At 34.5% G+C, this 121896-nt stretch overlaps 3 protein-coding genes and 1 long non-coding RNA gene across 16 annotated transcripts; 2 read left to right on the forward strand and 2 right to left on the reverse strand.

Annotated features, from left to right (window-relative positions):
- Positions 1-43441: 43441 nt before the first annotated feature.
- slc26a2 (solute carrier family 26 member 2) lies at positions 43442-55302 on the reverse strand. 2 transcript variants are annotated; one of them, XM_005173160.6, is made up of 5 exons: positions 55190-55302; positions 48121-48220; positions 47180-47782; positions 46344-47083; positions 43442-44369 (listed from the first exon to the last, which is right to left on the reverse strand). In XM_005173160.6, exons 3-5 carry the CDS (start codon positions 47762-47764, stop codon positions 43595-43597), a joined length of 2100 nt encoding a protein of 699 aa, XP_005173217.1. In that variant the 5' UTR covers positions 47765-47782; positions 48121-48220; positions 55190-55302; the 3' UTR covers positions 43442-43594. The 2 variants fall into 2 exon arrangements, with proteins under 2 accessions (XP_005173217.1, XP_685114.1); XM_680022.7 differs by lacking the exon at positions 48121-48220.
- Positions 55303-55426: 124 nt separating this feature from the next.
- shtn3 (shootin 3) lies at positions 55427-105583 on the forward strand. 12 transcript variants are annotated; one of them, XM_073921838.1, is made up of 18 exons: positions 55427-56021; positions 57279-57388; positions 68533-68594; positions 70032-70092; positions 81214-81308; positions 83106-83268; positions 83873-83970; positions 85533-85614; positions 87008-87102; positions 87345-87491; positions 93586-93739; positions 93866-94025; positions 94139-94209; positions 94338-94441; positions 98036-98122; positions 98378-98498; positions 98857-99133; positions 101461-105583. In XM_073921838.1, the coding sequence occupies exons 1-18, from the start codon at positions 55864-55866 to the stop codon at positions 101603-101605; spliced, it is 2190 nt and encodes a 729-aa protein (XP_073777939.1). In that variant the 5' UTR covers positions 55427-55863; the 3' UTR covers positions 101606-105583. The 12 variants fall into 12 exon arrangements, 11 of the variants coding, with proteins under 11 accessions (XP_073777939.1, XP_073777945.1, XP_073777940.1 ...); XM_073921844.1 differs by having other exon boundaries at positions 55427-55943; positions 57256-57388; XM_073921839.1 differs by having other exon boundaries at positions 55427-55943.
- On the reverse strand, positions 105584-107948 carry LOC141377523 (uncharacterized). The gene is made up of 3 exons (XR_012389765.1): positions 107096-107948; positions 106748-106981; positions 105584-105831 (listed from the first exon to the last, which is right to left on the reverse strand). It is a non-coding gene; the product is annotated as an uncharacterized lncRNA (long non-coding RNA).
- Positions 107949-108517: 569 nt separating this feature from the next.
- thoc3 (THO complex 3) lies at positions 108518-113999 on the forward strand. The gene is given in 6 exon segments (NM_001003758.1): positions 108518-108709; positions 110772-110928; positions 111245-111449; positions 111630-111791; positions 113175-113275; positions 113346-113999. Coding segments are annotated over 6 exon segments (969 nt in total). The 5' UTR covers positions 108518-108529; the 3' UTR covers positions 113510-113999.
- The last annotated feature ends 7897 nt before the right edge of the window (positions 114000-121896 follow it).

Raw genomic sequence — 121896 nt, forward strand, 5'->3', positions numbered from 1 at the left:
TCGTTATGGTGTGTAGGCTATATTTTGGGTTCTGTTGATGGCTAATTAAAAATAAAAACCTTTCTAAAAATGTATGTGTTGTTTATATGTTATTGTTCATATTTTACAAGTGTTATTTCTACCCCTATGAAGATAACAAATACCAACAACAAATATAACAATAAGAGAATATATTATTTGTGCTCATATTCAGGCTAGAGTGTACAAAAGATCGTTTATTTCTGCAGTCCACCATGTATTGCTTTTATTAAAGTTTAACAGCTTACATCACACCGTTTTTAAACCGTATATTATAGTGTTTTTTTAATGTAAGTGCTTCTATTTACATCAGTGAGCGTTTGTTATAGTGCAGTCGAGTGAGAAGTTTGGGGGGCGTGGTTGATTTTACATAAAGCGTTTGGTTGGAAGCTTGACTCCGCTCATTTTCGCGGCTCCTCCTCTGGCTCCATCAGACAGTCCTTCTGCGCATGTCAAGGCTCCAATTTCAGCAGTCTTTTGCGACAGTTTGTGCCTGTCAAGCAGGCGTTTTGCCCTCAAGGCGTTCAATGGGAAAAGGGGCTGTCGCGTCGTCCATATTTTTTACAGTCATTGGTTGGGACAAGATGAAGAAATTGCGTGGAACCCTGCATTTTTTTGTATTTTGCTTTTTGTGCAAATTACGTATTTAAAATGAGCAGAACAACACAATTCTATGAATCAACACAATGTTTTATGTTCAATTAACTTAAATTTGTAAAAACTAATAACTTAACATAATTCTTTTATGTTTTCCCAAAAGAAATTGATTGTTTCAAACCCAACATTTTTTACAGTGTATGACAAGTTTATGTTTGGATTTCACAAGCATAACATATTGCAAAAATGGTTGTTTACATATTTATTCTTTCAACCAGTGATATTAAAAATATGTACATATGTTCAAAAAATTATATTTTAATTTAATAAATAGCCACTTTAACACAAATATAAAACAACAGCTAATTTATTTAAACATATAGGCAGTGGTGTGAAGTTACAAATTACAACTACTCAAATGACTGCTCTAGACTAGTGTTACTAACTAGCTTTAAAAATGTTTACTTTTACCTTCACTTGAATTCATTTTTAGTGCTGTATTGGTTTGTATTGGTTACTTTTACTCTACTATTTTCCTTCAACCTGCAGCCACTACTTTATTTTATTTTATTTTATTTGTTTTATTTCATTTTATTTTATTGTCTATGGTGACAGAAGACACAAAATTGTTACACACAATGACCCAGAGACAGTTTAGATGCATGTCACTGATGGGAATATGACAGACACCCACTGTATGAAGACTGAAATTGCCAAATGGCCTTAAATAGTACAGAACGTTACGTTTTCACCCACGTACAAATTGCATGTAAATGCATACGTTTCACAACATAACACGCACTACTGAGAACGTTCAAGGTTGCAGAAGTAACCCTTCGTTCCCTGAGGAGGGGAACGGAAGTGCCATAGAGTGGATGAAATCCACGAATGGGAGATTCGGATCAGAAGCTGCTTGTCTGGAGAGTTATTGAACGGGCCAATGAATGAAATGAATTGGCAGCGTAAGCTTGCGCAGGTGTGCTGCATCGGCAATTATCCCAGCATATAAGCACACCTGAAGCCTGCAGACGCTATCCTTTTAAGCTGAAGAGACTTTTAAACAGCTAAGGGACAGTCATTATGGCGACGGAGTATGGCACTTCCGTTCCCCGCCTCGGGGAACGAAGGGTTACTTCTGTAACCTCGAACGTTCCCCTTCGGTTGGGGAACGGAAGTGCCATAGAGTGGATGAAATCCACGAATGGGAGAAGTATGGAAAGCGCCGTAATGACTGCACCTTACCAACGCCCCCGATGAGGGGATAGTCAAGCAAGCGTGACGCACCCACATCATGGGAGGAGCGGTCCTCCAACATGTCCCTGGCCCTAATTTATCCTACTTCAACAGAAGTTTTACGGATTTAGATATATTTTTTGGGAAGTCGTAAGCATCTAGATAATTCTAGGAAATACGACAGTACGTTGGGAAGCGTGCAATCCCGATAGGGAGGACGCTGTGGAGGCCAAGGGGGGATAGATGGCAGAATTTACATATGGACTAGCCCTAAAAAGGGGGAGTACCAGGGACGCTTCGCGGTCCGTTGCCGAACTTAGCGGCGTTCTGGGCAGGGGGAGCTGCCTGCTTCCGAGGTGCTCGACGCGCTCGCTTCGCCAGAGGTGTGTGCGGGGGCGGTGCAGCTCTCGTAGGCAGGCGCCTTCAGCAAGGAGCAGGTATGGATGGCACGGCGGGCGGAGCAGGCTTACGGATCCGCCGATAAGACATCACCTATCAGACTGCTCTCTCACTGCCTCGAATTCTTGGGTGAATTCGCAGACAGTGTCGCCGACCAGCTTGGGATATGGGCCAAGAAAGCGGACTTTGTCGACTTCGCGCATACCAGCCAAGTTTTAGTCAGGGGTGGCGCTCCTGGATCACTAGTGTGGACATCATCCTCCCCAAAGCACACGCAGCGGACTCAGTAGTCCGAAGAGCTAAGTCGGCGGCGGTGCGGAGCTCGTAAGCCTGGGTTGGACCCACCCTCGTGCAGCTCGGCCAGCGCCTGCTCTTGGTAGCGCTGGTAGGTGGCTATCGCATGCAAGGCAGATGCAGCCTGGTCCGTAGCTTTGTAAGCTCTAGCTCCGAGGGAGCCGAAACTCACAAGCTTTGGATGGGAGACGAGGCAGACCCCGCCAAGAAGAGGCGCCGCGCGGATTAACCGCCATCGCACACTCAACCTGAGGAATCGCCACATACCCCCTGGCCGCTCCACCACCAAGAGTGGTGAGGGTGGAGGGACACGCAGCACGAGCAGAAAAAAAGTGCTCTTTAAGACCACGTGAGCCTACTGTGCGTCGCCGGGAAGAAGGGAACCCCCCTGTAGTCGGTCCGGCCGCGGAGCTGGGGGATAAACCATCTCCAACCCACGGCTGAAGCAGCCCGGAAAAGCACGGCTAACACGTCCGTTACAGTATCCGTTATGACAGCGCTCAGCTGCCCGAAGGGGGCGAGCGGGTCCGGATCGCTCTTTCACGAAAGTTAGCCGCGATCTCAACTGCATGACGGTCATGGCATCGCAGTGACGACATGAACCGCCCCCGAGCACCACATTAACATGCTGGACCCCCAAACATGTAATGCAGTGATCAAGCCCATCATCTGGAGCCATTGAACCCCCGCAACCAGAAACGCACAGTCGGAGTGCCATCCTGAAAAGGACGTGCTGCACGACTGTGTTGCTCTTTTAGGATGCTTTGCAACAATACGCACCGCTCTGGAGGACCGGACCCAAAGAGGCGCCAGGCAAGGGAGAAACCCAGCTCGACCGTCTGCCGCTGCGTGGACTCGCTCTGGACCGGGAGACACTCGTTCGCTCGATGTGGCTGTAGCTCAGCAAGAGGAACCCTCATGAACTCGATCAGAAAAGTCTCCGAAGCGAAAAGGATAGCGTCTGCTGGCGCCAGGTGTGCTTATATGCTCAGTTAATTGGCGATGCAGCACACCTGCGCAGGCTTACGCTGCCCATTCATTGCTTTCATTGGCCCGTTCAATACTCTTTTAGACAAGCGGCTTCTGAACCGAATCCTCCCATAACATCAAATCCACTTATAGTGCTGAAGTTCTCCCCAAAGGGGAACAATATATTCCCTAAACATGAATGTTCTGGTTCAAAAGTAAACTTAACACTGGCAAAAACATTAATATCAGATTGCTACAGTGCTTCCTTGAGCCATAATTGAAAACACTTGCCTACGCTAGAGCAGGAAAAGTCATTGTGCCTTCACCCTCCATCGTGTAAACTATACACATCTGTGATAGAATTCAAAGACTGTCAAAGTCTAACAGTCCTTTTTTTACAGCTCTCACAGGAATCTATCCATGCGCCATCTTAAAAACGATTCACCAGGTTTAGTAAATGCCTGTTTGTGGCACTGCATACAGTCTTCACAGTATCTCAGCTGGATTTATTCCACTCAAGGGCCTGCAGTCCCCCAATCAATGCGCTGTCATTCTATTTGTGGCTCTTTCTGACTCCAGGGCCTCATATCATTGATGCCTGGACAAAATGTAGCTCCCAGCAGATCAATAGCCTGACCTGTTACTAATATCTGCCATAAATTATGGCACACGGATCGTTTAATTAAGATAAATTGATCCACACTTCGATGGAAAGTCATTGTTTAGCTTAATTAGAAAATCATTTTCAATCAGGAACGTTCCAGTGTGTTCTCTGAATTCCAACAGCACACACCAGTGCCATGTCACTATTGTTTAATGTAAACATTCTGTGTATAACTTTTTAATGCTAAAGCATATCTTTTTAAAATAGTTTACATCCATTCATTTTTCTTTGTCTTAGTCCCTTATTTATCAGGGGTCACCACAGCGATATGAACCAACTGCATATTTCACATATCAGTGCTTTCCACACACAGACTTTACTTGGTTGGGCCGCCCAGATATATTAAGGGGCACCCAAATATACCTTGTGACTGTTTTTTTACTATTATTGTCATACTTTTACTATTTTGTTGACGGTTCATTCCACTGTGGTGACCTCTGAAACCCGCTTCGTCCTGTGTGCGTATGACTTGTCAACACTCCCATACACTGTCTCACATGCTCTGCAGACACACAGAGATGCTCCTTTTTGGCACTTAAAAAATTTCTCTGGCTGAGGTTTCTAAATGTTCCAAAATGTTCAGGATTCGGCTTTTGCTTTCTAAAACGGTGATTAATCGTATGCAATTTTTTTTTTTTTACTAAGGCATACTTTCACTTGGCTTTGCAACTGACTGCGCACGCAAAGTCTCGAGAGATAGAAAGTTTCTAAAGTGCTATTTCTAAAGTTTCCGAAGAAAGTGAGAGTTTCTAAAGTTCTAAAGAGAGTGAGAGTGCTTTCCAAAGCTGTGATTAATCGTATGCATTTTTGCATTTTTTTTCTTACCCAAGCATACTTTTACTTGGCTTTGCATCAGACTGCGCATGCACAGTCACGAGAGCGAGATAAACATTGAATAATTCACTCTTAAATCTACACGACTCATAAAAACGTACTACAGTATATACTCAGAGAGGATGAAATGACTGGTCTAAACTGGCTGTAAAATAGCCTATATGTACATTATCACTTAGTTAATCAACGCATTTGCCTTATTTAAATAATTTACATGTTTTAATATTGTAATAATTATTATTATTATTGTTATTATTAGAGATATTATCTGTTATTATTTCTTTTCTGTCATTTATTTCTCATTTGCTGTATATTTTATTGATTTGTTGATGCCAATATATACAACCCAAGCTCATTTTGAAAACATACAGTGCCTTAATATACATTTCTGGAGAAAGCCAAATATATCCCAGGAGCTACATAAGTTTTTTTTTTTTTTTTTTTTTTTTTGCAGTTTTGTTTTCTTGAATCCACCAGAGGCCGCTGTGTATGCTTTTTGAGATCTCGAATTTCTCCCGCAAGTGCCAATCGTGCCTGCTGTTCTCGTGTAAATCCACCAGAGGATGCTGTCGACTGACTATTTGACTCTCCTTCCCTAAACCCAACCAATAGTATTTTAAAAAGCACAGACTGACCTGCCCACTTACTTTCCTAAACCCAGCTGACAGTTTTAAAAAAGCAATCCGAGCAATTTTTTGGCTTCTATTTTTGTCTTACCTGCTTTCTGGAACCATATATCACCAGACTTGAACCACGTCGTCATGGTCATCTCTCTGCGTCTCAAGTCCACCGACGTACATGGCAAGCTACTGAACAAACTGGCAACAGTGAAAAAGCCGTCCATACAGAGGTGAGCAGTAAGTACAAAAATTAACAGCATCATACCGCCCCATAGCATTCAGTTAAAAAATTTAATGCAACCATACATTCCTCTGGCTACATAATTTGTGATCTCCAGAAATGTATATAGGGCTATGTTTTTTTTTTTTTTTAAATGAGCCTATGTTGATTATATAGGCTCTATTACATAGGGTATTTTTATAAATATATAAAATGCTTTGGCATTCAAGTTTGCTTTAAACTTTGCTTTAAAGTTTTTTTGAATTGTCAGTGGGTGCACATGGCTTCTGAAATCTTATTTTTTACTTTAACACAATTAACAGAAACAGTGTACAACGATGTCATAGTAAATACAATTATTGTTAAAAATTAAATTATGTTTTATTTGTGACATGTAGTTATCTATTTAGGTGATGTGGGTAAATGGTGTTTTTCAATCCAGCTACCACCGCAGGTAAATTTAAAACCTGTGGGAAACAATGCATATATAATATAATTTTAATTATATTATTTATCAATTCCTGTTATACAAACTGAATACTATACTGTTTAAAGTTTCTTGCTTAATTCTTTGCGAATAAAATATTAATTATAAAAAATATTAATTTAAATTAATTGTACATTTGTAATTGTGTAAATTGTGTTTTCAAATGAAATTCATTTAAATGAAATAAATGTAATGACTTGTCTATTTTAATCAATCTAATTGATTATGTTTCCCAGAGACGGATTGCGGCTGGAAGGGCATCTGCTGTGTAAAAATGTGCTGGATAAGTTGGCTTTTTCCGCTGTGACGACCCCGTATTAATAAAGGGACTAAGTTGATAAGAAAAATACTTTTATGAATAATTGATTAGATATAATACACCTACTGTTAATTTAGTATTCATAAGCTACAAATAATTTTAACAAATGTATATTTCAATGTCTATGGACGAATACTTTATGTAGTAAAGATATTTTTAGAAATTGTGGTATAATGATTGCTGCACATCCAATCTCAAAATTGTTACATCATTTATAGATCACTTAAGATAGCCAGAAAGCATGTCTAATGTCCAATGTCAGGTTCAATCATGCAGTCAGAAGAACACACTTGCACATCACGTCAATGAACAGTTGCACTCAATTTAACATAATTATAGGATGCAGTGTCCACGAGTCAGCTGACCCACACAAAGGACTAAGTGTTGCATACTGGCATAGGACAGTGTTTATTGATCAGAGCCACTGATGCCTACTGAGTGGGAACAATGAGGGGGCGGTATGAGCTTCACAGGGCCTGGAATAACATTTCATGGGTGGTCCAATTCACCTCTGGGCTCAAAGAGATGCTTAAATGGAACATATAACAAACAAATACATCAAAATTACAAACATTCTCAATGAACAGTCCATTCTCTTTCTCTCTCACGTCTTAAAATCATCCACTGATACTGGTCAAGCAATTGGGATAAGTGATATATTTTTATGCTTTTAAAAGGAGACTGTTTTATAGTATAGCAGTATTTCAATTTTAAAATATTTTTACAATTTAAAGTAACAGTTTTTCAGACTGAACATAGTTTCAAATTTGTATTTATTCCTGACTTTAAAGCTGAATTTTTAGAATCGTTTCTTCAGGCTTTAATGTCACACAACCCTTCAGCAATCATTAGGAAACTAAATTATTAGTTCTGTTGTGAAATTTGTATTCTTTTATAAATATTTAGAGTTTAGTTTAGTTTAGAGTTTGTTTTTTGACAAATTCTTAAGCCTAATAGTCAAGTTAGAATAATTAGACAAATGATTGAACTAGAGTGCTTTGGATAAGAGTTTTTTTTTTTTTAATCATTACAATATTGGCCTTTGATGTTTTTTTATTTTATTTTATTACAGCCAAACTAGAAGAAAAAGAAGAAGAATATAAAATACAGTGAACAAATTTCCTAACTCTGCTAAATATCGCTTTGGAAACATTTAAAAATAAAATAAAAAGGATTAAAAAAGAGATAATTATTTTTAACTGTATTACTAAACATGTTAAAATGTTTTTGTTTTTTTACATATTACATACATTATTTTAATATACACTACCCGTCAAAGTTTGTGGTCAGTGTTTTTATGTTTTTATTTTGAAGAAAATAACTGTTCATCAAGGTTGCATTCATTAATTAAAAAAATAAAGTTAAATATTTATAGAAACTTTAAATAACTGCTTTTTATTGTGTGTAGATGAATGAAAATATTACTTCAGTCATTATTGCTTTTATTACTATTAACATTAATAATAATAATGATGATGAGGATGATAATGATGATGATGATGATGATAATAATAATAATAAGTTATATAAGGCAAGAATGATAAGTTATATAAGAATATATAAGAATATATATTAGAATATATAAGGTATATAAGCTAGAAAGATATATATGATAGAATATATAAGTTATATAAGGCTAGAATACGCTGAAAATTTATCTTTAAAATCACTGGAATAAATTAAAATGTGAACAGTTCTTTTTATAGTGCAATAACATTTCACAATTTTACAATTTGTACTGTATTTTTGATTAAATATATGCAGCCTTGGTGAGCAAGAGAAGCTTATTTTAAAACATTTAAAAATCCTACTGACCCCAAACTTTTGACTGGTAGTTCATTCATTCATTTTCCTTTGGCTTAGTCCCATTATTCATAAGGGGTTTCGACAGAGGAATAAACCGCCAACTTATCCAGTGGATGTTTTACACAGTGGATGCTCTGTATGGGTACTGGAAAACACCCATACACACTCATTTACTCTCATACACTACAGACAATTTAGTTAATTCAATTCACTTATAGTGCAAGTTTTTGGACTTGTGGGGCAAACCAGAGCACCTGGAGGAAATTTATACTAACACAGGGAGAACATGCAAACTCCACACAGAAATGCCAACTGACCCAGCTAGAGTTTGAACCAGTGACCTTCTTGCTGTGAGGTGACACTGCTAACCACTGTGCCACCGTGTCGTCCTCGACCAGTGTATTTCTTTAAATTACTGATTGAAAAAGCAGATTTTTTACACATGATTTTAATGACTAATCTGCTGCTTGCATCTAATTGAGTTGTAGGATAGCATTACTGTATTGATGGAATGACATGTAGAGCACTATGCATCCCTCAAGCTGGGATCTGCAGTAAAAGCCTGGAAACCAATTGCACATTACACTTTGATTGTGGAAAAAGTAACAGCAATGCGACAGCAGAAAGTACAGGACTTGTGCAGCTCTAAACTGATTATTCTTTAGCAGATTTATTACTCACTTTTTAGCAGGCGTGTGGAGATTAATTATTATTCTATCAATGCTTTCTGTTATTTTAGCCCATGCACTAATCCTTAAAGGGATAGTTCACCCGCAAATGAAAATGATGTCATTATTTACCCAGCCTTCACTTTTTAAAACTGATGTGACTTTCTTCTGTTGAACACAAAATAAGTTATTTTGGAGGGAAAAAAGCTGAAAACCTGTAATCATTGATCATTTCATAGTATTTGATTTGTCTATGTCAGTTAATGTTAACAGGTTTTCAGCTTTCTTTAAAATATCTTTGTGTTCAATAGACCCTTTACTGATTGATTGTATAAAGGTTTAGAACCACTTGATGGTTTTTTAAATGAACTACCCCTGATTGATTGTTGGCTAGCTGCTGAAATCCCATATGGCAAATTTTGAAGATCAGAGATTACAGGTTCACAACGTAGTGAGCAATTAGTAGTTAGACCAAATAGATCCACTGTAGGATCTATATGGATCAGTCACCTAAACAGAGCCAGTATTTTGTTAAATGGGTGCATGTCACTCTGTTCTAGAACCAGAACTGTCTGACCACCTGAATATCCTCATAAAAGTGGTTTCACCAATGTTCACTGCTACCAAAATTCATATGCATTGCATATTTAACAAAACATATGCTATATTGGGCTTTACAGCAGCATTAAGTTACCTTTTTATATAGTAATGTCTTACGAAGTCAGAAACTCAAGAGAACAATGAAACAATAATAAGCACAGAGAAGGCATTTGACAGTCATTGTGTGATTTGTTCTTGATTTGACTTTAATGAATGTTATGTGATAATACAGTTTGTACTTGAGGTACTTGTCAGCGCTTGATGAATGGTTTTAAGGTAAAATTATATGATGTTATTACAATCTGTGCAAGGAAATCTGAAGGCTCCACATGCAGCTGGATTTAACACGTGGCATTTGTGCTAAGTACATGATGAATAAGAATGATATTTTAGATATGAAAATGTAGATATGTTGTAAAAGAGAGTAAAAGTTCTTAGTATGAATGCAACTGTAGTTGCTTAAAATTAAGTAATGTTGTATTCTTGTATAAATGTAAGTGAAGGTTTATTTATGCATAATTTAATGTAGCATAAATTTATTTATGTATTATATGAAGAGAGTTCATATGCAAAATCCTCTATAAGTTTGTTTTTTTTCTTCTTTTTTTCTTTTTTTTTCTTCTAAAATTACCAAAAAAAAATTCAAGCTCGTGTGTAAGTTTAGTCATGTCACTTTTAAGGAGATGAATTTGATCTTTTCATTGCCTTTAATGTAAAATAACTGAACACAAACAGAAGACTGAGAAAAATGCTAATTTTAAAAGAAAAAAAAAAAGATGACACAGAAGCTATTGCATCTGAACTCTTCATATAGTTACACTTTTTTACAAGAATACATTTGTCATGCTGAATGATGTTGGAACATTATTTGACCATATATATATATATATATATATATATATATATATATATATATATATATATATATATATATATATATATATATATATATATATATATATCTATATATATAAACTTTGAATTCACTTTGAATTCATCTTTTTACTGTTGGGCCAGTGCGAGCCAGGGGTTTTATCGGGCCGGGCCAATCGCCTGGGAGGTTGAGCAGTGAGGCCGAAATCATGCCGCGTTTCCACTGTCGGGCTAGTAGCTCGCAGAACGTCACGCAAACCCTGCCCCAGAACGTCCCCCGAATCAAACGTCACACAACCCGCCCACTTCAGCGGGAATCAGGCAGATAAAGCACACCATCATGAAACGAAACCATTAAAATGAAGACAACCGAAACAAACAAATTGTTACTATACAGCGGTACATTATCTGACTATATGCACAGGTCTGTGTGTTTCCATTCATTATATTTGTTTACTGACCGACTGTTGGCATTGTGCATCGACTGTTAGGTTTCAATACTAACGGAGGGACCCAGCGCAGTGAGCGCACCCATCCATAATATAACATTACAGAAATTCTCCGGTTATAACTCGGTATGAAATTTATTTGATAACATCCTTGTTTTGATAGACGTTGTATTAAGTGTTTCAGCACATAGAGCAAGTAACCTAATTAAATATAGCCATATTTGTTGCGCTCAGCAGCTATTCACTAATAAAGCTCTACATTTAAAGTTTCATTTATAAATTTTACCACGTCATATAAAAACATTAACACATGTTTGAGGATATAGAACACATTTTGTGTTTGGACTTAATGCGTTTAAAGTAGCGCTGCCCAGGACTGAGTGACAGAAAAAAAAGGTAGGCTAGATTCTGCTTTCACTCACCCCAAAAATGCTCTGTTTTCACGATTTGTTTAAGATCATCTTATTCAAATACTTTTTAAAAAATATTTTAAACCTCTTCCGGTGTTTGTTGTTTTTAAAAATATCTAAAATCTTTTTTTTCAGATAGGCCTTTGTAAAATGAAAGTTATATATGGCTTAAAACGGTTTAATTTATTTATTTTATATACCTACATTGTTATAGCTAGATTTTGTTTGTTTTATTGGTATATTTATTTAATGTGATTTTATTATATCCGATATTTGTAATTCTATATATTTCAATATAGCTTAGGCTATTTTATCGAGATATGACACTATTGTTTTGAGCCTTCAAAAGTGGACACATTTGTAAAAGTTTTATGTCTTTCTGTTGTATTCATATATTGTAAAATCTCCAAAAAATAAATTAAAAAAGTAAAAAAGCTGGTCGAGGCATCAACAGAGCTGTCAAGCGAGCACTCTTTTGCCCGGCCTCACACACACATACACATACACATCTTTAACAGACAAACACCGCCTGTCCTTTCACTCCGCTCAGAAGCCCCAGCTGGCCCTCTTTGGCCCAAAGTATTAGGCGGGCCGAAAAAGGCCAGCCGTTGCCCCCGAGAAAGCCCGATCAGGCCCCAAAAGTGACAATAGCCGCGTTTCCACTATCGCATCTAAAGCCGGCGAGCCAGGGCGAGCTAAGGCCAGTTCCACTGTCACTTCCGGAGCCTAAATGGGCCAAATCGGGGCTTTCTGAGGGCCAACGGCCGGCCTTTTTTGACCCGCCGAATACCTTGGACCAAAGAGGGCCAACTGGGGCTTCGGGACGGAATGAAAGGAGAGGTGGAGTGCAGACACAGTTTTCTGATCGCACACGAGTACATGCGCCAAACAAATAAATAAATAAGGGAAAGAAAACATCTAGCCTTATATGCTGGAGTCTTTTTGCGTATGATCGCCCTTATGTTTCCCTTTTAAATGTAAGGCTGTTGCATAAACTAAATAGTTTTAATTTATAAGTGACTTTTCTTTGCTGCGACCTCCTTGATGTTTCAGTAATGCATAGTAATCTTTACACCATATTAAAGACACAGTAGCCATAAAGGTTTTCGAGAGTTTTTGTCAAGTTTAAAATCTGTGTTTGTGCGCGTTTAGATGCCTGTATGTGTGAGTGAGACCGAGCAAAAGAGCCCTTCCTACACAGATAATATACAATATGAATACAACAGAAAAACATAAAACTTAACACATTTCGTGTCCACTTTTGTAGGCTCAAAACAATAGTGTCATATCTTCATAAATAGCCTAAGCTATATTGAAATAATTTAAAGAATGACAAATATCCGATATAATAAAATCGCATTAAATAAATAAACCAATATAAAACAAACAAAAGCTAAACCAATTTAGGTATATATAACAGCCTACATAAATCAAACCGTTTTAAAGCCATATTAAACTTTCATTTTACAAAGGCCTATCTGAAAGAAGGTCAGGTAAGAGACAAGGTAAGAGACAAGAGAAATACAGTATATAGCTAAGAACAAGATTAAAGATGCATTCTGTAAATGAGCCTGTACAGGGCTGCCGCTTTTTGAGTTTTTCATGCAATAATATTACAAAAGGCCAGACCAGACGTCTCTATCATCAGAGACACACAGCAGAGAGTCTGTGATCGTGCTTCTGCAGGGCCCAGATATGAACACTTCCTTAGGGCACAGTGATGAATCATCTACAAATGATTCACCTCCCCAAATACCACTGCAAATTGCCTGAGGAGGAACCTGTAGATGCCCTATTCACTTCAGGATAATACCATTGTCTGTGAACAGCAGGGGAACGAGATTGAGCAGCAAACTCTTCAGGAGGGAAGTTTGACACCCTGTTGTTTCCCCAACATCCACCCTATCCATTAAAGGCCATTGTGGACGCGAATGCTCGCCGAATACCTGTTCTGACGCCTGAGTTGGAAGTCTGCCCAGAATGTTTTTCTTAGAATTCAGATGTAGTTGTCATAGAGACCAGCCAAACCGTCATTGCCCAAAAAAGTGGCATATGACGCATCTAGAAGCAATTTTGCCATGTTTACCCTTTCCTCGTAGAGCCAAGGACGATATGACACATTAAAGTGATGGCTCACCATTCAGAGAGAAAGGAACAAATAAACAATAGACTATGTGGCATAACTGCAGATTCAAAGCCCCCCCTGGGAGACTAAGGAAAAGAATAAACTCCTTTTAATGTTTTTATCCTCTTACTTATGACATGCTTGGTTCAAATCTATTAAGTAATGATCATTTCACTGCTTTGTCATGTTGAACAGATTTCTTGTTGTTGGTCAGGAGTGTAAAACTTGCAGTACATTTTTTTAAACCTCCAAAATACCTCGAATTCACTGCTGTTTGCAGCTGAGATAAACATTCATTCATTCGTTTTTCTTTAGCGTAGTCTTTAAACACTAAAGCAAAACACAAACAAACTAATGAATGGAATGTTGACATTTTTTTTTGGAAAAACAATATATTACAAAAATCAGTAATGGATTAGACAATTTCTTCTAACTACTGCAACTATCTGTAATATTATCCCCCGTTTCATTTTCTCTCATGTGGGTGGTTTAGAATTTCTTTTAATGTGTAATTATAAAATTTAAAAAACTCCCAATCAAACTCTCAAAATTTTACCAACAAATGTTTTCGACATGGAGACTTATTTAAAAACACAACTTCTAAAACAACTAACCTTCATAGTTATTTCATTTGGAATAATGCAAATATATTGTATAGAAATGTCACTAAACTTTCATAACTAGTTTAACAACAAACTAATATTAGTTAGTCAATTATTTGACTGGTGTAGGAGAAGGTGCGTGCTTCAACTGAGGAAGAAGGAACCAGCAGAGCAGTGGCCATGCCGCAGCAAGGCGCCTGGATGAAGTGGGAGCAGGCGATGAAGCGTGGAACCTCCTGAGGATCAGGTTCTTAATCCAAGGGGTCTACAACATTTTTCCCAGCCCATCCAACCTGTACACATGGGGCAGGGTAGAGACACCTGCATGCCCACTGTGGTCCAAGCCAGGGACATTAGAGCACATCTTGAGCAGCTGCTCCAAGGCACTAGGCGAGGGTCGGTATCGATGAAGACATGATCAGGTCCTTAAATCCATTGCTGAGGCAATCAGCAAGGGGATCAAGGACAGTTGATACTGTAAAGCCACAGCCAAAGCCATTCACTTCAATAAGGAAGGACAACGGCCAGAGAAAACATCAAAGAGCTGCCCTGAAGGGTTGTTCTCCACAGCCCAAGACTGGGTGATGTTAGTTGATCTAGAGAGGCAACTGAAAATTTCACCACAAATCACCCAGTCCAAATTGAAACCTGACATATTCTTGGTCTCTGAGGCCACAAGACAACTAATCCTAACAGTTCCCTGGGATGGGGAGGATAGAGGAGGCTCAGGAGAGAAAGAAGGAAAAATATCAGGAGCTGGTGGAGCAGTGTTGGATGAATGGGTGGAGGAGCAGATGTATGCCAGTGGAAGAGGGCAGTAGGGGATTTACACCCTGAACATGGCCTATGGGAATACTGGGAATAACAGGGACCAACCGAAGAAGAGCTATAAAAACATGGAGGCAGCAGAGAAAGCATCCAGATGGCTATGGTTGAAGAGGGGGGAACGGTGGGGGCGGTAGCGTGCCACTTGGACACAGGCCGGGGTCTGATCAGCCTCAGTTGGGTTGCCTGGAGGAGGATGTCTGTTGAAAGACCCGAAACACCCCATAAGTCCAGGAAACAACACTGATGATGTGTCCAAGGTTGTGCATCAAAAGATGTTTCTGTAACTGAAATTGATAATGAAGGAACATTATTTACATTTACAAAATTGATCGCAAGATACAAAATACCTATTACATTACAACAATTGATGATACTAACAGGGCTGTACTTGCTGGTATACATATGCTGTACATAAGCGCTTTCTGTTTGCCCTCCTAGACCTGAACAGGCCTCAAGTGGTTTTATGTTTATCTGGAATCAAACCTAATAATCACAAAATTAGATCTTTAATCTTAAAAAAAAAATTTCTATGCCGTATGTTGTTTTTGCTGGAACAATATTTTTATTAATGTTGTTACCTCATCACCTCAAAAATGTTTTTTTTTTTTTTTTTTACAATTAAGGCTAAAGAAAAATGGCTTAAATTACTTCATAGAGTTTATTCTACAAAAATAATTCCACAAAAATGTAAAACTGATATTGAGTTAGAATGCTGTTTTTGTGAAAGCTTTAATGTAACTCACATTTATTTTGGTCTTGTAAAATACTTGACTTTTTTTAGATAAATGTTGAAACTTTTATTGCTCTTAATATTTGAAATCATTTTCCTTATTTTATAAGCATGTGAGTTTTGGTCATTATGTTAGAGGTCGCTCTTAAAAAGATGCTGGTTTTATTACAAACTTTATTTTATTATTATGTAAATTTCAAATACATAAACCCAAGTTTGCCGAAAGCAAACTTCTCTTCATGTTAAGAAAAAGAAATTCAAACGTATATAAAAGTGATTACTAAGTCTAAAAATAGAAAAGCAATTTTTAAAAATGAATATAAGCTCCTCCTTTAACATTTTTACATAAACATGTTTGTATATATGCATTTTCTGTAGTAAAAGTGCATTTAATAACTCTTATTAATACCTGGAAAATTGGAAAGATTTGTGTAAAATATTTATATATAATTTGATAATTATGTACCATTTCCTCTGTTCTTTTATTTTTTATTTAATTTCTTCATTTTTCTCATTTAATCTATTCATGTTAAGAAATGTAAAGTGATTTTGTTGTATAAGAAAACTACATCCTGGTTTTTGCTAATAAAAACACTAAAGCAGAAATTAATTTTTACAGGACAGATTATTAATTAACTCTTTTTACACAATTTGACATAATTCTTAATCCTTTATTACACAACACTTACAGTAATTTTCAGACATATGCACTACCTAATATGAAGTGATCCCTAGTCACAGTTGGAAATGTGAAGAAATGGGAAAGAAATCTCCTTTATGAGTTATCATGTTATTTTTAAAACATGATTCATCAGTATGACACAAAAAAGAGTGCTGTTTTTATCAGCATGAAGATCAGCATGAGCCAAATGCGACTGTTTCATAACAGTTGAATAAATGAAGAGTCATATATAATATGACATTTTAGAGACTACATTGTCAGTCTGTATGTTTTCACTCTATTTTGCCAGTAAAAATAAGCTGTACTGTAGCTTTTATCCAAGTCATTAGGGGGTATTCACACCAGAAAACCTTTCACTTGCTTTGGTCTGGACCAAACATGATGCTGATTTTTTTTAATTGGGTGCGAGTCGCTTTCACATTACCCTTTTTGCAAGCCAACCAGATATTGTAAACACATTTGCTAAAAAGCCCTTTTCACATGATAATAGCAGAAAATATCTGTAAAATTTACCACTGAGTTAAAAATATGCTGTTCATACAGGCGGTAACGTTGCATGATGTTTCCTGAAAAGCGCCATTCACACATCTATTCCAAAATACATACTGGTAAATTCTGACATCATTAATCATAAATGACCTTTACAAATACAACTGCGCTTGTATTTGTAGACATGTTATTGTTTTTGCTGATGGTTTGACTTTATTTAAAACTTTAGCATTCAGCAGCTGCTTTTGTACCAGATTTTTGTCTGCAGTTTGTGTTTCAGGGTGGAGTTGTACTGATGCAGAGCTTTCAAGTAAACTCACAAAAGTTTATCATAAGCACTGTATCAATTATTTTTTCATGGCTGGCATTAAAATGATACAAAGGCTTTTGTTTTCATAAACAGTGCATGTGAAAACATCATCTGTGTCAGAATGTTCTGATCGTTACATAGCAGACATCTCACGTAAGTGCATTCTGAACTACATGCTCTTACCAGCAATTTTTCTAATCCCCCTTAATAATATGTGGCCTTAACTAATATGTACTTACTGTACACCTAAATTATTCATTTGTGACAATACTTATTAAGTAAATACATATTTTTACATTATACTTATGAATGATTAAATACCTGCTTGAAGGTACGTCTGTAATTAATTTCTGTAGCTACTTTTGTAATGACATTGTTGACCATCTCTTACATCTAAACCCACAACCAAACCACCAAATCCTATCCGCATCTCACCTCAAGAGCACCAGAAGTCTTCTGCAATATAATATGAACACATTAAGTACATTGTTTTTATTTTTTGATGCAAGTACAAAGCAATTAGAGCCACCTAATATAAAATGGGACCATTTTTGCTTATGCATTCACACAAAGCAGAATTCCGGGAATTAACTGATGATGTTACAACTTCTCATTGAAGAAACTTTTCTTTTTTTAAAAGGGCTTATCTACATGTGATCCCTTCATGGTAATTTATATAGGTTGTCGGAAACATAAAAAGTATACTCATTCATTCATTTTCTTTTCAGCTTAGTTCCTTTATTAATCCAGTGTCGCCAAAGTGGAATGAACCGCCAACTTATCCAGCATATGTTTTTACACAGCAGATGCCCTTCCAGACGCAACTCATTTCTGGGAAAGATCCATTCACACTCATACATTACAGACAATTTAGCTCACCCAATTCACCTATACCACATGTCTTTGGACTGTAGGGGAAACCAGAACACCCGGAGGAAACCCACGCAAACGCAGGGAGAACATGCAAACTTCACACAGAAACGCCAACTGACCCACATACTTGCTGTGAGGCGACAGCACTACCTACTGCGCCACTGCGTGCCCAAAAAGTATACTTCAATATACAAATAAGTTTGTTGGTATTTATTTATAGCTTTTATAAAACTGCATTTCTTTTACATATATAAAAATCTACGATAGTTTACCCCATCAAGTCAGGAATACATAATTTAAGTATTTCTTGATAAAAAAAAATAAAGTAACAGTATAGGCTTAGATACTTAGACGTTTAGTATACGTTTTTCCCTGTTTAGAAGAGGCATTTTTGTTTTTTATTTTTACTGTTTATCATCAGTTGGCACCTTTAACCCTTTAGACAAAAAAAAAAAGCTTATTTATTGAAAAAATAGGTGATTTTGTGTTTTTTCCACCAAATCAGCAACATCATTTGTGAACTTGGCAATTAAAGAGTTAAAATCCTGTAATTTTTAAAAAAACATTTAGTAGTTTGGTCAGGACTGAGGTTAATTAACGGATTTAAAGAGCCCATATTATACATGAAATAGGGTCATATCTTGGTTGTAAGGGTCTCCAACAACAGTCTAATATGCATGCAAGGTCAAAAAACACTTTCATGGTCTTATAATCTGCATTTATTTTTACCTAATTATCCCAGCGACTCCTGTATGAATCGTTCAGTGATTCATTTGTTCCCAAACCCCTCCTTAGCGCAAAGCTAATCTGCGCTGATGGGACCGATGACAGTCTGTCGCGATTGGTCGACTGCCTTCAGTCAGAGAGTGAAATGGCCAATAGCTAATCAGCAATTTAAAAAGTAATCACAGTTCATACACGCTAGATAGTGTAGGCGTGGATTTTAGCTGCCACACACACACAAACACACACACACACCTCCGGACGAGAACGCTCCCGCTTCCGCCCGCACCCGCCAGGTTTTAGCCTTAGAACCCGCCCCGTATTCTGCCCGCCGTGCCCGATCCCGCTAAAGAGCGGGGGAGAACAAAACCGAAAATCTGTATAAACACACACACACAGCACCAAGCATAAAGCTCTCGCTCGCTCGCTCGCTCTCTCTCTCTCTCTCTCTCTCTCTCTCTCTCATACGCGCGCGTGCGCACTAACACACAAGCACCAAGCAGACACATCTTTCTCTTTCTCAGGCAGCCCGCTCCCGTCCCAAATCAAACCCGTTACCGACCGCTCCGGCGATTTATTCGGAAATTTATTCCCGCGCCGCAGAAATCTGGCGCGGGGACAGCCGCGGCTATGCACACCTCTAACGTTACCACGGAGCTCCATAAACAAAGCAGCACGCGTCGCGTTTTTAACGTGACTTTGCACGCGATAAGAGAATATAGCCAGTTAACCTGATACAGTACACTCGGTTACAAGTAACAAATCACAACTAAATACATTTGCAAGCTAGAGTCAACGAGGCAACAACTTTAACCGCACGTACTTACACTTGAGAAATGGAAGAAACCCATCCTGATGTCCATCAGTAAGTTACTGATCCTTCCTTTAACAAACGCAGATGAAGTATTCTTTGTAGCATGTAGCTTCCAGAAGTTTCCAGTAGTTTCCAACTGCTTGGCCATAATGCTGAGGTTTCATCTTTGGGTAGAGACTCAATATATCCATCTGCAATGTGACTTCAATCGACCGGCATGTTTGTGTGCGTGTGTTTGTGGGTGTGTGTGTGTCTGGGTTACTGCGTCAGAGGGCGGGGCCTCAGGTTTGAAATCTCCCGGGTTTGCGCGTGCACGTGAAAAACTTTGTTTCGTTCGTACGTCATGGCGAAACACCTAATGAGTCGGTATCAAGGCGACTCGTTTAAAGCACTATGAATCGACTCTTTTATAGATGAATCAACAGTTTTAAACACTGTATTCTTACAGATTTAAGCCTTAGCTGGATACTTCACTTCACTTAGAGCTGTGTTACACACTACATGGAGGGGAATTTTCAAAAACCCATAATATGGGCTCTTTAAGCAAAGAAATTTGAAAAAACATTTATCTGATGCAGTTTTACAGCAGTTAAATTCAGTGGATGTTTTCATCCCTAACACAACAAAAAGTAATACATTTGAACAGTGCACAAGGGTTAAAAGGAACTGAAACAATTCTTGACCTTTTTCGGGGGACAACTTAATTGTTTTAAGTTTAATCAACTTACAATTGTACAAACCATTAAGTTAACTTAATCGATTTATGTTGGCTCGACATGAAGAGGGGAACCCAACATTTTTACAGTGTATATTTCCAAAAAATACAGAAAGTAGTGTACTAACATTAGCATACTGACAGCAATAGTCTGACATTGTCGATCATCAGCTTGGTGTTTTTAGACCCTTAGTGGCAGTTCAAATACCAATGTATTTACATGCATTCTTGTACCATGTGCGCAAATAGAAGGATCATGCTAAATTAAAATTCCGTCACGTACTGACTTTGATTGCACCCCTGGTACATGGACTTCCCAGAAATGCATCTGTGATTGCAACACTGTCAAATATAATCATCTCGGAGATTATCAAGGGAGCCATTCCTTGGACAGCACATTGTGTGTGTCATCAGATGGAGAACATCACGGCCCCAATGTCCTAAACCCTAAAAAGCAAGCCCAGAAGTTACAGCCCTAATAGAGAGCCACTTCACCCAGGAACCAGCCTCAAAAGAGAGCCAGTAATGAGACTGCTTGGAGCGACTGCTAATGAGCACTGTGGACTTTCCATTTGAGCTTTAACTAGACGTATAATAGGCCTCGCTAGCCAATTCACATAAAGGGCTAGAGGTTAACTCTTGTGATATAGCAGCAACAGCTCCAGCAATTCACTAGATAACTCAAAAGGTGACATGTCATTTCACAAGGAGGAAATTGTATCACAACAGGAACAGATTCTCCCACATTTAGTGAACATAACAGAATGACCATCTATTTGTTCCAAGAGTGAATGGAGTAAACTTTGGTCAGCATCTATAAATCAGGGTGAACTTTTGAGAAAAGTGTAAACGACTTTTCCATTTTGTTTTGTTTTTTTAGAGACATAGAGAAGAACTATTATGAGGGCAGTTACACTCCAAAATGCATACATAAAAATTTTGTTCATTTAAAAATACATACAAGAAAGGTTTGTTCATTTAAAATCTATTTTAGAAGCAAAAATACAATTAGATTAGTAATCACCGGCATGTTTATACAGATAACACATTGCTGCAAGTGTGATTTCTATTTACACACTGTAATAATACCTGTTAATTAATAGTTTCTGTATTAAGTGATTCAAGTGTGTTTTCTGTTTATTTACAGTTTGCATTGTATTAAGGGATGTTGATCTCTGCTCTTTAAACTGTTTAATAGTTTGAAATAATATAATGTAGAAGAAACCATATGTAGTTAAACCGGGTCTTAATGATGAGATGGATAAATCAAGGATTAACTGCTTTATGTACATTTGTGGCTCAAAGACAATGTAAATGCTTTTTAGAGTTAATAATTGAGAATAATTTGGACAAAAAAAAGACTTTTACTGCTATCTGCTACACTATTGCAGACAGTTACACAATGCTGTGATAAATAAAAAACACATTTGTAAAAAAAACTATTTTTAGGAAATAGCATGTGCTAGATTTTGGGCAGACATTGTTATGCAAGGGATCATTTCGATAAAAAAAATAGTGACAAACAGACAACATTCTTCATGATTAGTTTGAAATATAGGGAGAATGTACATAAATAGGCCTATAAACTTATCAAGCACTGCACAACACTGATGCTGCAGACTGAATATTTCAAGTATTTATTTCAATTCAAGAAATACAGTATTTCTGCTAATATTTGGTTGAACTCTTTGTCCAGCTTCCATCAGTGTAAGTCCATGGTTGATAACATGGTCAATAAGTATTGCATGGATTTCTTGAGTCAAATTTGGTCCTTGTCTTCTTTGTTCAGGTTCTATCAACTCTTCAAGTCCTTCTCTACCTCTTCCTCAACCTAGGCTTATTCCTCTACTTCCTCCTTTTCCTCTTCCTCTACCTCCTTATTCTCCTCTTTGAGCTCCACCTCTCATTCTAACTCTTCCAGCTCCTTCCAATTTTTATGAATGCAGGTAAACTCACCTGCTGCCTTTTATAGCACACCAGAGTGCTGCAATTTCAAATTAGCACACGTGTGCTTCCACACCTTGTGGGTGTAATTATTCAATTCGTTCATTAGCATGGTCATTGACAATCCAGGGCTTTGTAATGACAAGGAAGTAACCTCACAATCCTTATCTGTGTCTAAGGTGTCGAAATGTGTGTAGAGTTTTACAAATCACTGTGTGTAATGTGTTGCAAAAAGAGTGAAGCAGACATTGTGTCTAATGTTGTGCAAATCTGTGACGGTATTTTGCTCCTTGGAGTAGAATTTTGCAAATTGTGTGGAAATTTTTATTTTAGAGAGTAAACAATCATAAAAAACCTGCAATAAAACTAATTATAGATTCTTATAAAAGAAATAATTTTAAAAGATTTTTTACTTTCTAACAAGCCCTATATTGAAAATGGAAAAGATTCAACAAACTACATTAGGCAGAAATGGGACAGAGAATTAGCTGAATAAAATCCAGTTGAACAAAGGCTTTTTGCCTGTAAAACACTCTGTAGAAAGAATTTGCTTAGAAAAATCTGGCATGTTTCTTTCATTACCCTCAAAATTAAAAGAAAACAATTGTCCACACCTCAAACCTGCTGGAGAATATGTGAGAAGGTTGGTGTAGATCATCTCCATATTTTCTGGACTTGTGCAAAAATGTTAACTGGAAATGGAAAAGAATACCATATACTAAAAGACTTTATTACAAATTACAAAACTATGAAGAGGTACAAGTGTTAAGCAAGAAAAGTATTACCAAATACTGGTATAAACATGACACCCCCTCCATTGGTGATTGGATAGAAATTGTAAAATTAAGCAATATAAAAGAATTGAGATTTTATTTTGAGACTAATAAAGGACTTATTTCTAAAATATTGGAAGAATATTTGTACTGTAATAACAACACCTAAACAGACAATATATGGCTTTAAACAACGAAAAATGTTAATAAAAAGGTCCCTTTTTAAACTTTTCCAAATTAAAAGTAAGAAAGCTCAAGTACCCATAATGCAATTCAAAAGTATAAAGAAAAGGGGGGAAAATAAAAACATGATTCACAAAATAATGGAAATCTGCTAATTTATGGATATTTTTAAAATAGGGATAGTTCATCCAAAAATGAAACATTAATCAGCATTTACTTACACTTACATGGTTCTCAATTTTTATGGATTTCTCAGTTAAACACAATATATTCCGATATATATAAGGATATTCCGAAGAAGGTTAAAAATAACACCCATTGGCACCCATACAGGAAAAAAAAAGACTTCTTCAGTATATCTTTCTTTGTGTTCAACAGAAGAAAGAAACTCAAACAGGTTTGGAACAACTGGGGGATGAGTAATAGATGACAGAATTGTCACTTCTGGGTGACCACATTGTTTCACCACACACTCAAAAAATGTTGAGTTATTTAATAGAGCAGACACCTTTTATCAGGAAAATGGCTCATTTACAAGTTATAAGTAACCAATTAGGATAGCACTTGAGCAAAAACCTCAGAACATTTGATTTTAGCAGTAATTACATATTTTTACGCCTACACAGTGTAGACTCAAAGAAGCACTGTAGCCCTCAAAACATCAAATACACGACAGTGAAAAACAAGACATATTCGATTTGTGAAGAGAGCAATCATGCATATATTTATTTAAAATCAAAATAAAACTGAACACCATAATACTTTAATTGACACAACAGCTTTTTTTTTTTTTTTTTTTTTGCAAAAAGGGCATAAGCAAATCAATATGATTCAAAAAGGCTGTCATAAGTAGTCTACAATGGATAAATAAATTGAAAATAAAATCTGCCTCATTACTAGCAGCAGCCATGATTCATTTGATTTACTAAATTCTTTTAAGGTTAGTGGTTGCAAACAATTTATATAGACTGCGTTTAAACAAACAAGTTAAGTTGAACATTTCTAAATTTAATTAGTTTAAATTCAGCCAATAAAAATTATTTGCAACTTGTTGCCTTAAAAGAATTTAGTAAATCCAATTAATCTTTTTTATTTTTTATTTATTCTTTTTGTGTGTGTGTGTGTGTGTGTGTGTGTGTGTGTGTGTGTGTGTGTGTGTGTGTGTGTGCGTGTGTGCGTGTGTGCGTGCGTGTGTGCATGTGTGTGTGTACAGTAAAGATCCATTTGTTAATGTTATTCAATGGTCTAGTGAAATTCTTGGTTCTGAACGGCTGGGAGGTGTGCAATAAAATCGTTTAATGCATGAGATTAGAAGTGACACTAAACACTAGAAATTCTAGACGCTAGAAGTGACATCCTGCTGGAACAGGAGCAAAGGTTGCTTTTACAACTTCCATGATGACTGATTCATTCCATCACAGTCTCATTAAAATGTCAGGTAGGGGATTAAACTGTGTAGCAAGGCCTCGTATAGAGCTGCAGTCAAATGGCACAGCCACAGATACTTGTGTATACAGGAATCGCAACAATTAATATGTACTAGAAACAACCACCTAATCTTAGTTGCACATCCCAGATTAAATTAATTAAAACTCTCTGTGGTTCTCTTTAAACTCTCTGTGGTTCTGAAACATTTAATTAGGCAATCATTTAAAAGAGACCATGCTGTACTGTGAATATATATCATGCAGAAAGCTGTTAATTCCTGCATTTAGCCTTCTTTATTTTGCTTGAGTTCAAACCTAATTGCCTTGTTGATTTGAAAACAATGCTGCTTAATGAAATATTAAGACACAATTTCATTAAAACATAGCTTTTTGGAACAATTCATTAAGTTCACAATTATATTACAAATCTTTGTCACATTACAACACTGGTATGCAAATGTAACAGTTTATACTGTATATGATGCCATAATATTGGCCAAACCATCACTGATCCACCCCCGTGCTTCCCTCTGGGCATGCAAAAGTTTGGGTGGTACGCTTCTCCACATAATAACTCTTCCAGATGCAGGAAAAACAGTGAAGGTGGACTCATCAAAGAACACTAAATGTTTTACATTGTCCACGGCCCAAGATTTTCGCTGCTGGCATTGTTGAAAACTGACACTTCAGATACTTGTCCATTCAGCAATCACAACAAATACAATGTACTGGAAATAATCACATTCCTAGTCGTATTACATGCCAGATTGAATTATTTGAATCTCAGTTATATTCTCAATGGTTCTGAAAAATTTATTTAAGCAATCATTTAAAAGAGACTATGCTGTACTGTGAATATATAACATGCAGAAAGCTGTTTCCTGCATTTTGCATTAATTTATTTGCTTGAGTACAAAACTAAATGCCTTGTTGATTAAAAAAAAAGTTGCTGCTGAACCCATCTCAGAACAATTCATTGTTCATTATTAATATTACATATGTCTGGAACATTACAGCACTGGTAGTTTACATATAATGCTGTAATATTACAGCCCAAACCATCATTGATCCACCCCTATCATTCTATAGGCATGCAACAATTTGGATGGTACACTTTTTTTGGGCTTCTCCACACCTTAACTCTTCTAGATGTGGGGAGGACAGTGAAGGCGGACTTCATTTATTTTCTTTTTGGCTTAGTCCCTTTATTAACCTGGGGTTGCAACAGCAGAATGAACCGCCAACTTATCCAGCACATGTTTTTACGCAGCGGATGCCCTTCCAGCTGCAACCCATCTCTGCAAAACATCTATAAACACCCATTCACACTCATACACTACGGACAATTTAGCCTACCCAATTCACCTGTACTGCATGTCTTTGGATTGTGGGGGAAACTGGAGCACCCGAGGAAACCAACGCGAATGCAAGAAGAACATGCAAACTCCACACAGAAATGCCAACTGACCCAACCGATGCTCGAATCAGTGACCTTCTTGCTGTGAGGCCTCAGCACTACCTACTGCGCCACTGCGTCACCTGAAGGTGGACTTATCAGAGAAAAATACATGTTTCACATTGTCCACAGCCCAATATACTATTTACTGGAAACAACTACATTCCTAGTTGTATTACATCCCAGATTGAATCATTTTAAACTTTTTTATAAAAGGTGTGCTTTTAATTAATTTAAATTAAGCAAGTTTAAAGAGGATTTGCTGTACTGTGCATATATATCATGCAGAAAGCAGTTTTTTTCCTGCAGTACACATTTAGCCTTGACTATTGTGCTTGAGTACAATAAAAATGCCATGTTGATTATCAGAAATTGCTGCTTAATGGAGTGTTAAGACACAGTTTCAATAAAGCATGGCTCATTAGAACAATTCATTGAGATCATGATTAGTATGTAGCCTTTGGCATAATACAACACTGGTATGCAAATGTAACAGTTTATATATAATGCTGTAATATTGCAGCCTAAAACATTACTGATCCACCCCCAAGCTTCACTCTGGGCATGAAACAGTTTGGGTGGTACGCTTCTTTGGGGCTTCTCCACACTGTAACTTTCCCAGATGTGGGAAAGATAGTGAAGGTGGACTTATCAGAAAATAATACATGTTTCACATTGTCCACAGCAGATACTACTGGAAACACCCAAATTTCTAGTCACATTACAACCCAGATTGAAATATTTGAAAGTTATATATTCTCAATGGTTCTGAAACATTGTTGAAGCACTCATTTAAAAGAGGCCATGGTGTACTGTGCTTATATATCATGCAGAAAGCTGTTTTTTCCCTGCAGTACACATTTACCCTTGCTATTGTGCTTGGTGTACAAAACAGATTGTGTTAATTTAAAAAAAAAAGTTGCTGCTTATTGAAATAATAAGACACTATTTTATTAAATCATAGCTCATTAGAACAATTCATTAAGTTCATAATTAGTATGTAGTCTCTGGCATAATACAATGTTAGTGTGCAAATGTAATCATTAAAAGAAAAGAAGAAGAAAAAATAATAACAGTATAATTCGAAAATTTGGTTGCACATTTTTTGCAATGTTCTTGTTCCAGAAATTCCATGTACTTTCAAAATAATAATAGATTATGCATAATTACATGCACCAGATCCCAAACCATCAGTAACCCTCATCAAACCCTAATCATATGGTAAGATATTTAATTAATATTACTCAGTATACTGTAAAATAAACTGTACCTGATTTCATGGATTTGAATGTATCTGGATCACTGTTCTTACCAGAGTCAGAAACCAGACCCCCAGTTTTATTATTTCAGCAATTAACTGCTCAATTAACAATATATTTACATGTTAAATGAGCACTGCAAATGAAATGTCCCCACTCAAATGAAACAAACACAAATTGTTAAGTTAAAATGGTGTGATTAACCCACACAATTAACCCGCCGTGCCACCATTTGTGGGCAATAGTGTGCTTAGTCATTGCTACCAGAATAATTTTCTCATTATTGCAAAGCAGAAGACAGAGTCTGACACCAATTTACCTGATAGAAAAGTTTTGGAAAGGCCCTCAGAATGACCTCACGGCGAAGACCCAGAAGTTAACTTTTTCAAATCATTATAAGTGAGACTTTATAACACTGACAACACCTGAGATTATACACCATATGGAGATTCTTATTTGGAGTGAGCGAGAGAGAGGAAGAGAGAGTGTGTGAGAGAAAGATTTTACAAACAATTTATTTGATATTTCCTATTTTTTACTAATTAACATAAAACTATAGTATTTATTTCATTAAATTATTTTTAAAAAAAAGCTTCACATAAAATAAACATTAATTGCATAATCAATTTGTCTAATTAAAATCCAAAATATTTCTTGATTTAATTAACTGATATGCTGTCTAATCCTTTGCAATATTTTATGCTTTATACAATTATAAAATGCTAATTTATCTTGCCAATAACTCATTTTAATTATTGTCATTTATATGTTGGCAATCTATTATATTTATAACACAAAATACAACCTTTCTTTATTAAGATAACTTTGTAAAAAGAGAAAAAAGGATGGATGACATGGTTGTTCCTAATGTCACAGTCAGACCAGACTCTCCACCCACACAAGCACTATGTGCACCTTTACCAGCCTGATCTCACGAGAAAACGTAAGTATTTTACGTTTTGCCAGTTCAGTGGCTAATTCGTACGAATTCGTACGAGTTCAGTCGTACGAAATGGTACGATTTTAAAAAGGAGGCGTGGCACCTGACCCCACCCCTAACCCCAACCGTCATTGGGGGATAAGCAAATCGTACTAAATTGTACAAATTAGATCGTATGAATTCATACGAATTAGCCACTAAATGAAAAAGTTACGAATTGCCGTGAGATTGTGTTGACCTTTACCTGAATACTGATTATCTCTACACCCGAAAGTCATCACACATGTCATGATTTCGCCAAGTACTATGTGATCCTGGATAAACATCTATGTTGATCCTGGAACAACATCTTTGTTTGAAAATGCAATTCTATTCCATACCCCCTAAACCCAACCATAACTGTAAATTATTCCAAAAATCATATATTTTGGAAAAATAGTTAGATAACAATAGAAGTGCACACGTGAGCCTTAAAAACTTAACATAAACGGTACACATATCTCTTAAATGCTGATTGTAATGTTCTTCCAGGATCAACATTGATGTTAAATCAGGAAAATGTCCTACCTGAAGAAATCAGGATAATGCAGTCAGCACAGCAACATATAAGCACTGCTCACGGTTCACCCTGTGTCTGGCCTTGTCAGTTGTACCAAAAAGCACTGAACTCTCCTACACAGTCAGAGTTACTCTTAATTCTAAGTTTACTTTGCTCTCCTGTGAGTGTCTTAAAAAAACTAAAAGCACAGAATAAAAACTATATAATATTTGTAAATGTTATTTTATATATATATATATATATATATATATATATATATATATATATATATATATATATATATATATATATATATATATATATATACACTATATATACATATAGTGACCATTAAATAATTTGGTCTTATCACTGCAATGTCAAGTAAGATGAGCATCTGTGAGACCCAGAAGTAATGTGATTGCCTCATAATTAAAACTGCTTTTACATCTCCACACTGCAAATCATTTAAAATCCCAAAACAAATGTAAACAAAAATAAACAGAGAAACTTAAAAACAGTTAACCGTGAAAATTAACCAAAGAGTTCAAATAAATAAATAAAACATAAAAATAAAATAAAACCATTAATCAAACAATACATCATTGTCACAGGGTCTGGGAAGCAAGACAAGGATAACAATTACATGATTCCCTAAACTAAAACAAGACTCAGCAAAGAGTGTGTGAAACTGGGACGTAATTGTATTCATTCAATGATGAACTTCAGCTCTGTGGGTTTGTCTGTGTGACAATGTTCAGATGACCGTCAGCTGTGGCAGGAGTGATTGGAGCAATGACTTCTGGTAGTTGTAGTTCGATTCAGTGGCAGAATTGTAGTTCTTCACTATCTCCAGCAATCTTCAAATGTTTGACCGCTGGTGATAGTGATAGAGAATAAGCAAAGAGACTTAACTTGTTTTGCAAAATAAATACAAAATACACGCAGATTGCAAATCAGCTAAGCAAACTTAACCAAAAAAAATATAATTAAATAAAGTTTTTATTCCCATCTGCAAAGGTCGTTAATAACATCGTTCCCCTATAATTAAAACATTTGTGTGTAAGAGTGAGTGTGTTGCTCCAGAAGTGGTGTCAAATATTCAGCATTGACTGCCTGGATCAAATGGACCTTATTGTGTGGACAGAAGGTGAGATTTGTCATCCTGTTGTTTTGTTCCAGTCATTCCAGTCATCTTGGTTGTTTTGTAGCTGTACAGGGATCAGAGCTCTGACGTATAGAAAGAGAGCAGCTCGGAGCACCTGTTATGGATTCATTTCACAGGATGTGAGTTTTATGAGGCTTCACAAGACTGAATGATGGTGCTTTACATCACAGCTCTGGCAGTCTAATGGACAATGACAGAGAGGCAACAACAACAGCAGAGCAAGACTCTAACTCTGACCACAACATCCGTAATTCAGCCAATAAGCACCAGGCAGCTGACAGAAACCAGCATTGCTAACTTACTGAACAAAGCAGTTAATTGGTTATTGTAAACTATTTTGTTTGCTTAATATTTTGAGCAAAACATGACATGCTGTCTTTGAAAGCTTTGCAACATGTTAATGTGCAAATGGAATGGAACTTGTAAGTTAAATGTAATAATGATAATAAAACATTTTTTGCTGTGACAATAAATTTAATTATTTTATTATGCATTTTACGAAAGATTTTTATTTCACATAATACTCTCACTTTTTAAGACTTCAAAATGTATTGCAGTTTTAATTAAGTATTAATTAAGGAGTATTCAACTGTTTTTGAAATTAATGATAATTAAAAAATTTGTCTTAAACAGCAAATCCGACAATTAGAGAATGTTTTCTGAAGGGTCATGTGGCACTGAAAAGCAGTGTTGGACACATTACTTAAAAAGTAATTAGTTACTAGTTACTTTTCACAAATAGTAACTGAGTTAACTAAATTACATAATTATAAAAGTGACTAATTACCATGGAAAGTAACCAATGGATTACTTTTTTAAAGAAAAAATGTAAAACAATAAACAAACTGTATATTGAATAAAATTGACACTACATTAAATTAATTGTTATTATAACACATTCTACACTATTCTATACTAAATTAACATTGCTGTGGGACAATGTGAGAGACGTCTGTCAAATCAATAATTAAGTTTTCTTCAGTCCCTTTATCCATCAAGGGTCGCCACAGCGGACTGAACCGCAAACTCATCCATCATATGTTTTACACAGTGGATACTTTTCCAGCCGCAACCCAGTACTGGAAAATACTTATACACTGTCGCATTTACATACATACACTACAGCCAATATAGTTTATCCAATTCACCTATGCCGCATAGGGGAAACCGGACAACCTGGAGGAAACCCACATGAACACAGGGAGAACATGCAAACTTCACACAGAAATGCCAATTGGCCCAGCCAGGACTCGAACCAGCAACCTTTTTGCTGTGAGGTGACAGTGCTAACCACTGAACCACCTTGCTGCCCTCTTTGAAATTAATGTAACATTTTATTGTAAATTTGATAATTTCTATAGTGGAAAAAAAATAGAAATCAATTGTTATTAAATAGAATTAAGCCATTTTTAATAGTTAAAATATCACAATTTTTGATCAAATAAATACAAAGAGAATCAGTGAAGCTAAACAATAAAATGGTATAGCTAAAAACCAAAAAAAATGATAATAAAAATAAACTTTAAAGTAACAACAAAAGAAATGATAAAACTAGTAACAAGAAATGTTCAAAGCAAACTGAAACAAAATGCAAAGCTAAATAAAAACAACAGTTAAAAAAACAAAAATAAAGCAGAATTATTATTAGAAAACAATTGTTATTATATAAAATATAGTCATTTTTGAATTGATAAGTGTTGATCAAATAAATACAAAGGAAAACAGTAAGGATAAACAAGAAAACAGTAGAGCTAAAAACAAAAACCTTAAAGTAATAACAAAAGAAATTGTAAAAATACAAACATTTTTTTACAGCTTACTAAAAACAAAACTGTAAAGCTAATCAAAAAAACAACAAAGAACAGAAAACAAGAAGAAAGCAGAATTGTTATTAGAAAAAAATTGTTATTAAATATAATAGTCATTTTTGAATTGCTAAAATATCACAATTTTACTATTCTACCAAGTTTTGATCAAATAAATACAAAGAAAATTGTAAAGATAAACAAGAAAACAGTACAGCTAAAAACTTTGATAATAAAAATCTTAAAACATAAAACAAAAGAAATAGTAAAACTACAAACAAAATTAAAAGCAAACTAAAAACAAAATGCAAAGTTAAATAAAAACAAAAAGTAAAAAAATACTAAACAAAAAAGAATTGTTATTAGAAAACAACTATTAATAAATATAATATAGTCATTTTTGAATTGCTAAAATATCATAATATAAACACTTAACAAGTTTTGATCAAATAAATAGAAAGAAAAATACAATATTTAGTTATAAATAATAATAATAAAGTAAAGGTAAAAAGGAAAAGGGTACAGCTAAAAAATAAACTTAAACATAAGAAACAATAAAAGAAATGGTAAAACTACAAACAAAAATGTTATTACATTAAAACTAAAACAGTAAAACTAAAGACAAAAACACAAAACTAAACAAATAAAACATAAAAAATAAACTGTATTTCTGTCTACCAGATTTTTTAATGTAAAATGATTTCTTGGTAGAATTTCAGGTGGGTAAATGATGTGAGGATGTGTAATATCCCAGAGTGGACAACACATTTTCATTACTGGAACATGGACAAGGAATACCAGTAAATGGCTATTATAAACTCGATGATGATGATGATAATCTGTTGAACAGCTGCTGTAAAGCTCATCTTCACCCAGATGATAATCGCTAAAACATCAAGACTTTTTCAGCCAGTGACCACATTCCTGCCCAAAACGAAGCCTGTGTGAATCTGCGTCGATGACTTTTCCAGGAAGAAATGTTGACGTGTAAAGCTGCTGGATCATGAGCACTCTAATAAAATCAATCTCTCATCCTGATATGAGATTGACTGTTGCCCTTCAGCCGTCTGAACTCTAGAGGCAAATCTCTGAGGATTTTTTCCACACATAGATCATTTGAAGCACACCTGAGAAGAAGATAAAAAGATAAAAGTATTAAATAAATAAACAAGAATGATAAAACTTAAAAAAAAAAAAAACATAAATCCAGCTGAAAACAAAAGTGGTAAAACTAAAAACAAAAATGAAATGGTAAAATAAAATTAAAGTAAAAATTTAACTATAACAATAAATGAAAACAACAAAACTACAAACTTACAAAACACTAAACCTAAGTTATTAAAAACAGGGAAAAATATAAAACTGAACTAAAAAAAAACAAAAACAGTAAAGCTAAACTAAAAACAAAATGTTTTAAATGTAAAGTAAAACAGAAAAACCAAAAACAGCAACAAAGTAAAACTAAAATTAACCTGATTGGCTCAGTCAATGTATTGTAGAAGATGTGTCCCCACATACCGGTCACCTTGATCTGCTCACTGTAGACGTTTGCAAATGTGATGCAGTGAGTGACGTATCGCAGGTCCTTAGTAGCGCTTGTCTTGAAGGATGCTCAGAACCATTCGCTAAATAAAAAGACAATTCTCCACTGACTGCATGCTCTCTAGAAACGATTGCCCTTTCTTCTCAAACTAATTGACCAGTTGATGTAGAAGATAGGGATACTCATCCCGAGGCCTTTAGAGATTATGAAGCGCCATTGATGTTATCCAAAACCTGTAAAGAAATGATGCCAAGCTATCCATAATCCTGAACCAGGCTGTATCTTGAGCTGATGCTGCGGCAGTCATGGGGGAGTGGAGAGTATGAGACTGAAAGACAACAGTGACAGCTGAGTCTTCGTATTGTTCTTGTGGGCCAGTCTGATCACCCGGTGGTGACCTACTCACACCTGCAGCTTCTTCACGATGGACATCCAGTGTTCTCCAGCCTTCGGCGCCAAGACTGCAGCTCTGCACAGCAAGATTGGAAATGATCAGTCCCAACTGAGCCTGGCTTCTAAAGGTTTTTTTTCCTTCACTTTCGTCAATTGGTGAAGTTTTGTTCCTTGCCACTGTCGCCACTGGCTTGCTTGGTTTGGGACTTATGGAGCTGTGCATCGATGGATTTACTCTGCAATCTGCAAAGTGAAATTTAAACCACACTGAACTGAACTTAACTGAACTTCAACCCTGAAAACTGGACTGATGCAGTTTCAGTTTACTAGAACTTCTATGTTAAGCTGCTTTGACACAATCTACATTGTAAAAGCGCTATAGAAATAAAGATGAACTGAATTAAACAGAACTAAAATGAAACATTTAAACTAGCAAAAGTAAATAAACAAATAAATAAATAAATGTAAAAAAACATAAAATTAGCTAATTAAAATTAAATAAAAAACAAAACTTCAACCAGAAAAGAAATTATTAGTTAAAATTACAAAAAAATTAATGATTGATAATAATATCAATAAAAACAACAACAACAATAATAATAATAATAATAAAAACATTTGGCAAAGGAACTCTTTGTTGCGCACACACAAACACACACACACACACACACACACACGCACACACACACACACACACATGTACAGAAGCATGATTTCTAAAAATGAATAAAAACAGAGTAATATGTTTTTGCAAATGACCTTTCATTTTCATTTCATCCATTATAATCACCATGAAAACAAGACCAAATATAAGGAAATTCTCAAATTGTTCTTTAAAAAAATCAAAACAGCAATAAACTAACAACAAAAACAACTCTAATACAAATCCATGAATACTTGAGAGCATCCAACATTATTTAGTGCTATATCCACAAGCCCAATATTCTAAATGATTTTTCCAGTAGTTGACTCTCCATAATGTCTTCCAGCACTCTGGCTCTCAGCAGCTGTTGTGTTGAAGCCAGTGCCAGTAGCGGGCATCTGGAGGACTCAGATGAGACCTGCGGTGCCAGTCCCGATAGCACCACTTTCAGACACACAGACACAGGGCAGAGCGGGCACTCGAATCTGACCGAACCCAGTGCTGGGGTCCAAACACAAACAGACGGCTGCTGATCCCAATGGGAAATAGGAGAGCTGGCATTGCACTGGCCAAAGCAAACTAGTTCACCAGGTTGGCGCACAGTGATGGGTTAAAGAGAATAATTGGCAGCCAGATTGCCAGCACAGGCAGTGGCTTCATCTTAAATTGCTCTGGAGGGAATGGGCCGGATTATTGACCTCTGGGCCAGTGGTATCGAAAGCACACAGGGGCTCTGATTTGTGCCAGTACACTTCTCTCTTGTTATCCTACTATATTTGATCAGTTTCTTCTCTCACTTCACTCTCAGTTAAAATATTTGGTTTAAAAATACCACAACATATAACCCAAGTAATGGTTGTTTAAGCACCTTCCCAACTGATTTATTCTAACCTAATTCATTGCGTTATAATTTAACCCAATGCATTGGCTCATTATGATCAAATGTTTATTTATCCGTTCTGGTATTACTACTATTACTACTATTAATTGTATGATTATAGCTGCGTAAATAAACAACATACAGTTTGAGAAAATAATTCAAAGTATTTATTTCAATTACTTTTTTTTAAAATGTCCAAATTTTAATGGTAATAGTTCTATTATTATGATTATGTATTAATATAATATATTTCTGCCTTTTTTATTCTGAAATGGATTGTGTTCTTTAGATTTTTTCAATGATATCATTTTGGAGTACTACAAAACTAATAAATAAATCATTAGCGAAATAGCTAAAAAAATAAGTAAATAGCTAAATAAATAGCTATGTAAATAACTAAATAAATAAATAGCTTAATAAATAAATAAGTAGCTAAATAAATAAATAGCTAAATAGTAAATAAATAAGTAAATAGCTAAATACATAGTTAAATAAATAGCTAAATAAATAGCTAAATAATAAATAAATTAATTAATTAATAAAAAAGAAAAAGTCAAACATTTTTCTTACATTTTTTTCGACAAAAAAGCAGAATTGTTGAATATAATCTCAGTAAAAAGTCATTATTACCGTTTTTTTTATTATTCATTCATATCCTAGAAAATAAATAAATAATAAAGCTCCCAAAGTAACTTTATGAAAAGTGGTAAAATACTTTTAAGAATGCACATTATTGTAAATTATCATACATTCCATATCCTGTTGTTAAAAAATACAAAAAGTGAATTTACAATTTAAAATACAAATTTAAGTGAAAACATTTCAAATTTGCTCCAAGGACAAAACTAAAATCAGATTGCATTTAAAAGGCTATGCAGTACATGCAGTATAATGTAAAAGAGGCTGATATTAGTGACACCCAGTGGCTGCAAAGTAAACTACAGCCAATACTTTTTAAAGGTATAGTTCACCCAAAAAAGAAAATGACCTCATCCCTTACTCTCCCTCATGTGGATTTAAAACTTGAGCTTCTTTCTTTTGTTGAACACAAAATACACACAAAAAACAAGTCTGTCCTGATTTTACACACTCTTCACTTGTTCAAAACCTGTTTGAGTTCATTTGTTCTGGTGAACAAAAGAGAAGATATTTTGAAAAATGCTGGTTGCTGGGACCTAGAAATGTATTAAGCAGCTGAACAATGCTTCCAAACATCATGTGTCAGCATTGTCTTCTGAGATACAAGTAATTTATCATATAAGAAAAAGGCTTAACGAAGATTTGTTCTTCAACATTGTCGCCACTGGCTTTGCTCAGTTTGGGACTTGTGGAGCTGCGCATCGATAGATTTGCTCCTCAGTGTTTGGACTTTCAGCAGTGAAAATGAAACCACACTGAACTAAACTGAACTGAACTGAACTTCATCACTGAAAACTGGCACAGTTTTAATTTACAAGAACTTCTATGTTAATCTGCTTTGACATAATCTACATTGTAAACGGGCTATAGAAATGAAGATGAATTGAATTAAATTGAAAAAAGCCTTTAAAGGGGTGGTCCAGAATGTATTTTTAAGGCTTCGTTGTGTTTATAAGATGCAAAGCAATGTGTGTTCATGTTTCACTTGAAGGAAATCGCATTATTTTTTCATATATCTGATATGAAAAAATATGATTACACACAGCTGCTCAGCTAATATGAAAACAACTGTCATATTTCCTAGTTCCTCTGAAAGGCCCGCCCTTAAGTGACTCTGACGTGTAAACAATCAGACAACCTCCTGCCTGCTCACTAAAATAAAATCTGACAAGTGTCTGTAATGAGTGAAAATGGGGTGCAGCTCCTTTAAGAGCGTTTGCCATTGTGTGTGCATCTGTGTGTGTGTGTGTGTGTGTGTGTGTGTGTGTGTGTGTGTGTGTGTGTGTGTGTGTGTGTGTGTGAATGTTGTGTGCGTCAATGTGTGTGTGAATGTGTGAACTTTCTGTAACAAGCGCATGTGCACGGGAGTTTTTTTTTTTTCTTTCTCTCTGATGCTCGGATTAAGTTATTTTCCTTATTTTTCTGCTGCTACTACGAGTCAGGTAATCTCTCCTGTATTTTTTTTTTTTAACTCAACGCGTTACACGATGCCTTTCACTTATATCCGGAATTTGCAGGGGTAAGTAATATGGATCATCCACATATCTTTTGCGACTTCATTATCTGAGATGTGAAACGCATGAAAAAGCTGCCTGAAGACAAATAATGCAGTCGCGCACACACATAAGAGACACAAACGTGCTGGTGGAGTGTGTCTGTGTTTACAGCAGTTTGACTGATAAATATGAATTTGTAGCTAAATTGTTTGCCTGCAAAGCAGCATTTCGCATTGTTTACATCGTTGCTACAGCTTACCGTTAACGCTAGACACTGAACATGTCATGGTCAATTTTAACAAATAAAAACACTTACAGGTTGTGATTCCCAGCTTCTGCTTTGAGGAGATTTTAGCTGAATCAAGCACTAAACTGGGAGAGATTCTGGAAGCTGTTTTGTCAAATCATGCTTGCTATGTATTTTATAATTCTCTGGAACATAATTATTATTAAACAGTAAACACTTCTGTCTTTGTGTCGTGTCATTTGGAAGCTCAAATACAGAAACAGACAAAGCTCTGTGGAAACAGCCGTGTTTAGACGCATTTTTAGCTTCATCTCTGCTATAACGTTACAGCGCCTCTGGCCACGGCCCTTAGCTGCGCAGTTTGTGTGCGCAGTAAACGAACCTTTGTAATCTCACAGGGGTGGAAGTATTTTTTGTAGTCTCCAAACTTCGTTCATTGTAGGCTTTGCTAAGCTAACTCTGTAAAAATCAAGGTCTCCCTTTGCATTGAATTTAGATCTTTTTACATTCAGAGATGTTGCTTATGTTCACACAGCTACATTACACATTTAATATATGGTATTTATATATAATACTCTTAATTTAAAACCCTGACAGCATTACAGAAATTACTGACCTTCTGAATTTATGATGCAAGAAGCGTTCGATTTTGAGAATATTCTACAAGCATTGCTAACATTAGCGTTTTTTTTTCATCCAGTTTGGCACCCCTTAACATTTCCTTGCCGTTGTGCAGCTCAAGCACCATTCAAACATATATGTATTGTGTCTTTTTATAGACATTCATTTTGAAATTACACAAGCATATTCACTTTCTAAAGGACTAGACATTCATTCTGAAATTACACAAGCATATTCACTTTCTAAAGGGCTAGACATTCATTCTGAAATTACACAAGCATATTCACTTTCTGAAGGGCTGCAGCATTTCTATATACTGGCTTTTTTTTTAAAGTGTCCCGACATTTTTTTTTCCTTTCTTTTTTTGTACAAGGCACAGAAAAGGAGGTTGTATTTTGATGGGAATTTATCTTAAGAAAATAAATGATGTTCTAGCACACAAAGAGCGGATGGTCGTGGATTATGTAGCTTCAGCATTCACAAAATGAGATGAATAGAGATGCCAATACATTTCGCTTATCTCAACAAGCCGCTTCTCTCTGAAAGTCTATTCAAATATATTTACAGCGGTAATCACAAAACAACATCCTGCTTTTAGTTCAAGAACTGCCGCATATTGTGAGCTGAAAACCGCTGCAACAAAGTGGATCTATGCAGTATTTTAAGGCTTTATTTTTGTTTTATTGACTGGAGGAAATGAGGCACAGAGAAAAGCTTTCATTCAGTATATAAATAAATGAGAAATGAGCTTGAATGGAGGCCGCAGATGCTTTCACTTGGGTCTTGAGGTGGGAGATCTTGAGTGCTGAACTGATGACCGATAATTAATGGCACAATTACACTTCATTAAAGCCATGAGATTCACAGAAAATGAGAGTCAAATCAATACCTGAGAGCACTCTACAGGAACATACTGTTTATTATACAGCAATGAACAATCTGCTCACCTCCTCTACCACATTTTCCTTTGATTTCATCGTTTTATTTTAGTCATCAACAACAAACTAATTTTATTTTTCTTCTCTGATAAAAATAGTAAACATAAATTTGTACTATTTTTTATCAAAGAAGAAAAATAAAATTAAAGTGAAAACCTTCCAATATAATTAACATTTATAAAACTTGAATATTTAGATCAAGATTCACTTGATGGCATTAAAAGACATCCTTAAAGGATTTCGAAAATACAACAAAAAAATATAGATATAACTTTTTAAATCTATCTACCTTGCCACTGTCATACCCAATTAAGCATCTCTGGAGAGACCTAAAAATGGCTGTCCTCTAATGTTGTTCTCATGTACCATCTAACCTGACAGAACTGGAGAGGATCTGCAAGGAGGAATGGCAGAGGGTGCCCAAATCCAGGTATGAAAAACTTGTTGCATCTCTCCTAAAAAGACTTAATCTTCAATGGATCAGAAGGGTGCTTCTCCTAAATACTGAGCAAAGGCTCTGAATACTAGATCGTGGTGTTTCAGTTTTTCATTTTTTTTAATAAATCTGCAAAAATGTCAACAGTTCTGTGTTTTTCTGTCAACATGGGGTGCTGTGTGTACACTAATGAGGGAAAAATGAACTTAAAGGATTCTAGCAAAGGGCTGCAATATTAAAAATAGTGAAAAACTCAAGGGGTCTGAATACTTTCCATAGCCACTTTATATACTACATGATAACACAGTCTGTACTAATACTGAAGAAAGAAAAAGAAAATCACTTACATCTTTAATGGCCTGAGGTTGTATAACTGTAGTTTCTTATTTTGGGGTGAACTACCCCTTTAAGTCAATGTGACAAATCTCTCCATTTATTTGTAAAATTTAAAAGCAATTTCTGTTTAATGAAAAAATTAATGGTTTAGTTTCATACTACGATTCGCTTTTCCATAACCCCATTGAATCAACAGGGCTTTGCTGAATGCAAAAAGTGTGACGATACTTGATTATAAATAATAGGAAATACATTATCATACCTGCTAAATAACACTAAAGATGCTATTACAATTAAAACGTGTTTATCTGCAGTACATACTGTTTTACTTTTAGATTTTAGTATGTATGTTCAGAGACCTCGTCCTTGTCAAGACTCAGCTGTGTCTCCTCTGCAATCCTAACAGTCGCAACACCTGCTAATGTCATCGAGAGGCTCTTCGTCTTTGACGCATCCTTTCTCTCTGGCTGCCTTCGAGATGTGACAAAAATAAAGCATTTTTGACAGGAGACAAACTGGCCATACAATCTGAAAGCATCATAAACTGCAGATGTGCTGCCGTGCAGATCTTGCGCCAGAAAACTCGGAGTCTCCTATAAAAAAATCACCTGTCAGCAGACACTTAAAACTCTGCGATTTTACTGCATTTTCATCTGCAAAGTGCAATAAATTTGGAAAGGTATTCTTTCGAAGTGCTGATGGATGGATCAGGATGATATTCAGTTTTAGTTCGTTTATAGTTCATGATGTTATTTTGATTTACTTTCTTTGGCATATAACAACAAAAGATAAAATACACACACACACACACACACACACACACACACACATATATATATATATATATATATATATATATATATATATATATATATATATATATATATATGTGTGTGTGTGTGTGTGTGTTCTACAGAAGTAAATCATGCAGAATTAAAAATAAGTACAATTTTATGAATGAATTCTAGCTTTAAAGGCAAGATTTGTAGTGACAGAATCTGCTGCAGAGCCATGCTGCCCCCTGCTGGTAGATCCGCGTTGTGTATGGACTTATCCTTTAATTTTCATTTGATATGAACTCAGTTTTGAAAAGACTAAGAACACGGATTGAAATATTAATTAAACAGTTTATTAATATACCTAATAGAATAGATAAAAGAAAATCCAATTACAATAATGAATAACTCATGAAGACAAAGACAGCTTTCTGTAAACACAGTTTATTTTCTATTAATTAAAAGACAAATTATAATGACTGAACACAAAGTAACACATTACATGAAATATATAGGTTTCCTACCAATATCCATAATCCCCAAAATACAATATGTAGTTGCACAGAAATCGAAATAGCTGAATCTTGATGTACAGTCGTAGAAACAATTAATTTTGGTATCAATACGGTATCATTAACATTCATGAAGTTTTCATTGCACAAAAAGTTCTCAAAAAAAATTATATATATATATATTAAATATATATATATATATATATATATATATATATATATATGTATGTATAATATTCTAGATAGATAGATAGATAGATAGATAGATAGATAGATAGATAGATAGATAGATAGATAGATAGATAGATAGATAGATAGATAGATAGATAGATAGATAGATAGAATCTTTGGGAAACCCAGAAAAAGTTCTTATATGGCATTGCTGCAAAAATATATTTAGTGCAGATATTTGGTAACAGCATTAGGGACCCATTATTTAATGCATTAACTATAAACAATGACAATTTCATCGACAGTATTTGATTTCATTGCTACCACCAGCATATAAAAACACCTCTTTCGATTTTAATGTGTTAATAACTGTTAAAATTAACAAAGTTCATGTTAATTTGCTAACTGATTGAATTAACCTTACCAAATATTGAGAGACGTTAACAAATATTTTAAGGTAATATGTAACAAAGTCTTTGCAGTATTTGGTATAACAATAAGATAAAACCTAAAATCATGAACTAGAAACCATTATAAATGTTTTAATAAATAAAGTGATTAACATAGCCATTACATAAGCTTACTATTACATAAATAAGCATACAGAAATAAATGATAAAACAGTATTTGCTTGTGATAGTATTCTATCAGTGATAAAAATGGCAAAAGCTTCTGTTTTTGAGTAGTTTCTCTTCAAATGTACCCAGAAGAAGGACAGATTGTCATTTCCCTGAGCTTGACATTCATCCGCCTGCATCTCTTGCTCATTCTGACCTGTTCAACTGGTCAGACATGCCATTGAGATGTCCTACATACGCTCTCTTTTACACTCTACACTGAAGAAAAAAAAGTAAAGCAAAATCTTGACCATTTTATCTGGCCCCTTTAGGAATGCAATTAAAGAAGAGAAGCACTTTCAAAAGTTGCTCTGGTCACATTGACAAGGCACATCGGCATCGTGCTTCAGTGATTGAGGTAAACATGAGGTGCTTGGGTAAAAGAGCTGAACTCACATTCACCCAGACAACAAGCACTCAGTGTATCCAAGCTTTATAGTTATTTAAACATGCACAAGTACCCATAAAGCTGGGTAAATGTCACAGATGACATTATATAATCTTTCTAACTGAATGAGCAACTAACTAGAGTGGAAAGAGATTAAAAGTAAATAAAAAAAAAACTAGAACTCATCTAGCATAAAAATATGAGCCCTTTTATGCTTTTAGCCAATTGACTTGAACTAAACATCTCATTAGACGTGTAAATGATATAATTATACTTCATTTTAAGGACAAAGGTCATAAGACATAGTTAACAAAACTTAAACCGCTTAGAATACAACACAATAGCAAATATATGTTGTAACAGGATATAAATAAAGGATTGTACAAACATTTGAAGAAATCCTAAATGGATAATTCTTCCAAGAGTAATATCTGGTTCATGTAGTTTAGAGATGTCCAAACTCGTTCCTGGAGGGCCGGTGTCCTGCTGAGTTTAGCTCCAATTTGCTTTAAACCACCTGCCAGGATGTTTCCAGAACAGGGGTCACCAATCTCATTCCTGGAGGTCCGGTGCACTGCAGGATTTAGCTCTAACTTTCCTCAACACACCTGCTTGGGTGTTTCAATTATACCTAGTAAGACATTGATTAGCTTGTTCAGGTGTGTTTGATTAGGGTTGGAGCTAAAATCTGCAGGACACCAGCCCTCCAGGGCCGAGTTTGAACACCCCTGATTAAGTTCCAAACCCGTATAACTTGATACATTGAACAATTACTGTATTAAAGTGTTTTTTTTTCAGTATGGACAAAAATATTCTAAATAGCCATTAGAATTTCCAGTATAATATTATTAATAATAATTATTTTAATTATATAATAATAATAATAATAATAATAATAATAATAACAATAATAATGATAATATGAATAAAAATAATATGAATAAAAATAATATGAATAAAAATAATATGAATATTATTAATAATTAAAAAATTTCTGGTTTTAAACTTTGCACCACTGATAACAGTGCATTTTTGGCTTAACTTTATGCAATTATTTGCAAATAAATCTCCATCTACTTGGCAAAAGTATTGTATCTTCAATCAAATCAACACATCATACAGAAGTGTCACAGTTGCCATTTTGTGACTTCAAGCTTTGGCCATATAAAATGGCCTCACCAATAGTGTGAAACTGTATATCTTTGGTCCCCTTATTAGGGTCGTAGTAGTCTCCCCTGCGCAACGAATCAATGACAGAGGTGTTGCATTGTGCCAAAAGCACATTGACTCCCAGCTCCTTGTAGTCCTTAAATACTTCTTTCAAAGCGTTGACTCCAGCAGTATCCAGAAAGAGGACTGAACTGCAGTCTATGACCAATGTGTGAAAACTGCTGTGCTGAAGCAGATTTACATTGGTGGACGCATCCATCTCTTGCTTCTGATCTTCTCTACTATGTTTCTGTTTCCTCTGCTTCTCTAGTTTCCTTTGTTTTGCTTTCTCTTTAAGTGGATCCAGGCCTACATTGCGATAGAGCGACTTTTTAAACAGACTTTGGTTGGCGTAGTAGATGGGAGCCTCGTATCGGAAAACAGCCACATCTGGTTGGGTCTGAAGTCCATTGTATGATGCAATGTCCTCAAAGAGCTCACGGTCTCCTGCTTGGCCCAGCTGAAGAGCTTGAGCGAATTGGGTTCTGCCTAACACACAGAAGGCAGAAACCACAACTCCAACCAGCAGGCCTAGCTCAGTGTTCACTAGAGCTGATGTAGCCATGGTCAGCAGCCAGATGACAGTGTCCACACGGTTGACACGCCACATCTGGGGAATGTCGCCAAACTTGCGCAGTGCCCCGCGGAGGTTAACCACTATGATGACAGCCAGAACGCATCTGCAGAGATTAAGAGGACACATTTATGAGAAATACAACGGAAACAGACATTTTAGATCGAAAACTAGGACAGGGAGTAAAAACTTGTAATTTTAAGAACACCCAAGATGTGAAGGTCTCAAAAATTTGGGTAAATTTCAATTCCAATATACTTCAAATTCTAAATACACCCAGTGGAAGTTTTTATGCACATTAACGTTTGCATAATATGCCTACATCTTTTTCCTTAAAAAAATTTTTAAATGTGGTAGATGTAATATATGCCAACCAGTCAACATAAAATATGTCATCATGGTTTTGGGAATGACTCATCAGAAATAGTTCAAATGTTTTAACGATTTGTTTCCACAGAGTGGTACAGATACATACAGTGCAGCACAGTAGACATTTACCCCAGTTTACACTTAAAGTACCAAAATAACAAATCATACTTTAGGATCGGCACACTGATAGTTTAGCTCTCAAAAAACTTAAATGTCACAAGGTTTCAACCTTTGATGAAGACCATGTAGGTCAAAACGTTGTGACAATAAAATTTTTTGAGAGCTAAAGTGACAGTGTGCCGATTTTCTTTTAATCTTTTGCTACGGTGTTTGTTTTTGACCGAGCACCTGCCTTTGAGAATCCTAGATGTGCGCACATATCTGTTTCCTGGTTGCTTAATGTGCAGATATAAACCATCCTTAAACAAAGCCTGATGTCTTCTTGTGGCAAACATTCCAATCAGTAAGAACAGAATGTGCCTTATGGCCTCTACTGTTGTTTACAGGGCCGAAACATGGAATGTGTGAGCGGTGCCACTTTTTTCACTTTGTGAAGTTGATTTATAAACTAATTTCAAGAGAATCACATGCTTATAATTGCTTGCAGCCGTTCCCACATTATCCAATTTCTGTTTCATCAATCAGATGATTCTAAGCCACTATAAATACCCTAAGTTCCATATAACAGCCATATTCGTTTTGAAGAATCCCCCCCTTCCACACTTACTCCTCCTCCATTCCTAGATAGGTGGCACGGTGGCCCAGTGGTTAGCACTGTTGCCTCACAGCAAAAACATCACTGGTTCTACTCCTTACAAAGCCAGCTGACATTTCTGTGAGGAGTTTACATGTTCTTTACATGTTGACTAATCCAAATCGGCACCATAGACATGCTCCTAGTAAGTAGTTATCTCTTAAGAGCAATCACTATCTGTTCATTAGCAACTACAGCAGGCCTGTGGGGCTTTCTTCTTAGAGCATACACTAGGCCTACCTGTTGGCAGTGGAAGCCTGATTAGGATGACCCATACAGAATCATACTGTGCTGTACTGAATTTTACTGCTCAGTGGAAACAAGCCATTGAAAATGGTCATTTCAATAGTTTTTTAATCGACATTTAGAAAATACTGCAAGTGGAAGCCAGACTACTGACAAACTAATGACACTGAACTTCAACATTTTAATGTAATGCATTACAGTAAATAAAGGCATGATTAGGCCCACAAGGAATCTGCATGTGCAGGAATCCACAGATTTTTTTAGCCCATCAATAAGTCTATTTATTCACCTGAGTAAATTTATTTCTATTCAGTTTTTTTATTAAATTCAGTAATATGATTGACTAATATGCAAATGTTCATATGATTTGTTTACAATACAGTTTCTATAGTAATATTTTCTGTCTTTTAGTAGATGTATTATATGAGAGACTTGCTTTGTTTACAAAATAAGTGGATCTATTTGGATTCGCTTTGTAAACATTAAATAAAAGTTAAAAAGGTATTTATATTTCATATATTAAGTTTAGTTACAATAATAATTTTAATACAATAAAATTATTCTGCATAAATCCACTGTTTTTTTAAACAAATTCTGCACAGAAATAACCAAAAATGTCTGTAGATTCTGTCTGGCCCTAGTCATGATGCTTTAACATTGACTCCTTATTTGGTATCAAATTAATGCAAATGAAACTCATCTCATACATACTTTTGCAATGAATAGAAGGCAGGTGCGATAACAAGCATGACGAGCAGCAGCACTAGAGCAGTCACCAATCCAGAAATCTGAGTATGGCATCCAGTTGACTCCTTCACAAGAGTCTTTGTCAAGGCAGCACTGACCGTGAAACAATGAAAGTAGGAAGAAATGATATTACAGTTCCCAATGGCATTCAGCTCTTGATTTGCGTTTACAATATATCCATGCTTCTTGGCAAACATCTCAGATAGAGACACTGTAATAGCAAAACCAACAATGGCAATCGATAATGCGTCAATAGCAATATTTGGAACCAAAGAAAGGTTTGGAGACTGTGGTGCCATAAAGCCAGTTGGAATGGTGCCAGCTACATCTGAGCCATAAGTGTCCTTGAAGTGCCCAAAGTGGGAAGCTAGAGTAGCAGCGATGACCACAAAGAGTTCAAAGGGAATTGGGGCCTTGAGCTTGGCCTTGAAGCGATCATTGAGTTCTTTGGCAGGAACAAGTACAAGCAAGCAGATCAAGCTGGTTATGAGGTCACACAGGTTGGTATGACCCAGATTCTTAAATAGACTGATCCAAGTTTTTATGAGTGAACCCCAGCCTTGGACACGAGGGAGGTGAAGCCCTAGAAAGTACTTTATCTGGGATGTGAGGATGGTTAGAGAGGCACCAGTTGCGAAACCACTCAACAGGGAGTCAGAGAGGAATACTGAGACAAAGCCAATCTGAAGCAGACCCATCAACACCTGCAACCAAATCAAAAAGCAAAAAGCAGAGTTTAATGCTTTTAGATATTTTTTAAAAAATATGGGCAAAGAAGAGTAACTTTGAAAGGTACCTACCTGGTAGATCCCTGCTGTGAAAGTTAGTGTTGCTCCCACCATGATTGCATAGCAGCTTCTATCACAAATTGGACCAGTGCTATTGTCCACATTTCCCAGGGTGGTCTGATTGATGTCTGACGAGTATCCTGCCAAAGTTAGTTCCCTGTCCACTACTTGCCCAACCAGCAGACACAATACCCCAAACATCCCAACAGAGATGTGTCTGGAGGTTCCCAGCAATGCGTAGATAATGTTTGCAAAGAAAGATGTATAGAGCCCATAAATAGGGTCTTGTCCTGCAAGTAGAGAATAAGCAATGGACTGGGGAACCAACAGAATGCCAACAATAAGGCCTGACATGGCATCTCCAATGATCCAGTCTTTGAAGCGATATCGTGGTAGCCATTTCACTATTGGGAATGACTTCATGATCTGGGATTTGACTCGAGCAGTACTGCAGGAACATTTTTTGACCTTTTTTCTTAACGCTTCCTTCCATGATACTTTCTCTTTTACGCACTCTTCTAAACGGAAGGGAAGATTTGGTTCTCTTTTAGCATCTTCCTCTGCTGAAAGATTGTTACAACTCCCTTCAGTTGGCATAATGTCCAGAAACTCTCACTGAAATAAAAAAAAAACAACAATGATAAAGTTGGTTGAAAATAAAAGCAGTCTGAACTAAATAAATGGATAGAGAAAACAGCATAGCTAGGTTTTTGGAAATCCTAATTACAATCATCACGACACCCTCATTCCCATGACGTTCCAATCTTATCTTATCTACTTTTTATAGTGTACATCATAAGAATTATTATTTAAAAAACAAAACAATGTATATGACTAGTTCTTTCAACTACTAAACACAATATTGGCATGAAATCTATTTATTATTACATTACATTACATTCTTTCAACTACTGAACAACATTGGCATGAAATTTACTGAAAGTTAATCCTACTTTTGTTCCGTTTTGAAGTGAGGACCTTAAAGTCCTTGGTGCTGATGTTTTGTTCATTATCCAGCATGACAAGTTAGCGTTAGCTCGTTTAGAGCGGCAACTGAAAAAAAAAAAAAAAACTGCGCTTTGGCGTGGTGTCTGGCACTGAGCCAGAGAAAGACAGCGGGGTTAAGTTGGTTTTGTTTTCGATATTCCTGAGACATTCAGCGATAGGCGACAATAACTCAAAAACCTTTTACTCTAAAAGGGTCTAAACTGTGTTTCCTATGAAAAGATACAGCTGGTTATGTTTCACAGGTGTCTTTTTTTTCCACTTAATTCTACGAGCACTTCATTTAAGCCCTCGCAATATGCGTTTAGCCGAGAGAGCTCGCACTGAACAGAGCTCTCAGTAAAGGACCGTCAGAAAAGTGCTTCTTTCGTTTTTTTTTCTTTCGAAAACAAAACCAATTTAACCCCGCTGAGAAATACGTGTCATATCACAATTATTTTAACCACCTAATGCTTAATTTATAATTTAGACATGTAAACACACAAAAGTACTAGTAAAACAATACATTTAGAGTTTGTAAAACGCACAAACTCTAACAATCCATTAAAATATTTTTGATATACACTTTACACATAGTGAAAGTAATTATAAAGTTGCATCTATTTTTCTCTAAGTTTACCACTTGTATTGTATTTGGGGAGTAACTGGTGGATTTACGGGCTGAATCCTGTGTTCTGCTTTTTATGAATGAGGCAAATGCGCGGCCGCAAGTAAACATGGCGATGCAAGCGTGTAAATACGTTAAATTAAAACTGAAAAAAAAAAAACAAATAAAATGGATTTATCTGTAATACAGCGCTATTGTTGTGGCCAAGGTGTGTCACTTGACAAACATGACGCGTCGCCACTAAAACAATTAGGGCGAATTTTCTAAAATAATGACCGCCTAACAAAACTCACTCCCAGGGCCAGAGAGAATATATTAAACTCACCAGTGAAAGGGTTAATAAGAGAAGTAAAGCAGCAGTGGTAGAATTACTTTTTATTGCAAGACTAAAGACTATTTTTTTTCACTCGCCTTCTTTGGATCATTAATTTTTCAATCTGTTGTCATGTACAGCTACACTGCAAAAAAACTTCTTACTTAGTCATTTCGTCTCGTTTCCAGTTCAAATATCTAAAAAAAATCTTAAAAAACAAGAACAGACAAGAAAAATTGCATGAGAAAATGAAGTGATGCTTCAAACTTCCGTTTGATTATATCTCATTAAGATTATTTTTCTTACCCAATTCGCAAACAATTTAGTTTGTTTTAATTTTGAGATGTTTTTTGCAGAAAACAAGACAGTTTTATTATTATTATTATTATTATTTTTATTATTATTATTTTTATTATTATTAAAACAGCTCAGTGATGAGCTTTTTTGAATAAAGGGTTGGAAATGAAGGCTTTTTTTTTTTTTTTAATTAGATTTATTGATTAATCGAAAAAATAATCGACAAATGAACTAATTATTAAAATAATCGTTAGTTGCTGCCCGTATAGATTTGTTTGACTCAAATGGTTTGTTGCAATCGGTTTTCTCAAATAGTTTGAGTTGCCTTAACTTATTGGGTTTTACAGTACTCATATATTTCTTCAATTATTGGGTTTTACTGTGCTCAAATTGCTTTATTTACTCAAATGGATTAAGTTCAAAGTACTCATTAGGATTAGTTTTTGAACTTAAATGGTTTGTTGCAATTAGTTTCCTCAAATGGTTTGAGTGAGATATAAAATAGGCATTTATACCAACTGACCATGCCTATCTCATTTTCATATTAACAGCTGAAGGTAAATATGATAAAGACAATTTCCATGCTTACTTTGTCAGTGAATTTAGTGTTACAGTGGCAAACTCTTAGTCCATGTTTACAAAATCCAAGAAAAATCCATTATGCCTTATATCAACAAGACACAACATTTGTTAAAATGAGTAAAATTACTCCTTGCTAAAGAAAGAGACCAGAAAAAAATTGCTCCAATATTAGGATTCTTTATTACTGAAATATTGTAACATGAATCTAACACCTTAACCCTACAACTTAAAAATGTAATAAACTAGAATGTCTCCATATAAATCATTAAAGAAAACAGATGGCAAATATTTATTCTCATTATGAGCAAAGAAACAAAACTGCAAGAAGCATCTGGTGCAGCCTTGCAACTTTGCCAACAAAAGGATTCAAAGTCTGTTGAGGTCCTATGCTTGTTTTTTTCTTATCAGATGGTGTTGCAACTTCTAACTTCATTTGTCTGTGATTTGGTTCATGTAGCCATCACTTAAAAGTAACATGTGAGACCATAAAGCATTTATGATTATAGAGAGCAGTAAAAAGGCAGATTAAGTGAATTGTGAACTACTGTTGCGGTACATAAATGACATCATAAACTGAGCAAATTAACTAGCTGAACTATTTCCAAATACTGTGGAAGGTATACACTGAAGAAGGGAAGAGATGGCATTTGACATGCCTCTGTGTCAAAAAATAAGTCTAAAATCACCCGTATGGAACACATCTGAGGCTAAATCAATGGTTAAAACAAAAAAATACAAAGTTTAAGTTAATAGACAGTTCTTTTGTAATGTAAATGCGATGTAAAATATTTTTTCAATTATGTTTGGAGCTTTAAATAAGGGGATAGTTTACCCAAAAATGAAAATTACCTCATAATTTATTTTCTACCATGTGTTTTTACACCATTATGAGTTTCTTTCTTCTGTTGAAACATAAAAGAAGATATGTTGAAGAATAACTGCCACCCATTTTTTCGAATATGGAAGTTGATGGGTGCCAGATATTTTTTAAAAATATTATTTCTTTCAACAGAAGAAAGAAACTCAAACTGGCCTTGAACAAGTGACATTGATAAATGATGGAATTGTTTGAGGGTTGCACTAAATCTCTATTACCGTCCGCTTTGTTCACCCAATTCATCCAGTCAGTTGTATTTACTACAGATATGGTTAGATGGTCACTATGGCTGTTTTCTAACAAAAAGAAGACTTCATTGTATTTAATTATATGATTAAAGTGCAGCATTATTAGATTATGAAATTATTTATAACTTACTATTAATTAGGGTAAAAGGTATGCAGATATTAATTTAAAACCACCCAGTAAGTAGTGGCAGGACACTGCATGCCTAAAGGTTAAAAAAATAAAATAAAAAAAATAAAAAAACATTTATGGATCAAAAAATAATAAATTATGGAACTGATTGCATTTATAGATGAAATACTTACCAGATAATTTAATAAAATTTAATAAAGAATTTTACTCATGCTGGAACATACTATACATAACAGATACATTTATACCCATAGCAGCATCAAAGTACAAATAAGTCCATTATTGAAAAAATAAACTGAATTAATAAGTGAAAAGGTTGCAAACATATTATTTTCTTGATAAGGAATACCTTACTCATATTCTTAATAACTTCATTATTTTTAAACTCAGAAAGCAGTTTAATATTGAAAGAGAAACATTTGGACACATGCCCAATACTATAAAAGACTTTAATCACAATGCGCAATGTTAATATTTTCCAGTTGTAAATCTCCAGAGATTTCTCCCATTTATTCAAATTAAAAATGCACTGCTTTGCCACTAGAGGACGTGAATTGAGGTTGTGAATGGGGTCTATTATTCAAACATTCATTCATTCGTTTTCTTTTTGGCTTATTCATCAGGGGTCACCACAGCGAAATAAACCTCCAACTTATCCAGCATACGTTTTACGCAGTGAATGCCCTTCCAGCAGCAACCCAACATTGGGAAACAACCATAGACTCTTGCATTCACACACATACACAACGGCCAATATAATTTATTCAATTCACCTATAGCACATGTCCTTGGACAGTGGGGGAAACCGGAGCACCCAAGGGTCTATTATCCCTTTTTCTAAATATACATATACTGCACCCTCAATCAATGTGTCGAAAGTAGCAGGATCATGTTCATTCTACAATGATTCCATCAAAGTACTTCAAAGTAGAATGTAGACAATCAGTATTTGCAGATGAGTTGATGTATTGTAGATGTTCTCAAACCAGGGAAAAACATAAGAAATCCAGATAAACATGGAGTGTAACCAACAGCCGTCTGGTAAATATGATGATGCCTCCCTCCAGCACTATAATCAGCCTTGCTCAGCAGTTCAAATTACATCTCTCCACCAACAGAGATACGCATCTCCACACTGAGAGGGTGGCAGAGGTGACCAAAGAGTCATGCTTGACAAACATTTCTTCTCTTCTGACAATGTGACTAAACTAGCCAAGTGAAAATGAACAAGAATGCAAACTTCTGAGGCACCTTGAGGCACTTCACAAAAACTATTCAATGCAAACTTGTGTTTAGTCAGCACCTTTGAAAAGCAGGATGGAGTAAGGTATTTTGTTAAATATCTCAAAGTGATCCTGAATGATTCTAAACACTTATGCATTTACGGGTGATGTGCCATTATGATCATTTTTTCTTAAATTCTCAGATTCTCTACTGATTTCTAGGCATTCACTGATGAACTGATTAGTTGAAAGTGCCAGAGCGCGCGCACACACACACGCACAAACACACACACACACACACACACACACACACACACACACACACACACACACACACACACACACACACACACACACACACACACACTACAAGTCTTAAGAGTCTGCCTCTCCCAGCCAAAGCTCTATTTTTTTTATGCCAGACCACCCTCATTGGTGACCGTGGTAATAATCAACATGCAATTCAAATTCAACAGTACCTGACTATTTCATAGGATATTTGCAGTTGTTAGTGCATCTAAATTTATTCTCTAGCAGTATAAATTGATATCTCCAATTACATCAAAATAGAATGTTTTTTGTAGTTTTTTGCATTTATTAAAATAGTATTTAGAGGAGGCAAATTTAAGATAAAGCAATAAATGCCACCAGTTGACATTACATAGCAGTGGCTCTGGGGCATGGAAATATTGATAAGAAGCACAAATCCAGTTTTTTGGGTAGATTTCACCACAGAGAAAAAACTTGTTGTACTAAAGGCACACAAAAGTTAAAAGGGTGCATTTTCCAAAAGTATTGTTAGGCTATTGCAAGTGTTTCTCATATTCCTAAAACAGTTCATTTGTAAACAGCATTGCCGACTCATGGTTTGATTTAACAGCACTCAACCCGTGTTTAAAAGCATAGTATACAATTATATTAATATATGGACTAAAACAGATCATCCAAAATCAGATTATTAGATGCCATCTTAATTATTAACAGCAATAATCTATTATTATAGATTATATTATAATATATTTTTTGCTATTTCTGAGCAGAAATTTGTAACAAATCTACATATTTATGGAGAATGATTATGGGAGATATAAGAAATAAAAAGTAATACCATAATAACTTTTATTTAATGTTTACACCGCAAATCAAAGAAGATCCACTTTTTTGGTAAACAAAGTCTCTCATATAATATCTCTCATATAAGGTCTCTCATATGATATATCTACTAAAAGTCAGATAATATTACTTTACAAACTGTATTGTAAATAAATCAAAGCAAAATTTTCATATCAGTCAATTACATCATTGAAATGTATTTAAAAACTGAAGAAATACAAAATTTGTACAAAAAAGTAAATAATAAATAAAGTAAGTAAATCTGTGGAAACCAGTGGCTTTCTTTGCGCGCAGATTCCGTGTGGGCCAACTCATGACTAGCAATTTAGTGTCTCCATAAATCATTCCATGGTAGTTAAGTTTTCAGAATACACACCACAAAACAAATCAAGGTTTTACTACTATTAAAACCTAATTATTGACATTTGTTGTGGTTAAACTACACCATGGCTTTGCTACACTAACCACAGTTTAACTGTAATATTTGTAGTAAAACTGGTAATACAGTAATCAATCCAAAACAACATGGTTATTACACATTTAATACATTAACACATAAAATACTCTGAGCTCTAGATTAAAGAAACGCACAGATTTATCACTAAACTCTGGCTTAAAAAATAGCACAGACAAGACATAAGAACAGAACCTGTTAAGCGTCTCGGTTTGAAAAATCTATAGCTGTCATATGGAGTATGCTTCAATATGCATTTGCCTCTGCTTTTATGATAATAATCGAAGCAGCCATTGGCATTAAGATATTTTGCTCCTAATAATATTCGGCCTGGTGTGAACAGTTAAATACATCACGGAAACACACTGTGTGATTTTTTTATAGCTTTAAAATCGTTTACACCAATTGACTACAGTATTCATGTTACAGAGGTCATTGTGTTTTGTTTAGTGATTAATGTGCCTTTTGGATAGTACATCCAATTGACAGACGGGGCGGCAACTTTCGTCATTTTACATGATATCATGGTTCAGTCTGAGGCAACACGAACAGCATGTTGTTGCGTAAAATAAATAGTGTGTCTAACTTGTAATAAACTTGGCAGTTGACATATTTTGTATAAAATTAATTTAAAAACATTTCAATACGCAGTTTGTGGGAACTGATAATACTAATGTGTACAGTTTAAACACCCATGATCACATCCCGATTATGTAACAAATGATCAAAGCAAACGTTTTGTTGTTGTTTTGTCAAACCTTAAGCATATTTATAAGCTAGTTTCTTTGTTGTGTGACAACTAATTTAAAAGTCAATTATTGAAAATTAAAGTACAAGAAATTTCAAGCGTACTTTAACATACACATTAAGAGAATTGATGTAGTATTAACAATTGATACCAAGCATCTCACCACAATCTATAATATGTTCTGAAACTTCGTGATCTCGAAATTGATAACGTACATCTAACTTCAAACTTTAACAAGCATCATCGACAAACGTTAAATGATACGATAGAATAAAAGCTAGAAGTGTCATGAAACCCTGGTTTGTTTTATGCTCTGACTTCATGAATGGCACTATTGAAAACAAAACTGCAACGTGTACAACTGACTCAGTGCAAGTTATCCGCTTAGGAAAAAAAGCTGCACAGATTCAATGTTGAAGACTCACCTCAGTCCGGCTGCGCAACGAGATCGTTTCATTTACACATAGTCATCCGTTTGGACATTTTATAAGCCAAGAGTTACACCTCTTCGAGCGTATGTTACTTGAAGTTTAGGATCTCTTCCGTGACGTATCAAGCCACGCTAAGTTTGTGATATCACGTGGACAACGAAACCTATTATCACACGTCACGTGACTGCTAATTCCTGGCTTGAAGCAAAACTTGCACAGCTATGCTTACTCAGTTAATTTGCAAAGTCTTCTGACTGAGAGCTACTGCTTAAATTGCCGAGTCAAGAGTTTATAAACGGTCCTTCTGTCTGTCTGGTAAAACAACTACAGTGAAAGTTTGACTTATGAATATCTTATTATGCAGTAGGCAGACCAATTTGGGCACAAGTAGGTAAAATTTTACCTTGCTCAATTGACTCAAACGTTAGAGGAGAACTTTCATGCAACAGTTAACTTTCAGAATAGTAGTCGAATAGTACTAAACTTAACCAACATCTGAAAGTGCATGTAATCTAAAGGTTATTGTGTATAACCATAATATACCATAATGTAGTTCAATTAGGTATATTGTTTGTTAATGAAACAATGGTTCATATTTGAACAAGCCTATATATTTGACATTTTCGTGACATTTCTTAGAGTTAATGCATTTATAAATTCATAATCATATGTCGAGTATAAAAGTGGGCACCCCTGATCAAGAAGGGAATAAGCCAAAGGAAAGAGTAATAAGAAGACCATTTTCAAGGTATACTGCGGTTTGGAAAGGTCAATGTTTTAAAATTGCCAACATTTTCTGCTCTAGGCTACCACTCCTAAGGTATGTGTAAGATTTATAAAACATTTCTTTAGTTTTTTAGGACAACAGTATCTTCAGCAAAAAAAGAAAAGAAAAAAAAGTTATCCAAAGATGCTGTTTTAAATTGTAATGAATTGTGTTTTTGTTACAAAGACAGCAAAAGTCAATGATTCATTTGAATTATTTAGCCTGACATGTTTACTGTTCCAAAATATTTTAAATGTCTCTTAAAATAAAATATACTGTGTTCAAAGGGGGAAAAAGTTATTTTTTTTACCCTGACATTTAAAAAAAAGAATATATTTTAGAGCAGTAATCCAGTGAAACCATGATCCAAAGTTATCATACAATCAAAATCTTATACCAGCCCATGCCTACACAAGACCACTTGATAACTTAGTTTCTTTGGATGTGGCTACTTTATTTTTAGGTATATGGTGTATGCAAAATGTTCATATTTGTTTTATTGGATTATTCCAGTATTTATAGAGCTAACCTACAGAAATATATATATTTTTCCATTAGCTGTATGTGTTGTTTGAGAGTCTGATAAGCATTTTTTAAATATGCAAGGTAAATAAAAAATGCTGGAAGTGTTACTGCTGTGAGGCCACAGGTTTTAATCCACACAGCCTTCAAATTCTACATAGGCTTGAGTAAATTGAGCCACACTCCCCTGCGAACAAACAAAGAACACAGTGTGCTTATGAATGTTCCAGGGTGGGATTTTGAAATGGTGCATGTTTATTTAATCTTTTCAATCATCAACATTCTTGTGACATTCTTTACTAAGACATAATTTTACATACAGTAAGTATTCATGTGTGCAATAAAAAACATTAAAGACTCAATATGTACAATTTATTCAATAAAATACCCTAGAGTGGTGTTATACGTGCTCTGATTCATGAATGTACTATTGAAAACACTAAGTCAGTCACATAACACTAAGTCACGTAAGTCAGCCCTATTGCTGACTAATGTACTTACATTATACCAAAATGTTTGAATAAAATAAAAATAAAATTTTAAATACAGACTTTATACATGTAGCATCATCAAAATACCTCAGCTTTGCTTTACATGCTACATACACATAATATACATTTCAAATAACATATAGTTGTGTTTTTAACCTTAGCTATTATTCTCTACTTTTTATATTCTGTACTCTGTCACAAGCTGTTATGCATATAGCTGAAGAAAAAAAAACATGTTTTATTCTAAAATGTACTTCATTAACCCTCGTTGTTTTTTACAGTGATGTGTTCATTTTTTTTACAGTGAGGTTCATCAAGATCAGATCAAGCATCATACTGGGGAAGTCCCAATGAGCTGCAGTTCTGTGCTATGTTCATGTCAGTGGAAAATGTTTGCACTGGTTCAGCTGAAAGGTAACACACTGACTGAAATAACCACTTACTGTACAACTGAGGACTACAGAAGAGCATCTGAATGCATATCAAGCCTTGAAAAAGATGAAAACAGAATTGCAAACTATTATTACAATTCACACAGGCTCACCAAGATTAGACTATACAAGATTGGAAACAAATTCCTGAAATGATAAGTCTTGGCCTCTGTGCTGCTAATTCTGGATGGTAGGTCATAATTTACCATACTGTATAATGCAAGCCATCCTGTTTAAATGGTTCAGCCTACTGGTACTGTAATTCTATGAGAGAGATTGTTTTGACACAGGTTGGGCATATTAGCACAAACTGTGCATCGTTTAAATATTACAGCCAACCTGAGTACTGACCATGTCCAGCCCTTTATGACATCCAGCAGGCTAATGCACAACTTCACAAACCTCAGATTATCTAATTATTAACTTGTTTTTTTTAACATGAAGTTGACTTAACTATACCCAACTGGCTTCATAGTTACCAGAAGAGATGTGGTGTAGTGGGAGATTCACATCAATGTGCGGCTGACAAATCTGCAGCAAGATGCTCCCATATGATATGCCACAGCCATATCACCCGCATACCAAGATCAGTTACTCACAGTTACGCTTCTAAATGGGAGACCACATACGAAAACTAGGTTGCTGTTAGAAGTGGTGTTAGTGAGGCTAGCAGGAGGCTCTCAATCTGTGGTCTGTGTAAGTCCTAATATCCCAGTAAAGTGAAGGGGACACTGTACTGTCAGTGAGTGCCATTTTTCGGATGGAACGTTAAAGCAAAGTCTTGACTTTTTGTGGTCATTAAAAATCCCATGGCAGTTATCGTAAAGAGTAGTGCTGTAACCTCTGTGTCCTGGCTAAATTCCCTCTATCGGCCCTGACCCATCATGGCCTCCCAATTATCTCCATACACAGAATTTGTACTATCACTGTCTCTCCACTTTACCAATAGCTGGTGTGTGGTGAGTGCACTGGAGCCGTTGCCCTGTGGCTGAGGTCGCATCATCCAAGAGGATACTGCACACTGGTGGTGGTGTGGAGAACCCCTAACCCCCCTTATGATTGCGAAGCACTTACATGATAAATGCACTATATAAATACACATTACATTACATTAATATTGTGTTACAACACTTTTTTTATAATTAAGGCAAATGTGAAAGTAACTGAATGGTCTAACCCTCTAATAAGAATCTTCTATTTTCGTCTTATGTATTAAGCTTATGTATTAAATAGTTTTTTTTTTCCTGTGGTTGACCTATGATCTAATCTGCACATATTTATTTAAATATATATTTATTTATGATTCATAGTGTCAGTCATTTTAGATTATTCCAAATGTTCACAAATAATACATATAAAGAAAAAAAGTCATGAACCATATCAGTTAAATCGGAGTGATTCAGTAGCATGTGGTGGACTTCAAAATTATAGAAAAAAAGTCTCTTCTCATGCATCATATGATCTTTACAGGGTTACTAAGATGTGATGTAATAAAATAGCTTTTACTTCACACTGGAAACCAGTACTTGGTGAGTTAGTATTTAGTTAAATTTACTTAAATTAAGTCAGACCAAAGTTTTTATACATTTAAATAATTTTTTACTTTTATGCACATGTAACTAATCCAATCTAGAAACCATCAATTTTGTGATTCAGGCAAATTTTTGCTTGGCAATAACCAACTGCAAAATATAACCAGTCAGAAGAAACGCTGCATGCTTTCTAATTTTATCCACTGGTTAGGCTGAGAGACAGTGATTGCTTTGACATTATGAATGGTACTATTGAAAAGAACTGCAAAACTGCAACATGATCAACCATGTCATGGTATCTGCTGAAGAATAAAGCTTCATTTAAAACTTTGAGATTCAGGGTTAAAACATCCCTTCAGTCATTTATGAGCACATATAGCAGACACGTTTATCAGTAACTTACACTATCATGCATTCATACATAACTACATACATAAATACATAAAGACAATGACACTTGGCACTGAACCAATGACCTTGGCATTTTTAACAGCCTGACTGCCAGTTACAGGAACTACTACTGTGCTACAGGAACTATAGGAATATACCCCTGTCCATAAACCATACAAGCTGTGGTGTTGCCAAATAGCTGCTGTTGACATACAGTACACACAGCAGACTCTCCAATGACAAACATGTTAAAGCTAGGAGTGTGGAGTACAAACAATAGCCCTTCAATAGATATTATTGCAACATTCAAAATAAACATAAAGTCTATGTCATGAAGGTAACACCACGTGAAGTCTTTAGCAAAAACAGGCCACGTCATGTTACAACTAAAGGAAATCCCAAAACAGTAAAGCTGAAAGGCTCTGTTCACTGTACATAATAATGTTTGTTAAAGCAAATCACTTGTTAAAATTAGATGTGTGCAGTTGTTATGCTCAATTATCACACAGCTTGTTCTGTTTTTATTCACCAAACTCATTTTAATTAGCCTTAGAACAAAAGTTTTCCAAACAAACTCTCCTGTGGTCCTTAGAAGAAGGTAATGTACTGTATGTGTCTGTTATGGAGTAGTTGTACTGGGCAAATGAACTGAATGAATCTGTTTAGACTTTTGCCATTCAGACAATGTCGCTGGTAAATGATTTATATTATATTATATTATATTATATTATATTATATTATATTATATTATATTATATTATATTATATTATATTATATTATATTATATTATATTATATTATATTAAACTATATTATATTATATTATATTAAACTATATTATATTATATTGTATTATATTATATTATATTATATTATATTATATTATATTATATTATATTATATTATATTATATTATATTATATTATATTAAACTATATTATATTATATTATATTATATTATATTATATTAAACTATATTATATTATATTATATTATATTATATTATATTATATTATATTATATTAAACTATATTATATTATATTATATTATATTATATTATATTAAACTATATTATATTATATTATATTATATTATATTATATTAAACTATATTATATTATATTATATTATATTATATTATATTATATTATATTATATTATATTATATTATATTATATTGTATTATATTATATTATATTATATTATATTATATTATATTATATTATATTATATTATATTTTTCATTCATCAATTCAGTATCTTTTTTTCAGCTTTGTCCCTTTCTTAATCCGAGGTCGCCACAGCAGAATGAACCACCAACTTATCCAGCACATGTTTTAAGCAGTGGATGCCCTTCCAGCCACAACCAAGTACTGGGAAACACCCATACACTCTCATATTTACATACACATTCATACACTTGCACACACAAGGAAATTGTCTTAGAGCTTCCAGAGTACAAAAAGTACAAACAAAGTACCACAAACACAAAGAGAGTGCCGACATAAATAGAAAAAAAGAAAATTTATAAATACCAAACATGTTAAAGCTAGGAACATTGAGTACATACAATAGCCCTTCAATGGAAATTATTGCAACATTTAAAATAAACAAAGTTTATGTCATAAAAGTAATGAAAAAAAATTAATGAATGATTATATTATATTAAATAAATAATATTAAATTATATTATATTATATTATATTATATTATATTATATTATATTATATTATATTATATTATATTGTGTTATATTATATTATATTATATTATATTATATTGTGTTTTATTATATTATATTATCATTTATTAATTTTCTTTTTCACTTAGTCCCTTTATTAATCGGGGGTTGTCACAGCAGAATGAACTGCCAATTTATCCAGCACATATTTTACGCAGTGATGCCCTTCCAGCTGCAACCAATCACTGGAAAACACTTATTTTTAGCTTTCCAAATTCACCTGTACCACATGTCTTATATATTCTATTATATTATATTATATTATATTATATTATATTATATTATATTATATTATGTTATATTATATTATATTATATTATATTATATTATATTATATTATATTATATTTTTCATTCATTCATTTTCTTGTCAGCTTAGTCCCTTTATTAATCCGGGGGTTCGCCACAGCGGAATGAACCGCCAACTTATCCAGCACGTTTTTTTTTTTTTGTTTGTTTTACGCAGCGGATGCCCTTCCAGCTGCAACCCATATGTGAAGGTCTCGGCCGTTAGATCGCCCCCTGGGGGCTGGCTGCAGTACAAGTCATAAAGCCCGCCTCCTCCGTGTTAATGAAGGAGACTTGAGCCCAGGGCTGGAGTGGGACACCTTTTCAGGCCTGGAGTTTCAAGCCTCAGACCGGCCCACCTCAGTTCACGACTGACTATATTAAAATAAGGTCATTTCCAAATCAGTTTCTAATTACACTATCACGTCTTTTTTGAGAAAACAGCTGCTTTAGAACTTTAAATGTTCAACAAGCCTAACAGTATTATATGTCTTAACAATAAAAATGAAAACAATAAGTTACTATAACGAGGATCGAACGCGGGTCCGCGACGTCTTAATCTAACGTGCTAACCGCTGGACCACAATAGCTGTGTACAGAAAGGAGACACAACTGAGTTTTATAATCATTAAAATAGATGAAAAGAGAAGAGTTGCAGTAAAATAATGAATAAAAAGGCTGTGGTCAAGTAAATAAATAAATTTAAAAAGTGTGACTGCTGAGAGCAACAGATTCTGCAGCTAAGGACACCGGCCCTCGCGGCCAAAAAACGGACCGGCCCACCGGGAATTCTCCCGGTCCTCCCGATTAGCCAATCCGGGCCTGCTTGAGCCCAAATAAAAAATATTACACTTGCAATAAAATGTCCCGAAAGATGGTTCTGGTCGATTAAGGCACTGGTTATTGTGCTGAAATAGGTGCAGATCTTCATTTGTGTCAACAGTTTGTTTCTAGCAGTAATTTAATGCTGGGCGTGTCATCGTGATTGACAGCTGTGATTGACAGTTTCTCAAAGCAGCGCGTCTGAGCTTCGGCAGGAGACTGCAGTGTTATTATTCGATTTCTGTGTTATTTTACCATGATAAAATGAGTTCAGCAGTAAACTATAGTTTCTGACATACATGATCCTGGTGGAACACTGTTTATTCGCTAAGGTCAGGGCTTTTTTCGGGCTTTATTAGTTTGCTTATACACGCCTAACCACCCAGATAGCAAAATACACTCGGGCCAGTTCCGGCTAGATTCTCGCCTGCCGGAGACTTACCCCTCAGAGCTAAGACTGACTACCTCTGCTGGACCTACTCCGGATGCCTGGACTCACTGCCCGATTCCAGCCCGAGTCAATCGAGCCAGATGCGGCGGCCGAGCGAGCCGGCGCTGCCGTATGAGAGCCGGAATCACCCCGCGACGCCGCGAGTAGGTTATGCGCTGCGGCCCGGAGCTGGCGCGATTGAATATATAAAACCCTCATATTTGTTAACGTTTTTACATCCATTTGTGCTGATATGACAGCAAACTCATGCTGAGAAGTTCGGGGGGCGTGGTTGATTTTACATAAAGCGTTTGGTTGGAAGCTCGACTCATTTTCGCGGCTCCTCCTCTGGCTCCATCAGACAGTCCTTCTGCGCATGTCAAGGCTCCAATTTCAGCAGTCTTTTGCGACAGTTTGTGCCCGTCAAGCAGGCGTTTTGCCCTCAAGGCTTTCAATGGGAAAAGGGGCTGTAGCGTCGTCCATATTTTTTACAGTCATTGTCACACACACACACACACACACACACACACACACACACACACACACACACACTACGGACAATTTAGCCTACCCAATTCATCTGTACCGCATGTCTCTGGACTGTGGGGGAAACCAGAGCACCCGGAGGAAACCCACGCGAATGCAGGGAGAACATGCAAACTCCACACAGAAACGCCAAATGAACCGAGGTTTGAACCAGCGACCTTCTTGCTGTGAGGCGACATTACCACCACTGCTTCAACCTCATATTATATTATATTATATTATATTATATTATATTATATTATATTATATTATATTATATTATATTATATTATATTATATTATATTATATTATTACATAAAATTTGTTATATTATATTATATTATATTATATTATATTATATTATATTATATTATATTATATTATATTATATTATATTACATTATATTATATTACATTATATTATCAGAATCAGAAAGAGCTTTGTTAAGTGTGCGTGCACACAAAAAGAATTTGTAGACTTTCCATTTGCAGAGAGAACAAAAAGTACAAAGCGAGTACAACAAAGAACAGAGTGCAGACATAAATAGAATACCAAAAGCATTTTAAATATTTATCATGTTGAGTATAATGTGCAGATGAGGTAATTAAAAGTGGTTCATAATAATAATAATACATTTTATTTAAAGGCGCCTTTCTAGCAACTCAAGGACACCGAACAATCAACAAGAGCAAAAAAACAACAAGAGAAATAATAAAATATACACAGCAATAGTGCAGATAAAATTCAGTATTAAAAGCCATCTTAAATAAGTGGGTTTTGAGTCTTGATTTGAATAGTGTGAGGGAGTCAATGTTTCTGATGGCAGGTGGTAATGAGTTCAGGTAGGAAATGGCTGGGAAAAAAGGTTCTTGTGTCTAGCTGTTTTGATTCACAGTGCTTTCTATGCCAACCCGAGGGCATCAGTAAAAAAAAAAAAAAAACATATAAGAGAGAAAGGCCTCCAGTTTGAGGGGTCTAGGGTGTTTTTCTGTGCCCTTTTCCTCACTCTGGAGACATAGAGATGTAGCAGGGGGGTAATTATATAGCTATTATGTTAGAATTATGGTATTATTAAATTAAATTGACACTTTTGGGATAGCATTACAATTAAATACTTTTAAACAATAATAAAAATCAAATACACAATTGTTTTTACGGCAAAATTCTGACTTTTGCTTCCAATGTCTTAGTTCTTAGTTGTACATTAATTTTTTGTTTTTATTCTGTTTATTTATTAATTTATATTTTTGACCCAAAAAATATACATTATGACTATATAGTCCAGGTTTACTTAGTATGCTGTATATTTAGTGACAAAACTTTCTGAACATCAAAAACAATACTGTGTGCTGGAAAAAAGTCTGTCTGCTACAAATTTTTGAAGACCTTCTAATTTAATAAAAAACAAAACAGCACCAGGAGTTCCTTTATCACACACACACATCTGGAAATCTGCTGCAAGGATGTTTTGTCATATTGAACTCACTTACTTTTCTTTGGCTTATTGCCTGCTTTTTCTTCAGTGGTTGCCGCAGCTAAATGACCTGCCAATTACTCACAGGCAATTATGATATCCTTCCAGCTGCAACCCATCACCGGGAAACACTCATACACTATCATTCACACACATACACTACTGACAATTTAAATCAACATTTAATTGTTTGCTTTTTCAATCTTAGTTTACTTTCTTGCAGCATTAAACTCTGCTTCTTTAAATTGTAAATGTTAAATATTAAAGAGCATTGAGATATCTGATGCTTACAAAACTTTTACTTTATAAACTTATATATAAATCTTTAACCTATTTATTAGGATGTACTTTAGCCATATATATTGAAGTGTAGTGTTTGTGCATATAGATTTTGTGTGGTTTGCAGTTTATTGTACAACCAAAAATTCAAGAATAGTCAAGTTATGCACTGACCTTAATTCACTCATAAATTGAAACACTATAAAATCCCATAGGAAAGCCTTAAAGAAAGCAGATTCTTCATTAGATATTGTAGGGTGCAGCAGTTTACAAGTTAAATAGCAAAGTGCATACACAGTGAATGTGAACATGACTGGTAAACATGGAGAGGTTGCTGGGGTGAAGTGTTGTAACATGGTTAAGCACAAAGTATTGCATGTGAAGGTTAAGAAATCATAACGAGTATACAGTGTAAACGCAAAAGTGATCTAAATATGGTGATGAAAGCTGTTAAAATGATGTCCACATTATCGGAAAGGAGACCATTGAGTTACATAATGTTATTTTTTTGAATGTTCTTCTTATAACATACAGTATTTATATTATTTTTGGTCATAATGATGTTTTTTTTTTTACTTTTCATAGCATTTTAGTCATATGTTATATAAATTTCTTAGAAAATTATTTGAACATTAGAACAGTTCATTCGCATTATATTATTATTCTAAAAACTATTTTTTATCAACTTAATAACATTACTATCCTTTACGCAACTAGCATTACTAACATTGCTAACATTTATAAAACTTTTAAGAAACATAAAGTAATGTTCTGCGAAAGTTGCCTGTTAGCTGGGAAGGAAAGAACTATTGTACAAAGACATACATGGTAGACCAGTGCACTCTGTGAATGATGTAAAACCAGCTTTAGAATTGACTTCAAATATTCGTGACATGACTTGTATGTCACACACGCTCAGAAAAAATAGTACAATGTTGCACCAAAGAAGGTGCAAAGCCTTCTCACTGAGGCAGTACCTTTTTATGGAACAGAATTGAACACTAAAACAAAGAAACTAATTTGTATCATTGCAGTTTGTACCTTTAAGGACATTATTTGTACCATAGGGAGCCAAAATGTACCTTTGGTTTTTAAAACTTGCAGATATAATACCTTCATCAAAAGCACAAATCTGATCCATGAAGGTACCACTCCAGTGTCAAGACCTTAACAGTGTCAATTGTGTTCCTTTAAGAACTATTCAAAGGCATTTTGCTATATCCAAAATGTGTTGATTTAATTGTGTAATTTCAGTAAATATAAAACATCAAATACATTTTAAACAATGTTTTTTCTAAGTTTCTTTTTGTGTACATGCACCTTTTCATTTACAATAAAGAATAAAGAACACTTTAACATAAATCAGAAGATCTATTTTTTGGTAAACATTTCACAACACTTTTCACAAAAATGTTACAGAAACACATTCTCCCATACATTTTTACACAATACTTTTGTAATCACTTAAAAGTTCATTTCATTTACTCTATTTTAAAATAGAAATAGAATTATGCAAAAGTATTGTAACAAGATATGTACAATGTTTGATTACTTTTACCATACTAAAATGTCTGCATGAACACTACATATGCAGGACTTTTGCCAGCTCACGCTCATAGTTGAAAGCAAATGACAAAAGGTGCGGATATCAATCATGAAAATGTATTTATCAGAAAATGCTTACCAAATATTTTATAATTTGTAATATTTTATTACAAAAATGTTTAGTTTACAATATTTATAGTTTTGTTTAATGTTTATGAGTTTCTTTAATCAAATGCTTTTAAATCATAACTCATGTTTTAATATGGAAATTATGCATAAAATCACTTTGTCTTTCCAGTAATATTTATTTTCATAGATATTGTACTAAAGAGGGAGTTGTCCAACACTTTTGTACCTTTTTATGAGAAAAATTTTGTATCTTAATTTCAATTGTACCTTAAAAGGTACAGAACAGTATCATAAGCGGTCTTTTCTGTTTCTACAATTTTTACCAAGGTAAACTGTTCCTAAAAGAACATTATTTGTATCCCTGTGTACCTTTTTATCTGAGAGTGTACCATGCATAAAATCAAGCTTTGTTTCCCCAGAAGCATCAGTTTATGTGAGGCATTGACCATTCAGTGCACAGAATGCAGCAACAGTTAAAGATTATGGAAATTTTAGTGTAACAATTAATGAAACAATGAGTCAATCATAATTTTTGTTCTCATTCTCTCAGATGGGCCAACTAATTGGGAAACTAAAGAGAATTTAAATTTTTCAAATCCTAGTTTAAATATTTCTATTTTGAGGGAAATGGAGAATGACTATACAAAGATTTCAATTCAATTCATCTTTATTTCTATAGCACCACAATGTAGATTGTGTCAAAGCAGCTTAAGAAGTCCTAGTAAATATAATTTCTAGTAAATTGAAACTAGGTGAGTCCAGTTTTCAGAGTTGAAGATCAGTTCAGTCTGGTTTAAACTTCACAGTTGAAAGTCCAACTGAAGAGCAAATCCATCGATACACAGATTTCAGATTGAGATAACGGAAGAGGGCACTGTTGAGAAGCTTTTCAATAAAAGCGACCATGGTAATACATTGCTTCATCTGTGTTTACCATGCAAACTTTTTTTTTTTTTTTGCAATTGCCATTTTCCTATATAAAAGTGGCTTAATTTATCAAATGTGTTTGTTTATTCAGTTTGTCTGTCTATTTATTTACTTATTCATATATTTATTTAAATATACCTTTTTCTGTGGTAATTCTATTGTGCAAAACCATTCTTTCCTATTTTTAATTTGAGGTCATCGCAATAATTTGATGTCATATTTCAAATAAATCTGTCTGAATAAGAAAACGAATATTTACCACTTTTATTTAAATAAATGGACAAAATAAAATTTTAATGTAACTGCAAAATACACAAATCTGTACAAAGGCATTTTTCTGAGCCTGTGGGGGAAACTGACTCAATTACGTCATTCGCGGTGCTTTGTGGGAGTGGGTGGTCGTTTGCTGGGCTCTTTTGGCGCGATTTACAGATATATTTCGGGGAAATTCAAGAAGGACTTCATATATCTTGAGGATTGTGTGGGGGATTTGCTGGGAATCCATCAATTAAGCTGGTTTTAAAGAGGAAAAGATGGTGAAATCACTAATTCAGCTACGTCACGTCAAACGTTTAAAACTAACAGCAATGCACTTTGTTTACTAACATATTTCCACTCAAAAGTAGTATAATTAGCGTACTATAGCATATCATGATGAATTGCCTTGTATTTTGGCTCCTGTTTAGTAGCGAGCAGCCTTATCACGTGACCAAAATAAATATTCAGGAGCCATTTCGACCGCCTTTCAACAAATCAAGAAGGACGAGCGTCACTTAAGTACCTTAATTATTCATGAGCCAAGCCTTCGCCATAGTAGACACTCGGGCGATCCAGTGATTGGCCGCGAGTGTGCTGTGCTGTGTGTGCAGGAGAGATGGATACGACGCCGCTGTCTGCCGGCTGTGGTACTGAAATTTCTGAATATAACAATTAAGCTCTGATGTTTTGAATGGCAGCGATTTTACTGAGGAAAGCAGCATATGAAATGGTTGTTTAAATGTTTAATGTTCTGCTTAATGAGTGATTTTGTGTTGATTTATGCAGTGAGTGAGATGGAGGCCGGTGGAGACGCTGAAGAGGGAGAGGCTCGGGAGGGGAGCACGGAGGTGAGAAATGATGTATGCATGAAAGAATAAATCTTCACTGTCTTCTTCACATTTAATTATTATAGCATTGTCTATTCATCAACGTAAATTAATCTTAGAGAAGACAGAAAAGGAAAATTTTGTAATTGGGACGTGGCTGTACAAGTTAACCGGCTTTTTATTCATTCGAGGGTTGACACCCTTTTCATGTGACAGTGTCTGAGCAGCATCTTTTGTATTTCATAAAGAGTTTGAGCAGATTGCATAGATGAGTATCAATTATTATTATTATTTTTAATAATTTTGCTTTGAGGCACATTGTATGTGGCCGAAGATATATCACACCCCTCAATTCCCCTGATTTAGATTTTTGCATATTTCTGTTGAGGTTTAATTCGTATTAATATTTCAAATTCTTTAATTAAAATTTCAGCTTAATCTGAATTTATTTTTCTTTACTAACTGAGGAATGGTTAATAATAACATTAAGCTTTTAGATGATCACAATTTTTGTTTTATAGCAAGGTAATACATGGATACATCTCTACATGTGTTTGGATATTAAATAAAATTTATATTTAGAAAACAGGGAAGATAGATAGATAGATAGATAGATAGATAGATAGATAGATAGATAGATAGATAGATAGATAGATAGATAGATAGATAGATAGATACATAGATAGATAGGTAGATAGATAGATAGATAGATAGATAGATAGATAGATAGATAGATAGATAGATAGATAGATAGATAGATAATAACCGTTTAAAAAGAACAACTACACCAATGTTTGTTTTTAATTTAAGTAACATTGTGTAAAATGTGTGCTATGTGATTTTAGCACCCTATTTTTTATTTTTTTATTTTTTTTGGTTGTAAGAGAAGCAGAGAAAACCTTTTTTTTTGTTAAATACTTTTATTATTTGTCTTTTAAAAAATAAAATTTTTTTCAGAATAAATAACAATTTGATAATTAAAATTTCTTCTCCCATTATTAATGTGTAAAGGTTTCATGAATGTTAAATATTCTTTATGGAGTTATATTTTTTCTATACATCTATTGGTGAAAACATATTGGGTCAGTGGGTAGTACAATTGCCTCACAGCAAGTAGGTCGCTGGTTCGAGGCCTGGCTGGGTCATTTGGCATTTTTGTGTGGAGTTTGCAAGTTCCCCCACAAGTCCAAAGACATGCGCTATAGGTGAATTGGGTAATCTAAATTGGCCATAGTGTATATGTGTGAAGGAGTGTGTATGGGTGTTTCCCAGCATTGGGTTGCAACTGGAAGGGGTTCATTCCACTGTGGCGACCCCTGATTAATAAAGAGACTAAGCCGAAAAAGAAAATGAATCAAAGATTTGAATAGAAGTTTGTAATAATCATTTTCTAAAAGGAGTAATTTGTTATAGCATCTATATAATGTTTTTCATTATGTCAATACTTCTGTTCTTTAGTGCCAGAGACTCACTGCAGAGAGAGATGAGGCTGAAAGGCAACTCAAGCACATTAAAAGAGGTAAGACTAATGGAATGCTGACTGAAAGAGTCTTTTAGAAATACGTAGCTCCTTGCAGTAAATGTTTGTAATTCAGAATTGGGAAAACCAGATTGAAATGCACAATGTAGTGTAAAGTCTATAGTCGTTGGTGAAGAATTTTTTTCTCATGTTCTGTATAGACCAGAGCCCAATTAGCGATCTGTGGTCTAAGTCTGGACCACAAATCACTGCTTATAATTTAATACCACCTCATTCATTCAAATGTGTGTCTTTTTACCATTTTCCTAAAGATTTTTTCGAAGATTCCCTTCTGTTTTTTCAGGCATATGACTTTTATAGGAGCACTTAGTGTAATCCAGGAGTAGTATTGAACAAACAAACATGCTCCCATGCGATTGACAATTACATAAATGTCAACTACGATTCCAGGATTCATGTGTTCTGGTAGAAGGCAGTTAAAAAATACCTTATGAATACACTCTCATGGTGCACATTCACACAAGTTTGTACACTGTCTAATTTATTTTTCTAATCTAATTTGTTTTTGACTACCTCTGGAAGTGAGTAATTGGGGCTTAAATATGTAGGGTCATGTTTACACCTCGTATTAAGGTTAATCCACAAAAAAAATTGTTTTGGTGATCTATAATCAAAAGCTGACTATGTGCTTCTGCTCTGGAATGTCAGTCATTCTCTGATGGTGTCAGTTTGATGGTAGAATATACTTAGCCACGCCCCTCCAATTGTTAGTTTGCTTCAAAATGACAGATGATAGAAGATAAAATAAAACAAACTCCCTACTCAATTTTCCATTTGAGTTGTTATTGCATTCATACTGACATCAAAGTTTGCAGCAACTTAAAAATAAACATTAAACACAACATGATAAATTGTTTAAGCACACTAGGCTGAAGGCATTTAAACAAAAAACTGTAATTTTAATTTGAAAATAAAAAACACATTTGAAAACAAAATGTTCTCTGACCAGTCCTGTTTCTAAACCCACCGCGTTCTTTGTAGTTGCAGCCAGGAAAACAGAAATAAAAACTGCTGCTCTCAGTCTTAGTCTCATTTTCAGTTTTTGAATTTTATTTTCAAATGTGGCTTTTTTTTTAAATATAGCCATCCTGAAATATTTTCAGAGGGCAGCTTTTTATTGCAAAAGACACTTAATCTATTTACTTTCAGAATTCTAATGAGACAATAATGTATATGCGTGTCAGAACATGTAAATTCTGCATTAGGAACTCATCGGAAAAAAAGAAAAATTATTTTTATTTGCATTATTCAGTTCATATTAGATTTCAGCATTCTTAAAGTGTTATACCATCCAAAAATAAAAAGTACCTCATCATTTACTATGCATCATGTGGTTGCTGGCACCCATTGTCTTCCATAGAATTTTTTTTCCTACTATGGAAGTAGATGGATTCTATTCTTCAAAATAAATTATTTTCAGGGTTCAAATGGTCATGGAAAACCTGTATATGTCATGGAATTTTGACAAGGTTTTTTACAGGCCTGGAAAAGTTTTGGAAAACAGAAAAACCTACAAAATTTTTGTAAAAGTCATGGAAAATAAAACATATATATTGCCATTGCAATGCGAACACAATTTCACCAGATGATTTAACAGGTTTATTTGGATTGATTGGGGGGATTTTGTAGAGGAGTGAATCTATAAACTATTGTTATTATTATTTAATATTTATTAAAGTTACAAAAACTTTCTTGTGGCCAGATGTTTTAAAATTTTAAATATTGAAATTTACACAGTCACAGGATTTAAAAGGACAGTTTATCCAAAGATTAAAATGTACTCACTATTTACTCACACTTCACTTGTTTCAATACCATAGGAGTTATTATATTATATTATATTATATTATATTATATTATATTATATTATATTATATTATATTATATTATATTATATTAGTTTTGTGTTCGATTAAAAAAGAAAACTCATAAATGTTTAAAACAAGTGAAGGGTGTAATGAAAATAGTAAGTAATTTTTGGGTAAACTATCTCTTTAAAATGCATGCAGATGCACAGCCTTTTACTCCATTATGATTAAACTCTATATTAAACTATAACTATATAACATTGCGATATTGATGCTGAAACGATATAAGGTGCATATTGTGCCTTGACCAAAAACTTGCTCTCACATTGTTAGTGCTGTGTAAGCATCATCAAAATCAATTTTACATAGATATAAAAACAAATTTAAACAACATAGATTGTTGCGTGTTCTAAGACATACTGTAATAAATTTGAACATCAATATTTTTCTTATTATTATTTATCATGTATGTGTAGACATTACATGAAACATTACGTCATGAAAATGTACTTGAAAGTTCTGAAAAAAATCTTGGAAAAGTCATGGAATTTTAATAGTAAAAAATGTTTTAAAACCTTTTATTTTGTGTTCAAGAGAAGAAAGAAACTCAAATAGGTTCTGAACAAGTAAAGGGTGAGTAAATAATGACAGAATTACCATTTTTGAGTGAACTATTTCTTTAACATTTGCTCAGTAATTTAGCTGTAAAGTTATTTAACCAAAAACTCATAGATTTTTATTTGCGCTTATGTAATTTCCCCGAGCTTATTTTGCAGCATTAGTCAAAAGTTGTGAAAAGATCTGTCTATACACATAGAAAGAGAAATGTGGTTGAATGTGAGTTTTGTCTCCCTCTATATGATCCAATCACCAAAATACCAGGTCTGCCCCACCTGACCTCAGTGTACTCCACCCCTCACCTTTTTATACAACAAAGATGATCTCACTTGGCTCATCCCACTTAGATCGCACGTGGTGTTTTCTTATCTCATTTCCCATCCCCTCACCCATATCATCATGACATTTCCTGGGGCTCCCGAATGGTGTATTATTGGTAGGCGTTAGTGGGTAATCCGGTCTCCATGGCTACTGGGAGCCAACCGTGAAAATGCATTGGCGTTAAGGTGACCGTTCCCACTTCCATTCATTTTGTATGATATAAAGAAACCCAGCCTCAGTTGCTGACTAATTTGTTAGCGTTCTGACAACACTGCCAGCCTCTTTGCCAGCAATTATCAGGTGAGAATATGGACAATTTCTCTGCAGATTAAAATAGGTGTTTGTTTGTCAGAGTTTCTTACTCATGCATAAAAAGATGCAGTGTTATAATATTCTTAAATGGCTTTGTATTTATTTTAGAAATCCTAAAAAAAAGAATTTGTTTCCTTACGTCTATATGATGACATGATGAAACGTTGAGCCATGTTTATGATTTAGTATTAGCATACTTTTGTTCATTTTCTGTGAAACCTAATTTTAGATATTTAGGGCAGTTTGGCGTATAAACATATTGTCATATATTGACATTGACATATTTTCACTGTTCACATTTCATTATTAAAAAGTATTAGCAAGTAACATTAACTTAAACATTCCATTTTGAACTAGAAGCAATATTAGTATGTAAAAGCAAATTAAACATGCAAGTTTGAGTTAGAATGTTTATACAGATAATGTTTAAACTATTTTACTGCGATTACTGTTTGTTTATATCTTAACATGCTGTATTAAATTTGTTATTACCATATTATGTTTGTAAAATGATCAGCATTTTCTTATTCGTGAACACTATTTAGCTTTGCTGAGTGATAAAGTATCATATCAGGCGAGGATTCTAGGACTAAATTCTATATTTAAAAATTGTGATCCAGTTTTAGGTAGGCTTCTGTTTTAGGATATGCTTTTAACCCTTTTTATTGGTGTCCTGGAATTGTCTCAGATTCCCTAGGGAGGCAATATAGGCCAGGCTGAATTCAGCTCTCATCACTGTCTTGTTATGTCACTAAATTATTAAAAATCACCAATTATGAATTATTTATTAGTAGAAAATGAATAGGCACCCGCCTTTCAACCTTCTATTGTAGTTCAATGCAAGCCCCTAATGCATTATCATATCCTTTCAGAAATGCAACCTGAATATACAATAATATAGTGGGGAAAGCAAGTTGATATGAATGTATATATATAAAAAAACATGCATATATAATGCATATAAACTTTACAAAGAAATACATGTCATTTTTACAATTGTGGTATTTACGCCACTTATGGTTCATGCTCATAACAGAACAGCCATATACAGTTGAAGTCAGAATTATTAGCCCCCATTTTATTATTTTTTCTTATTTAAATATTTCTTAAATGATGTTGAACAGAGCAAGGACATTTTCACAGTTTTCACAAGAGAAAGTCTTTATTTGTTTTATTTTGGCTAGAATAGAAGCAGTTAAAAAAAAACATTTTAAGGCCAAAAGTATTAGCCCCTTTAAACATTTTTTTTTTTTCGATTGTCTACAGGATAAACCATCGTTATACAATAACTTGCATAATTACCCTAACAAGTTCAAGTTCAAGTTAAATTTATTTATATAGCACGTTTCCAACTGCCACAGGGCTGCACAAAGTGCTTTACAGAGAGAAAATAAACACATGATATGAGCATAAAACAGTAAAAACAGCAATAAGCACATAATAGGAAGGAACATAGAAAAATTATCAATAAAAGAGCAAAAATTAAAAATAAAAAAATAGTAATAATCATAACAAATTATTTTTTTCCCAATTAAAAGATGCTGCCACAGTTGACCAACACTAAACACGATAGAGAACATGACCGTTTTGATCCCCCTCCTCACTGCCTAACCTGCCTAGTTAACCTTATTAACCTATTTAAGCCTTTAAATGTCACTTTAAGCTTAAGTCTAAAAAATTCTAGTCAAATATTACTTACTGTCATCATGCCAAAGATAAAATAAATCAGTTATTAGAAATGAGTTATTAAAACTATTATGTTTAGAAATGTGCTGAAAAAATCTGCTCTTCCTTAAACAGAAATTGGGGGTAAAATAATCAAGGGGCCTATTAATTCAAAGGGGCTAATAATTCTGACTTAAACTCTATTTATTTAAGACCTCACTAAATGGCACACATTCTTGCTCTGGCTAGCATGACACAGCAAATGTCACAGTAGTTTGGCCTAGATGTTGACATACAGAACAATAGTCTGCTGTGTGCACGTGATTGGTCTGTGTTTCTGTTTCACGATTGGCTGCTGCAGGGGAACTGCTGTTGAGTATCTGGGAGGTTCTGGATCCGTGTCTGGCAAAGCAGCTGTCTTCCACCTCCTATTTGAGACGCCCGAGCGAGCTTCATTATAACTACCCTCTGCACTTATGCAAATTAAAACACACACCATGTGTGATTCCATCACCCCCCATTACTCAGCTTATTTACCTTTACGCTTTACATGTCACATGGATTGTGTCTGGATAAAAGAGTGAAATCTTTATGTTTACATGAAAATAACTGCAGTTTGCGATTAAAAAAAGAAAAGTCTACACATCCACCCTCAGTGTTGAGCAGATTATAGGTTGCAAGGCACAATTAGTACTGGAGTTGAAACCAAAATTGCTGGGTGATTAAACCTGTTGAGATTTATTAAAAGAGCTTAATCGCCGTGATCAAAAAATGGCATGGCAGTGCTTCAGACTAATGCTAGCCCTACATATTGTTGTTGAAGTGGCAGACAAATGTTTGTTTAAAGCAGCTGTTTCCTGTCTGCAAAGGATGCTACTGCATTACTTTAGGTTTGGCCTCGGTTCGTCTGACTCCGCAGAGCCATATTTTGCTCGAACAGCATTAAGTGTGGTGGACTTGCTGACCTAGAATCTGCTCACAGAAGAAAGCCCAGAAGCAGCGCACTCTCTCTCTCTCTCTCTCTCTCTCTCTCTCTCTCTCTCTCTCTCTCTCTCTCTCTCTCTCTCTCTTTCTCTTTCATCCAATCATTAGAAGCCAGATGAGTTGAGCAGATGAGCTCAGACCAATCTGTAGGAGAAAAAGAGAGACACACCCCTGTATTGTACTGCTTTATTTTTATGGGCAACACATGCACAATTGCACATCTTGACTTATTGTCAGAAATAATGAATGACCCAGATTTACATATGATACACAATTTAGCAAGTCATCAGTGAAAATTGTTTTTACCATGTTTTTAGTGTCAAGTGAAGTAAAATTTTAGGATGTGCTGACAGATTTTTATTTATTTGCTTTAATTATTTAGTCAAACGGAACTTCAAAGTGAACATATATATATATGTATATATTTTTTTAAGTTTAAAGACATATATAGAAAAAATATAGAAGAAATATATATATTATAAATATAAAATATATTTTCTTCTTTGTAAGATGTACTCCAATAATACTTGTTTTATTAACAAATTCTAACATTGAAAATTTGATTTGTTAATTCACCTATTCATTAATTTAACTTTAGCTTAGTCCCTTGTTTATCAAGGTTCGCCACAGCAGAATGAACTGCCAGCTATTACGGCAAATGTTTTTACTCAGCTAATTTCAAGTAGCTTCTGCAAGCACTTAGTTTTGGTTTAAAACTAATTATTATACAAACTTGAATTAATTAAGTCATATCAATTACCTTTTATATATTTATTTAATTAGACTTATTACTGTATGGTTGTAGACAATAGAAAGGAATATGTGTTGGGTCAGTGACTTTGATGGACCGGTTGGCAGTTGGATGGATTTCATCATTGGATGTTTCATGATTTGGATTTTTCTGAAGAATGTTGGCTAAACTGAGTTTTTTTTGTGAAATGTTGGTGTTTAGCTGTAACCTTGATAGTTGTTGAGAGCTGTGAACTTCACACTTCCCTGTCAGGCTCCTTTCTCATCAGATCTGCAGAGCTGCGCACTGCAGCACAGCTGTCCTCCAACATGCATATTTAACAGGAAAGTAACAAACAAGTGTCTTAAAATTAAAAAAGTGTCCTAAAATTTAAATTATCCAGTATGGGATTATTCAGTGTCCGATATAAACACACATTTTTTTAAACCAATTTTCAGATTTTCCAAATACATCATTATATTCTCTCTTAAATCTGAGCTTAGTTTTTTAACAGCAGATGGCTCTGCATGCTTGCATCCAATTCCTTACAAATATAATTGACTCTAAAATAACGTTTGGAAAGATTTAGAATTACAAGAGTGTTTATAGTGAGCTGTGATCTCATGATAAAAAAGCCAACTTGAATGACTCAGCACATGCACATGTCCTTGTGTGCATATGAGTACAGTGGTCCCACGTTATTCTGTGGAGTAACCTGCAATAGACGAAATCCATGCAGAAATCCACGAAATCCACGCCTTTCTGTCCTGTTACTATTACCTTTTTTTTGCATGTCCAGAAGTCCAATTTTCAATCTTCCTCTGCCTTTTGGGTATTATCGCAGGTGCCTTTGATGGTGCAGAATGTTTTGTCGACATTGTGAGGAGAAAACTTGCGAACATACAGTACAGCATTTTCGAGTCACACTGCAGCGATAGAAGATTTATGTAAGAGTACAATGCACTGTAGAAAAAAGCATGTCAAATTACACAAAAAAATAAAAAATAAATTGATGAAACTGAGGAGGCCGCGAAAAGTGAACCACGTTATAGCAAAAAAAAAGTTTAAAAAACTAAGCTCAGAATTGATTAACAAGAGAACAACGTTGTATTTGGAAATTCCCGAACTGAAAAAAAAAAAAATTTTCATACAATTGTAACATATTAAGCAATTGTAGATTTTGTCAATGCCGATAACCTAGTTGGCAGTGTGCTGATGTTTAGTGTCCTGAGTTAGAGTCCCTACCCCATCCACCCCCCATATTTGCTTCCTGTCATCATGTTGTCCTGTGAAAAAAAATGCTAAAAATCACCTAAATTATAATTAAAATTATAATAATAATAGATTCTGATAAACTAAAAGACTATATTTTGTTATTATAGTACTTTTATGTTTCTGTTATCTAAATGTTTGCATGGGCTTCTTCTGGGTGCTCTGGTTTTCCCCCACAGTCCAAAGACACGTGGTACAGGAGAATTGAATGAAATTAATTAGCCGTAGTGTATGAGTATGGCTGCGTCCGAAACCGCCTACTACTCAGTAGGTACTGCATTTGAATTTAAACGTACTACTCGGCCGTTAAAAAAGTACTCTCTATACAGTATGAATGTAAAAAGTATGAATGGAATTCAGACGTACTACATCTGCCATTTTGTCATGGTCACGTGACCTACCTGCGTCAGTTGCGTCGCTTCACCTCCATTCATTAATTCTCTCGCGGGGCATTATGGGATAGCGCAGCGTGCATGGGATGCGCACTTCAGAATCTCGACGGAAGTAGTAAGTCATCCGGGTATTTCTCGCCTACTGATTTTCAAATTCTATGAATTCGGACATACTACTCGGCTCGCATACTGATTTTAGCGTACTATATAGTATGGAAGTATGCGGTTTCGGACGCAGCTTATGTGTGTCTGAATGACTGTGTTTTGCAGGGTGTGTGCTGCATAAATCATATGCCAGAATTGTTGGTGGTTCACTCTGCTGTGGCAACCCTTGACAACCAAGGGACTGAGCCAAAGGAAAAAGAATGAATGAATGAATGTTTTATTATTGCTGCCCTCCCTGATTGCTGTTCACAACACTTCTAATCTGAGGTGTTATTAGAATCATTTTTACGGATCCGCATTCCACTCTCAGAACATACAGTACGTTACCACATAAAAAGAAAATGAAGCCGAATATTTATTCCGGGAAAGAGCCCCAGGGCAGGTTGGTGATGTACTTTGCTATGACTGCATGTGAAGAGACGCGTCATTCCTGCATAATTCAACAGCCTTTCATGAAGTAATGTATAATAAACTCCCCCTCTTGCTCATTTTCTCTCGAAAAGCACAGGCAGAAGTGATGTGTTTTGCTGCTTATACATATATCATGTTATATTTGATTTTTTAATAATTATTTTCATGAAATCTCTGCTGAATAATCAAGGGTTTAATAATTAGGGACTTTTTTGGTATTTTAGGAATAGTACATGGCACTAAACAAAAATGATTTATTTAGAAGCCCCTCGGATGTGAGTTGTTTTGACATTGCTGTGACATCCAATCCTCTCTTTGAGTGGCCAGTGTTGTGTATAGAGTTACAGTGATGGTGCTTTGTAGCAACAGTCCATCAATAGTACCCAAAGTGTTGGGAAATGCCCATTGTGATCATGTAACTGATCTCCGACTCTGGTAATGTGCCACTGATAATAAAACCTCATCTAAGTAAATTAAAACTAAACTTTCTACAGTGACGTAAAAGTGTGAGCCAGAGGGCATATATGTTGCAGATTTCTTCATCATAATTATTACACCTATCATCTAGTAAAATTAAACTTTTAATGTGTGTCATTTATTGTATTATTTGATAACAAAGAGAAAATGGGTTGGTTTTGGGAAAATGGTGCTTCAACAAATGTATATCGAATGTACACCCAAAATCAGAGTGGATTGTGGGTAAAAAAGTAGTTAATTAAAGTACAGAATGAAGATTTTTATTCATTCATTCATTCATTTTCTTTTTGGCTTAGTCCCTTTATTAATCTGGGGTCGCCACAGCGCAATGAACTGCCAACTTTTCCAGCACATTTTTTCCGCAGCAGATGCCCTTCTAGCCGCAACCCATCTCTGGGAAATGAAGATGTTTAAACATCACTAAATCACAAAATTGCACCTTATATGTTGCACTATAAAGTGGGTGGGGTTGGAAACTAAATTAGTTTGTACATTCCCAGCAAGCACAGCGCGTCAGATTGAAGTTGTACCCAAATGTTGCAGGGATGTTGCATTTTGTTTGAAAATAAAAATTAGGTTGATGTTTGAACCCAACGTCAGGCTGACCTAAACGTCCAACCTAAAATCAACCAAATATCAGTGTATAATGATGTAACAGCTTGATATTGTATGGACTTTACCACTATGACGTCTATCAGACTTTGCCATACCTGAATAAATGTCAGTATTTGACGTCAATATGATGTTAGTTTAAGATGTTGGCCCGACATTGGATTTTGGTCACTTTCCAAAACAACCTAAAATCAACCAAATATCAATGTCATTTGATGTAGCTATTGGATATCAAAATAACATTGTAATCGCTAGACATTAAATTTTGGTCAACTAACTCCATGACCTAAATCTAACCTAATATTAATGTCTTATGAAATTGTGTGCCTGCTGGGTTGTTTCAAGTTTGTGTTCTTACTGATTGTGTACATCTGTGTCTTGTTTAGTTACTCATCTTTTGTTTAGCATTTCAGTTCTTTTTGTGGCTTGTTGTGGTGAATGTTAGGTTACGATTCTGCTGGTTTTCTTATGTCCTCATCCAACCAACATTTATATAGTCAAAATCTTTCCAGATACACCTAATTTTTGGTTTGATGTCTCATGCAACTAGGCATGGGCTGGTATAAGATTCTGACATCATGATAACTTTGGATAAAAATATCATGGTTTCACGGTTTTATGGTATTGAGGTTACACCTATAAAATATGTTCTTTTTAAATGTCTGGGTAAAAACAAAACTTGCTTCCCCTCTGAACACAATAGATTTCATTTTGAGAAACTTGTAAAATATTTTGGAGCAGTAAACATGTTAAGCTAAATAATTTAAATGAATCATTGACTTCTGCTGCCTTCATTTGTTTAAAAAACAAACTTGAAAAGGCATGTTGAAAAGGCATGCAGAAAAGAGCTTTTCTGCTGAAGACACTGTTGTTTTCAAAACTTAAAACAAAATGTAAAACAAAGAACTCACATATACCGTAGGAACAGTTTAGCAGAAATTTTTGCCAGTTTAAAAACCTTGGTTTTTCCAAACCGTGGTATACCATGAAAATGGTTATCATCCCATGCCTACTGTACATGCAACACAACTTTTGTCTTTACAATTGATGGCATACATTAAATATTAACATTTGTGAGTCAGTTTTGTGCATCAGGAGTTAACAGACTCTTTATGAACTGCGTAGGAAGTAGTGTGAGGCTAACTTCAGCAAATGATGCATTAGAATATAGAAGAGAAACATGACTGTACTCCCACCTTTTATTGCTATAGCAACAGGCTTGTATATCTGCGTTATTTCTGAGTTATTTCTGAGTTTCTTCATGATACGTTGGACTGCTTACATGACCTCCAGCACTTTCATTTACTCATAAATGCTTTACTTCTTTGTACAGTTTCCCAAATGGTGATCGAAGAGGTGAACGTACTACAGACCCAGCTTGAGATTGAGAAATCCTGCCGGGAAAATGCAGAGGCTCTGGCTACGAAGGTGCTTATTTAACAATACCCAACCAGAATTATTTTAAATATATTTATTTATTAATTTATTCCCATTTGTTGACAACTTGCAGCTATTCAAATACAGTTCCCCTTCACAAATACAGACGACCCCTCACAAATCTTTTAAATTCATATATTTAATAGGAAGCTATACAATATCATCCACAATATTTGTATATTTAACTTATATTACACAATATTTGTACATAAACAGTAGAATAGTCAGTACTGAAGCTAAATCTGGAGCTTATCTAACAAATAACTTGCAAATAACAGTTCAAAAACCAGTACACCCAAACTGATATGTTATAGAAAAATATTAAATACATTTATTATTTATTTACAAATATTAAAAAGAGGAAAAATCAAGAGAAACAAAACATATATTTCAATTTCTAAATCTGTTTGGAGACTAAAATATAACTTTAATAAATATATCTGTTTAATAAATCTGTTTTGTTTAAATGCACAAAAATGCATTGCCTATATGCACTGAGAAATTGATAAAAATACTCATTTTCAAAATAGGGTGTACTCAATTTTGCTGAGCACTGCATGTTTACTAGAACATAGTTTGCTGAAAAAAAATTCAAAAATTTTTTTAAAGTTTTTTTTTTACTCTTTCGTATATTTATTCATTCATGCTAATAATGATTTTAAATACACAATGCATTAAAACATTAGCATTTAGCATTTAACTTTTAAATATTTTATATGAAAGCATTGCAATAAAGAAAGATCAAGTGAAAGTAATAAAATCTGGTCGACAAAACAATTAGATATAATTAATGATGATAATAAAGATATAACATCATTTTTGTTATTGTGTCATGTTGCTGTGGTTATCACACTGTCAAGCATCACAATTTAAAATCAGGCATGCATTTTATTGTGATTTGCTCCCAAATCTTTGCAGCATGTGCTTAACATGCTTAAATAATAAATTTAAACCTTAAATTATCTGTTTGGCTGTTGTTTTTATGCATGTTTGTGATTGACTGGAATGCTCAAAGTTGCAATGTTTCGAATCGATTTCTTGTACAGCTGTAAAATATTAAGCAATACTAGATTTTGTCAAGACCATTGACCTAATAGGCAGTGTGCTGACATATAGGGGCCTTATAGGGCACATATAGATTTGTTGGCATTTTCAGACCAGCATAACCCTAATTTTCACATTTTGCGCCACGTTGATTAGATAGCAAATTCATTTTCGCCACTTTATGAACTTAAGGGGGTGTTGGTCTAAAAAGGAGGTATGTTAAGGCACATTATTGGCACATTGCTATTTTGAGGATCTGAAATAGACTGTTTCAATAGACTATTAAATTGAATTATTATTATTTTTTAAATGGCTATTTTTATGAATTTGTATAGACTCATTTATATGAAAATGTGTTTACTTGTTTTTTTAATAAAAAAAAAAAACATGATGGCCTGTCTATAAACATAACTGTCACTGCAGAGTGAGCCAATTGTACAAGAACATATGAAATCAGCTAAATTCATAAGAAATTCAAATTCATTGAAATTAAATTATTACAAACTGCTATTTATAACTGCTGGATTATGTTGAAAGTACCAGCACTTTCAGTATTGCTAGAAACCAGACTCTATAGTCAACATGTTTTTTATTCCTCCACACAATACAGTAGACAACATTTTGAAGAATTATTATTTTTTTTTCCAAATAGGCCATGGATGAATAAGACATGTTAAAATTCTAATAATTCATTACATTTTACTAGTTTTAATCTTGTAATAATTTTGTTCTGACCTCTTTTAGCTGAACTGTGAGAACAGGAAGCTGAAGTATTTGAGCCTGTCATCAAGGCCGTGTCTGGATGAGCTGCTGCCTAGCATTTCTGACTGCATCTCGCTAGAAGAAGAGGTTGAACAACAAGACCACAGCTCTGATTCATTTTCCCAATATAAGCAGCAGGTCAAAGGTAAATGCATCCATAATATTGTGTGCACCTGCCCAATTTATAAATACACCATATTTCATATATATGATATACAGTTGAGGTCAGATTTATTAGCCTCCCTGTTTATTTTTCCCACCAATTTCTGTTTAACGGAGAGAAGATTTTTTCAACACATTTTTTAAACATAATAGTTGTGATAACTCATTTTTAATAACTGATTTATTTTATCTTTACCATGATGACAGTAAATAATATTTAACTAGATTTTTTCAAGATACTTTTATACAGATTAAAGTGACATTTAAAGGCTTAAGTGGGTTACTTATGAAGGTTAGGGTAGTTAGGCAAGTTAATGTATAACAGTGATTTGTTCTGTAGACTATCAAAAATATATAGCTTAAAAGGGCTAATAATTTTGACCCTAAAAATATATATATATATATATTAACAGCTATTATTCTAGCTAAAAAAAAAAAAGATTTTCTCCACAAGAAAAAAAATATCACACATACTGTAAAAATTTGGGAAATATTTAAAAAAGAAAAAGAAATTCAAAAGGGGGATAATTATTCTGACTTCAACTGTATATTAAGGGTATGCATTTCAGCATCTGAATTCCCCATAGATCTTCAAGAAACAGTGAGTTCTTTGCTGGAGGAGAAGAAGCAGTTGGCTTGTCAGCTGCAAGAACAGCAGAGACAAATAAAGGAGCTGACCGCACTTGTGAGTAGTTATACAAAATTATTTCACTTTATACTCAAAAAAAAAAAAAAAATATATATATATATATATATATATAAAATCTGTCAGGCTTGATGTACCAACTGCAAAGTGTCTTGCACTGTATTAGCCTATTCATGAATTATAAATAGCTTGAAATGAAGCCCTAGTGACCTGCAGGATTGCTGATCCTTAAAGGATATCAAAGTATCAATCAAAGTTAATTTAGTAAATAAAAACTAATGCTATTGGTCAATTTTTTTTATTTAACTGAAATATTATACAAAAAACACAATGAATGAAAAAACTAAAGGAAAATAACAACATTAAAACTAAAATAAAAACTAAAATAAAGTAATAATTAGCTAATTTTAAAAACGTTTGAATTGTTTTCAGAATTAATAAGAACTCATTCTGTGGTGGAAAATCTGACCTAGGGCATTTGCATGCGGCCATGCACTTTTACAGCCAAACACATCAGTCCAGCACATTATTATTTACAGAAACATCTTTTCTAACATAAAACAGAACTGTCTTCATTTGCAAAAGTAAACTAAGTATGTTAAACTGCATATACAAGATCTGTAATATGAAGACAATTTTCTGAATTTTCTATCATTCTTTATATATATTCTTTATTTATATGTTATACTTATTCATTGTGTATTTGGGTTCAGTGTCTGTTCAAACAAATATTTTACTATTAGAGGTTTGCAAAATGTAAGTTACTCTAAGTGCAAATGTTAAACTTTGCTCTACCAACAAAACACAATTGTGTTCAAATTACATCTTTTAAACATTTCTTTTGGACAAATAAACTTTGTAATGACGTCCCCTAAGGGTGCAGAATGAAAGTTTTTATGACGTCCTTCTTGGACTTGGACACAGCTTTAGATGAAATCAACTAAAACATTACATCTCTCAAAATCTCAGCAGAGGATCAGTAAACACCTCTATAAACAGCATCAGCAGCTTCACTTATAATAATCTGTTTGTCTACCTCTTGGTCTATTAACTTTAATAAACTAGAATTACAAAAATTTAAACTCATTTTATATAAAACTTAAACTGTCAAGGGATTAATCGTGATTAATTGCATCAAAAATTATGTGTATACTCACTGTGTTTGTAAATATTGTGTATTTATAAATAAAAAATATGAAAAATATGAAAAAAATCTTTAAATACATATATTTATATATAATTTGTACTATATATAAATATTTAATTTCTAATAAGAAACATTTTCTCAAATATATACATAAGTGTGTTTTTATATAAAAATAAATATGCACAGTAAATATATTTATGGATGGATGTGATTCATCATGATTAATCTTTTGACACCACTAATAAAAACTAAACAGAAATGTGTTCACAATATAAAAACTTGAATAAAACTAGCTAAACCATTCATCAAACACACTGAAACTGATCTAAAATGTACAGCAAATTTAAAACAGTATCGAAATAAATAAAAACTTGAAACAACTATAATAATAACCATGGTAACCATGCCTAAACGGGTTTCATTTGCTAAGAGTTTCTCAAATATGTTTTTGCAGAGGGAAAAGGAGCAGGCCGAGATGAAGGAGCTTTATAAAACCATTGATCAGCAAAGCAAGACCATTAAGAGGTTCAACAGGGGTGAGTGTGGACATTATGAGCACTGAGCCCTTTCATTTCCTCACTTGTATTCAAATGCATGACATCATCTCAAAGGTCTGCTGTGCATCTGTGCATGTGCCTTCCAAGAAGATTAATGCTCCCCAGCAGCCCACTCACTACCGGCTGCACGTCAAAGTCCCTGATCAAATTATCTGTAAAAGATTCACCACAGGAAGTCCCTCTGTTCCAGCTGGGGGTGATGCACTTTGTTTTGACATCCTCTCAGCTCCCTCTTTGCTCATTTGCCTTATTACTCTGGCTGGAATATAGGAAACAGCTTCGCTCAGGTCATGTAATGCACCGACTTGGGCTGAACCTGTACTTCATATGCTCATCACAGTAAGTTTTAAGATAAAAAAGAACGAAATTGCTACTGTGTTGAATATAATACCTGCTATTTGCATAATTGTGATTATATACAAGTTGTATAATATACTGATGTGTCAAATCACACTGTTCATTAAGATTTTCATCCATTTCTATGTTGTACGAGCAAATAATATTGTGAGAGAAAAGAGACTACAACAAATAAATTATACTAAGTCTGTATAATTTATGATGAATAAATAATATTCATTCATTCATTTTCTTTTCAGCTTAGTTCCGTTATTCATCAGGGGTCGCCACAGTGGAATGAACCGGCAACTTATCCAGCATTTTTTTTTTTAAAAAAAAGCGGATGCCCTTCTAGCTGCAACCCAGCTCTGGGAAAACATAAATAACAAATAGTTAATAAATGATAACAAATTACACACAATTTGGTTCTACTTAATGACGTTTCGGTTAAAGCTGGCATTTCTTTCATATATAAAATACGATACAATTGTAATAATAAAAAGTGGTGTTTGTACAACTGTAATTTATTTGTGTCTATTTTAATTTATTCTATAATTTTAGTGACACTGAAAATCTTGATATATTTATAAGCCTTTATATATTCGAATATCTTGATTTAGTGCTCAAGAAACATTTTTGTCATTGTTAATGTTTTTTATAATTAAATACTTTATATATGTATTCATTAATTTTCCTTCAGCTTAGTCCCTTATTTATCAGGAGTCGCCCACAGCGGAATGAACCGCCAACGATATATATATATATATATATATATATATATATATATATATATATATATATATATATATATATATATATATATATATATATATATATATATATATAAAATAGGCAAAATAAATTATTATAATAAACTTGGAGAGTGGTATAAACTACAATTAATGTAATGTGTCTAGTGTCTAGTTTGGAATAATTGTACTTCATTTAATAAAACAATCATTAGTAAACGCAAAAATACTAAAAAAATAAAATAAATATTAAAACAATAAACTAATACATTTGTTTATCTCTTTAGTATCTATGGTGGCCACGACTGAGTATGAAAACATGAAGGAGCAGCTGGATTTGGAGCAGAGCCTCAGGCAGAAAGCAGAGACCTATGCACATGAGGTATAGGACAAATCATCTGTATTCACCCTTATCAACTCAGCTGACAGGTCAACTTCTGAAATATTGTGACCTGTTGACCTCACAATCCAACCAAAACACATGATACATGGATTTATTGACGAATGAATATGAATTCTCTATTGCTGTCTGTGTCACATTAGAATGTTTTGTTTTCTCAGTAGCTATAGAAGGAAAATGGATCTAAACATCTCAATGTTTCTCATGTTCATTTTCTTTTTCAGATGATGGTAAAGCAAAAAGAAGCAAACAGACAGAGCATGATCTTGCTCCAACAGGCAGATCCCAGCATTCAACTGCTCAAAGCTTTAGAAGATGTGGCCAATGTGACCAAAACATTAGAGGAAGAGAGAATGCAGCACCAGGAGAAGGTAGGCAAACCTTAAGAAATATTTATATTCACAAAACAGGAGTTTTAGGCTTAAAGCCTTTCGGATTGATAATACTACTAGACATATTTTGCCAAAGAAGCAAAATGAAAGAAAGATATTTCTGGTCATTCTGATACTGATGGCCTCTGTGCTGTCTGGAGCCATGTCATAAACCTAACAAACAGGCTATTAATGATTTAGTGTAGGCTACAACCAACAAACCAACCTTTTTTCCATTTGAAAAAATACAGTTATTAATAGTTCTTTTATAATATCAGTTTTTAAAACAGCCTACATAATCTACAAATTCAAAGATTTTCTTGATTTTTGTATAATGATAACTCCGCACCAAACAGAGGCTTTCATTTTACAGCTTATAAGTAATGTATGCAAATTAATGCAATATCATATGCGACCAACAAAATTTGTATACAAAAAGTCAACAAATGAGCTTTGAGGTTCATTGTCATTTTCTTTCATCACACGCAGCGCGCGCACACATGAACCGCGAGTGAGATGGAGGAAATAAGTCATAATCATGAGACAATCTTTAATCTAATCACTTTTATTAAAATGTTGACAAAGGTTTTGTGAAATAGTAATAACAGCGGAGCATTAATTAAATGCATATTTCCTGTTAAGCTATCGATTTAAAAACGTGATATTTTTTATTTGACGGAAGAAAAAAACATGATTGGACAAACAGCAGACCCTCAGCCTTCTCCACTGGTACAGCTCCATCTTCTGGTCCAAATGTCTTAAAAAGAAAGTGTTTGCAGGACTTTGCTTAAAACCCAGAAAAAAAAGAAAAAATAAGTGATAATGGCCTTGATTTCACTTCCCTGAGCAAACGTTTTACTGACTATAAGCAAGTACATGTTATCTTATTTTACACTAACATTAACCTAAAGGTCTACTAATGCTTGACTACAACTATGATGGCGAGTAGTGCACAGTAGTAAAAAGTAACATGTATTATTATTAGAATGCTCAAAAAATGAAGATTGCTGTTTGTTCAAACCACTAAATTAAAATTAGTTGAAATAACATAAAAAAATAACAAACAATTCTCGATGTTTTTGGGGACAACTTTAAAGTTTTATGTTAAATCCACTTTTTAAATCCACATTTGTAAAACTAGTAAATTAACGGAATTCCTTCATGTTGTTCCAACACAAATTGATTGTGTTTTGGAACCCACCTTTTTTTGCAGTGAATGTCTGTTAGGTGATCATCAAAATAGAGAAAGCCTTCAGTTTTACTAGCTTTTATAGGAAAAACAGGGAGAAATTTGAAACCTAATGGATTATCATGGATTACATGATAGAATTAGACAATGGAATTAAATTGAATTACCCCCTTTTCAGTTATTTAAATGCTGTAAGCTTGAGCTTTTCACAGGCATAAATCCTTTTCATAAATATTAATCCTCTAATTGTCGTTATTTCTGTAGATGTTTCCACAGATCTATTCACAATTCTCACATTATGTTGTCTGAATTCACTTGTAAGCATTTAGACACATACACTTAATACACAATTACACATGCACACATAGACCTTAACTATATAATATATTACTACAAGTTAACTATGTTTATATATTATAACTTTAACTGTTAAAAGCTATTAGTTATTTAACTAGTCAAAGTTATTAGTAACTAATAAAGTCATAGTAACTAATAACTATAACTTTCATGATTTTGATTGTAATGTAATAATGTGCACCTTTGTAAAGCTGCTATGAAACAATAATTATTGTGAAATGCTCTATACAAATAAACTGGGATTGAATTGAAATGAATAAATGATTTTATCTATAGTTTATTGATGTGTTTAGACAAAAAACATTTAAATGTTAATCTTGCAAACACATATCCAGGCATTCAATGAAGTTGGCTTTTTTTAAACAGTTGATTCAGGTATCTGATTGAAGTGATATACACTACCTGAGAAAAGTCTTGTTTCTTATACACAATTAGGCAATTTGATTACCCTTATTTTTTATTGACCTGAAATTCTATCAAAAATCCAGTTGTCTGACAGCAGTTAATCGCTGAATACATAAAAAAAATAAAAACTGGTGTTGATTATGTAAAACAAAAGAAAGTATAGCACAAAGCAGAAACACAAAATACACTGCCTGACAAACGTCTTGTTGTCGATCACAGTTTTAAGATCAACAAATATTAAATTGACTTCTAGTTGATCAAGTGGCTAAAAGTAGATTTTTCTGATGAATCATCTGTTGAACTGCATCCCAATCATCACAAATACTGCAGAAGACCTATTGGAACCTGCATCAACCCAAGATTCTCAGAGAAATCAGTTAAGTTTGGTGAAGGAAAAAATCATGGTTTGGGGTTACATTCAGTATGGGGCGTGCGTGTATCAGAGGGATGCTGAACGACAAAAATCCACATGAAGATTTATTAACAAAGAATGGTCAGGCAGGCAATGGTCACAGACAGGTGCAAACTGGAACATGCAAGGAAATCCGGAAGCGTTGTTAGGTAGCAGGCAGATGGTTGATGCTGGCGGCAGGCAGGATAAACATTAAAATAAAGCAAGGGTCAAAACATGGAGAGACTATACCTGGAAGCGCTTTGTAATGTTACAGGGTATGAAACCAACAAGATTCAGCAATGTGTGTGTGTGTTCAAGAGTTAAATAGTCTATGTAAGCAGTCCCGAACAGCTTCAGCTGTGTGTGTTTGCAATCATGGCAGATCAAGAACAGGTGTGTGTGTGTAAAGTGCATGAATGCATTTGTAGTTTAATAAAGTGACAGATACTGTATGTAGCTCATTAGCAATAGCATAGTCTGGATCGCTGGTTATTGTGACAATGCAGGAGATCTGCAGAGTGGATGGAAACATTGAGATATGTGCAAACCATAGGACAGGGCAAATTCTTCAGCAGGATATCACTCCTTCTCATACTTCAGCCTCCACATCAAAGTTCCTAAAAGCAAAGAAGGTCAAGGTGCTTCAGTATTGGCCAGCCCACTCACAATATATGAATATTATTGAGCATGTTTGGGGTAAGATGAAGGAGGAAGCATTAAAGATGAATCCAAAGAATCTTGATAGGTTCTGTAAGTCCTGCAAGAACGCTTTCTTTGCTGTTCCAGATGACCTTATTAATAAGTTATTTGAGTCACTGCAGAGCTGTTTGGATGCAGTCCTCCAAGCTCATGGGAGTCATACACAATATTAATTATTTTTCCATTGCACCATGACTTCATATTCTATAATGTAGACAAGACTTTTGTCTAAGCAAATTTAAACCTTAGTGTCCTAATAACATAATTAAAAATCAAGACAAGATCATATTTCATTTTGGTAAAATAAGCTTAATCTAGAGGCATTTGCCTTTCATTTAAGCCACTTATGATACCAAATGATCAACTAGAAGTCAAGTTATTATTTGTTGTTCTTAAAACTTGAAATGGTGACAAGACTTTTGTCAGGTAGTGTAGTAATGCAGCACAGTTTCTGTTGACTAAACTGCACTCATTCATTTTTCAATTCACGCATATGGTCTCATGGTAATACGATACAGTATTTTCACCAGGATCTCTTGTGGTTCCTGTTTTCTACATCTGTAGTCTCAGCAGTAGAGTGTGATACTTTACAAACCACATTAAATAACAAACATATGTGATTGGTTGGCTATCAACAAAACCACAACTATATTAAACCAACACAAATCTCAAAGCACCACAAGAGACATCTGGAACTGTCATGATCTGAGGATTCCTTCAGTATAGTAGATGAACTTCCAGATCTCCAGATACTTTTTGCACCTGCAATCTGAGCATATTGGACAAGCACGGAATCACTTAGAGGTGATAAAAATGCAATGGAAAAATTGCAACTGCAGGTTTACTTTACTGCTTTTGGTGGCAAATGGGATCTAGTGTTTGTGAATTGGTAGGTTTGATGTTTCATCAGTCAATATAGAGTCTGACCTACAATTCAAATCCAAAAACGTCACGTAATCAATAGACCATGCTAGCCAAGCCTTGTTTACAAGTCAGACTGTAAATATGATCCATTTCTGAACCAATGTCAGGACAACTTTGTTGCAGCCATTTGGGTTTTGTTTGAGTAAAAGTAGATTTCTGTCTTAACAAGTCATTTATAAAAAGTTGTTTATGGTTGTCCATGTTGGATTAATCGGATACTCCTGGGAACTTCATATTTATGGGTTGGAAAGTCATCATTATGACATTGCTTGTGTTTAAATCACTTGGGTGGGTACAAAAACTGCATAATGAATAATAAAGAATGTTCTCTAGGTGTTCTTTTCTGCTTTAAAAATAATAAATATATGTCAGTTGGGTATGGAAAATTACTTATAAAATTTATGAGCCTATTGGCATGTATAGCCTTCTTGTTTTATTTATAAATTCACCAAATTTTGATCAGTTTGACAGAAAACAAGACTTATGTCACATATAATTCTGCTTCTTAAAGATTGTATTGTGATTTGGGAATCTTTAGAAATTTTCATTGTAGAAAAACAAAAATGAGCTAGAACATCACTTTGTGTGATTTGATAGTTGGGGTGGCACGGTGGCTCAGTGGTTAGCACTGTTGCCTCACAGCAAGAAGGTCGCTGGTTTGAGTCCCGGCTGGGTCAGTTGACAATTCTGTGTGGGGTTTGCATGTTTTCCCTGTGTTGGCGTGTGTTTCCTCCGGGTGCTCCGGCTTCCCCTCACAGTCCAAAGACATGCGTTATAGGTGAATTGGATGAACTAAATTGGCTGTAGTGTGTGTAAATGTGAGAGTGTATGGGTGTACGGGTTGCAGGCATTTACTGTGTAAAGCATATCCTGCTTAAGTTGGCTGTTCAATCCGCTGTGGCGATCCCTGATTAATAAAGAGACTTAGCCAAAGGGAAATTAATGAATTTGAGAGATGTTTCCATATTCTAGTGTTCTGAAAAATATCCAAACCATAATTTCTCTAAATCTATTTAAAACTTAATGCAGATTTATTATATTTTCAACACAATGTGTGCTTTCTATAAAAAATTTAATTAAAAACTTTAAAACCATGAAAGGTCAAATAAATGTTACATTGATTTGGTTTTTTTTACAGCAAATATAACAAAAATAGTTTAACATACTGGAAAACATTTACACAGAGGCTACATTAACTTGCCAAGTTTTGTGACTACCCATTAGGCACACAACATCTTAAGATTTTAATATTGGTTAGATTAAGGATGGCAGCGTCTAATGACAATGTTATTTTGACATCCAATGATGACATAAAATGACAATGATATGTTGTGGTTTTTAGGTTGTGTTGGAAAGTGACCAAAATCCAGAGCTAACATCTTAATCCACCGTCATATTGATGTCAAATACTGACATTTATTCATCAGGAATGTCAACCAAAATATGATAATCATAGTGGTAACATGCATACAACATCAAGCTGTAACATCCTTCAGACATTATTATTTTGTTGTTATTAGGTTTGATGTTGGAAAGTAACTAAAATGCAGTGTGTAGCGCTGGACATTGACATCGGCCTGACGTTCAATTCTGACGTTAGCCTGATTTTTATTTCTAAACAAAATGCAACGTCCCACAACATTGGGGTACACATCTGACACCATGTTGATGTCCAGTGCCTGCTGGGTAGCCATGTGAAGCAAACATGAAATTAATCTTTTCAAAGTAAAAAAAAAGGTAAAAATCCCAAATGTAAATAAGATGCATATCCATGAAGTTGTTAAGGTGGCTGTAATATTGTTAACCAACAATAAACAAGACAAACATAATGGAGAGGCTGATTAGTCATGTTGGTGTAATGTTCACTTTCATCAGTTTATTCAGCAAATGCATTTTCATCATTGGTGTTTAACCATTTTTCACAAAAGTCCAGTGTTTTTCTCATACGATACTTCAAAATGTGCATTAAACAGGGTGATTGAAACTCAGCTAGTGACTCTTTCACAACTTTGAAATCCTGGAAAAAAGAGAAACCAATATGATACCTTGAAGCAACATTTAAATGCAACTCATAGGAATGTTCTTTCCGACATGATTTGAGCACACCATATTTGCATTTTTTACAGGTAAAGGCTCTAGAGACCGAACTGGAACAATGTGCTTTACGTAAGCAGCTGGTTCAACTGCAGAGACAACTGGAAATATTAGATGAAGAGAAGAAAGAGACAGAGGGACGACTACAAGAGGAAGAAAAGAAAAACACTATTTTGGAAGAGAAAGGTAAAACTAAGGATTTTTTTTATATAAGAACCAGATACTTAAACATCTACAACAGAGAATTAAAATATAACCTACAGCGATCCACCTAAGAGTAATATCCTGGCATCCTTTTGTGGTTTGTCACAGTTAAAGATCTGCAGGAGGCAAGGACAAGCTCTGACTCAGCATCAGGTCCCTCCCCCGGGACTGCTCCGCCCCCGGCCCCACCTCCCCAACCTCCTCCACCTCCCCCACCCCCTCCTCCTCCACCTCCCCCGCCTCCTCCATCCCGCTGCAACCCCCTCAGGTAACGCCCCATTTTACTGCACTGACGCCAAGCAGTCAGATTCACTCATTAAGAAGAATGTCATTCTTTATGCCAGCTGTAAACATCTAATTACATCTCTTTCATTATGGCAGCTCTCTCATTGCGATTATGAGGAAGTCTTCCAAGGGAGGTAAAGGAACTCCAAAACTAGAGCAGGCCCCAGGTGATTGTCCCCTATTGCCTACAGACAGAACAGTGTATTTTTATGCTGTTGCCCTATTATTGGCTCCCTGACAAACACAACGTTTTTTTATTCCCCCCCCCCCCCCCCCCCCCCCCCCCCCGATGCAGTAAATGAAGCTGTGGATGATGTCAAAGTGAAAGCTGTCAATGAAATGATGGAAAGAATTAAACATGGGGTTGTTCTCAGGCCTGTGAAGAGTCAGGACACTAAGGTGAGTTGTGAAACGCAAAATTCTGAGTTTACTTGTTAACTTTAAGTGATGTTGAGCACGTTCCTAAAAGGTTAGTTAATAACAATTCTGCTATTAATTACTCAACCTCATGTTGTATCTCCTAAGACCTTCACTCTTGTTCGGAACACAAATTAAGATGTTTTAGAGTATTTAAATGTGAGAGCTCCCTCATCGTCTGTAGATAGTAATGGTCCGGAGATGTTCAAATTGCAGAAAAGGAAGTAAAGACATTGTAAAAATGTTCTCTGTCACTATATGCCAATAGCACATTAGCATTGTCCAATAGTGTTTGACCACAGAAGATCATGTGAGATGTTATTTTTCCAGTGGCAATATTTAAATTTGTGACAGACAACATCTGAGCTGGCGTGCGTTTTCGAAAACCATCGTTAGCCAACTAAGGTCGCAAGTTACATCGTTACAAACATAGTTTGTTGATTTAACGTTTCCCAAATCCATCGTTCCAACGAACATTCGCAAACTGTGTCGCAAACTTGTATGTTTGCAACTACCCCTCTGGAGCTGTAGTTTAAAAAAATAGTTCCTGGCTGTGTTTTTTTCCCAGTTATTCCCCTATGCCCTATTTATTTAGAACATTCTAACATTTAAACTTGGAATTATGTAAAAAAAAGCATTAAAGTCATAACTTTTAAGTGTCATTTTCTTTCAAAGTTACGCTTCAGATTTAGCGATCTTCATGTTTACAATTGTGCTTCTTACAAAGTGACTCTATAAACTATAGGAAAACTATAGGTGACCTATTATTTAAAAGCGGAATTTATGTTATGTCTCCAAAGCTTGTGAAAACAAAAAACACAGCATACGTTAATGCTTTAAATTTATTATTTATTAAGTATATGTACTGTATATGACATTGGCCTGTCTGTTAGAACATTTCTGCAGTGGTTTGCATGTGTCAAATTGTAAAAGTAGACTTTTATAAAAATAAAATAAATAAATAAACAATATCCTACTTAATAATAATAATAATAATAATAATAACAATCATCATCATCATTATTAATATTATTATTAAAGTAGGACTTTTTTTCATTTCCTAATAAATAATAAATATTAGATTTTATTTCTTAATAAATAGCCTTGTTATTTATTTATTTAAGTGATTAATATATGATTTTAGAATCGTGTTAGCTTTTGTAAGTGATTTTATGTTTTAGAATACAATATGTATCGTTCTCTGTAATATCTGAAACGCAAACATTAGTTTTACGTAATAATTAACATGGTTCAAACGATGGATCTGCAACAGAGAAACTGCGGTTTTGGGAAACACTCGTCACTACATCGTTCTTTTCCCAAACGATGCATCATACTATGATAGTTCAGCCACTAGTTACATCGTTATTTGGGAAACGCATCCCTGTATGGCACATGGAGACGGTGTTCATGTCAATGGTCTAAATGCACACAGACTTTTAATTTTCAGCCAGGCAGTCCAGAGGCTTCCAGTGAACTGTCTTTCCATTACAAAATTGTAGCGTTTAAGATCTGATTTCTTTTAAAATCAGTGATCTTCCCTGTCTGTCAGATATACGGTATGAAGTAGGTCTTAAATCGGACTAGAAGCACTGTATCAAATTCCATTTTCCCCCTGCCATGTCATTAAAATATGACAGTCTATTTTACTCCAGTATTTTCAATGGAATATCTGCGCTAGGCTATTGCTACTGACGGTGCTAGAGGTTACAACGATCTTTCATCTTGTTTTACGCTTGAACAACAAAATGAATGGTCAAGTCTATTTAACTGAATGGATTGTAATTACATTGCAACATCGATGCTGTAAAAACAACCTTGTGAAGTTGAAAATAGTCACTTTACACTCAAAAAATAAATATTTAGTTTTTTGCTTGTTCAATCTACTTAATTAAAATGAGCTGAAACAACACAATTCAAACAACACAACAAAACTTCATTTTCATTGGGACAACTTAATTTTTTTATGTTCAACGCACATAAATTTGTTAAGTTAACTTAATCAATTTGTTTTGGGACAACATGAATGAATTGTGTGAAACCCTGTATTTTTTACAGTGTAAGCTTTCACCGGAAGTTTATCGTTGGTTTTTAAACTCTAGCTGTGCATAGAACCCATTCTCCCAGAAATAACTTAATATCTTTTGAATAAAATGTAAATGTAGTTGTATCTGATTGATATACTCTGTTTTATATTGACTTATAGTTAGGTTAAGCGCTAGAAGCTAGATTATGTTCATAAAAAGTGAAATATAAATAAAACCGTTTTACTGTTTACTTCTCAGTAAACTCACATCTTAATAATGGCAAAAATGTTCTCTATTATGTAAATTAATTATAACAATAAAACTGCCAATGTCTTTCGCATCAGCATATCAACGCCGAAGGTTACTCATTTAAAGAAACGGAGGACCCTGTGTTGTGAAATCATGATAGAGGTTTACCCCTAGCATCAGAAGCATCAAAAAGGAACAAGAAGGGTTTGACTGAGTGTCAATATGTGACGAGTCAGGAGTGAGAATGTATTGGTTGTGCATGAAAGTCCCAGTAGAACAGCAATTTCAGAAATACTCAGACCTGGTCCTCTGACACTAGCAAACATGCACCATTCAAAATCCCTTATATCACCCTTCATTTAAATGTTAGTTTTGCACTGAATGAAGGTCTTTTGTGTTTTCTCTTTACCATCATCTGCTGCAGAGATTTGGCACAAAGGTATGTGAAATCGCAAATAACGTTCAGTGTATAACATCAGCGTTAAACTGCTCATGTTCCTTCATTCCAATCAAAGGAAATCCTTTTACACCTCAGCAGAATTTAAGTCAATATAAAGACCTTGCAGAAATGGTTCATTTTCACTCAGGAAGGGTCGAGTCATTAAAGTATTTTGTGTATAGACTTCTACACTATAGGCTGATGGGGGATCCATGTTGTTTAAGTTATTGATGGGCAAAGCAATCAAGATTTTCTTTAGGCTCAGGGGGGCTGTACAGTATAGCAGATCAATACAGTCCTGACTTTAGAGATTGTCTGCTAACCATTACACAGGCTTATTGTTTTTTTTTTTTTTTTTTTGTCTTTTAGGCATTGTCCATAGAAAATGTTTGCTGGTTTTAAGTCATTTTCAAAGTTGTTTTTTGATGATTTGTACTGCAAGTAATATTTTGGTGATCTGTTTCACCATCGTTTATACAATTATTTTGAATATATTTTTATTATTTTATTGTTTTATTTTTATTTTTATACTGTTTTTTAATATAACTGTTTTAGGTTAACAAATTAGGTTAATGAAGGTTTTTTCTATTATATTTAATTATTTATAGTGTTAATATTTTTGCTACAACTTTTATTTCATTATTTAGTTGATTTTTTTTTACTATTGTTTTTTTAAACATCTTCATTGTTTATCTTTGTTTTTTTATCATTATATTTTCAGCTTGATTTTAGATACCAACATTTTTTAAATGGTTTTAGTTAATGTCAATAAAAACAGTTATTATATCATGAAATGTTATTTGAGAAATATCTTGGGATTTCATCATATAAGGGAAACATGTTTCTGTTTCTGATCAACAGCTGCCAAGCCCTGTGACAGCAGCCGCAGCTGCAGCAGTGGAAGAGAAGCACCAGGAAAGTGCAATGGAGGAGCTGAAAGGCATTCTGGTGGGATTTCTTATTATCAGCTGCATGCCATTCAGTTTAGTTTTATTACAGGGTCATCCACTGATCCACAGACTGGTCCACTATCTGTTTGTATACAATACAGTCATGTAATAATTGATACAGTGCTCAGTATCAGCTGCACAAAAAATGCACAGTATACTATACTAGTATGCATTCTCTTAGAAATACTAGGATGCCAAAACAAAGCAATGAAACATTAATGAACATCATATTCTGTTCTGTCTGAACCATTAGGAGACAGTGAAGAAGAGTCCTAGCCGTGGCTTCCAGGAAGTAGCTCATGTTAAAAAGGACAGTGAACTGGAAGTAATTCTGAGGAGGAGACGCAAACAGGCCTGTGATACTGGCGCAGAAGGCAAGGCAATAATCGCTATCTTTCAAGAACACACAAAAGAGTTTAAAAATCTTTATTTGCTATTGTAACAGGAAGTGTGTGGAAAAAGGGAAATGAAAAAGGAATGAAAAATAAAGTATAGAACCTAAGAAATGATGGCATTATACTGACATTCACTAACAAATCACATTAAATAAAAGCTTCAACCCTAGATAAATGCATTTAAAACAAAACTGAATCCAGAGAGTCGTTGAATCTGTAAATGTCTGAAAATGTTTTATGTAAATGTACAGTCTTTTTTGGAAGTCTACTGTTCAAATCTTTTTTAATCTATTAATTTTTTTATCATTTTGAAAATCTCTCATCTGTTGCTGTGTAGATAATGGGCAGCTGAGTAAAGTCTCCTCCTCGAACAGTCTAAACGGCCGACACAGTTCTGACTCTGGCAAAGACACAGAAGGACCAAGCAGCAGCTCTCTGTCTGGCAGTGAACGAGGATCAAGAACTAGCTCAGACTCGGGTCGAGAGCCAGCAGTGGTGCAACAGAGCTCAGATTCTGGCATGGAGTCCAAAGGAGCCGCTCAGACAGACAGTGACTGCAGATCCCTCACAGAGAAAGAGCCCATTGAGCCGATCACCAACGGGTGCTGTTCGGGGTAAGGTTACACTCTCACAGCTCAGTTCTATAGCCCAGTCACACAATAAATACGTTGAAGGATCGTTTACATAACGTTTTGAGCCAAAATGTTAAACTTTTAATACATTGTGCCTTTTAGTTTATATTAAAACATAATTTTTTGACTGAAATTGCATGAATCTGAAAATGGGTTACATTGTGCAAGTTTTTAAAAAGAACAATTGTTGTGTTGGTGTAAACACCTGAACACGAGAGTCTATGAAAACAATGACGTCATCCACTTGCATGTGTTAAAAATAAAATAAAATGAAGAGAGAACCCAGTCCAGGAGACTTGAACTCGCTGAAGAATTCCTTTATTGAGACGGGTTGGTTACTCTGCAGTCATACAGCATTTTCAAGAAGTCAGCGAGTCTGCAAGAGCCTACTGGAGTCTGAAAGTTTTTCACAAGTCTAAAATGAGACTGTAATATGTTTTAGGAGGAAACAAAAGCATGTAAATGAAGTGTTGTTGTAAGTAGGGTAAATTTCTCATCTGATCCCTTGATTTCTTCCCTGATCTCATCAGCATATTAGTAGCATGAAAACAAAGCGTGCAAATGAAGTAGTGCAGTCCTGCTACTTGATCAGCTTAAAAGTATCACCCAAAGGCAAAGGAGGGTTGTTGAGACCATGCCTTTAGCATTTGCATCAATTTGACTCAGTCCGTGCTCATGAAAACAAAGGTTTAATGTCCCTCATAGCTGGGTTGTTACAGTTTCGATTGAAATGATATAATTAAAAAACTAAGAATATTACGTTTTAATCATATGTAGCTCATTGTTAATTTGGAACTAGATTATATACATTTATTTTCCGCACATGATACGTGTTTAGAGAGGTGTTGATTAAAGGCAAGCATGAACAAACACAAAACAATGGCATGTATATGTAACTCAACAGTCCTACTGCACCCAACCTGGTCTGAGCTGGGATCTAACCAGCAATTCTTTGCATGGGGGTCGGTTACTCTAACAAGGAGGCTAAAGGCCTCTAGAGCAGTGGTTCTCAAAGTGAGGGTCGGGACCCCCTAGGGGGTCACGGGACAATGACAAGGGGTCGCTTGGTGATATCCAAAACTCAAATAAATTTTATTAAACTATTAGAATTACCATATTTTATTCATAATCGACAGAATATAGTTAATAGTTGCATTAAAGAAACAACAACATAAAAATAACAATCAGCCATCAGCCTTTAATTTTAAAAGCAAAATGTAATTAAATCCATAAATGACTTTAAAAAACATTATATGGCTAATAGACTGTTGCATTTTTGTGTTGTCAGTAAGCTCATGTTTATATTTGCCTATAGTTGTGTCTGCAACATTTACATATTTACAGTACAACCACCTTAAAAAATGGGGGTCGCGAGCCACTGATATGATTATTTTTGGGGTCGCGGGCTGAAAGGTTTGGGAACCCCTGCTCTAGAGCATCTCTTGGGATCAGAGGAGTGAAGTTTACCTGCATAGCACTTCTCTAGCAGGCCTTCGTTACATATACTGGCAAATACCAATGGCAATTACGTGGCATATGTATCAACATTTTGAATGTGTAAACGCAGGTCATTTTGAAAACATTTCTAAACCTGTTTGTTTAAATTCAGATCTTTTAGAATTAGTTTATAAACATTATTTCTTTGTTTTAGTTCTGAAGTTTAAAGAAAAGCTAACAGATATATCATAACACTTTAACATTCCCCCCTTTCAGACATTGTGCCATTTTGTTGACTGTTGCTTTAAATTTAAATGAGAGTGTGCTCTTTTCAAAAGAGGGCGGAGCTACAAACACCTATGCATCAGCATAGCAGCAGATTCAAAACAGGACTAATGTTATCTCTGTAAAAAACTGAAAAATATCAAAAGAAATGTCTCAGAAGAAGGCAGTCTATGGAGACTACAATGTTCCTTTGTGCATCCTAAAACACCACATTTATAATCCTCTTAATCGCTGACATTATATTTATGAAAACTCTATTGATGGGCTGCTTCTCACTCAAGCTGTTAATGCTAATGAAGAAGAAATCATCACTTATAGGCGAGGTTTTCCCCCTTTGATGACACATAAAAAGGGAGAATGTCAGTTGTTTCTGCAGACTCTTTTTATCAAGTGAAATAATTTTATTTTTACCATTAGAGGCTGAATATATTTGTACAGTTTCCACACAACTGTTTAAACCCCTTATAAAAGTGATTTTTGCATAATAAGTCCCCTTTAAAGAGAAAAAGCAATATCTTATAAGTCTACTCTAAGCGATATATACAACCAGACAAATTTTGTAATACATTTTTCTTATATTTCATCAGTGAAGGTCAAGATGGTGATCCTGAAAAGTGGACGGGGCCTAATGGGATTGGCCATTCAGTTGCACACGGAGACCTGCAAACCACCATCAGCTCGTCTGCACAAAGCCCCAATGCAGCAAACAGTAGCACAGACGCCGAGTGTTAACGGCAAGTGGCGCTGCAAGGACAGCTGCATTATTTGCACAAAACCATGCTTTCTACATTTGTTCATTTCAAATTTAAAACCAACTTCTCATATTGTAAATGAATATAGAAAGATCATTTCATCATTTGCAGCTTGATCACAGTTGAAAAGAAAAAAACATCTTACCAGGCAACACATTTTTCCTTTCACTGTACAATACTGTATCTGCCTTTAACCAATAAACACAGGTTGTTTAGATGTTAGGGACATCTGTCATACACTTCAGAATAATCCAGCACAATAGTTGCTATTAGATTCATCGTTGTATTTTCAAAAGAATGCAAACAAAGACATTTTAAATATTATAGATTATTTCTGTGCCACTAGCAACAGCGTTTACTCTGAACAATATTGGTAGAAAACAATCCATTTACTGCAAAAAATGCTTTACTTAGATTTTTCATCTTGCTTCTAGTCCAAATATCTAAAAAAAAAAATAATTATTAGGCATTTTCTAGACAAGCAAAAAATATTGTTTTGCTTTAAGAAATAATATGCCAACATTAGGTGAGTTTTTCCTTAAAAGAAGCTTAACAATCTTCCAATGGGATAAGGAAAATAATCAAGTTTTTTGCTTTTTTCAGTTTATTCATGATAATTAGCATTATTAGAATATTATTAGTAATATATGCATCACCTTATGGGGCAATGGGAAGTATATTTGGATTTAACTCAGTTTTTTGAGAACACTTCGTTATTATTGTTTATTTATTCGTTTGCTGGAAATAAGAACTGAGATTAGAAATACTTTGAAAACAAATCTTTGCGCTTAACAAATGAAATTGAATATATAGGCTAATGGATGTCTTCTGTAGAGTGAGTTTCCACCATTTCTTTATCCAAGAAAGTAAAGGAGTAAAGTAAAGAGTGAAAGTAAAGTAAAGAGAAAGTAAAGAGGCCAAATGGAGGAGGTTCGTTCTTTATCTTCACATAGATGGTCTGTTTAATGGTTTTCTTGGGGTTGAAACGTTCAGTTTTTTTACTTACATAGTCCGCCTTATAAATAGCAAATGCACCATGGCGTGATGCAACTGACTCTTAAAGGGAATGGGAGATGAGACTCTGATTGGTTTAATGCACATTATGCTCAAAACGCACCCATAATTCATTAAGAGAATAAGCACAACTTTGTTAGACCATGTGTCGGGGCGCAAATCATATTTTTCCATCCTTAAAATAGCAAAAGTGGATTTCAAACACTCTTAATGCTTTTGCTGCATGCTCTTTAGACTTTGCACCTAGATCGTTAAAATAGAGCTCAACATGTTTTGCTTGTCTAGCGAAAGCTTCTTGATTTAAAAATGTTTAGATATTTGGACTAGAAACAAGACAACAAATCTAAGTATAAGAAAAGCATTCTTTGCAGTAATAGCCTTCACATTATCTCTGTTCATTTGAAACAATGATATACACAATTTAAGATTTGAAAGATCTCATTTTGTTTATGTTTTATGAAAAATTGCTCTCACATTGGCAATAACAACACTATTTTATTTACATAAAGATTCCGATTTGACCAATGGCAGATGTTGCTGGTAGTACAGAATATACTTCACAGTCAATGCAAAGCAGCAAAACAATCCCTAATGAATCACTGCACTGCACATCATGGCACCTTTGCTGTTATAGAACAAAAAAAAAGTGAGGACTAGACTATCCAAATTAATCAAGGGATGCAATTATAAGCCATGCAAGCGATTCTTACCTCACAGAGGAACTGTGGTGGTCTGTTCTGTCTACCTCTCAAGACCCACTGACCTCTTGGGGATCTGTAATCGTACATCCTAGACATTAGGAAAATGAATACCATCAAATCACGGAGGGCTACACACCGATGTCTTCCACTCGTTTTGCACTGCATGAATGCACTGTACGAAAGTTTGGCTTTGGTTGACAGTTGCATCTTGATTTGATCTGCTCACTAACTCTGAGCTGTTCCAATGCAATATCATCTGCGAATTGTAATATCGTGCAGGATCAGGCTGCCTTTAATTACTGCAAATATTTGCCTTGTGATTCTAAGTGGATCAAGTATGATGTGGTTAATATATTTATGAGACAGTTGGGTTCTGGCCATTTCAGTTGTCCAGTGCTTATTGCTCAGCTAAAAGGGAACATTCTCAGAACGTTGGCTGATGTTGTGGATAGACAGATATAAACAAACATCTAGTAATGTTATTAGAATGTTAGTTAAAAGTTATTAGTACTGCATCCGAAATCGCATACTGCTCGTTTAGGTACTGTAATTAATATTCAGCGTACTTTATTATACACTGAATATTAACGTACTTTAAACATAATTTATTGTGACTGTTAGAAAAGTATGTTTTATATTGTATAAATATGAGAAGTTTGAATATAATTTAGATATACTACATCCTCCTTGTTGTTATTATAACCATCTGCATCAGTTGCATTCATACATTTTCTTAGAATATTTATAGAATTCAGATGTACTTGGCTCACTTAATGTTTTTTTTTTTTTTTTTTTTTGCACACTAGACATTAGGAAAATATGCGATTTCGGATGCACTCTAGGTCTTTATTATTGCTAGCACAAAATAAATGTTATTTGTACATCATTCATGGAAGGTTTTTAGTTGGATGTTCATTCAACATTTTCCCAGAGTGTTTGCAAAATTACAAATAACAGATTGTTCCCTAAATGGTTTTTCTAACATTTCTATAACAAAAAAACATGTTCAATTTGAAAAAATATGACATTTGGAACATTGTAGGTATGTTTTTAATGCACTTAGTATGAACATTAAGTGAATTAATACCAAATGTACACTGAGTTGTTTCAACCGAAACTTTGGTCAAACCTAGGCAAATCCAAAAAATTATTATTTATTATTTTTCTTTTCATTTTTATTATTATACCTTACACTTTTTTGGGTGGCAAGGTGGCTAAGTGTTTAGCATTGTCACCTCACAGCAAGAAGCTTGCTGGTTCGAGTCCCGGGTGGACCACTGGGCGTTTCTGTGTGGAGTTTGCATGTTCTTCCTGTGTTAGCGTGGGTTTCTTCCAGGTGCTCCGGTTTCCCACACAGTCTAAAGACATGCTATAAGTCAATTGGATTAACTAAATTGGCCATAGTGTGTGAATGTGAGAGTGTATGGGTGTTTTCCAGTACTGTGTTGCAATTGGAAGGGTTTCTGTAAAACATACAGTTGCCAATCAATTCCACTGTGGCAACCCCTGATAAATAATGGACTAAGCCAAAGGAAAACAAATGAATGAACGAATTAACTTACATTTTTAACCCCGTGATTGGACTTGTCCATATTTTAGCCACAGTTTGCTTGAAACAACTCAGCATTTTATATATTTGCTACACTGAAGCGGATCAAGCAAACTAAGAGAACCAAACTAAAAGTGCAAACACTCTCAGAAGTCAAGTTTTTAGACCTTAATGGGAACATAAGCAAAACGTTCTTCAAATATACTATTTATTAGCCGGGCGGTCTGACATCTTGCTATTGGACAACTGCAATAATATTTGACATGGCCCAATGTTGGATTGCAAATTCTGAATTATTTATGATTGCAATTTTGTATCTAGTAGAGTCAGAAACGCTGAGTTGTTTTATTACATATTCTTGTTTTCACACTGTCGTCACTAAAGATTCTTATAATTCACATTGACGTGATCTTTTTTATGTAGGAGACTGCTTTACATTGCTCCTTAATTTCCCACCACCTCTGGAATGTGTTTTGGCCTTACTGTTTGCACCACTTCTTCCTTTTCAGCCTTATTGGAGTGTTGGCTTGATTTTGTATAAGAACTTTGTGATTGAGGCGATTGATCTGACTTGTGGTTTTGAAAATGAGTGTGTTTTGAAGGTTAAACTGAGTGTACCTGTTTTTATTTGAATTGACTGAATTCTCCCTCTTCAATATACCTTTTAAACTGAATAAACTTATGACGAAATACAGACTGTCCTCCCTATACCTCTTTTTATTTATAGTTTTTGAATGAATATCAGCACCACAGTTACACTTACAATAGACAAATTTTGTATGTAAATTGTATGGAGCCAGATCAATCTCAAAAACAATACATTTACAAAATATAATTCATGCATCCACAACACTTTCCCAGTGTTGGGTTGCGGCTGGAAGGGCATCCGCTGCATAAAACAGGTGCTGGATAAGTTGGAGGTTCATTCCGCTGAGGTAACCCCTGGTTAATGAAGAAAAAAAAAATTCAATTAAAGAAAATGAATGAATGAATGAATGAATGAATGAATGAATGAATGAATGAATGAATGACATCCACAACACAAGTCACATTTCTGCAATTTAATTTGCAAGTTCAAAACACAAATCGTAAAGACACAAATCCAATTCGTAGATTCAAAACACGATTCAAAAATGCACAAATACCATTCGTAAATTCAAAATGCAATTAAAAAATAAATAAATCAAATTTGTAAATTCAAAACACAATTAATAAATACACAAATCCAAGTCGTAATTCAAAACACGATTCAAAAATGCACAAATCCAATTCGTAAATTCAAACCACGATTAATAAATACACAAATCCAATTCATAAATTTAAAGCACGATTGACAAAAATAAACATGCAGTTAATTTAATGAAAATATTTATAATTCTTACTTGTTATTTTTCAAATTGTGTGTTGTATTTATGAATTGTGTTTTGAATTTACAAACTGAATTTTGTAAAATTGAATTGTGCTGTGCATGCATGAGTCTTATTTAGTTAACATATTATTTTTGAGACAGATCTGGCTCCATAAAATTGTGCTCAATATTTTCATTAATTATTTTTTTTCTGGAATCTCTCAGTAGTTTGTATAGTAAAAGGGGCATTGGTTCAATTTAACATTGTGCGGTAAAAACAAAAGAGTGCAAAACATTACAAAGAGCGCACTGAAGTATACATGAGGACATTAGCAGGTAATGCAACTAGATCTGCTTGTGGGAAACAGAACCTGCATGTGCACCAGCAGAGAGGAAAAGGAGAATACAGCGTAATCTCACTAAATAATGGCTTTATGATGATCAGATTTCTGCAATGAGAAACTGATGACATTTGTTTGTTCCATGGTCAAAATATAATCATAGACTCACTTGTCACTTGAGGTGCCTGTTCTCCCTGTGTTGACGTGGGTTTCTTCCGGGTGCTCCAGTTTCCCCCACAGTCCAGACATGCGGTACAGGTTTGTATGGCCGTTGTATATGTAGTGTGTGAATACAAAAGTGTATGGGTGTTTTCCAGTACTGGATTGCAGCTGGGAGGACATCCACTGTGTAAAACATAGGCTATGCTGGATAAGTTGGTGGTTCATTCTGATGTGGTGACCCCTGATAAATAATGAACAGCATTCTAACAAGTATGACACTTCATTGAAGTTTGAAAAGTCATCCATCTGTATTTGTAAAATATTTATTGGAGATAAATAGACGAAAGAAGCCAACCTCCACAACCTCATCCACTTCGACTTCTCCCTCACCGAAGTGCACTGGATATTATTAGGAGGATGGAGCTCCGCCGTGTGGTCAGTGGGAGTCAGCGCTGTACGTGGATTGACCATGGACTCTGCCCGCGAACTGATGTCCTCTTTACCAAAAACACTGATGACAAAACTACTTACACAAAGTACACAGAAAATAAACTTTATTTTTATATGTAGCTACTCCTGACTTTCTAAAGTTCCTACAACCATCCAAAGTAGCCTACCACAGTGACCTGACTTTGAGTTCTTCCATTACACGAGAAGACAATTTAACAAACAACATAAAACACAGTAGGCCACTGACTGAAGTTTAAATGATCTGATTTATAAATGAGGCTTTTGGCTTAAATTATATATAGCTCATATTCCATGATTTTGACATTTGACAGTTTTGACATTTTTATTTATCTCAATGTTTTCAAAGCTTTTTGCCTATAGCCTAGCCTAGTTTACTTAGATTTGGTAGACCTATGATTGTACTTCACACTTATATGAACTTTTGGCATAATACAAACCTTTTGTTTCATTTTTATGAGATATAATATAATTTTGACCTTCTCTTAATTGACCATTATTTGATTTAGGATTTTCATCTCACAATGTTTACCCCATCATTTCAACTTATTTATCACATTCATAACAAATTAGCACATTTTCATATTTTGTCATTTTTTTAACCTAATAGCAATTTTTACAAAAAAAAATAATAAAATTTCTTCACTGTTAACTGTTTATCTCATAATGTTTACTTTTGTGATTTTTTTTTCATTTTATATCATCATTTTAAATTTAAGATTTGTATCCCTAGTGAAACTGCTGATCATATATTTGTTTTTTATTTGCCCTCATGCACAATGCTTTTGGATTGAACTTTTTTTTGGTTATTCATTGCAAAATACTAATTCGTGTTATCTTTTAAGGATATCCTGTTGGGTTTTTTCAATATTCCCGATAATAAAAGTAAGGAGTGTTTCATAATTAATCTCCTTTTAATCCTTGCTAAATTCCATATACACAGCTGTAAATTCTCTCACTCTAGGCTATATTTTGTTTTAATATTTTTGAAAAGGAACTTCAACAGTACATTAAAACTATTGCTTCCTTAAAACACATGATTTTATAATATGTGTTGTTTGTTTTTTAGTAAATTTTTTCCCTTGTATGTGCTTATTTGATGTTTTACTTCTCTGTAAAACTCATGTGCTCTCTTTGTAACAAATGTATGATGATGTTATTGTTACCCTGACAATAATAAAACTAAAAAAAGAAAAGAAAGTTATTTGTATCAGACTTTTTTAAACAATATTATGTAATTGCACTCCCGTACACTAGGTGTCGGTAAGTAACGCAATGCCACAGATTAAGCTTAAATACGCGACGAAGCAGAACTTCAAGCATGGCGTCCTCGTACTATCAGGAGATGCAGGAGGTGTTCAGGAATAACAATAAAAGCAGAGAGTTCCCGGCTCACAGTGCTAAAGTGCACTCGGTGGCCTGGAGCTGTGATGGAAAACGACTGGCGTCCGGTTCGTTTGACAAAACTGCCAGCGTATTTGTCCTGGAAAAAGACCGACTGGTGAGCTTTGTCTTCTCCATCATCCTTCGTTGTCCAAAACATATATTTAATTTATAAACCACGTTCTGCGTAGAACAAGCTGTTTAACATTTAATCTGTAAACTAAACTAGTATCAGTTTTATGCTACTAACGTTAATACCTATTTTTAGATATGTGTGTCTTTTTCATTAAGTACTGATACGTATTCAGTACACTTGTTGATATTTAGCCAACAGTTATTATTTAGCTACTACTACAAGTTAGTTTTCATTAGATGAATTTTAGATTCATTTTAGACAATAAATTAGACACTCGTAGCTATTAAATAGGTACTACTCATTAATTAGACACGTATGAATAGTATATTTTTGTTTAAATACTATTTACTCATCATCACACACTTGTTCTCATTTATTTCATACTAGTATTTATTTCAAAAGTGTCAAGTAACTACTTCTATCGCAGTCTGTTATTGGAATGTGAGGTTTTTAATAATTGTCTAGTACATATTTTTACTATGACTAGTTATTCTGCAAGTACTGATATTTGGGTGGATTTTATTGGAAATAAGGGCTTTTTCAATATGTACTAGTGTATAATTGTTAGACACACAAAGTGATCACGCTCTACAATAAGGTTCCATTGATAATGTTAACTAATTTACCAGCATAACCTAATAATAAACAAAACTTGTACAGCACTTCCATTCAGGCATTGGACAATAACCGTTTTCAAGGTATACCACGGTTAGGAAAAGTCAAGGTTTTAAAACCTCCAACATTTTCTTCTATACCATTCCTATGGTATATGTACGATTTTTTTTAATTTATGGTTTTTGTTGTTGTTGTTTTAGGACAACAGTGTGTCCAGCAGAAAAGATATGCAAACTTGTTTTACATGTTTACTGTTTTAAAATATTTAAAGTCTTTCTCAAAATAAAATATATTGTGTTCAAAGGGGGAAAAAGTTTTTAGTCTTTTACCCTGACATTTAAAAATAATATATTTTAGAACAGTAATCACAATACCGTCAAACCGGGATATTTTTGTCCAAGGTTATCTTACTGTCAGAATCTTATACCTACAATCCCATGCCTACAAAAATCTAAAACAGCTCTCATCTCCTGATGCAAAACAGCGCTCATCTCCTGATGCAAAACAGCACTTGTTAACATTAGTAAATGCACTGTGAGTTGGCAAGAACCAACAATGAGGCTTATTTTCAGTAAAAAACATTAACAAAGATGTATAAATACTGTTTGTTGTTTTTCATTATAGTAACCTCATTATCTAATGAAACCTTATTGTAAAGTTGTACTGTCATATCTAATAAATGCTTTGTTTTTATTTAGAAAGCAGTATTTACTTATTAGATACTCCATCATTTATTAGAAACTCATTCTTATTACAAGTACCTCTTTAACAGATGCTAGTAGTTATTTATTGTATCCTAGTACTCATTTATTTGGCACAAGTATTTTTATGTAGTTGTTATGAGTTGCTACTAGTATTACGAGTCACTACTGATTTTTATTTTTTATTTTTACTTGTCACATTTTGACTATTTTGGATGACTGTATAAGTGTTCAATTAAACATGTGCTAGTTAAATAAAGATATAATAAACATGAGTAGATGGCGTTGTATGTACTAGTATCTTTTCAGTATGTACTTAATGAATAAGAACTAGTTTCTAATGATAATCGGTAGCTAATGAATTACTACCAGTTTATAAACATTGTCACAATCGGAATACATTGTGAAAACTGACATCTTGTGACAATTGTGACATCTCAATGACAGACCTGTACAGAAGTCAATGGCAAATACCTAATCAAGTTACTAATTAATTTAATGTCTGCAAAATTACTTATCATTTCATTGACATTATGCATATTAATTATGTTTTAGCTGCAATAACAAGCTTTTATAGGTCATCCATTTGCCAAAAACATTACTATACTTATTCTATATCAGAAAAAACGGTTAATATTCACAGCATTGGCTACAATGCGGTTTATTATTTTACAATTTATTTGTCTTGACTAGATGTGATCTAGCTCATGTATTATCATATGTATTAGGTGAAGGAAAACAACTACCGTGGGCATGGAGACAGTGTGGATCAGCTGTGCTGGCATCCCACCAACCCTGATCTGTTCGTTACTGCATCAGGAGACAAGACCATCCGCATCTGGGATGTGCGGACCACCAAATGCATGGCCACAGTCAGCACAAAAGGTGAAGCTCTAAAGCTTAAAGTGATAGTTTACACAAAAATGAATACTCTCTCATCATTTACCCACCATTGAACACAAAATATAACATTTTAAAGAACATTGGAAATCGTTACTTATTGACTACCGTAGTATTTGTTTTTCATTTTATGGATGGCAATTTCCAACATTTTTCTAAACATCTTCTGTTGTTTTTAACAGACAAAATAAACTCAACTTTAGAAACTCTTGAGGATTGAGCTATGGCTTTCAATGTTATATGTTTTATTCTTGTGAGATTATATTATTTATTGGTTTATTGATTGTCTGACTATGTTTAGGGGAGAATATCAACATTTGCTGGAGTCCTGATGGTCAGACCATCGCTGTAGGTAACAAGGATGATGTTGTAACGTTCATTGATGCCAAAACACACCGTCCACGTGCTGAGGAGCAGTTCAAGTTTGAGGTCAACGAAATCTCCTGGAATAATGACAATGACATGTTCTTCCTGACCAACGGCAATGGATGCATCAATATATTAAGGTCTACTTTTATTTTTATTGTAGTGGGCTGTTGTTTATGTAATTTATTTATATATATATATATATATATATATATATATATATATATATATATATATATATATATATATATATGTATATGTGTGTATATATATGTGTGTATATATATATTTGTCAATCATATGTCATGACTCTGTTACAGTTACCCTGAACTGAAGCTCATCCAGTCAATTAATGCCCATCCATCCAACTGCATCTGCATTAAGTTTGATCCGACTGGGAAGTATTTTGCCACTGGAAGTGCAGATGCCCTGGTCAGCCTGTGGAACGTGGAGGAGCTGGTGTGTGTGCGATGCTTCTCAAGGTCAGTTTTGACTTTTTTAGATTATATATAAATAAAAATGTACATTTTTTTTTTTTTATAACTTTGAATTATCTCACAGTGTTTAAATTTAAATTTTATATTAAAGTTATAGAACATTATACAACAAAGCTAAATATAAGTTTTGTAGTTTTAAGACCAAATTTCAGTTGACTGTCTCAAATGAGTGACTTCCCTTTTTAATAATGAATAAGCTAACAAATAGTAAATTTTTATTTAATTAAATATTTAATTTTATTTTTTTTAAATTGACTTAATTTATATTTCTATGTTTGACTGATCTCATAACATTTACTCTTTATTTAGCTTTTTTTACGTTTTAAAATTTTAAATTATAGTTACAATAAAAACTAAAATGAAACTAAATGGGTTAAACTGCAGAATTTACTAATAATGAAATTTAAAAATAACAACAGTTAATAAAATTCTAAAAACTAGATTTTATGTCAGTGAAAATATTTATTTTTAATTATTAATAAGTAGTGTATTTAAATGTGCCATATTCTGCATTGGTTTAATAAGTTAAATTGTTCTCTGATATCTACATTGTAGGTTTATGGCTTTGGTAAGTTAAAAAATAAATCTCTAGAAATGATTTATTAAGCTAATTCATTAATCCATACAAATTCCCATAGAATCAGAAGGTCCATGATTGACCATATATGGTTCATCTTGTGAATATTAATGAGCTCCGCTGCACCTAGAGACACACACACACAGCATAATGTACAGTACGCTGAACATGGAGAAATATAAACCCAATCAGAGTAATGTTAACCTATTTTGCTCACCAGATCTGTTGTGGAAAAAGGCTAAATTATAATTAAACTTGACAAAAGAGAGTGATAGACATGTTTTGCGTTGTATTTTGAAGTTACAGTCAAAGAAAACACACCCAGGAATTAATATCAATTTGAATGACAAGTAGCTTTACATGCAAATGCGGAGGACATGGCCCATGACCCTCGTCACAGTTTGTTTTGTCTTCTGATTGGCCTGTTATCCACTGGAGTTTTACATTTGTGGAAATTCGTGGATCTTTTATTATTCTACTATGTATTGGTATACCCAGATTTTCATTAAAGGGCACCTTTAAGTGATACAAAAATAATGCTAAGATGATGTTGTAATGCATTTACTTTGTGGTTATTGCATATGGAGTTAGAAACAAAAAATATAATGAATTTTAATCTATCATCAGTATTTATCAGTTTTACATGAGCACATTTCTAAATTTTTGCAAAGCGAGAGAAAGTTTTTTTATGAACCATTCAAGTTCATTGATTAATCACACTTTTAAATTATTATGTCTCGCATAGTTTTTATTTAAATTTTCTTTAAACTATTTTGTCTTGAATCCAACAGACTGGACTGGCCTGTACGAACTCTTAGCTTCAGTCATGATGGTAAAATGCTGGCATCTGCATCAGAAGACCATTTCATTGACATAGCAGAAGTAGAGACAGGTGAGCAGATGCATCTTTACAACATGATGAAAGCTTTACTCGCATTTTACTAACCGTCTCCTGTCTGTAGGGGAGAAACTGTGGGAAATTCAGTGCGAGTCTCCAACCTTCACTGTAGCCTGGCATCCGAAGAGGCCGCTGTTAGCATATGCCTGTGACGATAAAGAGGGCAAATACGACAGCAACCGAGAAGCGGGCACCGTCAAACTCTTCGGCCTTCCCAATGATTCCTGAGGTCCGTTTACACATATTAAGATAAAATTGAGATGTTATTCGAGCAAATTAATTTTCATTAGACTTATTGTTTTAAAGTAAATTTGTAAATAGTTAAAAGATATTCTGATGTTCTGCTCTCATATTAGTTTTTGGTTTAAAGTACAGGTGTAAATAACTACTGCCTGCAGCTCCTCTGAATATGAGTTTTTATTTGTCTTTTACCAAAATATGACTGTGTGATAATACAAAAACAAAGTTTAATGTAGAATCTGTGCAGAATACTTAAAAAAAATCTTGTGATTTAGTACAGCACGCTGTTCTTGTTTTCAATAATTGACCATTGCTGTTTTTGAGAAAAATTGAGATAAAACTGTAATGCTAGTTTTAGAAATGACCAGCAGAGGGCATCACATGCTCAAAGAAAAGATGTCTCATTGCTAATACAGGCATTTTTGAATGTGTGTTTGTTTTTATAGCAATAAATTATGTACTTTATTTTTAAAATGAATACTGTTTCATATTTTTCTTGATTTTAAAAGCCACATGTTGTCTTTTTGTGTGATCAACTCCAAAATACTGTTGGAAAACAAAGCACCCTAATTTTAGCGCTTAATTGACTATTTTATGTACTCTCTGCTATAATGTAGTTTTAGTGTTTTTGTATGTGCTCAAAACATATTTATCATTTATTTGTTTATTTAGTAATTTTAGTGTGTTTTTGATCTGATTCATTTATTAATAAAAAAAAAACAACAACAGGAAAATATATCGGTTTTAATTTTAGACATCAACACTGCAAAAAAACTAGAACTTGTTTGAATTCGTCGATTGAGATAATTGTAATGGATTTTCTTAAATTAAAATAACAATGTATATAATTCACCTTTGCTAATCAGGTTAAATAAAGATAATTTTATTGGCTTGATTTACATATAAAGTGTTCAGATCAAGAAAAACATTTCAGTTTCATCTGAAACTTTCTTCTTAAATTGGCGTTTTTCTCAATTGGTTCTTTTCATTCTCTTTATAGTAGTCGAATATAAACATTTGGAGGCTGTGAAAAATGCTCATTTTACAAGAGTTTTTTTAGATTACACTTAGAGGCCTTTGTATCTAAACTCTTTCAGATAGATAGATAGTAAGTCTTGTATCTCATAATTGCAGAATGTAGTTACTTATTCACATTTGAAATAACATTGATTCGCCCCTTATGTCATGGCACGTTATCCTGCTGGACGATGGGTACACTGTGGTCATAGAGGGATTGACATGGTCAGCAACAATACTTAGGTTGGCTGTGGCATTGACACAATGCTCATTTGGTACTAATGGATCCTAAGTGTGCCAAGAAAATATCCCCCACACCATTACACCACACTTTCGTGTTGTTGATGCCAAGTTTTGACCCTACTATCTGATTATGGCAGCAGAAATAGAGACTCATCAGACTAGGTGAAGAGTTTCCAATCTTCTGTTGTCTAGTTTTGTTGAGCCTGTGTGAATTGTAGCCTCAGTTTCCTGTTCTTAGCTGACAGGAGTGGAACGCGGTGGTCTTCTGCTGCTGTAGCCTGTCCGCCTCAAGGTTCGTCGTGTTGTACGTTCAGAAATGCTCTTCTGTAACTTCAGTTGTATTGAGTGGTTATTTGAGTTACTGTTGCCTTAACCAGCTAGAACCAGTCTGGCCATTCTCCTCTGACATCAACAAGGCATTTGTGCCCCCAGAACTGCCGCTCATTGGATATTTTTTTCAGATCATTCTCTGTCAACCCTAGAGCTGGTTGTGCATGAAAATCCCAGTAGATCAGCAGTTTCTGAAATACTCAGACCAGCTCATCTGGCACCAACAACCATGCCACATTCAAAGTCACTTAAATCACCTTTCTTCCCCATTCTGATGCTCTTTGCTGGAAGCCCAAACCAATGACTTGTTATCTAAGTGATTAATTTGGATAATTGCAAACAAATATATATTTATTAGCAGTTATTCGTCCATGTTGACTTAGACTATTGCTAATAATTCTTTGTATTATTGTCATATAAAGGTTAAAATAATCGATTGATGCAGCTGTTTCTTTTGTCAGTCAACTGTGGAGAGATCCGAAGAGAATCTCGAACTTGGAAATACCCTCTAAAGTTTTAACTGCAGTCTTTAAAGAATCATGCAATGCTGTCTGTGTCACGTCATGATGCCAAGGTAAACATTTACCCTGTTACTGATTTCTCTCCATCTTGTAGAAAAGGTGTCCCCAGAAATGTTAGATCAGTGAAGAATATGCATTGTGATTTCCCAGTGTGCTGAAGAGTCACTGAAACAGCAGTGCTCTGTAAACCTGGATGAGTCTCCGGTCAGCAGGGGGAACGGTTGGTAGGTGAGATCAGGTAGAGCCCCATCATTAATCTCTCTCTCCGCCGTGACAGACTTGCACAGCACGCGCGTGTCCTCCATGCCCACTTCAGGAGCCCGTGGCATCTGTCCTCGCCCTGCTCTGCTCATTCACCCAGCAGGATCCAGGATGTCTCACTTTGCCACTTCCTACATAAGACACGTCCCTACAAGGCTGCTTAATTACATTTCATTTAGCAAAGCCTATTTTCCGTGGGCTGTCCAGTTTCCAGGATTTGGATGATCACTGTTATTTTCATCCTCTTGTTTATGGTTGAGGACCTAAATTAATTTACTGCTGCTTGTCTTGTGGCTTTACTTCTCTGTTAGAACAGGATTTAGAACAGGTTTACAGTTTTGCATTTGTTTAATTAAATATCAATATACATTTAAGATCAAAATTGGACAACAACACGAGTAAATAAAGCAGTTTTTAAGGATGTTTCATGAGTTTCATATATTCTGGTGTTAATCTTTCATCTAGTGGCGATTTGCCCTGATTTTACAAAACTTTTCCAGTTTTCACTGACTTTGCATGCTGTCGAGATGTTTTAAATGGACTGAAACCCTCCTACAAGTTGTAGATGGACAAATGACGACCCTTTAGCAGCAGATTTATGATTTATAGAAAACAGCATTTTTACAATATTATTAACTCATTCCAGTCCCCCAAAAAGTCTGGTCATCTGTGAAGGGCAAATCTATGAGATGACAGGATAGTGCAGAGATTCTCAATGGTCAATCAGTTCAACACATCACCAGTTCAGGCTAAGAATCTGTTTCTTGGCATACAGTGTCTCAACGTTTAAGAGAACTCAAAGCCCAGCGTCTGCAGTGACCAGTCCTTCATCAGTAGAAAGAATCAAAAAAAGCCAGACTAAACTTTGCTGTGAGGCATGTTGTGCGGACAGAGACTGAAATTTCGCTATAGTGATGCAGTGATGGAAGAAAGTTTCATACATCACCTGTAGACGTTCCTTTCATTTACATTTAGAGCCCAGTGTTTATGATATGCTGGAACCTGCCATCAGGTTGAGATCAGATTGTTTTGCTAGTGACTACAGGCTGTGAATTACATGGGGGATTGGACCTGGGTAGAATCTCCTCATCCACCACCAGTGTGCACCTGGATGATGCAACTGCATTCTGTGCCAGACCGTACACCAGCTTATTGGTGGAGAGGACAATGATTGATAAAGCCAGTTATAATATTGTGATTGTTAAGACGTTGTGATAGTGAAAATTGGCCAGGATTCTGGGAACACACTTCTACAAGTTTCTGGGAAATCCTGGGATTTTTTATGACCACAGAGAGTCAGGACTTTGGTTTTATGGAAGAGTTGTGCTCATGGAACAAGATGGAGTCCCCATCACTATACTGGGGCATCAGGACCAACACAAACTGCAGGCTGAGCACCCTTTGCTTGCCTCACTAACACCTCTATTGGCAGCAACCTATTTTCCCTATGTGGTCTCCTATCCATGTTCTAACCACGCAGCCCTGCTTAGCTTCAGTGGATGAACATATGATAGCTGCAGAGAGCTAAATAGTGGAAAATAGTTTGATCCAGTGTGTATAATGTATTATTTTTGGTATAATTGTTCATAGCATTGTGAATGCATGATTGAGCCTGTAGACATTATGATGGAAAATGTACAGCTGGCAGACTGAAACAGCAGATGTATAGACAACAAAATAAAGGGTTAAAAGACAGCTTTACTTGAAAAATAGTTGATTGTATGTATATTTAAAAGTAATGTTACACAAGACTAAAAAAATGTTCATCTTTGAGATTCACTGTTAAAGTTTAATAAGGCTCAGAATCAGCTTTGAGTTTGACTAATAAATGAATAATTAAAGAGCCAAAGTATTCTCCTTCACTTTAAATAAGCCTTTTCTCCTCTATTACATAGTGAACCTTCACTTAGCATTCAGGGCTTTTTTTGGAGAGGAAGTTAACCATAGAGCTGAAAATCACAGTTAAATGGGATTTAAAGATGACCGAAATGAGTTACACTGGCATTTGGCTTCATGTGCTATAAAGACATGCACTATAGTTAAATTCAATTATCTAAATTGGCAGTAGTGTATGTGTGTGAATGAGTGTATGGGTGTTTCCCAGTGTTGGGTTACTGCTCGAAGGGCATCCGCTGTGTAAAACTGTGTTAAATGAGTTAGTGGTTCATTCTGCTGTGGCGACCCCTGATTAATAAAGGGACTAAGCCATTGAGAAAACGAATAAATGAATGAATGACAGTCATAACAACTGATTAATAACACATTTGTTTACAGTTTAAAGATGCCGTCTCATATCGTGGATGGCCTGAGGATGAGCAACTGAATAGCCAATTGACATTTTTGGGTGAACTTAAATGTTTTATAGTACTTCAAATGACCAATTTTATAGATGTATAGTTGTTAATCACTGAACAGTCCTGGTAAAACTCGAACCCCCACCTTCTTTTCATCAGTCATTCTGCTCAAAATATAAACCCCCAGGCCCCAGCTATGGCCATAACTCAAGTTAAAATAAAAACCATAATACTCATGCAAGGTGATTAAAAAGCTAAAAAGTCATTAAAATTGTACTGTAATATGTTAAAACAGTTTTAGAAAGCAGATGAACATTATTGTACATAAATTGTATAATAATTACGAAGTTATAAAATAAAATAGTAATAAGCATTAAATAAATATTTAATTATAAAATCTTAAAAGCTAAATTTTAGGCCTTGAAAAGTCGTAAATGTACTGAAATAATGTGTTGTAGTTCTGAAATCTTTTTAACAGGTCTTAATTTTCCTTTCTTTATGTATAGCTACCCAATCTGGCCATTAACACCCATACAATCAGTAACTATCCATCTCAATAAAACTTTTAACTTTTTATTTAAAATAAGCATTTATTTACTGCTGAGGATACTGACCTGACATATTTTATATTATTAAGTTGTTATTATTGTAGTAAAATGATTATATTATTATTAATATTAATGAGTAAAATGTACTCAGTTTAGATCCCTCTCTAAATTGAGTTAAAGTTACTCAACGTAATGAGACAATGGAATAATTAATGAGGTAATGGTTAAGCACTGATGATGAACACCTGCTGTTAATAAACACTTCACAGAAACACAAAACTACAACTGACTTCGGTCACAGGTAGATGAAATCAGCTGAAATGTATCACAGAAGTTGTGTCATTTCAGAGGCTGCATCCTCTGAAGGATGCATTCGAAGTGTCTCGCGACAACGACTGTCTCATTTAAAAAAATTCAAAGGCTCTTTCAAACACAGCCTTAAAATGCATCCTTTGTTTCCCAGGTAATGAAGGACACAACTGGTGGATCCTTCGTGGCCTCGAACATCACAAGATTCATTGTGCACTAATAATGGCAGAACGTTTTTAAAAGAAAACTCCGGTTTAAATGTATGAATTAGGTTTATTTTACTTGGATATTTGAACGCATGTTAAAAAAGCAAGAAGAGTATGACGTGTCTAACTAAAGAGTGATTTTATAGACCATTTACATTTTTATGTGTACTTCTATGGATTCAAGGAAATACAGTTGAAGTCAGAACTATTAGCCCCCCTTTGATTTTTTTTTTCTTTTTTAAATATTTCCCAAATGAGGTTTAACAGAGCAAGGACATTTTCACAGTATGTCAGATAATATTTATTTTTCTCTGGAGAAAGTCGTATTTGTTTTATTTTGGCTGGAATAAAAGCAGTGTTAAATTTTTTTAAGAATCATTTTAAGGTCAAAATTATTAGCCCTTTTAAGCTATATATATATATATATATATATATATATATATATATATATATATATATATATATATATATATATATATATATATATATATATATATATATATATTTTTTTTTTTTTTTTTTTTTTTTTTTTTTTTTTTGTGTAGTCTATAGAACAAACCATCCTTATACAAAAACTTGCCTAATTACCCTAACCTGCCTAGTTAACTGAATTAACTAGTTAGGCTAATAATTTTGACTTCAACTGTGTATTTCCAGCTTTTATAAACCTTATTTTGCCTTCAGATTTCTTAAAATAAGTTTTAAAATCCCTTTGAACAAAAGTCATTACACATTTTATCAGTGCTTATTAACAGCAGCTGTTACGGTTGCCTGGTGACGAGATTCTAGATCGTCTCATTTCTAAACGCTCTGTTTAGCCTGTGTGGACTTCGAAGGACTCACCTTTGAAGTCTGCATCTTTCGAAGGATGCAGCTTCTAAAATGAGACACATCTATTGAATCTTTCAAAATCTCAGCAGAGGATCATTAAGCAACTCCACAAAGAGCAGCTTTACCTATTACCATCATGTCTGCATTTATTTAAAGAGAGACCAAAAATCTCTTAACTGAGAAAATTTTACTCAGATGAATTTGCTGAGTAGATTTTGTTCTATTCTTGGTAATGGTTATAGGGTTTGTGAATAAATATATTTGAAAATGTATTTTAAAAAATATTCAAACTTTGATAGGGCTAGTGAAAATCTTTTCTAACTGGCATATTGAAAAAAACAAAAAAACTTTAACATTTAGCCCTGTATAAGTCTAAAATTTCATTTATGATTGTCTTAAAATGTTATAAAAATTAAACAATTTATCTTGGTCAAACCTGCAGAAACCCTGCAATAGTAGCTGTATTAAGACTTATCCAACTGCGGGCTTTTGGACATTTAATAATCAGTTTATTTACTAGATTTTATATTAAATTCATTCACACTTACCATATCGTTCCTATTGTTTGTACTCTGTTGCTGCATTTTACATGCCAGCATATCTGCCGTTTTACTTTTGTCTGAATACTTAATTTCAATGTCGCAGAGTTAAAACTGTTTGACATATGCATAATGTCTTGTGTAAGAATGAGTCATAATTTTATAATGGTTAAAAAGTCAGATGAGGGTTTTAGCATTTAAATGAACTCGGACATATTAAGAATAAAGTGATTGCATTATATGCACGGCCACCAGTGATAAAATAAATGAAAGCTCAGAGCGAGAGAAGGAATCTGTCTTAAAAGAGCTTAAATTCACTGTGTTTTATCAGGACTGCTGACATGAAGCAGATAAGTGTCTGCGGTGTTGAAGATATAGTTTATGATGTCTAGAAAGTATGCAGCAGAACACACACAAACACACAAATGAAGTGGCAGACGTGAAACGCTCTCTGCTTTTCTCCGTTAAAATGACATGACACATTTACGCATCTCTCCTAATTTCCATTTCAATAGACAGAGCTTCCAGGTCCCTTATGAGACTCTCTCGGTCCCTCAGGTCTTAATGGATTAGTTTTTCCAGCAGCCATATTATTGGCTTTCGTTACTCTTCCAATTTGTCTTTCAGTCTTTGCTCCAGTAATTTATGGGGCTTGATGTGAAACAAAACATTTCTGACATGCAATTTATTAGCGGCCCACGGTAACCTTTGCTGTTCAATAATTCAGGCTCTCTAAACATTGTTTTTTCTTTTTTTCAACAGCTTCAAATGAATCAAATTTGCAATTCACATGCAGGAGTGATATTTTATGCTTGGCCACTTTCCTGCACTATTTTTATTCAAATATTCAGAGTTAACTATGCTCCTGCTAAATAAGTGCCAAATTTAACTGGTTTGTTTCCTCTTCAGTAGTTTTGCATTTGGATCTGTTTGCTGCAGTTTTATTTAGAGAGGAAACTGTATATTGTCTCTGTAACCCTCACTCTATCTTTTCAAAAGGAACATATTTGTACCAACATAAACATTAAGGTTCCAATATACAGACCTTTTCGGCAACATTTTAAAAACATTAACTTTTTGTCATTTTGCAATTGTCCAAAGTTGACAAGGCATTCAGCAATTCAACAAGAAGAAGCAATACACAAAAGAAGTGCTAATTATACAAAGAAACTGTTTAGGATTTTCATTTTGGGGGGGTGGGGGCTCAGCTCCTTATGAGAAGAAAAGAAAAAGGCTCAACACACCTGTTTAATAGTAAAAGCCACTTTATGTGTTG

This window comes from Danio rerio, chromosome 14 (assembly GCF_049306965.1).
Source record: "Danio rerio strain Tuebingen ecotype United States chromosome 14, GRCz12tu, whole genome shotgun sequence".
Lineage (NCBI taxonomy): Eukaryota > Metazoa > Chordata > Actinopteri > Cypriniformes > Danionidae > Danio > Danio rerio.

What these genes read in the sequence shown, in the direction of transcription:
- slc26a2 (XM_680022.7), bottom strand. Translation starts at nt 47,764, where the DNA reads ATGCCAACTGAAGGGAGTTGTAACAATCTTTCAGCAGAGGAAGATGCT. An exon ending in TCACAGCAGGGATCTACCAG is followed by an intron (nt 47,084 to 47,179) that starts GTAGGTACCTTT and finishes ATTTGGTTGCAG; the next exon opens with GTGTTGATGGGTCTGCTTCA. An exon ending in GCCTTCTATTCATTGCAAAA is followed by an intron (nt 44,370 to 46,343) that starts GTATGTATGAGA and finishes TAATCTCTGCAG; the next exon opens with ATGCGTTCTGGCTGTCATCA.
- shtn3 (XM_073921838.1), top strand. Translation starts at nt 55,864, where the DNA reads ATGTCGAGTATAAAAGTGGGCACCCCTGATCAAGAAGGGAATAAGCCA. An exon ending in CATTAAGAGGTTCAACAGGG is followed by an intron (nt 85,615 to 87,007) that starts GTGAGTGTGGAC and finishes TTATCTCTTTAG; the next exon opens with TATCTATGGTGGCCACGACT. An exon ending in TGAAGAGTCAGGACACTAAG is followed by an intron (nt 94,442 to 98,035) that starts GTGAGTTGTGAA and finishes TCTGATCAACAG; the next exon opens with CTGCCAAGCCCTGTGACAGC.